The following is a 110803-nucleotide window of genomic DNA, read 5'->3' on the forward strand; positions in this document are numbered from 1 at the left end:
AACTTTGAAAAAGAACAAAGTTGGAGGATTAATATTATTAGATTTCAAGACTTATATAAAGCAATGGCAATGAAGGCAGTGTGGTATTGGTGTAAAAACAAATAGATCAATAGAACAGAATGGAAAGTCCAGAAAAAGACCCACACAACTAGGGGCAATTGATTTTCTACAATCGTACAGAGGTAATTTAGTAGAGATAGAATAATCTTTCAAGAAATGGTGCTAAAATAATTGGATATTGTATAGACAAAAATAAACTTGGATCTATACTTTACTTCATATATACATGTTAACTCAAAATGGACCATCAATCTAAATGTAAAATCTATAACTATAAAATTTCTCAAAGAAAATCTGAGGAAAAAATCCTTCTGACTTTGAGTTAGCCAAAGATGTCTTAGATACAACACCAAAAGGAGAATTCATAAAAAACCGAATTGATAAATCGGACTTCACTAAAGTTAAACACTTCTGCGCTTAAAAAGACACCTAAGAAAATGAAAAGACAACCCATAGTCTGGGAGTAAATATTTGCAAATCCCTATATATAATAAGGGATGTGGGTCCAGAAAATATAAAGAATACTCAAAACTCAAATATAAGAAAACAACCCAATTAAAAATTGGGCAAGAGATTTGAACGGACACCAAAGAAGATAAATATATGCAAAAATAAGAGAAACACATGAAAAGATGCTCAATATTGTTTGTCATTAAGTATATGCAAATTAAAACCACAGTGAGAGAGAGTTGAAGATGGCAGAGTAGAAGGACGTGCTCTCATTCTCTCTTGCAAGAGCACCGGAATCACAACTAACTGCTGAACAGTCATCGACAGGAAGACACTGGAACTCACCAAAAAAGATACTCCGCACCCAAAGACAAAGGAGAAGCTGCAATGAGATGGTAGGAGGGGTGCCATCACAATAAAATCGAATCCCATAACTGCTGCGTGGGTGACACCCAGGTGTTAGTGGAGAACACTAACACCACAGAAGTCCACCCACTGGAGTGAAGGTTCTGAGCCCCACGTCAGGCTTCCCAACCTGGGCGTCTGGCAACAGGAGGAGGAATTCCTAGAGAATCAGACTTTGAAGTCTAGCGGGGTTTGATTGTAGGACTTTGACAGGACTTGGGGAAACAGACACTGCACACTTGGAGGGCACACACAAAGTAGTGTGTGCGTCGGGACCTAGGGGAAGGAGCGGTGACCCCACAGGAGACTGAACCAGACCTACCTGCTAGTGTTGGAGGGTCTCTTGCAGAGGCAGGGGGTGGCTATGTCTCACAGTGAGGACAAGGACACAGGCAGCAGAAGTTCTGGGAAGTACTCCTTGGTGTGAGCCCTCCCAGTGTCTGCCATTAGCCTCATCAAAGAGACCTTGGAGGCTCCAGTGTTGGGTCGCCTCAGGCCAAACAACCAACAGGGAGGGAACCCAGCCCCAGCCATTAGCAGACAAGTGGAATAAAGTTTTACTGAGCTCTGCCCACCAGAGCAACAGCCAGCACTATCCACCACCAGTCCCTCCCATCAGAAAGCTTGCATAAGCCTCTTAGATAGCCTCAATCCCCAGAGGGCAGACAGCAGAAGCAAGAAGAACTACAATCCTGCAGCCTGTGAAACAAAAACCACATTCACAGAAAGATAGACAAGATGAAAAGGCAGAGGGCTATGTACCAGATGAAGAAACAAGGTAAAAACCCAGAAAAACAAATTAATGAAGTGGAGATAGGCAACCTTCCAGAAAAAGAATTCAGAATAATGATAGTGAAGATGATCCAGGACCTCGGAAAAACAAGGGAGGCAAAGGTCGACACGATGCAAGAAATGTTTAACAAACAAAAAGTGCAGGACCAGATGGCTTCACAGGTGAATTCTATCAAACATTCAGAGAAGAGGTAACACCCATCCTTCTCAAACTTTTCCAAAAAATTGCAGAGGGAGGCATACTCGCAAACTCATTCTATGAGGCCACCATCACCCTGATACCAAAACCAGACAAAGATACTACAAAAAAAGAAAATTACAGACCAATATCACTGATAAATATAGATGCAAAAATCCTCAACAAAATACTAGCAAACAGAATCCAACAACACATTAAAAGGATCATACACCATGATCAAGTGGGATTTATCCCAGAGATGCAAGGATTCTACAATGTATGCAAATCAATCAATGTGATACACCATATTAGCAAGTTGAAAAATAAAAACCATATGATCATCTCAATAGATGCAGAAAAAGCTTTTGACAAAATTCAACACCCATTTATGATAAGAACTCTCCAGAAAGTGGGCATAGATGGAACCTACCTCAACATAATAAAGGCCATATATGACAAACTCACAGCAAACATCATTCTCAATGGTGAAAAACTGAAAGCATTTCCTCTAAGATCAGGAATGAGACAAGGATGTCCAGTCTCACCACTATTATTCAACATAGTTTTGGAAGTCCTAGCCATGGCAATCAGAGAAGAAAAAGAAATAAAAGGAATACAAATTGGAAAAGAAGAAGTAAAACTGTCACTGTTTGCAGATGACATGATACTCTACATAGAGAACCCTAAAGATGCCACCAGAAAACTACTGGAGCTAATGAATGAATTTGGTAAAGTTGCAGGATACAAAATTAATGCACAGAAATCTCTTGCATTCCTATACACTAATGATGAAAATTCTGAGAGAGAAATTAAGGAAATGCTCCCATTTACCAATGCAACAAAGAGAATAAAATACAGAGGAATAAATCTACCTAGGGAGACAAAAGACCTGTATGCAGAAAACTATAAGACACTGATGAAAGAAATGAAAGATGATACCAACAGATGGAGAGATATACCATGTTCTTGGATTGGAAGAATCAATATTGTGAAAATGACTATACTACCCAAAGCAATCTACATATTCAATGCAATCACTATCAAATTACCAATGGTATTTTTTACAGAACTAGAACAAAAAGTCTTAAAATTTGTAGGGAGACACAAAAGACCCCAAATAGCCAAAGCAGTCTTGAGGGAAAAAAATGGAGCTGGAGGAATCAGACTCCCTGACTTCAGACTATACTACAAAGCTACAGTAATCAAGACAATATGGTACTGGTACAAAAGCAGAAATATATATCAATGAAACAAGATAGAAAGCCCAGAGATAAACCCACGTACCTATGGTCAACTAATCCATGAGAAAGGAGGCAAGGATATACAATGGAGAAAAGACAGTTTCTTCAAAAAGTGGTGCTGAGAAAACTGGACATCTACATGTAAAAGAATGAAATTAGAACACTCCCTAACACCATACACAAAAATAAACTCAAAATGAATTAGAGACCTAAATGTAAGACCAGACACTATAAAACTCTTAGAGGAAAACATAGGAAGAAAACTCTTTGACATAAATCACAGCAAGATCTTTTTTGATCCACCTCCTAGAGTCATGGAAATAAAAACAAAAATAAACTAATGGGACCTAATGAAACTTAACAGCTTTTGCAAAGCAAAGGAAACTACAAACAAGACGAAAAGAAAACCCTCAGAACGAGAGAAAATATTTGCAAACAAATCAATGGACAAAGGATTAATTTCCAATATATATAAACAGCTCGTGCAGCTCAATATTAAAAAACAAACAACCCAATCCAAAAATGGGCAGAAGACCTAAATAGACATTTCTCCAAAGAAGACATACAGATGGCCAAGAGGCACATGAAAAGTTGCTCAACATCACTAATTATTAGAGAAAAGCAAATCAAAACTACAATGAGGTATCACATCACACCAGTTAGAATGAGCGTCATCAGAAAATCTACAAATAACAAATGCTGGAGAGGATGTGGAGAAAAGGGAACCCTCTTGCACTGTTGGTGGGAATGTAAATTGATACAGCCACTATGGAGAACAGTATGGAGGTTCCTTAAAAAACTAAAAATAGAATTACTATATGATCCAGCAATCACACTACTGGGCATATACCCAGAGAAAACCATAATTCAAAAAGACACATGCACCCCAATATTCATTGCAGCACTATTTACAATAGCCAGGTCATAGAATCAACCTCATTGCCCATTGACAGATGAATGGATAAAGGAGATGTGGTATATATATACAATGGAGTATTAGCCATAAAAAGGAACAAAATTGGGTCATTTATAGAGATGTGGATGGACCTACAGACTGTAATACAGAGTGAAGTAAATGAGAAAAACAAATATCATATATTAACTCACATATGTGGAACCTAGAAAAATGGTACAGATGAATTGTTTTGCAGGGTAGAAATTGAGACACAGATGTACAGAACAAACATATGGACACCAAGGGGGGAAAGCGGCAGGGTGGAGGGGTGGTGGTGTGATGATTTGGGAGATTGGGATTGACATATATACACTAATATGTATAAAAATGGATAACTCATAAGAACGTGCTGTATAAAAAAATAAATAAAATAAAATTCAAAACAAACAAACAAACAAAAAACCCACAGTGAGATACCACACTATACCTGTTAGAATGGCTAAAATTAAAAAGACTGACCGGGCTTCCCTGGTGGCGCAGTGGTTGAGAGTCCGCCTGCCGATGCAGGGGACACAGGTTCATGTCCCGGTCCTGGAAGATCCCACATGCCGCGGAGCGGCTGGGCCCGTGAGCCATGGCCGCTGAGCCTGTGGGTCTAGAGCCTGTGCTCCGCAACGGGAGAGACCACAACAGTGAGAGGCCCGCGTACCGCAAAAAAAAAAAAAAAAGACTGACCATATCCTATGCTAGGGGAAGGTGTGGAGGAAATGAAACTCATATGGGCTGTTGGGAATATACAATGATACAACCACTTTGAAAATAGTTCGGCAGTTTTTGAAAAAGTTGAAGAAACAGCTGCCATATGACCCAGTCATTCCATTCCTAGGTATTTATCCAAGAGAAGAGAAAGCATATGTTCATGAAAAGACTTGTATATAAATGTTCATGGAAGGTTTATTTTTAATAGCCCCAAATTTAAAACAACCTAAATGTCTACCAACAAACGAAGGGTTAAACTGTGATGAATGTGTTCATTATCTTGATGATGGTGATGGTTTCCAGTTGTACACATATGCCAAAACTTGTCATATTGTACATTTTAAATGTGCAGTTTATCGCATGACACTTGTATATCAGTAAAGTTCTTTAAAAATAACTCAATTTGAGGTAATTTCTCTTTCTAGGCTTTGTGGAGGTTAGAGGCATATAAAGAGAGTGAGGTTGGTAGGACAAGTCACTGCCAGCAATATAAGACTCAATGTAATTAAGGAAAGACCTCTATGTGGGGAGATGAGGGAAGGCTTTCTGAAGGAGGGATCCTTGAATTAGACCATGAAGGATGAGCAAGGATGTTAGTGAGTGGCATAAAAAGACAAAGGACCTGAAGTCCTGCTACCCCAGGGAAGTGGTTCTGTCCTGTGCTAATATCAATATTCTCACACGTATAGCGTATGGCAGTTCAAAATACCTTTATTTAACTTATTTATGTATGTCCCACCTCCTTTCAAAGTGATCGAGGGTGGCTTATAAGGATACATGCAATACTGCAGGATTTAAGGAAAACAGATGAAACACTTAGAACACAGATAATACAATGAAGTTGAGCTAAGATTGTTCCACAAAGGACATGTCATAAGGTTCTGAATCATAACTTGTTAGAAGGATCAAGATTTGGCTCTGAGATTTATCGAGGCTGGAACAAAGGGAGAAACATGGTTGTTACAAAACTCACTAAGCACTTTGTCTGTGTTATCTCATTGCATCCTCACAGATGTACCCAGCAGGTGTGTCTTTCCTGTCGGTGGCAGAAGACATTGGTTTTTCTGAGCTGTTGGGGAGCTGGGGAATATGTGGAAGAATCTTCCTTTTTGTCTGTTTTGCCTGAAAGAAGAAACAGCTGTTGGCTTTTAGATGAGTCTTCTCACTGAGAAGAATTCAAGAACAGCTGGAAAAATCAGGAAACATGAAAAAAATACTGTTTGAAGGTTTTGAAGAGATAACAAAACAGACATAATTCCAGGGCCAAGATTTGGGAGAGGGAAATCCAGAGAAGTGAGCCCAGCACTGGGTACTGCTTTTCCCTGAGGAAGGTCATCCAAATTCAGAAAAGTTGATGAAAGGTTGGGAAACAGAAGATGTGCCCAATTTGCCACAAATTTACAGGATCAGGGTAACAGCAATAGGTGCTTTAGCCTGCTGATGAGGGGTCCTAGTAACCTCCCTGTCAAGCTTCCCGTTGAGATCCCAAAGTGCTACCCACTAGGTGTCATGGTCACCCATGGTGATCCCCTAACAGGGACAGAAAATCAGCTTCGAATTATCTCATTCTGTGATTGGATTAAACTAACGTGGAATTACCAATCCCCTACCCTCCTTCCAGAAGCAAATATAAATCCACCTCAGAGGACGATAATATCCTAACCTTGAAATTATCTTTATAACTTTTCAAATACAATGTCGGGGAACGTTTAGAATAGGCAAAACCATAGGGACAGAAAGAAAACCAGTTTTTTCCAGGGACTAAGGGGAGAGAGAGTGTGGTGTGATCCTAATGGTTATGAGGTTTCTTTCCGGGGTAATGAAAATGTTCTGAAATTAGATAATGGTGCTGATTGCACAATTCTGTGAATATACCAAAACCCACTGAATTGTACACTTTTCAGTGAATTATAAAAGGGTGAATTCTATTTCAATAAAGCTCTTATTTTAAAAATGAAGGGCTTCCCTGGTGGCGCAATGGTTAAGAATCCGCCTGCCAATGCAGGGGACACAGGTTCAAGCCCTGGTCCGGGAAGATCCCACATGTCGCAGAGCAACTAAGGCCGTGCACCACAACTACTGAGTCTGTGTGCCACAACTACTGAAGCCCGTGCGCCTAGAGCCCATGCTCCGCAACAAGAGAAGACACTGCAATGAGAAGCCCGTGCACTGCAACGAAGAGTATAGCCCCCTCTTGCCGCAACTAGAGAAAGCCTGTGCGCAGCAACGAAGACCCAACACAGCCAAAAACAAAATAAATAAATAAATTTATAAAAAATAAAAATGAAAATGAAATAAAGACATTTCAGATCAACAAACTTTAGAGGAAAGTAGAAATAGTTAAGGTATAATGATTTTAGGACAAAATGATTTGGCTTCTTAGGAAACGATTTAGTTCTCATTTACTTTCATTACAATTGTTAATCAAAAAAGAGCCCACTCAATGAATTCTGGTCTTGACGTTTTCATATAGTCTCATGTGACTTCTCTTGGGGCTGGACTATTATTTTTGTTAAGTTTTCTAAATTTTTTTCCTTTTTTATTGACGTATAATTGACATACACTATTATATTAGATTTAGGTGTACAACTCAGGGATTCAATATTTATATATATCATGAAATGATGGCCACAATAAGCCTAGTTACCTTCTGTCACCATACAATATTATTACAATATTGTTGATTATATCCCCTATTCTGTACATTACATCCCCATGACTTACTTATTTTATAACTGGAAGTTTGTACCTCATAATCCCCTTCATCTATTTCTCCCACCCTTCTATTTATCATTTCAAAGCAACTTCACAAGTTCTCTAAACAGATTGATTAAAACTGGAATGGGCCATAGTATATTCTGACATATTCTACTGTTTCCATATGGAATACTATTATGACACTTAAAAATTTTTTCCTAAACAGAAGCTCATATAGTTAGAGGCTAAGTGTTTTTTTGTAGCTGTATCAAGCTCTTTTCATTAATAAAAGGCATTAAATGTGCCATGGTAATATATAAAAATACTATTAATAGTATTCTAAGAATAGCTAACTCTTTTTCATGCTTCCTAATGTGTCAGCCTGTCTTCTATGTACCCTGCATGTAGTTTCTCATTTAATCCTCACAAATACCTCTGAGGTGGGTAGTGTTATTCTCACTTTACAAATGAGGAAACTGAAGCATAGAGGAATCAAGTGACTTACCTATGGTCACACAGCTCTAAGTCTCAGAGCCAGGGGTCCACACACAAAGTGTGGTTCCACGGCTGCATGCTTTCCGGTGCACTGTACTGCCTCCCATACACCCAGGCTTGGAGTCAGAGACCTGGGGTCAAGTCTAGGTAGTCCCATTTTCTAGCTCTACGAGCTTAGGCAAATCACTGTTTAGTGAAGTTTTCCTCTTTGCCTTGGCTTCCTCATTGTTAAAATGGAGATAATGATGTATGCTCTGTTTCACAGGGTTTTTGTGAATATCAAATTGTGGAAGTATTTAGTAACGTACTACACAACAGGCTGGCTGGCTTACTGGACTAGTGTGGAGACCTACCCCTAACCATTCCCCCACACACTGCTAAGAAATGATGAATTCCAGTCCCATGCCACCAGAAGCTGCCCAAACCCATCACTCTGGAGGTATGTGGGCATCCTGGGACCAAGAAAGTCTCTGAGTGTAAACTGGAAAAGTTGCTTCACTGAACTCTGTAATACTTTGGGCCCAAACATCATATTAGGGGTGAATATGACCTTGCAACATTTTTTGGCTGGCGCAAATTGGCGCTGAGAACCTGGTGAGGAGAGTCCCATTCTCACCGTCCCTGGGACAGCCCTTGGAGCTTGCCATCGTTGGCTCAGCCAGCTCTGATGGCATGGATGGTTCCTGGACAAAGCTGTGAGAAACACCCCTCTGGGAATTCTCAAAACACTCTAGAGAGTGGAGCCCTGCAAGAGCCTGCTAGCTTTATATCAGCACTGGGGACCACAGCACTTTGAGATTTTTAATTTCTAACTTTTCATCCCAGGTTAATGAAATGTGGACTTTCAGATTCTGTTATTCCAGGTTATTTTTATTCTCATCTTATTGTGGGAAAGCAGAATTCACTCAACCAGGATCAAGCAATAAGATCCATTAGATCAGCTTTCTGGTGGGGCCATGTCTCTGGCCTGGGAAGAGAGGTGGTGACTTCAAGGCAGGAACTAGTCCACAGAGGGAAACACCCTCTCTTCATTTTCATGAGTAATAACATTTTCCAAGAGGATACGTTTTGGAAGTTAAAGTCAGAGTCTGAGTGGAGAGAGCCCCACTCGCTATTATTGCTGGAAGCAGCTTCTACTCTTCACCAGCTCTTTGACTTTTGATAATTCCCTGGATTTGATCATTTACCTGTGGGCTAGGGCTGAAGATGAGGAACCAAAAAAATCTATTTTGGGTTAAGAACCCAAATCATTTCTCATTTCCGGTACCATATGTAAGCGTTTTCAGGGATACAATCTCTACTTTCTCACATTCTGGGACATGTTCAGACCTGCTGGGCCTTAGCCTGCCTTGCTTTGAAAGTTTTAAAACCCATGTAGTAAGTGAGTGTGTGTGTGGTGTGTGTGAGTGTGTGTGTGTGTGTCTGTTGGCTTGTCCCAAACTTTTTACTGGTACCTGTGAGTAGAAGGGTCCTCTCCATCACTCCTGCCAAGAGCACAGGGCTCTCTCTTGCATACAAGGATTTCAGACTTCCATCCATGCTTCATTCCAGAGCTGTTTCCCCTTTATGTGACTCCTGAGTGACTGAGCAGCCAATTCCTGGATCCCAAAGTGGTCAGCATCATGCCGTAACCTGACCTCATCCTGCCGAATGCATAGTTTTCATTGTATTCAAGGAGAAAGCAGTACTTTGCATCAAAGAAGAATTTTGAGACTCTGTGACTTATAATGAGTTGTCTAAATAGCATGTGGAATAACAGTTTTGTCTACAGCAGAGTCTACATTCATTTTCTGAGGGTTGAAAGGGACTTGAAAATTGTTTAAATCCCTCTCTCCTCTAACATTCCTTCTGTATTAGGTTAGGCTATGTTATACTGCAGTAACAGACAATACCTTAACCTTTCTCAGTGGCTTATTACGACAAAAATTATTTCTCACTTATATTACATGTCTGATATGTGTTAGCATGGGCAATCTGCTCATCATGGGTACTCAGGGACACAGGCGAAGGAAACACTTCCATCCCTTAATGCTGCCATCCCAACACAGGCAGGATAGGAGAAAGCATGGAGAACTGTGCACTGGGTTTTAAATGCTTCAACCTGAAAGGACACCTGATTCGTCCACTTATATTTCACTGGTCAAAATAGTCCCGTGGCCATGCTGATCTTCCATGGGCCAGGGAAGTGCAATTTTCCTGTCTCCTAAGAAGAAGGAAACTGTAAATGTGAGGGGTAACTGCAACGTCTACCATACTTCTCAGTGGGTATCCCACCTAGAATACTTCCAGAGATTTCACTTCTTTATTCATGTGATGAGATGACCCACAAAAATGCAGACTCTGAATCATTCTGAATACTTTTCATATCGAGTATCTTACTATTTGTTTATTTCTTTAATAACCTATTCTGCTGTGCTGAGCAATGTGAGGAAAAGAGAAGATCATATCTGTTCCTTTGCCCTCCCAAGGTCCTAGACCAGGGGAAAGGGGGTGGAGGGGGAGACAGAGGCAGAGAGGGAGAGGGACAAGGGAAGGGGAAAGATGAGCTTCAGTGCCACAAAAGAAATTCAAATCCCTGTGGTGTTCAAGGGTGATAAAAATTCCTTGAAGCTTTTACAAGAGCTTCAAGGAAGAAACCTTTAAAAACAGGTAAAATTTTAATGCAAATGTCTCTTTCACTCTCAAATGGTGTTTGTTGCATTCTTTTTACACCAGTTATACAAAATAGTCTGAAGATGAAAAGAAAATCTATCCAGCCTGTAATCTTACTCCTTCAAAATAAGTATCATTAGCAGGATATATGTGTGTGTGTGTATACACACACATATTATACATGTGTATATGCATGTATGTGAACACATATATACATGCAATCTGTTTTTGACAGTCAACAACATATCACTTCATCTTTCTATGTCGAGGCAACAGATGGTGGTTAGTGTTTGGCACGTGGTAAGGGTGTCCCAGATTCTGTGAACAGCAGCGCAGAGGCAGGAGCTGGAGGTGAGCAGCCCAGTTTGGCTGGGAGCATCATGGGCAGAGGTGTGAGTAGGCCAGGTCTCAGAGAATGTGTACTTCCACAACAGGAATTTCAAAAATTTTCTGTGGGCAATGGTGAGACTAATGATTTATTTAAATTTTAAGTAACTTTTAAAAAACCTTACCCTTGTATTAAACTTGTAGAAACTTGGAAAATACAGATAAGCTCTAGAAAAGGAAAACACTCATGATCTCACCACTCAAAAATTCCTGTTAACATCTTGGTATTTATATTTCTAGATCATTTTCAACATGTACATATGCTTATTGTACTGTTTACAAAAACGGGACCATACTGCATATGTCATTCTGTAACCTGGTTTTTAAGCCTAAAATGTTATAAAAGTTTTTTTGAAGAATGTAAAGACAAATTATATTTAGTTGTTGAATAGCATCCTATTACATGGACTCTTACCCATAGAAATAACCAGCTGAAGATCACATCAAAGTAAAAATAAATTTAATTTATCCTCTCCCTTAAATGCATTCCATTTACCTGGTTTTGAAATTAAGAATTTGGGCTTCCCTGGTGGAATAGTGGTTGAGAGTCCGCCTGCCGATGCAGGGGACACGGTTTCGTGTCCCGGTCCAGGTGGATCCCACATGCCGCGGAGCGGCTGGGCCCGTGAGCCATGGCCGCTGAGCCTGCGTGTCCGGAGTCTGTGCTCCGCAACGGGAGAGGCAGCAACAGTGAGAGGCCCGCGTACTGCAAAAAAAAAAAAAAAAAAAAAAAAGAATTGATTAAAAAACAAGCTAAAATGTTGAAGCCTCTGTGCTAGGCACTGATGGATACAGAAATGGAAAAAAGAGCAATGGGCTGGGGGGAGCTTTCCTTACCTGAAACCAAAGGTAATTTTAGGGGTTCAGGAGTAATATGATCAGAGTTGTGCATTTAGAAGGATCTTCTGGAGTAGTGTGCATTCTGTTGTAAAGAGGGATGAGACTGGGAGAGAGTCTATAAGACAGATGAAATAGGGACATCTCTCCCTTTGGCAGAATGGTGTGGGTGGCACAGAGAAAGCATGAAGGCAGCAGTATGGAAGCTCTAGGATAGGATAAGACTTTCTTATTCACAGACCCAGGACTCTCTCTTGTGCTGGCCTAATCACAGACTCTGTTTCCCTGGGATTCTACAATCAGATGGATGGTTATAGCATAATTTCATGAGTTTTTACTCTCATACTATGGACACACGCAAAGCTGGTCCAGGTGTTTAATAAGGCCATGGGATTCAAGGCCGTGTCTCTCAACCCAATGGTTGTTGCCTGAGCAAACTGGTCAACACTTGGCAAAGACCTGTTTATAAACAGCCCAGGAGGCTATTGGGGCCTGTACATAATTAGATTTGGGGATCAGTCATATGAAATGCACTTATTCAACAAATGCTCACTGAGCACCTGCCATGTGCCAGGTTCTGAGGGCCATTCTGAGATGGAGAAAACTCAGAGCTGGTGCCTAGGGAGTTCATGGCCTGGTGGACAAGACAACCAGGGCACAGGGAGCGATGACGACGGTGCCATCAGAAAAGAGCACAGGAGTAGAGCGACTGCTGCTGTCTAGGACTCTAAAAATGTCCTTGTAGGTCTAGAGAATGAATTTGGCTAGGAGGTAGGCGGAGGCGCTATTTCGGGAGCATTGATGCTGTTGAATGACTTGGGATGGGATACATCGCATTCCCACTGAAGCCTTTGCCCTCTCTTCCTCCTTTTCTCCCTCCCTCCCTTCCTCCCTCTCCCTCTCTCTCTCTCTCTCTATCTCTCTCATTCTCTTTCTCTCTTTCTCTTTCTTTCTTTCTTTCTTTTTCTTTCTTTCTTTCTTTCTTTCTTTTCTTTATTTTTTTCTTTTCTTCCTTTCCTTTCTTCCTTTCAAAAAAAATCTGTTAGAAAAAGCAACCTTAAAAAAAAAAAAGCAACCTTGAATATGTGAGACACAGATTGGCACAGGGGACATGGACCATGATTCATCACCTGGATCTACTCAGGAGACTCTGTCACTATCATTTTCCCCAACCCTGTGCACTGCTGTGTATTTATTTAAAATACTCTTGCCCTTGGGACCCAAAAGTTGATGCTCTGCAGGCTGTGGGAGGGTACAAGAGCCTGACTCCTGGGAGGCAGTTGCAGCTTTCAGAACTGCATGTCTCTTGTGCTTCTCTTTCTTGTGACTGGCCAAAGTCTTTGCTTAGAAAGCTGAGACCCAAGTCCTTCACCCCACTTCTCCATTCCTGTCTGTAGCTCCCAAGGCTCAGTAACACTAGGTTACCTTATATACCCTGCAGCTGTATTTAAATTGCTGTCGTCCATTGATTTCCCTTAACTTTCAAGCAAAAGAACAGTTATCCTCCTTCTTCCAGCAACTTCCAGAACCTTCTTCTCCTTGGTCCCCTATAGCAGCTGTGTGGCCATAGAATTAGTGGAGGTCACAGTGGTCTCCCTCCCTTTATTTTTGCTGGCAAACTCCTACTCAGGCTTCAAGCCTTAGGTCAAATGTCACCTCCACTAGAAAGCTTTTCAACCCCTTCCAGCACCATCCAATACACACCTCACCGAGATTCTGCCTCCCATTTATGTTTCCATTGGTTCCATCCTTCTGTTAGTGGTGTTAACACACTCCCGTGACTCGTGTTGCAATTGATCTGTTTGCAAGTGTATCCACTCTACTGACTCATTAGAGCACAAGTACTGGGTCTTAATTCTTTTTTTTAACAGCTTTATTGAGATATAATTTGCATACCACAGAGTTCACTGTTTAAAGTGTACAATTCAGTGGGTTTTAGTATATTCACAGAGTGCATCACTATAATCTAATTTTAGAACATTTTTCCTTACCCCCCAAAGAAACCTTGTACTCATTAGCAGTCACCCTCAATTCCTTCTATCCACCCAGTCCCCAACTCCAAGCCCTAGGCAGCCAGCACTATATTTTCTGTCTCTATAGCTGTATCTTTTCTGGACATTTTATAAATTGTTATCATAGTCATTCATCTTTTGTATAGACTTTTCTGACACTCAGTAGGTGCTGAGGAAATGTTTGTTCATTAAATGTGTGAATACACGCAAGATTGAGAAGTTGACGAACGGTGGAACAGAGGAAAGAATACTGGACTGAGAGCCAGAAGACCTGCACTCTAGTTCTGATTCTGTCATTTATTTATGTGACCTAGGGAAGATTATTTGACTTTTCTGATACTTAACTTTCTAATCTGCAAAGGACAGTTAAAAATATCTATCCTCTTTCTCATAACATACTTGTGACAGTGAATATCAAATGAGAAATTTCACTTGGGGGTACTTTGTTCATCTGAGCATGCTGTACAGATAGATGTAAGAATGATCTATGTTTGTTTTCACTCTCATCCTTTGAAATGCCTGTAATAATAAATCATTTATTACACTAGTGACAGAGGACGAGGTGGAACGGCAGAGTGCCAGTCTAAGGGGGCCAACCAGTGGACACCCACCCCTCATCTCTGCTCCTGGAATGACGGCAGCTGAAACAGGGAAAAGGACTAACAAAAGCCCAGAAATCCCACATCTATCAGTGTGTGTTTCCCAGCCAAATAAGGAGATACCAATCCATTTTAGAGTGAAGATTAAATCAGGGAAGAAAAATGGTGATGTAACTTTCTTTTATGTCTTGGCACTCAGGAAATACTGATTCACATTCTCATCGCTTTTCTCCTGCAGGGCATTTCCATTAATCAGAGAAGGAGGGGGTATTCAGGTTTAGGAGTGAGCTCTTCACTGCCTCACCCAGGAGTGGAGAAGGGAACCTTCTCCATCCTGGTTCAGTCCTTTTCTCTATATATAGGTTTAGGAGAATTTGTAGAGGATGTGGGGTGGGAACAGAGTTACTTCTCAAAGGTAAAATTCAGACTGCAGACATGATATGACATACGTGAAATGCATACATACATATACACATACATATGTGACAGGCGTGGCCTGAGAGTAACAGAATAGACCTCCTCAATCCAATAAAGTGTATTCAGGGAAGAAAGTGGCCTTGTAAATCAAAGTTTATCCTCAGAGGACATTTTCTCCTGTCCAATATTATTGTGAAGAAAATTCTCCAAGTTTCCAGAGAGATTAGAAGAGCCCCTCGTCTTAGTCTGGTCCAGGATGGAGTTTGGATGAAAAAACATGGATCTGGACTAAGGGATCAGCCCCCCTTTCTCCAGCCTCTCAAAGTCTGAGACATTGAGCTTCTCTGGGAAAGGGGCGTGGGGGGAATGGTGGCGAGCCAGGGAGCCAGGCCTCGCCCATCTGCTCCCACCCAGGAGCCTTTAGTCACTGCCTTCCAAGTTGCCATCTTGATTTATCCCCTCTCCTGATCATTTCATCAGTCCACTGCTTCCCCCTGTCCCCCAAGAAGGGTACCCTTCTAATCCTTCTCTACGCCTACGTCAGCTCTTTCCCCACAGCCACTACTCTCCTCTAGTCCAGGATTTTTTAGCCTCAGCTCTGTTGGCTTTGGGAATCACATAATTCCCTGTGGTGAGGGCTGTCCTGTGCACGGTCCTGTGCACTGTAAAATGTCTCCAGACATTGTCAAATGTCCCCTGGGGGCAAAATTGCTCCACTGAGAATCACTGCTCTAGTTCCTTCTCCTTCACTTGAAGCCCCCGTTTGTTAAGCATTTACCATGTGGAAGATACCGGACGGTCCTTCGTGTGTTTTATGTAAATGCTTCTCAAATTTTAATATACATAAGCATCATCTCGAGAGTTTTTAAAGTGCACCTTCTGGTTCAGTAGCTTTGGGGGAAGGGTCTGAGATTTTGCATTTCTAATGGGCTTGCAGATCTTGCTGTTTTGCTGGAGCACAGACTACACTTTGAGTAGCAAGGCTCTACGTCATTGGGTCCTTGTGGCCCTATGAGGACTCGGTTTTACAGATGAGGAAGAGAAGACTCAGAGAGCTCCTAGGGGCTCATCATGTTTGGGGCCCAGGTCTGCGTGCATGCAAAACGCGAACTCATAACCAGTGATCTCAGGTGTCATGGGACCAAGGTCTTTGGGTTCTCCCCATGCTCTCCCTTCCCTGGGGAGTCTTGCTACGATAAGCTCAGCCAAGCCTGAGAGGCAGACACGTGTTTGCCTGGAACGTCCGTATTATATTACTCCTTCCTTAGACAGTGTGAGCAGCTCATGACCCCAGGTGGGTATTCTGAAGCATGACCTCATGCTTCCGTCCTAGCCTGCTCTGCTAGCAGCTCATCCCTCCCACCCTCCTGCCGATCGGTAGACAGTTGTCTAGGATTGCGGCTGCTCTAGGGGCTCACTTTTCCTCTCAGCTCACCTGTCTAGTCTCTCCAGCCCTCTCCTGCCTCCCTGTCATCTATTACCACAATACTCTTACTTTTTCTTCTTCTCTGTCTCATAAATGCCTCTTGGCATCTTCTTCCCATCATAGTTAGGGATTTTTAGTAATGACCTAGACACTGAAGGGAAAAAGGGTGGGTGATGTGGGCCCCTGCCTAGGACTAGAGGACAAGACTCAGGTCTTCCTGGAGCAAAGGACTCGCGCGTGGTACCTGTAGCAGCAGTGGCAGCTGGGCAGCCTGCTGGCTGGGGATTGCATCATGTATTTGATTTACTAAAGAAAACAAACAACACTGTGAGTGTGATGGAGGGAAGGGGTGCTGGTGCCAGAGAGATTAAGGGTCGGCCACCTGGAGAGGTTGGAAGGGCTGTTCCTCCCAGGGTCCCCTGTTCTTCCTCCTCCCCGGAGCCGGAGCAAGTTATCCTGCCCCTCACATCACATTTCTACTCCCATGGCTTTGCCTGGACCCAGGTTTAAGGAAACTCTTAGAATGTTTGTGAAAGAAGGTAATTCAGAGCAGGGCTTGGTAACCTCTCTCTGCAAAGGGCCAGAGAGTAAATATTTTCAACTTTGTGGGTCATATGGCCTCAGACCTACTCATCCTCGTCACTGTAGCACGAAAGCAACCCTAGACCACATGTAAACAAATGGGCTTGGCTGTGTCCCAATAAAAATTTATTTATGGACACTGAAATTTTAATTCACACACTTTTATGTGTCACAAAACACATGTTCTTCTTTTGATTTGTTTTCAATCATTAAAAAATATAAAAACTATCCTTCTGTCACCGGGCTAAGCCATTCTTAGCTTATTCTTGGCCGGTAGTTTGCCAATTCCTCATTCAGCGTCCAATATTTCCCAAACTGTGTTTCCTAGGGTCAGGCTGGGTTAAAGAAAGTTAAACCCACGCCTGGCCCCCTGCCTCTACAGGGTACTAGAGGTTTCCAAGAGGGGCTAGCACATGCCAGCCTTCTCTAATTTACTGACAGTGAAATCCCTAGTTTCATGGAGAGTCTTGCAGACAAGCATCCTTCAGGACTAGATTCTGTGGAACATGCTTTGGGAACACTGCTCCAGTCTGCCCCTCATTCTACAACCAGAGAACTGAAGGCGGAGTGCCTTGCTAGTTGGACACATGGCCAGGTCTCTTTTTTTTTCTTGTGGTACGCGGGCCTCTCACTGTTGTGGCCTCTCCCGTTGCGGAGCACAGGCTCCGGACGCGCAGGCTCAGTGGCCGTGGCTCATGGGCCCAGTCGCTCTGCGGCATGTGGGATCTTCCCGGACCGGGGCACGAACCCGCGTCCCCTGCATCGGCAGGTGGACTCTCAACCACTGCGCAACCAGGGAAGCCCGAGGCCAGGTCTCTTGATGGCACTGGTGTTCCTGATGCTGCACTGACGCATCCCCTGGGTAACCCCAGGCAGGGCAGCACCACTGAGGCTAGACCACTAGCACACAGGGCTCCCAGCCTTCCAGACCTGGCCATGCACAGCCGCTTCCTTATTCTACTTGAACCTGAGAAGGGGCACATTTTGGTTGAGTGATTATACACCTGGGTGGCTGTATGTCAGGAAACACTCCAAAAATTCTTGTCCCTGACCGATTAAAGGAGAAGCATATCTTGGCCATCCTTGGCCTCTGGGTTACGGTTGCATCATTAAATAGGGCTTAATTATTGAGTGATTTTAGCAGTAAGGAGACTAGTGTACTCTGTACAGTAATAATTGGTTTACCTGTGTATAGGGGTTACAAAGCACCTCTGTGGCACTTTTGCATTTACTCCTTACGCCTGCCTGCTGAGGGTGGCGGGATGGGTTTTTGTTTGTTTGCTTGTTTTAATTTTATGGATGCAGAAACTGAGGCTTGAGGTAGCTAGACACACTGCCCCTGGCACACCGACAGTGGCAGAGCTAGAACTCAGACCCAGGTATCACCTCACCTCAGAGGCTGCTTTCTCCATTGCCCCATTGTCTCAGAGTGAAGGGTGACTAGGCAGTGAAGCAATTCTGTAGGACAGCATGACCAATTTCCCTTTCTCCACCTCCCTCTTCTTCCTCTGCCCCTCCCCCGCAGCCCCCATATATAGGAAGCTCCACAAAGCCTGGCTTGCCTGTGCACCTTTACTTTTGAAGCTGCTTCCATAGCTGGAACAGGAGCCTTCCATTCACAGTTGCACCCTGATTGCTGAATGGTAGGGGTGCCTACCCAACCCTCTTCCTCTACAACAGGAACCAGCCACCTCTAAACAGCAAACCCTCAAGCATCACTTCTAGGACCTGAGGTGAGTGATGGGAGAGTCTTGAGTACTTGGCTTTGAAGCCTTACACTGACCGCTGCCCTACTGGGAATGGGGGCTGGGGGATGGCAGAAGCCAACTTTTCCAGTGTTTATGTAAGGGTGAGATATACCGTGAGGCTGAGCTGCTTTCTCGGGTTTAACACCCAGAAGAATTTAGGCTGGAGGAGAGGAAGGCCAGGAGGATTATGAGGCCTAGAGATGAATTTGCAAGACAGGCTGCAGATCCTGTGGAATTTGAAAGAAGGGTATGGAAAGAGTCTGAGTGAGAGGCTGAAGGACAGAGCTGCATGACAGGACAATGGGTGCTGGCTCTGGGCCCACTTCTCTGGCCCATGTGTTGGCAGGCACTCCAGAGACTGGCCTTCTCCCCGCTTCCTGCTCAGTTTAGGGGTGGAAGACTGAGTGTCCTCAGGTGTGAGACCAGGGCCAGGAGAAAGAAAGGGAGGGAGGGACTGAGTTCTGAGGAAAGAAGGAAGGAAGAAAAGCAAAGGACAAAGAAATTAGGGAGAAGAAATCTCTGCATACGATTATGATAGACAGACAATGGGGTTCCCTTCCTCTGGCTTGGGGCTCTTCACAGAGTCTTTCAGTGGAAGGTTTTATAGGTGATTCCGCTGGAAATCTGATTCCTCCTCTTGTTCAGTTACCTGAAAATTTAATTCTTAGAGTCGAGAGCCAGTCCGTCAGTTGAGGTGGCATAGTGAGTATGTGACCATAACCTATCAATCAGCTAGTCCTTCCCTGTGGGTCAGGATTAAACCCACGGCTCCTCATGAGTCGGAGGTGGCCTTCTCCTGGGGGAGGGGAGAAAGACCTGTCCACGTGTGCCCGGTGACTTAAGGGCAGAACTCAGGCAGGCAAACGCCTAGTTAAGCTCTCTATCCTGCTGAGCTTAGGCTCCCTATATGAGTTCTTCGGCACATTGTAAAAGAGTGAAGAAATGGCACTCCTCATTTCTTCACTCTTTTTGGTCAAATTCTGACTAGCAGGTTGTTGGCTAGAGTTGACTGTAACAGAGCAAGGAAGGAGGTGCAGGGGGTGTGTGTGCGACATGGATTGGGGGGGTGCGCAGATAGTGGGAAAGCCAGATCAATGGGTATGAGACCGAGTGGCAGAAAGAACCTTGCCCCACCCCAGGGCACCTCAGCAAGGCCACATGTTTGAATTATTCTAACACCGGGCACCCACTCTAGTTTCAGGTTTCCCATCTGTGTGTCCCCGAGGCTGGTCGAGGCAGAGCCAAGGAGCATTACTCTGGGGTGTACCCCTGCTGGGGCAGAGGGCCTGCCTCAGAGGGACGCCTCCCTTTCTTCCAGCAGGATCGCCCCGTTCCTTCCTCTGCTGCAGATGGGCTCTCCTGTGTGCATGGCTGCCCTTCCCTGCCTGAGTCTGATCCTGCTTCTCTGGAGCCAGGGGCCAGGGGTCCAGGGCCAAGAGTTCCAATTTGGGCCCTGCCAAGTAGAAGGGGTAGTTCTTCAGGAGCTGTGGGAAGCCTTCCAGGCCATGAAGGACATTGTGGTGAGTGAAGCGCTGCTCTGAAGCCAGCCGTGGGGGTGATTCCTTTTGCAGCATGATCATCATTTCCCTATCTAGGAACTTAGTGAAATCAGACGTATCACGAGTCTGCATTTCCTCTTGCCCTTGGGGAAATGGAGGCTCAGAAAGATGTGGCCAGTCTGTAGGAAAAGAAACACAGCCCGCGAGGAAGAAAGAAGGGAGCCCAATTCATTTGAGCTTCATCTATGTCCCAGGGTCACATGAGACTCCACCAATGGGAAGTCATGGGAAATCCTTCGAGACCCACCAGAGTTTTCACCTACTGCTTTGCCAGCTCCTACTATCCTGTTCCCACCTGCTTAGGCCTTGAGTAATGGTTGAAGAATGTTTAATGCTGAGCTGGGAAAGAATGGTTAATAGAGCTTGTGACACATAGTACTTAAAGGCCAATCCACATGCGAAGCAGAAAGAAGGAGTTGATGAGGCAGCTAGGGAAGAGGGGAGGGTGCTGCGTTGGAGACAGGGCACCTATGTATGATCTTGACCTTGAAACCAAGCCGTACAGCAACCCCTACCTTCGCCCCCATCAGTTTCCTTATTTGCACAATGAGGAGGTGGGACAAAGGAGCTCTAAAACTCCTTCCTCTCAAGCATTCTTTGGCTCAAGATTCAAGAACTGGGATGAGGGGTGGGCTGCAGGGGAAGCTCCAAGGGGCAGCCCCCACCCCGCCCCAGAATATGGGGGTAACATCCCATTCCTAGTGGATCTTAAACCACATGGGCTTATTTCTTCCTGCCTCAAGTGACCAAAGGGATCAAACAGGTCCCTCATCAAAGCTCTAAGAGCTCCTGGGATTCCATCTGCCCCTGGGGGCCAAGATTGGTGATTTTCTGGGCCTGGAACCTTGTACCCCTACCCCAGGGGCCAGCTCAGCATGGCCTTTCCTGTGTCCTCCCTCTGGCCTCTGAGATCTCACAGACTGGGTAGATTTAGGGGTCTGGGGAAGCAGCGTGTATTTGCAAGGTCGGTTTCTATGCTGACCCCCAACCTGGAGACATCTGTTCTTTCTTTCCCCAAAGCAAGCTCAGGATAATATCACGAGCGTCCAGCTGCTGCGGAAGGAGGTTCTGCAGAATGTCTCGGTAATCAGATGCTGGGGAAGGATGGTGCCTCCTCTGGGTGGCTGGTCTTCTATGGGTGACGCTGAGGGGTTGTCTAGGGGAGGCTGACAGAGGACTTCACTTCTGCCCTGGGATGAGCCTGCCCAGGACAGGGCTTGGTAGTGAGCCAGAGAAGTAATATCTGGGGTTGTCATCTCAGTATCTGGGGTGTGTGAACATGTGGCATGAGGAGAGGGGCGGGGATTGCGGCTTGTAAACCTCTGTCTCCATTTAGCCAGAGTTGCCATCAATCTGGATTTCTCTCGCTTTTGTCGGCCCAGTGAGCATGTGCTTAGGCCACTTCCCTGCCCCTGCTTTTTTCTCACCTGTTACTCATCACCCATCTAGGCAGTGAGAAGAGACGACTGAGCCCTGATCCCTGAGAGATGCTGAGCTTCCCTCTGTGGCACTTCAGAGGGCCAGTGTGCAATCCCTGTGCTCAGGGATACTTAGTTCTCTTTTCTCCTCCTTTCTTCTCCTTCCAAGCCTTTTCCCTGCCAACTCTCAACCAATCAAGATCTGGTGCTTTTCAAGGTCCATCACCGCCCAGAGCTATTAGAGAGGCCATGTGGTATAGAAGAAAGAATACTAACCAGATGGGAGTCAGGAGTCCTGGGGGCTAGGCTGTGTCTGCTACTGACCGGCCATGGGACCCTGGGTGAGTCCCCCCTTTCTGGGTCTGCGGTTCCTCCTGTCAAACAAAGGGGCCTGGAGGCTCCTTAAGATCTAACATTTATCAGCATCTCCTAGAGGATCGCTGCCTCTACTGTGCTTATCTTGCCTTGCATGGCACGTGAGTGGTTCATCCAGGGCTGGGGTGGGCAGAGGCCTTGGCTCCGCAGTGACCCCGCCCCTCCCCAGGAGGCTGAAAGCTGCTACCTCATCCATGCCCTGCTGGAGTTCTACTTGAACACTGTCTTCAAAAACTACCGCGATAAGGCAGTTGAATTCAGGATCCTGAAGTCATTCTCTACTCTGGCCAACAACTTTATCGTCATCGTGTCCAAACTGCAACCCAGTGTGAGTAGAACAAAGCTGGGACTGAGGCCCACAGGAAATGCTATGTTTTCAGAAGACTCGTCTTCCCTTATTTGGCCCTGGCTTTTATTCCACGACAGGGAGCTGCAGGTGTCATGGAAAAGAGCACAGGCTCTGGGCACCAGCAGTTCTGGGCTCAAATCAAGGCCTGCTTCTAACCAACTGGGTGTCCATTTGCAAGGTGGTCCACGTCTCTGAGCTTTGGTTTTCTTATCTATAAAATGCTGATAATCACCCCTATGTGGCAAGACTACTGTGAGAATTAAAGGGCACAGTCCCTGCTGCATGGTGGGAGGTTAGCATTGGCCGCCTTGGGGACGCGGGATTTGGAGTTGTCCTCTTAGGCCTCGGGCACCCCTCTGGCGTCATTAGGAAGCAGTGGGAGGCAGCTCGCCTCTGCTCCTACCCGACACTTGGCGCACTTTTTTTCTGTTATCCAGCAGGAAAAGGAGATGTTTTCCATCAGTGAGAGTGCACGCAGGCGGTTTCTACTGTTCCAGCGAGCATTTAAACAGGTAAAATCAAAGCCAGGAACTGAGAGCTGCCCCGCTGGAAGTAGACTAGCCTGAAGTGTCACACGATTGTTCCTCAGGGACCGAGTGCAGAATCCAGGGCAGCTGACTCCACCTGGCTGGCCCCAAAGCCACCTGACTTAGCACAGCTGTCGCTGCGTCAGTTGCCATATCCTCTGCATAAATACCACAAATGGCAGCCTATTTTTCTGCCAGTTTTCAAGTTAAAGTGCTATTATATTTCCCTACAAGACGATTTCACTACCAAGGACATTCCCAAGTGAGAGTTTTATGGGTACTTGAGGTGGGCGATTGGAGTCAGAAGTGAGGGGGAAGGAAGGGAGAACCCCCGAGCACAACACACATTGCGTGTTTTCCATGGTGTTCAAAGGGTCTAGTCTGTGAAAAAGAATTACGGGAATTATGTTGCCTTTTCCCAAATTAAGACAACAAAGAAAATCTGAATTTCATACCCAGCTCCCCCGCAAAGCAAATACAATTTTGATCATTTTTTGAGGAACAGATACCCCAGTTTATAAATAAGTGGTGAAGAGCAATAATATACAAGGGAAAGGGGCCACCCGGGCCTCATTTCCTCATCTGCACAGTGGGCTCAGGGGATGGACAGAATCCACCCTGCGCTGGGATTCTGATTCTTAGTGTCAGGGACTCCAGGTGCTTTTCCCTTACTCCTTATCCGTTGCCACTCACCAACCCACCTGTCCTCACCTCTGAAGCAGACAACACTCATAGACGGGGAATAATTGATGGGTAGGTGACTTTGTCAGAGGCCATCCCAAAGGGGACTCAGCTCATGATTTGGAGTCAGACCGGGTTCAGGTGTCGGAAGGAAACATATTCTGTGGCTAACATGACAGATCTTCAACTCTCCTTTCTCTTTAGTTGGACAGAGAAGCAGCTGTGACCAAAGCCTTTGGAGAAGTGGACATTCTCTTGACCTGGATGGAGAACTTCTACCAGGTCTGAAGGCCTAGGCCAGGACCTCGTTCTCTGTGTCATTTCAAACAAGCGTTCGTCCCCATGATGTTCTCTGGGTGCTTCACATCCTTGACCATGGGCCGCATCCTTGGCACAGGCTTCTCCTCAAAGACTTCATTCTTTAAGGGACCCCAACAACAGTCGTGGAAGGTTCCCTTGGGTGCTGCAAATAACCTACAAAGCAGATTCCTATATTTATTACAACGCTATTTAATTCCTATCAGTGTTTTAACCGATGCCTTATTTATTTGTCAGAATGAAAGTTCTGTGAAGGCAGCAAGGACAGTGCCCCACGCTTCTCTCTGATCCTCCACAATCTTTGCCACCACGTGGGGTAGAGGATGGGTGCTCAGTAAATGCTTAATTGGATTTTTTTTAACCTGTCTTTGAATTGTTGAGGAACAATGAGGGATGTTGGGATGTGAAGTTGAACTTTAGGGCATGGAAATCACATTGTCATGACACCTGCAGGGGTCGTACGCAGAGCACTGGGATGAGGGGGAGGGCACTGGTTTGAAATATAAATGATAAAAGATATAATGCAGGGGGGTGCCCGGAACAAAGCAGACTCTCCCTAAACACTGCATTTCTTGCCCACACTCCCCACCTCACTCCCACCATCCCTGCCCCTTGGGTACTCTCTTTCTTATCCTACTCACTAGTCCCTTATCTGCCACTTGGGAGGGTGCCAGTGTCAAGCTGACCTCGTGGATGGTGTCATCATACCTGGATGACAGGTATGATGGTGGTGCGCATATAATTTAGGGTTAGGTTAGGGTTAGGGTTATGTGTTATCCCATCTGTGATGACATTCCCTGCTCATAAAAAGCAGGCACCTCGGGAACCTTTCCTTTCTATCACTGGACCAGTGCCCAGAGAAGCTGAGTTGTGTGTCTGGGAAAGGCCTTCTTCCTAAAAGCAAGACGGGACATTCTCTAGTCTCAAGCTTTGACTGAACTTTGTAGTTGATTGCAATCCAAACATATAATGTCTGCCTAACTCTGCCCTTGTTCAGAACGCTCAAGAGGATGAATGTACGTAGGAGGTGGGATGTCTCTTCTTCCATGACGTGAGTTCTCTTGCAGAACAACTGGCCTTCCAGGAATCCCATATCCTTGTTCTCCCCCACCTGGCTATAAGCCACCTGGACTGGCAAAGAGAGGAGGTGCATTTCTGAAAGCAGAGGATGTAATGCCTTTGGATAGCTCAAATAGACCAAGGCTAAGATAAGTGCACACATTTCAGTGCATGGAAGAAGGATAAATAGATGGCAAAAACTATTCTATTTCTGAAAGAGGACGAATGCTGGAGTCAGGGTACTTAGGTGCATCAAGGGAGGAAGACTTAGAGTAAAGAGGGTATCCACATATATCACTAGCACTAACAAGCATGGTTCTGAAAATTTACAACCCTTCATCACATCAAAATAAATTGCCCTCATAGGACTCCAGACAAATAGAAGATCACTGGTAAATGCCGGCCCTAAGATCTGGGCAAAGAGGTTGTAAGGGGTGTTTCATAACAAGGTCCCTTCCTAGCTCAGGGCTGAAGCACGTCCTCACAAAGAAGTTCAGGCACCTTCTACTGGTGGGAAACCCAAGACCGAGAAGGGCTTTCAAAGCAACAGCTATGCCTAGGCTCCAGTCCAAGGCCATGTGGTCTAGATCCAGGGCAGCAAAGCCCGTGTGATCAAAGACACTCTGCAAATCCCACAGCCTGTTGCATGGCTTGGAAAGGAAGCAAGTGGCATCAGGACAAATGCTCTGCATTCCCGGAGCCCACCTGAAAACCACAGGGGGCTGCAAAAGGAAGAGCTGGGGGAGGGGAGACTGAACACTGCTCAGGGCAAACAGACAGGTATGAGACTCGAGGTGGGACGTGGGAGTAATGAGGGTTCTGAAAATGGATGGAGCGGGTGTTGGAAACCAGCACAGAGACAAGACTCATTGGCACCAAGGTCTGGGCCCAGGGGGACAGCTGGAGAGCTGAGTCAGGCAGGGAATATTGACGTAGTCATCGGAATGTGTGTCCTCCATCTTGGCAGCAGGCTGGTGGTAGAAGCTCACATATTCACAGCTGATCTTCACAGATGGGGCATGGAGCCAGGGAGTTTCCGACACCTGGGAACAACCGGAGAAGCATCACTGGATCTGGGTAGGGTGATTGTAGCATCGACAGCAGGCAATGGGGTGGGGTGGGGGGAAGCATGCATGTGGTTGCTGTCTTCTAGAAGGCAAAACACAGAGGTGGTTGAGCTCCATCAGGTGGCTCAGCCCTGGGGATTTTCAGGGTGGCGTCTCAAACCCAAATAACTGGAAAACACTTAGATCTAATGTGACAGGAAATGCCTTAAACGGGGCTCAGACTAAAATCATGTGACTAAGCACGGGTCTGAAGGAGAACCAGCTGCTGGAGGAGTTTCCCCTCTGGGATTAGATGATGTGACTTGTGGAATAAATATGCATCTTCTCAGGGAGTTATCAGAAGTAGCATGAGTCATCCTCTGCACCTCCATAGGGCTTTTATTCCATGGAGAGCTTGTGACGTGACATGACAGTGCATTCCAGGAAGGAGCCTGCTGGTGAAGCAGAGGAAGGTGGCAGGCCATGTGGAACTCCGCTTCCCCAGAAAGAAAGTTCAGGACCATCTGCCTTCAGGACGGATCAGTTCTCGGAGGGCAGGGCTATGCCATGACTCTAACACGGCACAACTATTGTAACATCCACCCAGGAAGGCTGCAGTAGGGAAAGTCACACATTTTTGACACAAGCGCTGAGAACCAGAAGTTCAGCCCCCTGAACATAGTAGGCATTGAGTAAGTGCTCACTGAAAGGAGCTGTTACTTTCTGTACTTTACCAGAGAGGGAATGAGCAGCAGCTTGCTTCAAAAATATATCTCCCACTGCCTGTTACAGTTCATCATTTGAGATTTATTTGGCTTAAAAAATTTTAAAAAGTCACTCCCTGTGAAGGCTTAAAATACTCAGTCATTAATCATAGGCACCTTGTTGTCAACTTGCTCCATCAAGATTTTTATCCCTGATAGTGGGAATGTGAGTTTCAAGCAGGGAGGAAGGGTAAAATTTGAGCAAGGTACTGGGCCAGGTGAGGGCATGTGTGGTCACAGAGCAGTTCCAGAGAAAGGGGCTGAGGTAAGTGTAGAATAGATGGGCACCGCTGGACCTACCTAAGCTACTGTGAACCTTCTCCAGCAGGGCTGAGGGCAAGCTCAAGAAGCTGGGCATGATGGAGGCAGAGCTGTTGCTTGTTGCCAGGCATCACTCTCCCCCTTTGTAGCAAGGCACGGTTACCGAGCCAGGGATACATTATTCAGCCTCCCTTGAAGGCAGGTGTGACCACGTGACTAAACTGTGCCCAGTGGGATGCAGGTAGAAGTGATGTGTGAAATTTCAGGGTCATGGTCTTAAAAAAGCGACTTTCTCTTTCTTCCTCCCATGGTGCTGGTGATTGAGCATTGACCACGGAAGGATGGACGCGGCAAGACTCCAGGGGGTGGTGCAGCAACAGGCAGAAGGCATTTGAGTCCCTGGATGACCCCATGGCTCAGGCCACCTCCTCCTGGCTACCTGCCTTTGCTTGAGAGGAAAATAGGCTTCTGTGTTGTGGGCCGTGGTTTAGGGTTTACTGCATTAGCTTAGCCTACCCCCTAATTAAATCAGGGACACTTGCCACACTTAGTTTTTACTGGTTCCTGAAGTAATAATGTTTCTGCCATGGTAGGCTGCTTTAGAGAATAAAATGGGAAATTTGGGAAAACAAACACGAATGAATAGTTTAAAGGTTTTTCACACATCTGCCAAATGGCCATCAATAGAAAGATGAGAAGAAAAAAAAAGAAAGAAAGATGAGTTCCCTATGTCCAAACCTAGATTTCAAGAGGAATCTTCTTCATCCAAAGTGTTGAATCTTCTCTACATCTCTAGGCCAGGCTTAACTGCCTTCAGTGATGGGTAAACAACCTCCTCTCATCTTCGAGGGCTTACTAGAAAGTACTTCCTCATATTAAGGTGAAACTGGGTAACTTCCACCCCCTTAAGATCTCCTAGAAATCGAACCTTTTCCACATGAAAGCCCTTCACGTATTTGTAGAGGTACCATCTATCATCCTCTACTAAGCTCCCATTTATCCCATGAGAAATGCTTGGCTAAAAGCCGTGTAACTAAGTCTACCACAATTGTTGCGTAGTCGCCTACTGACACCATCAAAGGAGAAAACTGATACCAGTTCCCAGACTCATGGCCCGGGGAGCCGCTGCGAAAGCCCCCGCCCTCCAGCTAAGCCGAAGCTCCACCGACTGCGCTCCGGTCCAAGCCCAGGTCTGGGGCCGCCCATTAGGGCCGCAGCTGTCAATCAGGGGGCTGGGCGGAGCTTACCTGCGGCGGGGCTTGGGGCGCCAATGCTCCGGGGCCTGGGAGAGGTGCCGCCCCTTCACCTAATAGGAACCGGGAGGGCCGACATGAGGGCGGGGCCGAGGATCCAGCCCCACCCGCAGCTCTGCCGGAAACCCTGGGGAGGAGGAGCCGGCCGCGCTGCACGCGGCTGTTGTAAAGGCGGGTGTTTCTGGCTCAACCTCCGCGCCGCGCAGTGTCTGGCTGCTCCAGCTCGCACGCCCGTCCCGTCCCGCTCTCCCCCAGCCCGCCTCCCTCTCCCCGCGACCTGTCCCGCTCTCCCCCACCTGCCCGCCTGCTCACCAGCAGCGTCCACCCCCCGAGGGCGCCGAGGGCAGGCGCTGTAGACGTTGTTTTGGGTGCGTGGCCGCTGCGACACGCGTGGCCGCTGTGACACGCGTGGCCGCTGTGACAGGGGCCGCTGTGAGGCCTCCAGGGCGCGCATCCTCACGGCCAGTCGGCGGACCCGTCTGGAGAGAGCTTCTCGGTAAAGCCACAGGGAAGGAGAGAGGAAGAGGGCGTCAGAGGCCCATGGGCACCCCCTCCCAGTCTTAGAAAACTAAAGACTGTCTGTTTGCCTGGTGTTTGGCAATGTCTGAAGTGTGGGTGCTTACTGAAGACCAAAGGGCCCAGGCCGCGCTCCTCCCCGCCCCCATTTCCAGACCATTGAGACCCGTGCCACGTTCCCCACACCCCAGGCTGCTCATCTAAAGCTCCTGAGTGTCCCCGGGAGGTCAGAGGGATCTGAATGCGCTGGGATTTGGGGAAGCTCGGCTCTCCGAAACTTAGCCTGGCGCCCTCACCTTTCCTCCTTTGAATGACCCTCTTCGCCACCAGCCCCAGAAGTGCCAGCAGGATTAGACCCAGGATGGTGGGGGTCAGGATGTAGAAGCCTTGGTCTTCCATCCCAGACACGGGGCCTGGGCCCTGGTTGAGTGAACTGAGGAGGGAAGGAGGGGGAGAGAGAAGGGAGAGGTCAGGAAGGGAGGGGGTTAAGGCAGCACGCAAGTGGCCAACTTTTTTGGAGGTAGCTCACAAGTGTGTCCCTTTGTTAACAGAATTCTCACCCTGGACGGTGCAGGCCTCTTACCTCTGCCTGTGAAGCCTTGTTTGGTGGCTGTAGCTGGCCGTCTGGAGCCTGAGCAGTTCCTCCTGTGCTGAGGTTTTTGAGGCTGTGGCAGATGGCAGGAGGGTGGTGGGCTGGGCAGTTGCTACTGAAGATGCCCTGTAAACTCGAGGGCGGTGGGTGATTGAGGTGGTGGGGGAGGCATGGTGTGCTGGAGGGGCCTCGGTCCTTTGAGCTGGTGTGGTTACTACAGAAGACAGCAGGAAGAACCTCTAGTCTCCAGCAGCCTTGGGCCAACCATTTCTTTCCAGAACACATGCTTCCCTTTTACCTAGACTACCTTTGTTCTCACAGTCCTTGTCACCTGAAATGCCTCCTGAGCATGCCATCTGCATCTAGTACGTTCTGTCTATATTTGCTTCAAACTCCATTTCCTACAGAAAGTCTTCTGTGACTTCCCAGGCAGAAGAGCTTGTGCTCCTCTAAGCATGGACAGAACCTTGTTTGTAGTTCAATTCCCACTCTGCCTTGTGTTGTATCTATGTGCTTGTCTATTCTCCCCCATCCCACACCTGTCAGTCACAACCTTGAGTATACAATGAGCTCAGTTACACGATCCCTCTCTCAATGGCCAGCGGTCTTTTAGTGTAACAATATTCAATTAATGTATCTACCTCACAGGGCAGATGTGAGGATGTGATGTAACTATTGCATGTCAAAATGCATTTAAGACAGGAAAATGGTATAGAAATGTAAAAGTATCATTAATATAATCGTGATTGATCTTGTTATTGTAAAATAGAGCTGTTAAATCAGTATGCCAGCAAATGGAAGACAGCCCTATGGGGAGCAGGAAGCAGGAGGACCTCTGGCTGGGAAACGTCTGCCCAGTCTTGGTTTCCCGCAGTCATTCATAAAAGAGCTAGATTTTGTGAATGGAGCACAAACTTCATTACATGTGGTGCCACCTGGTGGTGATGGGTCATTTCTGCAACTAGTGCCAAGTGTACGTGCTGAAGGATGGGCTTGAAACACTTGGAATGCAGATCTCAGGGAGGTACCCCCTCCTAAGGCAGGGAAATACACATCTGAGACGCAGCTCTGCTCTGCCAACCATCCTACGAGCTGAACATATACCCCCTCCTCCATTTTCACAATGCCATAGAATCTCCCCCACCTCCCCTACCCTACCTTTGGGGAACTGACCTTTGGATATGAATTCCAAAGAACTGGCATGTTCAGGCATCTGGAACCAAAGAGGCATACGCATTTGGAGAAATCTGTTAAACCATGCTGGAGGCTCAGGCATTGGCTCTTCTTCCCAGAAAGGCCCGTAATCTACCGGAGGCAAGAGGAGTCCATTGGTGGTCTCTAGGACGAGACTGAGGCCTGGGGAAGGGACTGCTGCTATGAGCTGAGGCTGACTCAGCTAGGGCAGATGGCAGTGAGGGGATGAGGGCAGGGAGAAGAAAAATAACCAGGCTGGGGGCTTCCCTGACAGAAATCCTCTTTCACCCTAACCCTGTCGGCATTCCCTGCAAAACCATCGGAGACCATTGGGAATCTAGGTTGTTGAATTAGTGCTGTGTATGTCTGAGGAAGTCAGTGGAGAAAAGAAAAAAGGAAGGATTCGGGAGAAATAAAGAAAGGATCAGATCATAAAGTAACAAATTTGGCCATCAACTGTGAAAAATGATTGTCTTTCCTTTATATTTATCCCTGATATCTCTCATGGGACAATTATGGTAATAATTATGTCCTTTTGCTTCCAATTTCCTTCAGTCTCAGAGCCCCTCCTCAATCTCACCCCACACTCGCCTCGTGCCCTGGGTAGGATGAGTAAAATACCACACAAGGAGAGCACCTATCCTGTCCCTTTCATACAGTTTGGATAGAAAATTTGGTGGACCGTGAAGTTCATTGACTCTATGAGGTTTCGACTCTACAGATCCCAATTCCTACTGGACTTGCTAATATGGGAATAGTGTAAGAGTGTGGGGACGGCTGCAGTCCCATTGTTGTCCCAGCCTTCCTGAGTGGAAACGTTTTCTGGGTGGCCAGAGCCTCCATCGTGTGGGGCACCTACCACTGTGAACAGACAGGGTGACCTGCTGGGTCTTGCCCCGGTCTGTGTCCATGCCTGCCCCACAGGCATAGACCCCGCTGTCACTCTCGACCAGCTCTGTCATCTCCACCAGGAACAGATTCCTGTCTGGACACAGCTCCAGTGTGACTCGATTCTTGAATTCCTTCTTGACGAAGTTCCTGTTGGACACCACGGTGGCGCATCCTCCAGACTCAACAATTGTCCGGCACAGATATATCCTCACATGCATTTCAGGAAGCGGGCACTCGATAACAACGGATCCTCCCAGCATTCCCTCCACCTTTACTTCTGGAACGACCCTCAGGGCTCCAGCTACTGCAGGGAGAGGGAGTTAATGTAGAGGAAGCCCCATCCCCAGCCACATCCCCAACTCCAGCCCTGTTTCCAACCCAGGCCCCAGCCCAGCCTCACACTCATCCCTACTTCCAACTCCATCCCCATTAGCAGCCCAAGCCTCAGCCAGCCCTGAGCCTCAGCCCTCTCATGATCTCTAGCCCTGGCTGCATCCTCAGCCTCTTCCCATCCCCAACCCTATTTATATTCTTGGTCCAGCTCTATGTCCATCCCTAGCCCTATGCCCAAGGCTGAGTCTGTCCCCAGCCCAAGCCTTAATGTAATCCTCAGCCTTGTTACCAAACCTGAACCCATATGGACCCAGACATCAAACCCCTGAAAATACAGTCAAAGCCACTACCCCACTCCAGGGGGAGAGAATGTGCCACAGTGATCCCCCCAACCAGCCCATGATCCCTGAGTGACTTCAGGGTGGTGTCGGGAGGCATGGTACAATTTGCTCCAACAGGTTTTCTGTCTAGTTTTGTTTTGCTCAGATACATCCAACCAACCAAAACAACCGTTCACCTCCAGTTTTTTTATTCAATCATTCAACAAGTATCAGTTGAATGCCTTTCATGTGATAAGGTGCCTGGCATCCCTCCCTCACAGAACAAATCATTTATTGAATGATACAAATGGACGGCCACTATGTGACAACAGAGTATAGTAAATCCCATGGCGTAGATACACAGAGCCCCTTGGAAGCACCAAGCAGGGGCGCCTGATCCAGTCCGCTGCAGAGGATGATATAATTTGAGGAAGGCTTTCTGGAAGACGTGATGTGTAAGTTGTGACCTGAAGGACTGGGTGTGGACGGCAACTCAGAGAATGATGGTGTTGTCTTCACTGAGGAAGGGAACACAGAAGGAAACAAGGGTATATTTGAGTGTGTGTGCACATTGTATGTGCATTGGGGGTGGTGTGGAGCAGGGTGGAATAAAAGGTGTGGTTTCTGAGTCCCTGACATCAAAAAGCTTATGCTTTGGCTGAGAGAAGGCAGGTCTAAGCTGGAGAAGAAAGTAAGTCCAAGTATGATTAATTGTCAGCTAAGTGGGTCCCAGTAAGTGTCTGTATATTTCTGGGAAGACAATTCAGAGGATGAAATGTGTGTGGGGGGAGGGGGCTGTGGACTAGGGTGGAGGAGAGACCCTTCTAGACAGTGAGAACCACCCCCAAAAAGGCTGGGACAGGAGAGAGAACATGGCACGTTCATGAGGCGGGGAGGGATGTTCACAAACTTCCTGAAACTCATCCATAGAGCAAACATTAAGAATAGCTCTAGGACTTCCCTGGTAGTACAGTGGTTAAGAATCCACCTGCCAATGCAGGGGACACTGGTTCGAGCCCTGATCAGGGAGGACCCCACATGCTGCAAGCAACTAAGCCCGTACGCCACAACTACTGAGACTGTGTGCCACAACTACTGAAGCCCATACACCTAGAATGCATGCTCCGCAACAAGAGAAGCCACCACAGTGAGAAGCCTGTGCACTGCAACAAAGAGTAACTCCCAACTCACTGCAACTAGAGAAAGCCCACGCACAGCAATGAAGACACAATGCAGCCAAAAGTAAATTAAAAAAAAAAGATTCTCTCTTAAAAAAAAAAAAAAAAGAATAGCTCCAAGGAGTCAAGGAAAGAAGTGGGGCTGGAGCCTCCTAGATGAGCAGAGAGAGTCGAGGAGGATGTTCTGGGGAGAGGGAAGAACATGGACAACAGAAACAACCATGGGAACATGAGATGGGGGTAGAGGAGGCTAGATAGGGGCTAGCTGGGGACATTTACAGGAGTATGTTAAGATCTGAAAGTGTAGCTGCTAAGTGTGGTGGGGAGAAGAGGGGCCCACCAGACACGTATGACCTGACATGGAAACCCTTCATGAATAACCCAACACTGCTTTAAATCCCCTGGAAACAGATGTGTGAGGTAGCCCTGTGACTGGAACGTGCCAGTGGAAGGGTGACCCATCAAAGGACAAACACCCAACCAAGGGGATAGGTGAATCCCCTGTATGTCCAGAAGGACCATACCTGTGTGGTCCCAGCACCTGAGAATGAGCATGCAAACATTTTTGGACCAACCCAGCCAGAAAAGGGCATGCCTGCTGCTTTCTCAAGGGTGAGATGCTGTAAAATGGGCAGGCGCAAGACAGAGCAGAGAGGGGTCATCACCTGTGCAGATGCCTCCAGTGGCCTCTCTCTGCTCAGCGATGAGCTGCTGGTAACCCCCTGGCTTGCCCAGGTCCTCTGTTATGGACTGTATGTTTGTATCTCCCCAAAATTCATGTGTTGAAACTCCAACCCCCAAAGTGATGGTATTACGAGGTGGGGCCTTTGGAAGGTAAGTAGGGTTAGATGAGGTCATGAGGATGCAGCCCTCATAATGGGATTAGTGTCCTTGTTCTCTCCATGTGCACAAGAAGAGACCATGTGAGCACACAGGGAGATGGCTGCAAACCAGGAAGAGGACCCTCACAGAGAATCATGTCTGCCAGCACCTTGATCTAGGACTTTTAGTTTCCTGAACTGTGAGAAATAAATGTCTGTTATTTAAGCGACGCAATCTATGGTATTTTGTTACAGCAGCTGGAGCTGACTAAGACATCCTTATCGTGCAAACTTTGGATGGATGAAGCACAAGGAAAGCTGCTGGGTACACTGAACTCTGGTCCCAAGGAAGCACTAATGGGTGAGATGAAAATGACCAGATCCCATTCTCCTTGGAGTTCATAGTAGCTTCTAACCAAAAGCAGATTTCCCAAGTAGAAAAAAAGATAGATATAACCTCCAGGTTTAGAACTTAGGCACAGTGTGCATAAGACTCCTTTGGGGGAACTTGCTAGGATACAGATAACCTGGTCCTGCCCTTAAGCAATGTGATTATATCTGCTTAGGATGGGGCCTGTGGATCTGCATTCTTAGATAAGCATCCCAGGTGCCCTTGAATTTTTGCAATTCTGGACCCCTTAACTACATTTCCAAATGATTCAGGGGAAAAAAGAAAGGGGTGGGAGAAGGTATCTAAAGGAACCAAGCTGTTTAATATTGACATTTTAGAGAGGCTGCTAACTAAGTGTCATTAATCTTTAAGTTGGTGATTTGATTTTCAGTGGTGATGGTAGGGGAAAGGGATATATGTAGCTTAAAAAGTCACTCTCAACATATAGTTGGATATAAATATCCAATTTGGAACATGGAAAAAATCTTTTTTTCATAATGCAAAATAAGGTAAAGGCCCCCAAGGCCTTGGCTGGTGGCAGTGCTCTGGGAACAGACTTTGGATTCCGTGTAGCAGTGATTTTCTAGGTGGGAAAATCGATGAGGACCCTATCAACTCAAGCCACAGCAGAACCTCTGGAAGAAGGGAGCTGACCTGAGAGTTTTATGTTTATCCAATGGAGCGTGGATTTTTTTAAAAGGATGGGAAGCATCCTATGCTCCTTTCCACTTCCGCCCACACTAACCTGTGTGTGTCTGGGCCCGCTGTCTGCCCTCGGCCCTGTCGCTGTGGATGGAGTGTCCCCCTCCTCTCAAAAGCCAGTCCTTTCACCTTTATCCTGAATCCATGCCATCACCTTCTTTAGAGCATGTCTTCTGCAATCACTCCCTTTCTCTGTCTGTCTCACTGGTTCTTCTCCTCCAGCATTGCATGGCTTACACACATGCCCTGCTATGGCCCATACTGGAAAAACCCTTGGTCGACTTCTCCCCTCCCCTTCAGCTGCCACCCCTTTCTGTTCACTTTCTCAAAATCACTGAATCCATTCCTCCATCTCCTGATTCCTCTTCCACCTATATCTGTCAGAATTATGGCTCCAGTATTCCGCTGAAACTGCTCCGGTCAAGGTCACCAAAACTTTCCTTGTTGCCATGTTGGATGGTCACTTCTTTATCCTTTTTTTTCTTGCTCTCCTGGCAGCATTTTGTGGAATTGAGCCTTCCTGCCTTGAAATGCTTTCCTCTCCTGGCTTCCCCGACATTACACTCTCAATGACTGTTCCTTTGCAATCTCCTGACTTATCTCTCCTTATCTGTTCACTTTAGTTCTCCTCCTCCTTCCTTCCTTCCTTCCCCTTCTCTATCAGCATTGGGCCTGACGCTGGGCCTGTTCTCTTCTCTGTCCTCCTTGCTTCCCCCCACACTAGCTCATTTACTTCCATGGCTTTTAATACCAGCTCTATATAGATCTCACCATAATATGGATCTCCAGTCTTGTCTTTACCTCTGGGCTCCAGACTTGCCTTTTTGACACCTGCTCTTGCACTTCACTCAAACATATAAGATATTTTCCAGACTTAAATGGCAAGAACAAACAAACAAAACCCTCTTGATTTTTCTTCCAAAGGCTGTTCCGTCACAAGCTGTTCCCATCTCCAAAAATAGCACCAACATCTGTCCAAGTGCTGAAGCCCCAGAGTCATCCCCATATTAAAGAATCAAGAATAAATTTTAGGTATGCGTATGTGTACTGGGTCACAGCATCAAGTGTATGTATTATTATGGGTCAAGGTAAAAAAAGTTTGAAAGTGTATACCCTATGCTACTGCCTTGCTTTATTACGGAACTCCACTTAGGGCCCCAGGCGATGTGGCCTATAGTCTGTGCCTCACGCACTGGGCTCTGGGACCAGGACCACCCCCACATTTGCAGGACCTGGGGCAGGAATGCAAATAAGACCCAAATATCATACGTCTAAATATTTTAAAGTTAATTATCAGGCTAAAAAACTGTTGAATAAATGATCCCCCTATCTTGACAAATTTACACACTCCTTGGATGTCCACTCTAATACATGGCTGTGCAGGGAAAAATGGCTCCAAGTTTCCTGCCTCTATCCTCTGGCCTCTCTCCTTTCTGTTCTCATCCCTGGCTCCTGCCCACTCCACAATGGTCCTGGTATATACATGGGGGATGACCCAGCTTGCGTGTACAAGCTCCATCCATCTCCTTCCCAAACAGCCACCTGTAGCCACCCTTTTATAGGCCAAGGGGTCACCCTAGGACAGAAGACCCAGGATAGAATCTCACACAGTCATTGAAGGTGGTTCCAGAGACATTTGGACAGGGAATTTGAGGTCTAGAAGAGGGGGTGTGGGTGTGGGCTTGGAGTAGGCACATCCTTTGGGGCCTTGAACGCCTCACCCTGTGGAGATGGGCACAAGTGGAGAAGGACCAGGCCCAGAGCAAGGACATCTCTGGCTAGAAGGGTCGTATTGCTCAGGACAGACTGCAGGGGTACAATTTAGGTACCCTTCACTCCTAGACATTTTCCACGTCTACCCAATCCCTCTTCCCTCTCAGGTCTAAGTTTAGTTAACAATCCACTGTGATCACCTATGTCCTACCACCTCTCACAGAGTCTGTTTCATTAAAACTTCATTCCCTTGGGTTTTTAGGGATTTCCAATATTTGATTCAAAGATTTGACTTTCTTCCGAACTCCAGCCATTACAAAGAAAGCAAGTATGAATGAAAAACAACTTTGACCCCCAAGAAGCTTACCATTGAATCAATAAAATAAAGTGGACACACCCTGAGCTACAATACAAGGTAGAACAGGATCAGCTATTGGGGTTCAGAAGAGGGGCCTGTGGAACATGTACGAGAAAGTGGAGGTTGAGATGGGATTTGAAGGACCCATAAATGGTGGAGGTGAGTGGAAGGCTATTCCCGGCAGCAGGAATGGCATGAGCAAGGGCATGGTGGCAGGAAAGTCTAGCACATGTTCAAAGAGGCGTCCCATTGGCTGGAGGTTAGGAAAGTACAGGGGAGTATGATAAGCTCAGAGTATAAAAGGGGAGGCCAAGGGCTTCCCTGGTGGCGCAGTGGTTGAGAGTCCGCCTGCCGATGCAGGGGACACGGGTTCATGCCCCGGTGCGGGAGGGTCCCACATGCCGCGGAGCGGCTGGGCCCGTGAGCCATGGCCGCTGAGCCTGCGCGTCTGGAGCCTGTGCTCCGCAACGGGAGAGACCACAGCAGTGAGAGGCCCACGTACCACAAAAAAAAAAAAAAAGGGAGGCCAAGAGAGGAGTTTGTATTTAAGGAGTTCGATTCAGTAGGCAGTGGGAGCCATGGAAGGTTGTTGGAAAGGATGATCCTATGATCACAGTCAAGATGAAGGAAGGTTGATCTGGAGCTACAGGCTGATCAGGTTGGAGGAAGTGGGAGAGATAGTTAAGAGGTGATCCTGTGGTCTTCCTTTCCATTCCCTCTGTTATGTCTCTAGTAGGGGCTGCCATGGCTTCTCATCCTTGGAAATGTGAATCTAGAAACTACGTGAATTGGCCATTGATTAGGTCAAAGTCTGGTTGGGGATAAATAGGAAGAGGTGGTAAAAAGCTATTTGGGCATTTTACAGCTGATATCAGGGATAGTTAAGACAGAGAGAGTAGCTGATTTGGGTGGTGACCAGTGAGGAATTTGAGGTTAGGTGTTAGGCCTGCTGCATTTCTGATCTTGATGGGATATGGAAGTGGGAGTGCCCAGGAGACAGCTGTAAATTGAGATATGGAGCTCAGGAAATGGATTAGGGCTACCAAATGGGTTAGGGAGACTTCATTTACATTGGAACTTTGAAAATTCAGGCGTTAAAGAGATCCAAAGAAAGAGAATGTAGAAGTAAGAAGAAAGAACTTAGGAGGTACTTGCTTTGAGATTCCATATTAACAGGCCGATATGTCTGGAGAGGTGGCATCTTCAGCCCTTACAAGTCAACTCCTGAGCGAGCAGGAGGTGTGTCTGGAGTAGAGGGAGGCGCACTAACTGGGAGTGGGGAAGGCCTCCATCCATGTCCTGCTCTAGGTACCAGTTTACAACTAAATCCATCCAGAAACTTCAGAGCTGGAGATGCACAGCAACTCCCCTTCCTGTGGCCAGTTAAGCCCTCATACAACGTCCAGTGTGTTTCCCCACAACACTTACCTGGCAGGAAGTAAAGTGACCAAAGCCAGAGGTCCATGGCTCCTTCCAGACCAAGGTCCCATCCAAGAGCCCCTGGAGAGGGGGACAGAGACCCACTGCTCACCCAGGAGCCCTTCACTGTTTGATGCTTGAAAGAGATTTCTGGTGCCCACAAGGGGTATGGCTTGAAAATGAGGAAATGACAACCTATTTTATTTGCTTACTAGTTTTAGATGAAAAAGAATATACCAGCAAACCAAAGAGGAAGTCAGGAACTGAGAAAACATGTTGTGTTCAGTGAGAATGGGTCACCAGGGTTCAAAGTGCCTCGAGGCAGCTTCTGAAGACTATTAGAAACTACCAGTTCTGCTATTTCTCTGCCTTGGGGGGTCCTCCCATGCTTTATGTGCGCCACAGTCATTCCCCTTGTGCCTGTCTTCAGGATAAAAGAGCCTCCTTACCAATTTTCTGCATCTGAGGACAGCTGTATGGACAGAAGCTTGGGCTTGAAGTCAGAAGGTGCTGGTTGTAGCCCTTGAACTCATTTGACAAATGCTTTGGGAGACCTACTATGTGGAAATACCAGCTGTGGATTTTGAGCAATTCACTACCTTTCTCTGAGCCTGCATTTCTCTATCTAGGAAATGAAGGTGGGACTAGATGATCACTGGCCTTCTCTCCCACAGAACATCATTCCTGGGGTCTTAACTGCAGCTCATCCCCCCTCAGATCAGCCACCCCTCATCTTCCCCGACTCTTTCCCTAAGGTGCTGCCCTCTCACAGCGGCCCAGGCGCGGTCCAGTGACCACAAGGGCAATGCCCGGAAAGGGTGTGACAGGTCACACGGCAACTCTGCCTAGAGTCACAGCAGCCTGGCAGAGCTACCCTTCAGGACCCTGACGGTCGAGGGTGAGGGCCAGTGGCCGGGACACTGAGAGTCATCATGGAAGGAGCTTTGGGCTCCAGTCAGAACCCTGGATTCTCTTGCTGGCTTGGCACTTTCTAGCGTGGGCCTCAGTTCTCCCACGGATAAAATGGGATGGTGCCTGCCCTGCCTCCCTCCCACAGTGTGCCTGAGGCCCCGCAGAAGCCATGGTCATGCAGGTGTCTCTAGAGCCCCTCATGCGGAGGCGTGGAAGATGCTACTGATGGGAGGATTCAGCATTCATCCCTGGACGATTCATCCCTGTCCACAGGTTGGTTCCCAGGGCCCCCACCTCCAGGCGCTGCAGCCTCCTGTGCCCACAGGGGACTCTGGCTGTCCCCATACCTTTCCAGGAGGCCCCACCTGCCCCCACAACACAGGTCTGTCACACGCTCTCCGAAACACAGAAGACAACATCCGCAGTGGAAGTGGGGCGTGAGGCTCGGAGCAGGTGCAGAGGAAGTGTGGGTGGCGGGGCGCTGGGTCCCCACCAGCCCAGAGCAGCTGCAGCTGTGATTTCTTCCCCGCCCCCGTCGAGGTGTCGAGAGCAGCCTGCAGGCTCTGGTTCAAGTGGGTGACTCTAGGGGGTCTTCCGTCAGCCTCCACCCTTCTCTATACTCAGGCCTCTTCCCAGCCCTGCAGCTGGTGCATAGCTGGGCTCTGGCATTGCCAGGCCCGAGGCCTGGGATGCCTTGGAGGGAGACAGAATAAATGAATGAATGCAATGTGTGTGTGACTGTGGGTGTGACAGTGTGAGGTGTGTGATGTGTGAGCATGAGTGGTATGTGACCAGAATGTGTGAGTGTGTGACAGTGGGAGGAGCGGTGTGGGAGTGTGTTATGTGTGATGTTAGCGTGTGAGCGCGTGTGTGGAGTAATGATGTGTGTGTGTGATGTGTGAATGTATGTGAGGTTGTGAGTGTGTGTGTGTGGTGTGTGCTTGTGAGCGTGTGGGTGCGTGGCTGTGAGTGTGAACGTGCTGTGTGTGTGAATGTGTCTATGAAGACGAGGGGTCGGCTGAGCTGTGGCTGCGTCTGCCAGGTAGTGCAGGGATGTGTGGGATAAGAGCGTGTAGGAGGGAGTTTCACATCATGTGTGGCCCAAATAAAACTCTTAACAACATCACATTGGGCTCTTAAGAGCGAATATTAGGGATCTGAGGATGGTCAGAGAGGAAGTGAATGTTTGGAGTCCGAGGGACTAAAGCTCGCAGACCTGGGCCGTCTAGTCTCTACTTTCAGATGTTGCCCCCGGATCTTGGGGGTGTGGCCCCAGGGGAAGGCTGATCCCTGGCTAAATTGCCAAGTGGGAAAAGTTAGCCATCCTCACTCTCTTCTCCCTCGCTTTTTTTTGCCCATCTATACTATTTCTTCTTTCTGACCGACAGGGCTGCTGGAAGGCTTTGGTGCCCCCACTCACAGGAGAAGCTCTGAGGAGCTGCAGCGCCCCGACAGGCAGGGGACTCCGTGGCCTCATGTCGTGCCAAGGCTTGGCCAGAAGGGATAACCCAATGGAAAATATTCAGAGCCCAGTGACCGGCGGGTGGAGGGAATAAATAACACCAGATAGATCAGGAACTTCAGGTAAATTCCTTCAGGTAAAGTCCTTCAGGTAAATTCATCCACTCTCCTTAACAGCTGAGGTTTTATTATCCCACCTCTGTTACAGATGGGGTGAGAACATTTCTCATAAAGTTCTTGTGAGGGCTGCAGAAGGCAGGCATTACCTAGGGCTGGAATATAGTGTGAGCGCCGAGGAGACTAGCCCTTGTCATCAAGGGGGACGTTGTCCTACGGCTCTGCTTGGTTATCGCATCACCCTGCTTTGACTTTCCCCTTGGCCAGGCTCTGAAGAGCCATCTCCTGACCTTTCCAGACAGAGGGCTGAGATCCTTGGGTGGCCCTCACTATGAACCAGCACTGCTCTCCCCAAAGACAGACCGTGAGAGTCCCCTGCCCCCTGCACTCACTGGGGAGCCCGCCCAGGTACAGGCACCTGGCTCAGGCATCCTGCAGTTTCCTCTTTCTGAGAACTTCGACCACAGGCTTGCCCGCCCCAGAGGGAGCTGCTCCCCAGGAATGGGCCTTTGGGAAGGTTAACCTTTACGGTAAACAGACTCGTGACTTTCTGCTACAAGAAATGGTGGAGTTTGGGTAAAATTTCTTTCCTGAATATGGTCATGTTCCTGTTGGTGTTCTAAGGTTAGAACCCAAATATGTGGAAATTTTGGATGAATTTTAATGTGATTTGTCCGCAAAGACCTAGATTTTAGAATATTCAGCTTCATACACTTAAACAAAGACTTCTGGCTCTAGTGAGGGTGGATTGGCCACCCATTTCTTTATCAGCCTTAGGAGAGGTTTACAAGCTTCTAGAACTCCTTGAATTTTACAGCTCTACTATCTTCCTTCCCTTCCTGCTTCAGCTTCCTGTCCAGCTGGGGACTGCTGATCTTAGTTTTATATCTTCTCTCTCGGTGTGCCCTGTCTAGATGTGTAGTCTTTCTGAGATGATCTCATAATTTTTATTGTACAGGCTCCATCATAGAGTTACTTCAGAGAAGCTTGGGGATGGGGAGCCCTACTTGTTTCTCTGCCTTGGGGACAAGCTTCACAGACCATATCATAGTCAGGTCCTCTCTGCTGTCTGCTGTTTTTAGGAGAGATGACCCGTCCTGAGTCTTGGGAAAGTCTTGGACAAATTATATATATATATATATATATATATATATATATATATATATATCCATATTTAGCTTTGCAAACAAAAATCAACTGCTATAAACAGATTCTCAACCACTACTGGGTCTTAGTAATGTGTAATCATTGTTGCATAATGGATTTTTAAAAAGAAAAAAATCAAGATAATTCAAGAACTTGAGGAAGGTTTTCTTGCCATCAGAAATATTGAAATAGTTCTCTGCGTGGTTGCTGGACACTAAACCTTGTTATTTGATGTATCATTATCAACCTCACAGTTGATTGTTACTCCCCTATATTGGGCTGAATAGTGTCCCTCCAAAATTCATGTCCACCTGGAACCTCAGAACATGACCTCGTTTAAAAACAGTAACTTTGCAGATGTAATTCATTAAGATGGGGTCAAACTGGATTAGAGTGGATCCTCCACCCAATGACTGGTGTCCTTATAAGAAAGCATGTGAAGACACAGGGCAACACACAGGGAGAAGGCCATGCGATGATGGAGGCAAGCCCAGGATGTGATGCATCCTTGTTGATGCATGTGATGCGTCTACAAGCCAAGGATTGCTGGCAACTACAAGAAGCCAGGAGAGAGACATGAACAGATATTCCCTGCTGACATGAACCGACCCTGCTGACACCTTGATTTCAGACTTCTAAACTCCTGAATGGTGAAAAAATAAATTACAGTCATTTTAAACCACCCAGTTTGTGGTACTTCCTAGAGTAGCCCTAGGAAATTAATATACTCCCGCAAATTGGTGACTTTTTAACTTATTAGAGATCCCATTTAGGCTATAGACCAGCTTCCTTATTCATAGGAAGGTTTTTCTGTCCAACATGCTGCATGCGGAGCAGGTGGATTTGGGGCAGGTCATATTACTAAACTTGCTATCACCTATTGACAATGTCAGTTAAGAATAATACAAGATTGCAGCTTTAGTGACATTTCTTGGCCTTTGATTCTAGGGACTGGGATAGACTGCCTAAGTTCAGGACTGGCTTGTAGGTTGTTGCATTAACACAGAAGCTGTATCTTAATTCTTCTGCCCCAGGCATGACTCTTTGGTGGGTCAGGGAGCAGCTTCCTGAGGGTAAAACAGTGATGGGTTCTAATATACCTTGTAGTTTTGGTTCTCCTGCAATGCTTTGCGATCCAGACTGGGGAAGCACATAGCATGGAAAGCATTATGTTCAAGGCCCGGATAGAAACATAGGTTCTATCCCACATCAGGTGGGCTAGACGGCCAGGAAGAACTCTCTTCAGGAGAGAACTCTCTACACACTGACACCCTGAAGAAGAGTCTAGGGGTGGCACGGAAGCTTATAAGATATGGCAAGGTTTAGCAGAACCTAGGAATGGCCTTAGGAGACGAGGGGGTCCTTTACCTAATCACTGTCCCCCAAGAGGCTTTGGGTCAACTATTCTAAAACCTAACTCATCATCTAATTAGCCTCTAGTCTATGGAAGGAGTCTATTCATTTGGTTACTTGAGTTTTGATTACTAGCCTCTTGATCTTGGAGGATACCCCAGGGAGGTATGAGATTTAAGGTCAGGTGTTCCATGGATGCTGTACCAAGATTTTTTTTAATGCCTAAGAGGAGCACTGGTTATATCTGCTTTCAGTTTATTCCATCATAGAGAGTCTTTCATTACAGAGCTTTGGCATCTTGACCACTGGTGTAGACCCCAAAGTGTTCTCTTATTGAAGAGAATCTTGGTCCCACTTGCAAGCTGTCCCCTAGCCTCCCTCAGCCCAGCATTGGAGGTGGGGGAACTCTGGTTTAGATACATGTCCTGGGGTGTCTAAAAGTGGGACTACAGCAAACTGCTCTGAAAGGGTTGCCTGGGAAACAAGTGGTATGGGGGACAAATGCAGTCTGAGCCTCCTTGGTGGCAATCACTGTCTTTAATTATTAATTAATTCACATTTTTGATTTGTTAGCAAGTCCCAGCTTGTAGGTGCTAGTTGAAGTGCAGAGCTTAGAGGGAAAAAGACCTTAAAACCTTAGCTCTTTGGAGATCAGCCCCTCCCTGGCACCATCAAACCCCCTCTTTTCTCCCCTTTCACTCAGAACTCTTCAAATACAGGGGTTATGAATGTTTGACCATTCTCTTACACGATTAGGTCTCTGTGAGTGACCAAAAGGGAAAGGGGTGTCTTCCCTGAGGTGGGGCTTGCGAAAGTCGCTATTTACATTTTTCTCCTCCTCTTCCTCCTTCCTGTAGAATTCTGTCTCCATCAGGAGAGCAGAGGCTCTTGTATGGAGACAGGAGATGCAAAATCTAGCTTTGACACTAGTGTATCTCATTTTTTGCCCTTGGACAAAATTCTTCACCTCTTAGGACCTCAATTTTCTCACCTGGAAAATGGTAAGAATGTGTTTTTGATTCCTTGTATGTATGCCCATGTTACATAATCCCCAAGGCCTCAGGACTCCAGACCTTTTATGGTTTCTCCCAATATAGGCAGAGGTGAGAATACCTGATGAGGATTTTAGTGTGTGTAAATACACAGAGATGCTGTGGCTTCCAGGGATTCAGTGATGTTTTTAGAAAGGTTGCTAGCCGGGTTTGTGGCCTACGTGTCTCGGTGTCTAGCAGAGCACATGGAATCTAGTGAGTATCCAAATGCGTATTTTTAATGAGGGAAAGAAGAAGAGAAGATGGAAGGGAGTGGGGGATTGGGAGACTCGGGGATGGAGTGGAAGGGAGAATCCCACTGACATCCCAAAACAAGGGTGCAGAGAAGCCCTGAATGGCTTTCTGAAATTGTCTTTCCACCCACTGTGGTCCCTTTTCTTTCTGAGAGGTCCCCTTAGATCTTAATTCTCCTTCCACACCTTAGTTCTTTCATTAGGAATAAACTGTAGGTGGGAATGCCTCACGTCACCTCACCCCCAACAGGAACAAGTAAGCCAGGCTTGGATGCCACCGAGAAGGGACCAACATACCCTCTGAGGACAGGTAGGAAAAGCCTAGGTGGGGTGTGAGTGCAGGGAGTGGAGGCCCGGAGCTGAGGGCCCTGAGGATCAACGTGATTCAGAACGTGATTGCCACGTGCAGAGGGATGGGTGCAACCAGGGCTCTGTCTAGGCTTCTCTGGGGCCGTTCTGGGTGGCAGCGGCCATGTTGTTGGTCTGGAGCAGGTAGGTGGTGAAGGCCATGTCGGCTTCCTCCTTGGATGACTAGGGGGCAACAGGAGAGGGGTCAGTGTTTGGGGCGTTGGCTCAGAGAGTGGGGGTCGGAGGGGGGGGATGCACTAAGTATCCTAAATTCATAATCTTGGCCTAAACAACCCAAGACTGTGTTCACCCACTGTTCTCATTCCAGCCAACGTGCTCACCAAGAGGGACTAATTTTGAGAAATGGAAAGTTGCAGCTTCTAAAAATATCTCCCTCTGTCTCACTACCTCCTTCCAACACATGGAGTGGAACCATCTCTGTTGCCTGGGCCCGTCCCCGGAAGCCCTGCCCCCGGTCACGGCCAAGGTGGCCTAGGTTGGCGTCAGCTACAAGGTTTACATTTTTCTTTCTCTACCAGTTCAGAGACACAACACCAGGCTGGAGGGGAAGGCTGTCTCCAGGACTGACTCATTCCCCTAATTGTTCCCAGTGCTGGGATCTCTGCTGCCGCCAGGGAAAGTAGATATGATAACAAGCGTTAGTGCCTTGGGATCAGGGAAGTACGAGGAGAGGGTAACATGTGACCCAAAGGCAGGCAGGATTTCAAGTAACATGGCACTTGGTTGGGGTGGGAAGGGGCCTCTAGTGACTAACAGTACCTCCCACGAGCAAATGTCTTCCGGGCCCAGGGAAAATGCTGGTCCCCGCAAACGCTCAAGCGAGGGTGGTGACCTGAGTCTATGGGTCCCATGGCCAGCGTTTGACATTTGACCTGCCCACCCTGTGGCTGAATCTTTAATGCATTTGCCTTCCTCATCCCCTGCCAACCACTCCCCCTGCCCCCTCCCCCCCACTGCCGTCTCCCTCCCTCCTGCCAGTTTACAGCCTATAAACGCAGCTTACCTCCTGCCTGGGCCTCAGCCAGGTCAACACCACAACCAGAAAGATGCACTTTCCAAATACTGTTTACACCCCCTTCCCTACTCTGGCACCAGCCCCACTCTGAGGTGGTTTTTCCTGATGTCTAACTGCAGTCCCTCATGCTGCATTTCCTCGTCACCCACATGAGGCCTCCTTCTCCCTCCTTGCTCTCACCCTTTTCGCCTTCTTGGGTTCTTCCTTCTCCACGGCATCCTCGGTAGTGTTGGCGAACTCTGTGTGAAGAGCAGGGGTGGGTGGGTCAGCCCTCCCCGGCCTCCTATTCCCGTCCCAGATGCGGAGTCAGGGCTAATTCTTGTTCCCCAGGGACTGGGCATTCCCTTGAGTGAGGGATGTACCGTCTTTTCCTCCGAGAGTTGTCTCCTGAGTGTCTGGAGAGGCTCCCATGTTGTCATGGGCTCCAAAATCCCTGGAGTTCTCAAAGTCTGACATGCTAATGTCCGTCCTGTAGCTTCTGATTGAAATCCGGTCTGTCGGGGGCAAAGAGGAGTTGGTGTAGAGATGGGGACCAGGGCGTCCCCGAGGGAGCCCCACAGGAGAGCTGAAGGGGGGCAAGTTCTTTGCTGCTCGTCTCTGACTAGGACCCAAGGCAGATTAGAAGTGACCCGAGTCTCCTCCCCAGTCCCTTTTCACAGACAATCTAGACTCAACAGTCGCTGACCTCTCTTCATCACTCTGCAAACTTGCAATGCCCAGGACCTTGTTTTGTCCTCAGAGATGTTTATTCTTATCCCTGTCTTGAGCCGTGAGGAAACCAGAGGTATGAAACTGGGACACCCCGAGTCACACAGCTGACTGGTCCTCACACCAGGCTGGAAGCCCAGGTTTCCCAGCACCCTGCCCTCCTCTCCCCAGCAGCTATGCCTCTGAACTTAGACCCGCAGCAATTGAAGATGGACTTCCAGCAGAGATGATGGCATTTGGACCACAGCACTTACTGTAAGTTTTGAGCATGTATGGGTTTATTATTCCCCACCTCACTTTCCTGGACCCTTCCTTTGAGCTGATAAAAGGGAACAAATCATGGCAACTCCCCTCAGCGCCTCTGAGCCAGGACTGAGGCTCAGTGTTGGAGGTGGGGGGCAGGGAGCACCCCGGGACTCACCGACATTCTTCCTGTGTCGGGCTCTGACCACTGCAATCGCTACGGCCCCTGCAGCCAACACCAAGGCCAGGGGCACCAGGGTGAACAGCGCTTTGGAGCTCCCACCTTGTCCTGCAGAGCTGGAGGGAGCATTAATTTAGTTAGTCCCTGCAAGGGACACTGGGGATCCCAGGAGGTGCTGGCCGGTTGTCTCCAGCCAGTTCTTCCTTCCTGGTTAATCCACTGTGTCCTCCTGATACAGCCGCCCGAGCTCTGTTCTTCTAAGAAGCCCTCCTAGACAGGACAAAGCTGAGGACCGGGCCTTGCCTGCATCCCCGGACTGGGAAATTGAACTGAATGGTGAACACTGCACTGGTCGCGGGAGAAGGGCAGAGAGCACAGACCGAGGCAGTGAGGGCTGCCTCCGCTGTCAAGAAGTGGACAGGCTCTCCTCCTTGGGCCTGGTGGACCAACCTCAGGTCCTCGGTCTTCAGAATGTTCTCCGGGTGGGAATCCCCAAATCCCTCCTCACCTGCCGGGATCTGCAGGTGCTCCGCTCCCACCAGCTGGACCTCCAACATCCTTCACTGCTCTTTCCTCTGCAAAAAGGCTGGGACCCTGAATGACTTTGTTCTCAGTCTCCCTGGCCCTCGGCTCTATCGCCTCCTCACCAGGAGCAGCATTCACTCGACTGGTATCCTGGGACCCTGGAGAGAGCAGAGGGGGCTGGATTATGGTTCTTTCTGTCCTTGAGTTTAGGGAGTCTGAGGAGTGGGACTTCATTAGGAACCCCAGGGTCAGGGTGAGATTTCAAGACTGTTAGGATAGGGTCTCGAAGGACACTAGAAACAGGACTGGTGGTCTTCAGTAGCTTGTCACAGATGACCTCGGTCTCATTCATAGCAAATTCACTTCCATTTGCAGGGTTCCGTGTCATTAGATCCAGGTATGCATAAGGGCTGACCCATCATTTGTGGACAGGGAGATTTTTCACAGCTTTGAAACCCTGCCCAGGGCCTCTTGACTACAGGGCTGGGCGCCATAGTGCTGCCCCCTGGTGATAGCTTGGTTAGGGCTACCTCAGTGAGCCTGACCAACTGGATGCTGACATAATCGGATTTCTGGAGGGACTAAAAATACCTTCATTAGGGATAAAACATTTCATGTGATATTTTAAAAAGGGGCTTGAAATGCAAACCTATTAGAAGATATTGCCCCGATTTTCTTTATCAGACCTTGTACATGAAGGTTATCTGGCCCTCTTTTGAGCAGACTTTGGCAGAGTATGACGCATATAACAGTGACTTTGACATTTCTACATATAGAAGAAGATCTCTCTGTATAGAAAGGGCTTCAAAGTGGCCTGAAGGAGCAACTATGGGACTTGTCTTGAAACCGAGGTTAAATGGCAAATCCACTATTTTTAATTAGTTTGTATATTTATTGGGATGCCCTTTCTGGAAGGCTAAATTAGACCAGGTGGGGGCATAATCTACCCCCCTCCCCACCCCCGCCTCTTATAGCCAACCCTAGGGGCCACCCCTGATGGAGATGCTCTTAGGCAGCTTTCTGTGGGGTCCCAGGGTACGTGGGCATGGCCCTCGGAGACTCACCCTTCACCCTCTTCTCCACCGCCACATAGACAGCCACGGTCTCTCCGTATTTGTGGCCCTCCTTCACTCCGCACCAGTACCAGCCTTCGTCCTCGCTGGTGACGGAGGTCAGGTTCAGGGACACGACCTGGCTGTTCTGGTCGCAGTTCACAAAGGCCTGGCTGGGGCCTTCGTCCTGGCTGGGCAGGGTCCTGCAGCCTTTGTTGCTCCACTTACACCAGTACTTCTCATAGGAGTAGAATTTGCAGGGGAAGTGGCAGGAGATCTTGAGGGTCTCTCCCAGCGAAGCCTTGACATTCTTGGGTACCTTGAGGCTTGGTTCTCCTGGAGCAGGGAGGGAGAAATAGGCACAGAAGTCGGCGCTGGTGATGCTGCAGAAAAGTGACGGGGGGACTAGGGGGGTGCTTTGTCCACAGCCTATTTCCTCTTTGGACAGCATGGTAAATAAACACACTATACTGAACACAAAAGCACTTGTAATTATGTGTCTATAATAGATTATTGGTGACCACCGTGAATCACTCTAGTCTATCACAGACCATAGACCTTGCTAATGACTTCAATTTGCTTTCCTCGTTGTTATCTGCTCTCCTAGACTCAAGACAGCCATACTCTACTCAGCTGACGCCGTATATACTGTAAAAGAAGCCGATACTCTTGATCGCTGGAGGTGTGGTAGTTTGAAGAGTGTGGGGCAGGAAAGGGTTTGTTACAGGTGTGAACGGGACGGGGATGGGTGCTTGATACAGGTATGAGCAGGTGGGCTCTCTCCATCAGCATGGAGGTGGGGGAAGGTGGGAGGCAGAGTGGTTGAGGGGTGTTGCTGCTGCTGACTGGAGGGGTACCTGGGGCTGCCTGCCTTCCCTCTTGCCCCAGTGCAGCAATTACCTTCCACAACCTTGAGCTCCACCGTGGACATCCAGCGAGTATCGCCGCTTGTCACACACCAGTAGAAGCCGGCGTCCTGGGTGGTGAGCTGGTTGAGGATGACGGTGTAGGTGCCATTGCCTGGCTCCTCGTACAGTGCGAGCCTGCCCTTGTACTGCTCCTTGACCAGCCCCTTGCTCTGTACCAGCTGCGGGCAATGGCCACCCTGAGTGTCTTCCCAGCGACACCAATACTTCAGGCTGTCTGTGTCCTTCGGGTTGTAGGCACAGGACACGGCCACGGAGCCTCCCACCACTCCTTTCACCACAGGCTGACTTGGGGGAATCATGGTCTCTAGAAGCACAGACAGGGATGGGAAGGAAGAAGAAATGTAGTCTGGGCAGCCTCTTCCCCGTGGGCTCAGCCAGGGTGGAGAGTGACATTTAGACCAATCACCTCACCCTCCTGAGAAAGTGAAAAAGATTTTCCTAATGTCACAGAGCCCAGCACTGGAGCCTTCACCCAGCCTCCAGGAGACTTCCCCACTGGTCTGGCGACCTTGATTCCTTCCCCACCTTATTCTGAGCAGAGAATGGAAGGGGTGTAAAGAGAGACTATTAGCCTTTCTCCTTAGGCTTCTTACAAAATCTCCCCCTAGGTAAGTTTTTGTCTGTTTATTAGCTTGTCCCACAAAATGGCCAGATGTTTTTTCTCCAAATTAAGAAAATGTATTAGAACAGTATGATTTAAAATATACACTATGTAGCACAGATAAGTTTAATTGTTGAGCACCCAGACTGAGGGCCATGTCCAAGAGAAGAAGCATGGCTTCTCTCCAAGAAGCTAAAGTTGAGGTTCCATGAGAACCCCAGATGACTGAAGATGCTGAGGGATGTGGTGAGGACCGAGCTAGATGGAGAAATGATGTACAGGGAATGTGAGCCCCTTACAGGAAAGTCACAAGGGCAGTGACCATGAACTTCAAGTACTGGTTCACTGTGTCTCATGAGGGTAACTCTGTGTGGAGTGCTCCAGGGTGAGAAGAAGCAGAGATTTAACCTGCTGAATAACAAATAACCCTAAGAGATGTTGGAGGGGAGATTTTAGAAGCTGGGGCATTGCCTTCCTGGGAAAGCTTTGCGACCAACGTAAGTCAAGACTTCTTCCATCTGAGTGTGAAGGATGAGATGCCATAGTGCTCGAGGGTCAGGTAGCCTCCGTGTTATGTCCTCACCATGGCTCCCTGAAACCTAGGCAATCTACAGGTCGGGTCTCAATCAGGAGCTTCACTCCCCTCATTCCTATTGATCAGGGACGGCCATCAAAGGCCTTTGATAACAGAGAAGAAGAGTTAGGAGATCACACAAGGCAAAGGCTATGTCGTATAGCTCTTGTGTACAGCTGCCCACAGAACATCTGATCCAGGGCTCGTCAGTGAGCAGCTATTGTCAGCTGACTGACGGAGATTAAATAGACTCACAGGGAGCGAGTGAGGCTCTCCCCTGCCAGACAGCCCACCTCTTCCCTCTCCCCACTCTCAGGTCTCACCTTCATTGACGAAGAGTTGCCAGGCCTGGGTGGGCCAGCCTTCCTGAGGCTCACCATCAGGGTTGGCTCCGCACAGGTAGAGCCCCGCATCCTCTTTCCTCAGGCTGGTGACAAGCACTCTGAAGCCGTCATCCTTGATAGTAAACAGGATCCTGCCCTCAAAGTCCTGAGCCTTCTTCCCCAGCGTGTTGAAGATCACACTGCAAGCTTCCGCATTTTTTACCTGGCACAGAAATTGGGCCACATTTGCCTTCTCGGGGCCCACGATACAGTCAAAGGTCACTGAGCCCCTCAGGTCTCCATAAATCAGCTCACGCTTGGGCTTCAGCACTTGGAGGTCAGCATTGCTCTTGTCGGCGTTGGCATCATCCCCAGCCTGGCAGACGTACATCCCAGCATCGTTGAGCTGGATGTGGTTGATTTCAACGCTGAACGCTAATTCGTTGGTACCCTGAATATTGAGATGTACTCTGTTGCTGTAGCTGGGGCTCACATACCCAGTAGAGTCGGTGACTAGCACGCAGCTCTGGCCTGTCTTCTTGCACATAGATTTCTTCTTCTCAGAATTCACAGCCTTGAAAGGGCAGTTGATGGTCACTTTTTTGCCCAGTTCTGCTGTGTAGACGTGGACGCCATTTATCTGCCCAGGAGCTGCAGAATGAGGGGTGGGGGGTAAGTTGTGATTTTGCTTTCTTGCAACATAGGACTACTCAATGTTCCCCTTGAGGGCTGGGTGTGCCTGTCACCTGGAGTGCCCTCTTTTCCAGAGGGACACTGTTGGAATATCTACCAAGGCCCAACTTTACTGCTGCCTCCTCTATGAAGGCTTCCCAGGCTGGCACTCATCTCTCCCTCCTCTATTCTGTCTTGATACTTACACCTGTATCACTTATTACATCCAGTCTTGTGGACTTTGGGCAAGAACTGATCATTTTATTTACGCTGAGAGTTTTGATGGACTAATGGATCTCAGGTTAGAAAATATATTTTAAAAGAAGCCTTCTGGTGACCCAAGGTCTTGATCTGAAGGGTGCTCTAATAGCAAGAATTTAAGGAACCCTATGAATCTCTCCCTGCTCATGGGCCTCTTGTCCCTCCTGCAACAAATCTAATGAGAGAAGCTGTCCTCCTCATGCTCTTCTAAGTTAGAGCCTTAGTAAAACCTGAAATGTTTCAGGCCCTGAAGACCTAGAAAAGTGCCCCCGCACCCCACCACCAAGTAGGTCCCGTCTGTCTCGTTTCCATGTTCTATTATGCAAAGTCCTTTCCTCCAGATGGACCCATAGCCTTCCCCATGCCCTCTCAGGAGATCCTTCCTCAGGCCTTCCTGTTGCTCCTGGGATGATTCGCTCCCACTTTTCCCCAGAAGTCTAAGGCACCTGGATCCTTACCTTGACTGACTTCCAGGCTCACATCAAAGGACAGGCCTCGGCTGCTAATGCCCAGACCACACTTGTAGAGCCCCGAGTCATTCCGAGTGAGATGGCCGATGTTCATCACAAATGTGCCGCTCTCTGGGAAGTTGGTGAGGTTGGCTCTGCCCTCATAGTCCTTGGAGACGTAGCCCTCTGAGGAGATGAGGGTAGTGCAGCGGCCCCTGGCTCCCTGCCGGCACCAGTACTTACGGGTATGCCGGTTGACGGAGGTGGCCGGGTAGTAGCACTTGATAGACACTGAGCTGCCTTCCACACTGCTCACCTCCTGAGGACCGAATATGGGACTCTTCATGGAGACCACTGTGGGGACAGAGACAGAGGCTTTCCGAGGCTGCAGGAGGGTAAAGCCCGCTGAGAGGATCCAGACAGCCCACGCCGAGGACATGAACGTTTCCTCCCAAGACATGTGCCTTCTGTGGATTAATTACCATGTGCTACAGCTAGGCAATTGCTAAATTGCCAAACTATTGAACGATTCTTAAATTTTAATCGTAATTCATTAATGATAACCATTTTAAGGAAAACGGAATCACAAACTTATTTAGTGATATCCCTTGTGTGTGTGTATATATATATATATTTTTTAAACCACCCTCGTGGGGTGCTACGTTATTTCCTTTGTTATCTGTTATTTCCTTATATTTCTGAAAACGCTTTACAGATTACTTTCTTTTTTTTTTTCCAGATAAAAATATTAAGAGCCACAAGGATAATTCATTTCCCCAAAACCCCCAAACAAAGCAACTCATAGTGATGCTTCGTTCAAGGTCAAGGTCTTATTTTCTTTATTCCCAGTGAAGATCCTTCACCAGACCCCTGACCTTCAAATGTGGGAGCGCCATTTCTGTTCCCCATCCCCAGCGCTGGCTCACCAATCCATTTTCAGATGTGGCCTCTCTGCATCGTCTGTGCGGTTACTCCTCAAGGGAGTCCAGGCTTTGCAAAGGACATCCTTGGGGACGGGCCTGATTTCAGAGCCCCCAGGGAACTGGGTCTGGGATGGGGGTGGGCTGGGACCTGGCCGACGCACCTGGGAAGACAGCCAGCAGGCAGGCGAAGAAGAGGCGCGACATCACTGGAGGATCTCGTGGGGCTGTGCCACCCAGGCCGCCTTCTTGAGTGGTTGCTGAAAGACAATAGCATGAGGTGATGGAGTGCCTTTGTCTTCCAAGACTAGCTGACCGAGTTCCTGCAACACCTGTTTGATTTTGTATCTCCAGTAACCGACATAAAACCTGTGGAAGAATGAATGGCTCCGCCTTTCCCATTACAGTTCAAAGTCCCATTATCCACAATGCTTCTTTGTTCCTTAATAGGTATAAGTAGATTTTCATCTTCTCAACTAAGCTGCAAAGTTCCTTTGGGGTAGGGACACGCACATGGGTCATTTCCTCTCTATCCCTGTCCGGGGGTCACGGTCCTGGGCAAGATCCGTTACAGCTCAGGAACAGCTCACCGGATAATTGGTTACTACCAAGAAATGGCTCCATCCCTCTGTTCCAGCCGCCCTCCCTACACCCCTGGGAGGTGGAGGGGGGCTGGCATATTTTATGGCGTATCATATGAGTAAGTAGAGATGCCTAGAGGCAGCCTAGCAAGGATTAAAGTGATGATGATGGTCATAACCACCATGAATGGTCTTTGTCCCATGTTCCAGGCACTGTGTTAAATAATGTACCTGTATTATCTCATTTAAACTTGATATCGCCCCAAGGAGGTGGGTATTCTATTGTTGTTGTTGTTGTTGTTGCTGAGGAGACGGGCACTCTTATCCACACTTTACACAGGAGGAAATGAAAGCTTAAAGGTTAAGTGCTTTCCTCGCGTTCACACGAGGATTAAATGTGGGGATACGTAGGGTGGGAGTGGAGGAGGTGGGCAAGACCTGAATCCTGCTTTGTCTGACCCCCAGGATCTAAGCCCTGAGCCTCTCTTACTGCACTGTATTGCACCTCAAATAGAGTGGGATGCTTATCCCTCATGCTTATTCCTGTTACTTGTAGAGCCCCCTTTGCTTATCAAAGCGTTGCCATTTACACTATTTCACTGGAGCTCTATAAGTTCCCTTTAAATCAAGATCTTGAGATGCTGAGTGATCTGCCCACGATTTCCCAGATGCTCAGTTATAGGGTTGGGGTTCAAAATGTGGGTGTGATGGCCTCTGTTATCCTGGTTGCTGAGGTGGGTCCGACGAAGATGGAGAATCCAAAGTAAGGCCACTCAGAGGGTGCAGCACGTGTGGACCTTGTAACATCTGTGGACATAGCCCAGGGCTGGGGAGGGTGGAGGGCCCCAGGGCCCAGCCTGACCACAGCTGTCCTCTGGACCCAGACTGCAGCCTAAAGGAGGAGAGAGGCGAAGAGGGGAGTCCCCACTTTCCCACGGATTGTGACAGGATTTCAACTTTGGAATGGACTTGACGAAGAGAGTGTGAAAGGAGAAAATTGTGTTCACAAGTGCTGGGCAGTAACCAGCACCCGTAAAGAGAAGGAAGCTCTAAGCAGCGGGGGGCGTGGAGACGCAGCTCCCAGGCTCCCTTACTGCCTTGGCCCTGTTCCTACTCTCAGAGACGCCCTTCGCTAGCTTGAGCCAAAGGAAATAGAGCTGTTTATCTCGGTTATTTCTTTTCCGTGAGGGAATTTCCCAGCAAGGCACCTTTTTATTTCCTTGTGGAGATAAAGGTATTCTGTTTCTCCGGTTCTTCAGAAGAGTAGGAGGAGCGGGTGGGGGCAGATATGGGTGTCGGGTGGCAGCTTGAGGCTCTCTTGATTCTGGTTAACTGCCCCGGACTTTTCATACCAGGCCAATGATTAACTTCTGGGGTGGGGCCTTAGCCAAATGCCAACGTCCCTCCCAGCCTGGATGTGCTCAGGCAACGCTGGCTGCAGGACCACCTGAGTGGGCACCGTGGTGGCCATGGGATTGACTCCCAGGTGGGGGCAGGGCTCAGAGGCCTGGGAAGTCTCTCTCTTCTGGAGCACTTGGGATGGACTCGCTGCAGAGTCCCAAGGACTCTACCACCCGCCATTTGCGCTGGCCTTGGATTCAGTGGCCAGTGGGCGGACACAAAGCCACGTGCTTTGAGGAGCCCAAGCCAGTAGCAGCTCTCTGGTTCTGGTCGCTGTTTTCACCTGACATCAGCAAGCTTCCTAATATTTCTGTGAGACTGGGGTCGGTCTTCCCATAGGCTGAGCTGGGGGATGCAACCCCTCCTCTGGATTGGTAAAAGCAATTTGCCTTGGGTTACATAGAGTCAGATGCCAGATTTTCCAAAGCGGGGGTCCCGACTGCCAGCCCAGGCTTCTCTCATCTGTGACATGCTTGGATGGCTGTGAAGGTCCACATCGGGGGAGGATGCGCACACGTACCCATTACCCTTTGCATAACCTCACACCAGGGATGAGATCACCAGGCATGCGCAGGGGGAGGGCAAATCTGGTAGAAGTTGACCTTGGTGAGGAAACACACAGTCCAGTCCCCAGGGATACTGGACTCTTCCCGTGTCCCCATGCTCTCAAGAGCAGGAAATCTTTGCTCAAAGCTAAACTTGAAACACAATTTCTCTGTTCGCAGCTGAAAGGACCCTGGGCTTTGCGAATCATTTGAAATCCCTTCCTCTCAAAACCAGACTTTCTCCCAAACCTGGGAGATTCAGGTCTCAGGGAGGCCCCAGTTCCATGGTAGCCGGGGCTGGAGTCAAAGGATTTGCTTTAGGAAGGAAAGAAAGAGCATAACATCTAGTATGCACCAGATGCTTTGCCACCTTCTTTTCTTATATGACTTCATCCATCATCTCAGCCACCCAAGGGATAAATGATATCTTCATGTGCAGATGGGAAATCTAAGGGTTAAGAGATTCTTGGCCCCAAGACTCCACAGCAGAGTGGGGTCGAATCGCTACCCTATTATCACTACTTGGATGCTCAGAGGGACCTGTTCTTTTGGGATCTACATGGGCTAGTATAGCATGCGTGAAGGCACATTTTCTGGCTCTTAAAAAGGAGCCATGGGCTTCCCTGGTGGCGCAGTGGTTGAGAGTCCGCCTGCCGACGCAGGGGACGCGGGTTCGTGCCCCGGTCCGGGAAGATCCCACGTGCCGCGGAGCGGCTGGGCCCGTGAGCCATGGCCGCTGAGCCTGCGCGTCCGGAGCCTGTGCTCCGCAACGGGAGAGGCCGCAACAGTGAGAGGCCCGCGTACCGCCAAGAAAAAAAAAAAAAAGGAGCCGTATTTTCACTAGTCAGGCTGGGATATTCTAAATCATTCTCATTTTACCAAGCTACTGACCCTGATATATTCATAACGTATGTCTACACCATTGTGGGTTGGGGCAGGGTGTTAGCCCTGCTGAATAATAGAGTCTATCTCCTCGTAGAATTAATCTAGCTGTAGCTCCCCTGAAGTTAGAGTGGTTGGTCTTCAGCTCTCATGGCTTGGAGTCAAATCTCTGTCCATCTACTCTTAGGGTTTTCTCCTTTTTCAGAGGGAGGAGGCTCTCCTGGACCAGGTCCTGGCTTGGCTGCTGGCGAGCACAGGCCCTCAGCAGCTCTGGGTTCTTCACCTGTTTGGCACACAGCAGAGGGTCAGCTGAAGCTCTCACAGCCTCCGGGGCTTTACAGGGAACAGAAGCAGGCACTATGGGGACTTGAAGCCAAGTGGGCAGTTTCTGACTTCCTGTGAGTGTGAACTTGGGGCTCAGAGGAGCAGGGAGTGGCTGGTCTGGCTGGGGAAGGAGCTTTCCTTGGCCTGGACTGAATGGCCAGGAGAGGCACTGACTGGGTCCATGTGGGACTATCACTCTCCTCTCCCATGGGTGCAGAGGCTGAGCACAGACTAGAGTGAGCCTGGAAACCACAGCATCGCTAGGGGAGGGAAGGCAGTCTGTGTAGTCTGGAAGGGCCTCAGACTTGTAGTGGCAGGCAGGAGCATAGGAGAGGCTATGAAGTTTATGTAAGCCCTGGATTGTGGGAGAATCTCCAAGGAAAGGCAGTGTTGGGGAAAAGGAATCGGAACTCCAGAGGGCAGGGAGACGGAGAGAGAGCAGCCACAGGGTCCAAAGGATATATGAGCTAGAAAGACCCAAGACTTTCTGGTTCCATTCCTGTCAAAAGTCGGAATGCAAGACTTCAGCAGAAATTAAGCATTTGGGATACAAGCTCCATGAAGCTCTGGGAATAAGACTTGTGGATTTTCAGATGGCCTTTCCACAAAGACTGAGAACCCCTGTTATTGACTCCATCCCATTCTACCCTGATGTGTAAGTGTTTACCTCACTACTCTACCAGATGGCAAGCTCCTGGAAGTTAAGAGTCAACTGAAATCAGTCTCTCCACCTCCAGAAGGCCTTGCTCTCCAGAGAGTGCCTGGCGAAGACCGGCTGCTCAGCAAAGACTGATTAGATTGGGAATGGTTACAATCTCATTCCCTCTCTGAGAAGGGCAAAGTTAGGGCTGATTTCTCTCACTTTGCCCAATAGCTTCTTGGTTCTGGGCACTCAAGGGAAAGTAGCATGAAGAGGAGCATGGAGGATGGAAGAGAACCCAGAGGTCCAGAGTCCTGCTCTGTCACAGGCTACCAGAAGAGCTCTACCACTTGGGCAAAATATGCTGGCTCAACTTTCCCATCTGTAAAATGGGCATCATGGTCCCTGACTCTTCTAGTTGAAGGGCTACTGTGGGATGGGGGACTGTGGAGTGGAATAACAGGTTAATATATATGGAAGCACTCTGAAGAGTGTAAAGTGCTCTTCCACCGTAAGAGGTTGCAATTACTCCTTAGCACAGGAGGGTGAGGGTCTGTGCACTTAACTTTTACTGTTGCTGTGCACTTGGAGAGTAGCACAGAACACGGACTCCTCAGCCTGGCTCCCGTCTCTCTTATTTGGGGCTTGTGTGATTGGGGGCAGGCTATTTAAACTCATTGAGCCCCAAGTCCTCATCTGTAAACTGGAGACAATTGTACCTAGTAGAGTGAGTCGCTGTAAGGATTAAATGAAGCAACATATGTAAAGTTCTAAGCAGGGCGCTGGGCTTAAAAAAAAAATAGTTCCTTGCCCATATCCTCTCTAAAATCAACACAGTCTTCTCTTTTTCCTGTCTTAGAGTGAGAGAACAGAAGTCTATTTGCTGAGCGTCCTTTGAAGACTGGGGGGAGCTGCTCAGATTAGACCAGCATGGCCTGAAAGAGAACTAGGTTAGAAGTGAGGGATCATAATTATAGCTAGCACGTACTGAGTCATTTTCAAGTGCTTTACATGTGTTAACTCACTTAATCTTCACAACCACCCTAGAAGGTAGGATAAAATGGGCAAATGCATTTCACAGATGAGACAGTTGTGGCCCAGAGAAGTAAGACATTTGTCCAAAGTTATACAGTAGGTAAGTGCCTGGGATGGGATTCAAATACAGGCATTCTGGGTCAAGAGTACAAGATTTTAGTCACTGTGCTGTACTGCAGAGGGTCTTAGAGTTGAGAGGAAGCAGTCAGGAGGGGAGGGAGCAGGAAATCCAATCTCAGAGGAGAAGTTAGTCCAGTTCTCGCCTCTCTGCTTTTCACAGGAAAGGTAGTTCCTGTGAAGAGACTCTATTTGAACCCGGAGGTAGGTGCCAACAGAGAAATTTCTTCCTGAAAAAATAATACTGACTGCTATTTATTTAGCACTTACCACGTGTACAGCATGCTACATTCGTTTCCTAAAACCAGACACGTTGCCTTCAAAGCTTCTTTCTACTCCATCACACTGTGTCAATGCCAGGGACTTTGGTCTCCCAGCTTCAGCCCACCCAAAGAGGGGCAAGACGTAGATGAGGGGATCTCTGCTGAGCACATGCCTGAATAATGTTATTGTTTATAAAGCTGGGTATTGTGTTTTTTAGGTGATGTCAGAATGTCCCCATGACCATATCAAAATGACTGCCCCAAAATGTTGTCATTTGTACTTGCCGGGTGAACTTACACCACTCACATTAACTCACAGTCTTAGTTTCTTCAACTGTAAAATGGGATTGTGATACCTACCCTGCCTACCTCCCAGGTTTGTTTCAGGTGGGAAGGGAATGAAGCTGTGAAAGCCAAGGGTAAGTGTGTTTACTACTTGGAAGCTGCTGCTATCACACTATTTGTAAAATAAAGCCACAGCGTCTAGAGGTGCTAAGAGACAGGCTAAGAGACAGCTAGCTGCTCTCCTGGCTCGTGGTTCATTGCTCTTTCCGCTACATCACCACACCCAAGGCCAGGGAGAGAGATGGATGGAGAGTTTCAGAGCTGGCTCTGGGCAGACCAGAGACTTGCCTTCTTCCCTAACCCATGAATTGGCATATCTCGTCTCCAGGTGTTCAGGGACCTGTAATTCCCCTAGTGAAGGGGGAGAGTGATGGCGAAGGCTGTGGTGCAAAACAGCGCCAGCAGCTTAGGTGGCCTGGGGCAGTTGCAAAAAGGGAAGTGGGGGTGGTGAGAGACGGAGCTTGCGCAGCATCTGTGCTTGTGCCGGAGGGTCCCCTGGCTGGCCTGGGGATGCTGTCGGGCTGGGCCAGGGGAAAGCCTATGTCTGAGGCCTCCGGGCTGCAGAGCCAGGTCATCAGGACTGGGGAATGCTGCCTATGCCTGGGAGGGGTCTCTGCCCGCCTCACTCACTTTCCTAGGAAGGACCTCATTTTTCCCACTTTAGCAGGTGCAGGATGTTACAGTGATACACACTACACCTCAAAGTGGCAGGAATCTGCGAGAGCAAAGCTGGGTTGAAATTGGAAAGGATCTCAGAGGCTCTTCGAAGCCGGGAATAAGGGGCTGCCTGTGCCCTCACCAGAAAGGTGGAGGTGGAAAGCTTCAAGGACTAGAAGAGTACCTGCCTCGCGCCAAGCACTGCATATGCCTTATTCTATCCACGTCTTTCTGCTGCTCAATAGTCCTGGAATAACTGAACCGAACTGAAAAACACCAAACAACTGTTATTTCGCTCTAGAGTTTTCAAAGCAATTCCACACGTTTTCTCATTTGAATCTCACATCCACCCTAAGTGATTGGCCTTATTTGTATCCCCATTTTACACATTAGGAAACCGAGACTGAGAGAGCGATTAGGTGACTTACCTAAGGTCACAGTTAAGTTATAAAGGAGTTAGTAGGGAACTCGGAGACCAAACTTAGAGCAGAACCACATGTGCTGACCCAAGACATCCCTTCTTCCCACCTGCTGAGCTTCCACCCATGCGTCCTTACTCAGCTCTCCGAGATGCGCCTGCCTACTCCCCCGCAACAGGCTCGAGCACACAAGCAGCGACCACACTCTCCTCACCCCACTCTCTGTAAGCTGGGAGTCATGCACGCAGAGAGCACTGCCTGAGACACCATCCCGGGCCCTTCCCAGATGGCATCCCTTCGGGGATCCCAGGGCAGCCACACTTACTGTTAACCACTTCCTTCTATCCTGTCAGCTTCTTGGGCACAGCCTGCTGACCAGTCCGCAACCCTTGCCTTTCTAGAAGCCTCTGGCAGGACACTGGATGCTGCTGCCAAAACTGAAACCGTGTGTGGTGCTTGACCCACACCTGGGCTCTTAAAGGGACACTCTCCCATGGGCATGGCGGCTGGCCAGTGGCACGTGACTCCCCCAGATCCCTTGCTCTCGTTTCCTTTTGGCGTTCCTGGCTGGCACCACTTGCTTCTCCTTGACCTTGGGAGACTCTGTTCCTTGGGAATATCCTACATCTTTACAGCTGCAGGATGTGAGATAGGGTATCAAGCATGAAGAGCCCGTTCTGTTGCTTTCTAGCTGCAAGATTCTAGGCAAGTCACCTTCATATCTCTTTTCAGCTGGAAAATAGGGAGAGTAATACCAAACCTACAGGTTGAGGATATAACCAGATATTAGATGTGAAACACCTAGCCCAGGGCACGGCGTGGAATCGATATGCATCGGAAGGGGTATAGGTGGCAGGAATAGCCTCACATCCTTGGACTCATATCTCCACTCACCTGGCAACATGTCCCCCACTCCCTGGGCTATTCAGCCTGGATTAAGTCCACTTGTTACGCATCTCCTGCAGAGCCCCTTTTGCCAGCTCCAGAGCTCCCAGGACCCCGGGGACCGTGCTCTTCCCTCCTCACTCACTAGAGGAATTGGAGATTCTGCCTGCCTCTGAGCTCCCCCGGGAATGGCAGACCTTGGAGTCTTGTTGGAACCTGGGCTTGGCGCCTCGGCAAAGAGGGCGCTGACAGGCAGAGCTGGGGTAGAAACCTCCTTCCCTGACTCAGTTAGTCCTTGGTGCTCTCCCTGACCTGACCCAGTTAGGACTCCCAGGAGTTCCCCAAACGACCTGAGTCACACAAGTGAACCCCACTCCCCAACACACATGTGCGTCCTCGACCCCTCACCATGCTCCCCCAACAGAATCCTGCCCCATCATACCTACGCAGGTCTGGCCCAGGCTCTCCCTACAGCATCCTACGGACTGAATCCCAAAAAGGGGAAGGAGGAAAGGGGAAATAGAGTCCCGGAAAAACACAAGGCAGTCAGAGCCCAGGTCTTATTTTAGCTAACCACTCAGTCACAGCAGGCTATCAACTCGCGATCACAGGTTTGGATGGCGAGAAAAGAAACCAGGTTCTCTACTATGGAGCTTAATTTTAGACCCTAAACCCACAATCTGACTGATGTAAGAAAAAAGTTACCTAGTCATTTCTGGGCAAAGTTGGTCCAATTCAACGATATCTCAGTCACTTGACTCCCGATTGAAAACTCAGTCTCATTCTGGATTTTCTTTCCTTTTTGTCTCCCCTCTCTCCTCTGGTGATGATGTGAACCCTGGGGAAGTGGGCCTGGGTGAGGGGATGGCTCGTGCCAGTGTAACTGTCGAGGCAGTGGGAAGGAGGGCCCCATCGCACTGGCCTTGCTTTGTCATGGTTCTGTGTTGGCCTCATGCACCGGAAGGAAATAGTCCCATCCACTGAGGTGTAATGTGCCCTGCTGGTGGGTGGCCTTTACACTGGCCCATCCTGAGAGGTCTGTTGTCCACTCTGTGTTCTACTTGTCCCTTCGTCTGGGCTCCTTCGGGTAGGACCTCCGGGCCCACTCGGCCCTTCCTCGCCCTTCTTGTGTATACAGGGAAATGTGGCTCACCTGCATCTTTCTGATGCCTCCGGGAGATCGTGTGCCCCAGAGGCACGTTCTCCCCAACACTCCTTGTAGCCTTCCGTGCTCAATTGTCCCCATGTAACTGAGGCTGCAAAGGACATTGGCAAGGTGCTAACCACCAAAGTTGCATACAGGACAAGCAAGGCACAGGCCCCCTTGGCTCTGGTATCTCCAAACCCTTCTGGACCTCTCCGTCATTGCCAATCTCCTCTCCCGACTGCAACCCTGATCTAAGCCCGATGGTGGTGGGCGGGAAAGCACAAAGACATATCGATAGCTAAGCCATCTTTCTTCCCCTTCAGCAATTGTTCTTCCTCCCAGTTCCAGGGTCAATGTGAAGTGGGAGGATGTGAGGGGAGATGGAGATGGTTTGGGGACAGTTAGGGGAACATCCTGGTTCTGCTCCTTTCAAAGGTTTTCCTTCTCTCTCTCTCCTTTGGAGCTCAATTGTCAAGATATTTGTAGGTTTTGTTTTCTTAGTCTCATTAACCGATCTCCTCCAAAGCAGGGATACCTTGTGTTGTCTGGGCTGGAGTTGGTGTTAAGAGAGGTCCACCGAGCACTAAGACAGAACCTTGATGAGTGTAAGCCTGTGGGGAGGGAGGGAAGCACATCCATGAAACAGTTGCTTCTCATGCTGCCTTGGGGGCCTCAGATCTCCACTCCTATTCCTGTAGTCTGTGATGGTGGGAGGGTTCCTCGATCATGTCCTGCTGTATTCCCAGGAGTCCCCAAGACTATCTTAGCACACCGTTCCCCCACTCACCCCCGCCCCGCCCTACATATCCAAGACCTGCCTGGATTAGTGATCCAGCTTAGGGAAAGAAGAAAATGAGAAGTAGAACCCAGGGAAGAGCCACAAAGTCAAGACCCTGCGTCCTATTTTGGGCTCAGCCACATGCTAGTGGTGTGATTAGAGTCCCCCAGCTTCCCCTCTTTCTCTGTGGTTTCGCCACCTGGAACCCACTGGCCCTAAGACATAGCCCCTGCATCCCAGTCCTGAGAGAGGAGATACTGGCCAAGAGGGTCCAACTACCCAACTCAACAGTGATGATAGCAACAGGAATTATACCTCCAAAACTGCCATCACTTCATCTGCTTAAAAGCTCCCCCTCCCTCTTAAAATAATCATATGAGAAGAATATAATAATGAGAACGGCTTCTCATTTGGCTTTCACGACTCTGGGACTCAGCATGAGTCAGTGTGGGGAAGTCCAGAGCCCTGGTCTGGGGACAGAACGCCTATATCGTGGCTCTGGTTCTGCCTCTAACTTGCTGAGCGACCTTGGCCAAATCACTTCCTCCTTTAGGGCTGCAGTCGTTTCATCTGTTGAATGGGGGCGCTGGACCAAATGGTCTCCAAGGCTTTTCCGGTTCTAGGATTCTGTGTTTTGATCGAGCACCCCATTAGAGTCCTGTGGCTGCTGTAACAAATTACTACAACCTGTGTGGCTTAGAACAGCTGAAATGTATTATCTCTTGGTTCTAGAGGCCAAAAGTCTGAAACCAAGGCATGGGTGATGTGCTTCCTCCAGAAGCTCTGGGGAAGAACCTGATCCTTGCTTCTTCTGGCTCCTGGTGGCTGCTGGCATTCCTTGGCGTTCTTTGGCTTGTAGCCGCATCACTCCGATCTCTGTCCTTGTGCTCACGTTGTCTTTTGAAAGTGTATCTCAAATGTTTCTCTGCCTCTCTTATAAGGACACTTGTAATGGCATTTGGGGTCCACCCGGATAATCCAGGATGATCTCCTCATCTCAAGATCCTGAATTGAATTACATCTGCAAAGACCCTTTTCTCAAATAAGATAACATTTACAGATTCTAGAGATCAGGAGGTGCACATGTCTTTGGGAGGTCGTGTTTCAGCCTACCACAAGCATCTACTATGCCCATGACCAGTTAGATCAGTTTGCCACAAAATTACGCCCACAAAAAGTTCGAGGTCCAGGGAGATTTGAGACATGCAGGGGTATGCATCCCTGTTCCCCAAAGGCTTATGGTTTAACTGAGGAGTCATCACCCCAACACACCACTGCCAAAGAGCGACACCAGCCAGGCAGCGTAGCCTTGTGGAAAGCTCCCAAGCTCCAGACCCAGAACGCCCTGGGTTTATGTAGGAGCCCTGCCACCTACTAGCGGGGGGACCCTTGACAAGTTTTTTAATGTCTCTGGACCTTGGTATTCTCATTTATAAAATGGGGCTAATTACACTTACCCCATAATTATGGTATGAAGATTAACTGTAATATGGACAGTGGCTGGCATCTAAAAGGTGTTTATTGTCCAGCTTCAAATGAAAGGGACAGCATAGGCTTTTGGAACAGAGCCCCACTGACCCATGAGGAACCAAGGGCGGGCAAGTGGAATGACTTGCCCAGGTTTGCATGGTGAGGTGATGGCGTGGATGGGTTGAGAACCAAGGTCTCCCAGCATTGGGCACTTTCCTCCACTTCCCAAAGCCTTTACTCCCCCAGATGAATCTTCTGAATTGTGTTTCCCCAGGCAGCAAAGGGCTCCCATTTGCATCCTGAACTGATCCAGGGAAGACGGGAGGGGGCCAGGTCCACACGCCTCCGCAGGTCCAGCCCTTCAGATTGGCACCACTAGCGTGTTGCTCCCAGACCCGGGGCTGACCCAGCCACCAACAGAGAAGGGGAGGTCAACGCCATCCAGTCCTCCCCCAGAACTCCACTGCCCTTCTGGCATTGCTCACTGTGGATGGTCTCCATGAATGTAGCTGGACAAGTGGGATAAGATGGGACGGATGAAATGCCTATAACTGCCGTTTACTGCCTGCTCTCTGCTCCCATGGGCGGATTTTTAGCTAAGTCAATGTTTAACCCTTGTCTGGAGTCAATGTTTAATCCCAGGTCAGCCAGCCCTGAAATTCAGCGTTCCTTGGTAAGCCAATAATATATAGTATTTTAGTATCAATCACTGGAAAATAGAATTGTGACAGTGGATCTACCAAAGCTAAATAGCAAGCCCCATCCCCCCCTTTTTTTTGTTTTAAGGATGTTGACTGTTTGGGGTTGTTTATGCCAAGTATGCTGCCCTCGCCATCAGCAAATAATGATCTAGCATTTCCTGGCCCCAGCTGTCATCTACTGGCAAGAGCACAGCATTGGTTCTTCCTGTTCTAATTTCACCTTTGAGGCTTGGGAGAGGGCATGGGATGGGGACGACTGCCCTTTTGGTCAGCTGAGTGCTGCCGTCTGGCAACGTGGTCCCTAGTGTGGTCACTGCCTGGAATCCCAGACTAGAACCGTCCAGTTGGCTGGGCTTGCTCGGGCAAGCTTTTGGGGGAGTTTCTAAGCACAGACTTATGTTCAGAGGCTCCCTGGTGAATCTCCCCATTAGGAAGTAGGTAGAAGGAAACTTCATTATAAATGCTCTATGTTTGCCTGGCTACTGGGTGATTTCATAGGGGCTCCCCAGGGCCCTTCTTAAGGAGCTTGGAGCATAGCATCTATGACCTGGCAGCATTGTGTCCATGACAAGAGCAAGCTCAATGAGGGAAAAGTCAGAATGGCAAGCTGGGTGGTGGACACGTGGGGAGTGTGAAAGAAGGGGAGAGGGCTGCGACCAGATTAGAGGTTCAGGTTACCGGATGTGTTGGAGAGGGTGACTTACTGGCCAAGTGTGTGCACCTGAGCCTCAAATCTTTTCTTTTTTCTACATGAACTCACTGAGTCACCTCCTTCTCCCTGACTACCTGCCTCCCTATGTCACTGTCCAGATGTCCAATCCCTCATCTGTTTTCCTAGCTCTGTTGACTCCCAATCAGGGAGTGAAAACAACATTTCTTCTAGGCCTTCTGGGGTGGTGGTGAGGAGGATTGTCTGTACTCTATCATTGTGGCTGGTGGGGGAGTGAAGGCAGAGACTGTGGTGGGTGCCCCCTGAGCCTATGTCTTGTCCCGAGGAGGCTAGGAGTGATGAAGCGGAACATGAAAGAGTCTGGAAATGGAAAGTTGGCCTTGGTCCCAAGGCTCCCTCTATTTCTCCTAAGCCAGTCCCGGGACCCCAAAGAGCTTTTATTCTCTGGTTCTGAAAGGCAGGAACAAATTAACAAACCACTTCTGAGGTTACCAAACCACTCTCTTGCCCTCTACTACTACCATCCCTTGGCCAGGAAGGGGTGGAAGAAGGAAGATTTTCAGAGTAGACATCCAAAGTCAACAGAATGTCAGGTGACAGGGCCCAGCCCCTCTCATAAGCTACTGGTGTCCTCCTGAAGCCTTGTTGTTTCCTTGTTCCTGGTCTGAGCCTGGCCTTTAGCCCAAGGTTTGCCTAGCAGGCAGCCATCGGAAAAACATCGCCTGTAATCCCCTGCAGCCTGTGCCATCCGAGCCTCAACAGTCCCACCTGTATAGTGGTGTACAATCTGCTTCTTTCCGGTGACGTATACTGTCATTAATTTTCAGTTTTCTTTGCTACACGGGTGGAGGAGAGTGCTGGCAAAATGAAAAATTTAGACAAGTTGCATTTCCTAACCAGTCTGTCCTTCCCATGCCAGGCTCTAAAGAAGTGAACTCCCTGATGCCCTTTTTCTGAATTCGTGTCTGAAGTGAGGTGCAACATCTTCAAATTATGGGACAACTTGGAAAACGCCTTTGGTCATGGTCATCCTGGCTCTCTTCCTCTTGTCTAAGATACTCAGGGCTGGGGAGGCAGGACTCTGTAACATTAGGAGAAGAAGTGGTCCTTGTTGATTGACCCTCTACACTCAGAGCAACACTGGTAGATCTAGATCAAGGCAGCAAACAGGCTAAGGTTAGGAACTCGGCCAGAGGTTGGAAGAGGCAGAACACAGAAGATGCCAGATGCTAATCAGGGAACATATGTCTTCGACAAAACGGGACCAGGAGGCAAATGGTGGCCTCCTGACCTAGTGCCTCAGTGCTCGTGATTTCTACGAGCCTCTAGGAGTATGGCATAGAGTCCTTTCCTGCAGTTGGCACCTCTCTGCTGCTTGTCTGGGTTTCAGCTGACCCCCCGGAGAGCAGGCCATGGGGTGACAGCTCATCCCCTTGCTGATAGTGAAGGGAGCAGGTTGGCCTGGGAGGGCCAGTGCCTGCAAGCCAAGCTGTGTCATTTCAAGAAAAATGGAGGGCTTGGTGGCCCTGGACCCTGCATGCAAGGCCACCCACAGAGAGTGTGTTTCCTTTCGTGTAGAATCTCCATTCTCCATTGAACGTTTGTCAAGCTGTTAGCCCTGGATTATCTACACCAATGGAAAATAATCACATAATCCATGTCTACTTGACTGAAGTGAAGTATAAGTCTTTCTGTGGAAGTACTTTCCTCTTTATATCTGACTGGAGCTGTTATTTAACTGATTCTGTATTTCCCAGACCCCACTGGCTCCTGGAGAAGAGGAAGAAGTCCCCAAAGTCTTAGTGGAGAGTATGAGAAGTCGTCTGTGGAGTTAAGCGTTTGCCCTGAGTTACCTGTGACAGATGGACACCGCTGCAGGCGATTAAGATCTGAGCTCAATTTGTACAAATGCCAATAAGGACCTCGGGGCTGGTGAGTGAATTTTTAGCTCTTAGTTCCAGCTCCCTGAACTTTTCCACTTCACTTAGCCAGGACAGGAGTAAGTCAGCTCAGTGATTGAAGAGAACAAATTATTGGAAATGGTTATGAAATTTTTACACCCAGGCCTAAAAGAGGAAAACAAGGAATTCTCTAGAACCTTAAACAGGGAAGGCCTGACCAGATATGCAGGCCATAAGTCCAAGTATGGAGGTGCAGCGCCATGATCAAGGATCTAGGCTGTAGCTGCTGTGCGTTCAGCGCCCAGGTGTGTAGCTACTTCCTGTCTCCGGCTTCAGTCTTCTCATCTGTAAAATGGGGATTATCCTGCCTATCTTACAGAAATGTTGCATCAAGTGAATATGGAATGTGAAGTCACCTAGAGGCGTGTCAGCTGTGTAGAGATACTTAACGAACAGTAGCAGCATTAATAGGTAGCGAGGTGAGAACGGGAGGGTTGAGCCCTAACCCGGAGAACATGCTTGATCCTAGGAAAGTCAGTGCTTCCCTGCCCTGTATCTTGGATTAGAAATCTCCATGGACACTTCCCTGATTCCAGCTTCAGAGATGGAGTGTCTCCCTGCCCCTCATCCCAGAGGTGTGGGTATAATGCTAGCTGGGGATATGAGATTAAAAAACCAAAGCACTGACAATACCCAGCAGTGGATGTGGCCTGCTTAGCCTGCTTAGCCTCTGGCCCCTTAAGGGCTCCTGCCCCACTGCAGGCATTCTTTAGCCCATAAAGGAGAGCTGTAAGCCTTCGGGGCTGCCCCACTTCCTTCCTGGCCAAGATTTCCCTCAGATCTTATCTTATCTCTGCTCAGCTCCAAAGACTTTGATCTTGGCTCTGCTCCATCCATTTGAAATTTTACTGGCTCCTCCTGCTTGCGAACCTCAGCTTTCCCTGGAACTCTGATTTGGCAGTCTTTCCTACTTCTGGAAGCTGCCCCTGACTCCAGCCCCTTGGCCAACACCCTTGCTGGCTGGTCCCCTCCTTCCCCCAGGCAGGGGGTCAGGCAGAATGCCCCAAGGCTGAATCCCAGACAGAAGGATTACAAGAGCTCAGAAGGAGGAGGGGGTGAGGAAAGGGGTGGTCCAGGGCAGCTGTTGAGAAGGAGTGATCCTTCATATCAGAGTGGGAACAGGAGAGTCTCAGTTGGTTTTATGGCCTCATGCAGGGATTGGCAAATTATGGCTCTCGAGCCAGACCCAGATCCAGCCTGCTTCTGTAAAGAGTTTTGTTGAAACACAGCCAAAGTCATTCACTTAGAGATTGTCTCTGGCTGCTTCTGTGCTGCCAGGGCAGAACTGGGTAGTTGTGACAGAGGCTGTACGGCCTGCAAAGTCTAAGTATTTACTACCCGGCCCTTTCCCAAAAAGGTTTGCTGACCCCTGGTTTAGTGCATCAAGCTTCCCCAAACAAGAAGTGATTTGAGGAACCCAGTCCTGTGAGGTTGCTTCACCAAAACACAATAGTCCAAAACCCGGGGAAACACACATAATGTCCCCACCCCCCAGAGCTATTCACAATGCACCTTAGTGAGTTGAAGTCTTCCAAAAATCCTGCACAAAACCTGTTTTTTGTTTAACCCACATTTCCCAAACTTCTTTGGTCTACCAAACCTTTTTCTCAGCATGCCTCTTAACAGTCCTCAGAAGCTAGCACTCTGTGGACGCCTCTGAAAAACTCTATCAGGTGGAATGATCCTATACAGCCTGGGTTCTCTCCTGTCCCTGCCTCTAATGAGCTGAGGGACCATGGTTGAATTACATACCCTTCAGGGCCTGCTTCCTCATTGGTTGGATGGGATAACAGTGGCTCTCCTGTCTCTTTTAGAGGTGTTTCAGGCAGGTCCCTGAGATCATGTGCACGAAAATGGTCTGGAGCTGGGGCTGTGGTGTCATGGATTTTTGAGGATGAGCTTTGCTCTGATACATTGTTTAGCAAAGGTGAAGTGGGGAAGCCACCAGGTCAAGGTCGTGAGTTCCCTTTTCTAGTCCTCACTCTGTTATTCCTAACTGGGTTAACTGAGTGACTTTCAACAAGTTACTTCCCCCCATGGGGTCTCAGTTATCTCACCCTGGGCAATGGATTTTAGACTGGTTAATCTCTGAGGATCTATTAGCTCTGAAATTCGGTGATTCCATTTGGTTAGGTGCAGGCAACTTCCCTGCTTAACCAAAGCAGTGAGTCTTTCTCTCCCAAACCATGAAAATGGCATCGTATTGATTTTCTCTGGACAGTGTCTGGGTTCAGCTCCAGCTATGAGGAGGTAGTAAGGAAGGAAGGACTTCTGGTGCTGCTGACAGCTTAGGAGAGAGGGCCGAGCCTTCTGGGAATGTCTACCTGACAATTCTTGACTTGACACTGGCGCCTTTCTTTCCCTTCTCTTCCACTGCTCAAGGGCTGCTCTGTCCAAACATGAAGTTCAGACAGCTTGCTGACAGATCTGGCAAAATAAAAGAGCAGATGTAATTCCTGAAAAGACAGTGGGGCCAAGAGTGGAGCAAAAGTCCCCCAACAGGCATGAAATAAAGTGATTGTAAAGCAGAATCTACATAAAATTCCTCTCGGCCACCTTCTCTCCTCTCTGTCCCTCTGACCATAACCACTTTCCAGCTTCATCATCAGTCCTTGATATCAAGGATTTACAAGCAGTTGAATAAGAGAAGCTTTATGAAGAAGATGAGAATCTACTGAAAAATACCCTCTTCCTTCATGAACTTAGGAAAATCCCAGAAAATCTTGACTGGGTCAAAAGGTCTACAGCATAATAAGTATGGGGCCAAACGGGCAGGGATGAATTAGGAATGAGGGTTCTTCCTTTTGGTCCCTGTGTAAGGACCTATGGGATCATCTAGGGGACTCCCAAGTGAAGGGGGATTCAGAACATCTGTGTTGGCAGTGTCCCCAGAGGTCATGGAGCCCATGCCCCTCCAGTCAGCCATTCAGTCACAAATATTTATTGCGGGCCCTACTGAGCTGAAGTTCTTTGGGGACATAGTAAGATGGAGAAAACACAATTACTGCCCTAAGAGCTTAGAATGTACTTGAAAAGGTTATAGTTTAATGTGTGCAGCAGGCTGAGTGTTAAGAGATGTCAGAAAAAGGGGGCACCTACCAAGAGCTAGGAGTGATGGTTGAAATTTTGTTAATTCTCCACTCTGATTGGAAGCCTCTCATATTTTCAAACCTCCAGGAATGGAAATTGCACTTTTTCCAGGTCCACTGACCTCCTCCAGTAACTAATAGATCCTTTCTTGCAGCCTTCTTTGAGTCCTAGTGTCACCTTTGGCCATGAAAAATGCTGGACCTTCCTTGGTCCAGTGATGGTCAGCCTTTGCTTCCCCAGATGGAGTCCCAGCTCCCCAAGCTTCCCTTCATACAGGCGGAGGAAGGAAGAGAAGAGGCCAGTATTCGGTCCTGGTTCTTTTTTCCATGGTGTCTGAGCGGCTTATCCCTCCATTCCTTGGGGTCCAGGGTCCCTCTCCGGGATGCTCAGGCTGGCGCGGAGAGGAGGAGAGTCATCTTGGAGCATCTTCCTTTCCACCTGGGGAAGCTGGTCTGGCTGGAGGCTCAGCTCCGGGAACTGTGTCATCTGAATCAAGGTGACCCCTGATGACCTTTCTGTCTCCTGAGCTGCACAGACACAGAGCACACTGTGAGCATCCTGGGCACTGAATTTGATTCCTTGAGAACCACCCTCACCCATCGCAATCCTCAAGGACTTCCTGACACAGAGGATTTGCAACTGAGCCCTTAGATCGGCAGGGTTTGGGCCAGGCCTTTGGGGAGCTGGGTCTGAGAATCTTAGCCCCTTTGACTTGCTCCCAGAGCCTCTCACCCTTTCTCCGCCAGATCTAAACGCCGTGGAGCTGTCCCTTTAGGAATGTTTAAACCTGGGCCTGGTGCTTTAAGAGACTTCCAGCTGGGCCGTGCAGAGGGTGCAAATGCAGTCTGGTTCCACATTTGGGCCCTGTACTCCGACCAGCTGTCAGGATTGTTCACGTGGTTCATATGACTACCAGCTGTCTTGCCATCTTCTGAAGAGCTTCTCCTTAAGCTCTGGGATGCCATTGAGACATAAATACATAGACTACTTTCCCATTTGATTGATAAAGGAACCAAGGCCAAGCTTGGTTAAGTGGCTCAGACTAGAATTTAGCACTTCTACATCCAGAGGTCCTGGTACCAACTCTGACCCCGACCCAGTCCTGAGGGTGTCAGATGGGAAGAGGCGCTCCCCTCCCCGGCCTTGGGGTGCCTTAAACTCCACTTACACCTCCTCTTTCTCCGGAGCTTCCTTTGCAGCAGAACAAGAACCGTCAGCATAAACGGACACAGCACCGAAGAGACTGGAGTCAGCATCCGAGAGATGTTTTTCTCTTCCAGAGAAACACTGGAGTGGAAGCAGCAGGGGAGGGGATGGAGGTTGGAGCTGGGTAGGAGACTGAAGACCCTTTGGCCCTTGCCTCTCATTTTACAGATGAGAAGCTGAGGCCAAGGCAAGCTGGCTGCCCGAATTCCCATGGAGGGTTAGTTGCCGAGCTGAGACTAGGTCCCCTGCCTTCCAGATCCCAAGCCCTGATCCTTTCCCTCCTCCACCAACGTGCAACAGTGGGCAAGAGAAGTGAGTGAGGGTCAGGGCATCTACGCTTGGCATTTGGCTTTGCCACAATCTGTCTTTGTAGCTTCAGTGAGTCACACCCCGACCTCGTCGGAGCTTGTTTCCTCATCTTTAAAAAAAAAAAGTCCCAACAGTCCCACCTAAATATTCCATTATTCTAGTGCTTATATTTTTGCTTGAAAATCACATGAAGATGCTCAGATAGCGTTCTCCCAGCAAGAACCCTTGAATGAGGGAGGATTCTGACTTTCATGTCCCTTACGCTTTACTGTCCTGAGGTTACAAAGGGAGAGGAGTGAGCAGACAGAGGGGGTCACAGAGGTTAGCTCACTGAGGAGCGTGCAAAGGGATGGAGCAGATGTGGAGTCCCAATGGAGAGGGCAGCCTGGGGGTTTACCTCTTCACTTGGGAGTCCTTGCCCAGGGGCCTGAAGGGCCTTGCTGCCAGGGCCTGGCTTGATGTCACTTGGGGACCACTGTCTCCAGCAGCGGTGTCTAGGTCTCCTTCACTGCTTCCTTCCGCAGATGCCATCTCTATGCTGGTTGACTCCAAGGTCCACACAACTGCAACTGGGGGTGTTCCTTCAACAGAGCCCAGGGCTTGTGGCTTAGAAACCGACATTTCTTCTTGGTGGGTTTCCCACATCCACTTATCTGAGACCAGGGTTGATGACCTAATGGTCGCCATGACCTTCTCAGCTGTGTCTGGGGCTATTCTGACCCTCTCTGTTTCCTCTCTTTGCCTATCAGTCGCAGTAGTTGTTTCCCTCTCTCTTTCGCTGGCCCTAGTCCTGTTTGCTTCCAAACTTCTCGTGCTCCACACTCGATCACCTTCTGTTGTATTGGACACACCTCTGATGGCTGAAGCTGGACTCTGCGGAGTGGGGATGGTTGCCCAAATGGAACCCTCTAGCTGGCTGCCTGTCCCTGGAGCTACTACCCCAGTTGCTCCTGGGGTTTGTCTTCCCTTATCTGAAGCTGTGGTTTTGCTGGTTCCTAGAGTCAGAGCAACTCTGTCCCATCCCGTCCCTTGTCTCTCTATAGTCTGCATAGTTCCTGGTGTCCGTCTGTTGGCCGCTGGCGATACTGTCACAAAGGATCCCGTGATGAGCTCGCCAGCAGCCACAGTGGCTGTGGGGACGGCTCTGGAAAGACCTGTGTGAAGAGCAGAAGGAGACCAAATGAGAAGGCTATCCGGGCTGCCTACAGGACACCAGGCTGCAAAGGATACCAGGCTTGACATGTTTGCTCCATGGAATGCAACCTCACTAAGCAATGCAATCTTTAGCCAATATGTTGGATAAAATAAAAAATTGGGAAAACCAGATGTGTTCTCTAGACTGTTGCCAATATTGACATTTTATGTCCCTATCTCCTTTTACGCCCACAAATTCTCTATCCAGCTGCCCCAGGACACCATGCTGTCCCATTTCCCAGGGCCCACATCCCTTCACGTACTGCTTTTCAAATAAGAAAAAAAGAAAACTCCAGTCACAGCAGAGCAGCCAATGTCAGCAGATGGTTAGATAGCAACATCTATTCAAACAAGTCCACTCTCTGGACTCCTGCCTGCCTGCGCCACCTCTCTGGTAGACCTGCCTTTCATAGCCTGGATGCCCTTCCTTGGACTCTGGGTACCTGACTCTAGATCAACTCTCCAGAACGAGCCACGCACGGCGCTGGCCTGGTAGCTGTTGGATGTCTGCTGAGAGGCTCAGCCTTAGGAAGAGCTCAGTCTCCATTCTTCTGCTTTGCCTGTCTTATGTGCTCTGCATGTCTGAACAAAAAGACATCATGACCCTAAGAAGCCGTGTCCTCCAATTCACCAGCTTCACCAAGCTCTCTTCAAATATATGTGCCACAACTCTCAGGGGGAATTGGGTGAGATAGATTACGGGGATTCAGTTGGGACGTTTTCCCTAGTATCTACCTTCCCTCTGAAGGTGGTCTCCATCTGAAATAGAAGTCTATGTCTTAAAGTCCTTGCCTGACCCCAGCTTTTCATCATCACTCCCCTTGTGTTTAAAGCCCTCTTGGACCTCTGGGTCTTCTGTTGCCCCTTGCCCTTCCTAACATTCATGTCACCAAACTTGACCTGCCAGCCATCAGCCCTTACCTGCAGAGATGGTCAGGTTCATGCTGAAGAATAGCATGTTGTTTGCGTTTCCAATGCCACAGCGGTAGTGCCCCACATCCTCCGGGGACAGCTGGGACAGCCTCACCACAAACAAGCCTCTTTGTGGGAAGTCTGTTAGGGCCACACGGCCACGGTAGCGAAGGTGAGTGTAGTGGTTGGTGGACACGATGGTGTGGCAGACCCACGTCAGGGGTCTTAGGCGGCACCAGTACTTCCTCTGGTGGCTGTTGATGGGCAAGGGTGGGTAATGGCACCGGATGGTGACAGCTCCCCCAGGCTCCCCAGACACCAGCCTCGGGCCCCTCAACGCATTTGCAGCTGCAGGCAGAGAAAAAAAAAGTCCGGAGCAAGAGTGCTGAATTTGTCACTGTTTGGGGAGCTATGAGCTCCAAACTCTGCCAGAATTAGGGAACAGGTCAGAAAATGCTTCCGTGAAAGTGAAGCTAGAAAGAATCAATATAGAAATGTCAGAGCTTAGCCACTAGGTCAGGAGTAGCTCCAAGGTATGAAATGGAGCTGTGTCCAAGGCCCCATGGAGAGATGAAAAGGCAACAGTAATCTTACCACTATTTAGCTAACCACTGTTGAGCTTATCACGGGCAGGTCTTCTTGCACATGTCCGTCCAAAGCCTGGATTCATGCCACTGTGCTCTAGTGCAGATGTTTTTAAAAAAATGCAAATGTTTAAGAAGCTACCACCTAAGCACCTGTAAGAAGGCCAAGGCAAGAGCTGACAGAAGGGATGTGGTTGATTTGCATAGAATGTAAAAGAGAGATGTTAAAACAACAAGGTCCTACTGTATAGCACAGGGAACTATATTCAATATCCTGTGATAAACCGTAATGGAAAAGAATATGAAAAAGAATCTATATATATATATGCATAACTGAATCACTTTGCTGTACAGCAGAAATTAATACAACATTGAAAATCAACTATACTTCAATAAATTTTTTTTTAAAAGAGGGATGTTAAATAGTAAAAAAAGATGGTGTGACTTCTGCTGAAAGGAGAGGGTGCTGGAAGCACAGGAATCCTGCTTTGCTGGGTGGATAACTCCCCAGACCATCGTTTTCAAAAACGTACATACTGCTCCCTTCTCTAGGAATGGAAATAACCAAGTGTCACTGTCAAAGCACAGCAGAATTTTGAATACGTCTGCTTTGGCGGTAGGCGTGAATCACAGTTGAAGCACAGTCTATGGTCCTTTTACTGATTTAAATTTGATCCAATGCAAGCAGAAACAAAGTTTACTCTTTCTCTCACTGCCTCTTCATACGAGCTCTGGGATGTCCCTCCTCCTTGATGAAATCTCAGACATAATTTCAAGTATAGTAGCTTTCATAGTCTCGTTTGGATAAGAAGATGTCCAGCCCAGTGACTGCTGCAACTCCAGCCTCTTATCCAACTGAAGCCTTTTCCAATTTCCCAGCTACACTTGGAGGCCTGATGTGGGGGAGGGGGACAGGTCGGGGTCTCTTGCTTTGCTCGACCCCTTCCCCTACTCAGAACTGCTCTGGGGCCCCTCTGGGATTGGGTGTGGAGGGGAGAGATGAGAGGTGAATGGAAAGTCGTGATCTGCTGGTGGCGCCCTCCGGGCATGGCAGACGTCCAGAGCTGGGTCCTTCCCTTTTGCCTCCCAGATCGCTTGTCTGTGGCCTCTGGCTGCAGTTCCCTCTTGGTAAGAACTGCCTCTCCTCCTGCTGGGCTTTTATGACTCCTCCACGACCAAGCCTAGGACTTCTGGCCATGTGCCCCTCTCGTGGTTACAATCCCTTCGGGGTAGACCTCTTGGTAGAGGCACTGGGGCAGCTCCTTTCTGTGGGACCTACATCACATTGGGCCCCAGGAAACACACTTTGTCTTGCTGTCAGGGGAAATCTGGGACATACAGCAAGCTTGCTGAGTGGCGTCCTAGAAGTTCCTTCTCTTACTTGGCTTCAAGTGAGGAGGAGGTGATCTGCCTTGTCCCCCAGGGGCAGGTGGTGGAGAGCATAGCACGCTGTCTCTCTCCAAAAAGCTCTTCTCTTCTACCTCTGATGATTCTCCAGGAGACTACACGGTGGGCTATTTCTGGAACAACTAGCCTTGCCATCTCTCTCCATAGTCCTGCCCAGGTGGTTCTACATGTTGCTTTAGGATGTGGGTGCCTGGCATCTATCAATTTGTTCTATGTCTTCAGCACCTCTGAATCCAAGAAAGTTTCATCCTGTTGCCAGGACTGGCTACAAAATTTGCAGGGTCCAGTGCAAAATAAAAATGGAGGATCCCTTATTCAAAAGTTACTAAGGATTTCACTATGGCAACAGTAGAGCATTAAACCAAGCACCTTCTGAATGGGGTCCTGTGTGACTACACAGGGCACATGCCCATAAAGCTGACCTTGCCTGTTGCATATGTCTTGAGGTCTCATTATAAGAAGAGTCAAGGCCATAAATGTTAGGGATAAATCAATACTCATTGTAGGTTTAATTAAGCGACACACCACAACTATGCCAGTATTGATAAAGTTAAATGGCAACTCATCATTAAAAAGCAAGAATCTGGGCTTCCCTGGTGGCATAGTGGTTGAGAGTCCGCCTGCCGATTCAGGGGACACGGGTTTGTGCCCCAGTCCGGGAAGATCGCACATGCAGTGGAGTGGCTAGGCCCATGAGCCATGGCTGCTGAGCCTGCGCGTCCAGAGCCTGTGCTCCGCAACGGGAGAGGCCACAACAGTGAGAGGCCCACGTACTGCCCCCCACAAAAAACAAACAACAAAAAAGTAAGAATCTTCGTAATTACAAACAAGGACCACCTCAGGATGACAGTGATGGTGCTCTGATAAAGTGTTCACACCTCATATTTCGGGAATCTGCATGTGATCTACATGCGGCGCAGGCAAAAGGATTAAGGAGCCCCATTAATCAGTGGGATGGGCTGTTCTGACTTTGCAGTTGAGAGCTGATTAGGAATCCTTAATCAACTTTTGCAATAAACATTTTTTTCTTTTATAAATACCAAATTTCACTTACCCTTAAGAACTTAATCGCTGGATGACTAGTAGCTCTTGGTTCTATATAATAAAGGTTTTTGGAATTTAGTACCGGTTGCCTGTGAGAATTAAAGAAAGGGCTGGCATTTTAGGATCAACGTGGCGCCTGCCAGGGGTCCCTTCGGTGGAGGTGGTGCCCCTGCTCTCATTCACCCGTCATCTCCCAGCAGCTGTCCACTGTACAGCTTCAGTCAGGGATGGGCGAGGGAGGCCTGCACTGGAGCTTGACTGGAGGCCATGGACTGGAGCTTGACCTGGTCTGAGGAAGCGCAAAAGGCCTGTGACACGAACAGGGAGAGCAGGGCTGGCGCCTGGGATGGATCACTCCTCCCTCCAGCAAAGGGGTGAGAAAACCGGGAGTGTCTCCTTGGCCCGGAGGGTGGGCCCGGAGGGCAGAGAGCCATCCCACAGCCACCTGAGACGGGGTCTTCCGTGTGGAGGGGCCAAAGCAGAACCTGGGGCACAGGGAGGAGATGGGCCCTCGAGGGATCCACAAAGGCCTCCACAAGAGGAGGAGCCAGCTCTAGAGCCCTGCCAGGCCAGAGGGTTCCACGCCATCCCATCAAGTAAGAGCCGCCTGGCTCCTGCCGTCCTCCCACCTGCTGCTGTGACCCTACTGGCGTCCCAAGTGCCAGATGCCTCGGCGGGGAGGAGAAAGAGCAGAGGGGCAGGGAGAAGGCAGCCCCCAGAGCCCTCCCTGCCTTCCTGACTGCGGGCCGTGGGTGATGAGGGGGCAAATCTCTGAATGAAGTTTAAATTGCTGACCAAAATATTTAACCCGCCACTTACAATGATCAAATTAGAACATCTGAGACTTAAAGGAATTAGGTTAAGACTCTTATATGTTCGGAGAAAAATCATGGGCCTGCCTGCGGTTTCATCTGGGGGCCGGGGAAGCTTGCTCCTACTGAAAAATTTTAAAGGGGGCATTGGGAGATGAAAATAAAGAAGTGATGTGATTATATCACAGAGGGCTCTCGCCCAGAGATAAGCTACCTTTGATTCATTAAAATTCTGATTTGTTTGTAAGGCAAACACAATTGTTAATCCCTTTTTTGTATTATCATAGCATTTATTTATTCATTTATTCTTTCGACAATTATTTGTTAAGCATCTACTTGGGTACCAGACACTCTAAGCACATACTCACTACATTCCTCAACGGCTCTCCATTACCATCAAAATAAAACCAGATACCACAGCATGGAGACAGGATGATTGGTCCTCTGAGCCTGATCAGCACACCAGCCTGTCAGGACGTACAGAGCAAGAATTCTGTCTTTCATCCACGTGTCCCTAGTGCCTGGCACCTGGTAGGCCCTCCATAAGTATGTGTTGACTAAATAAGTAAATGCGTAGTTGTAGTATTTACCCATCTGGTTTCTTTGTAGACTCTGCACTCTTTGGAGTAGGTCAGGGCTTTTATGTCCCTAGTACTGTGTCTGCCACTTGAGCGTTTTTAGAATGAGTGGAAATAGAGCGGTGCTACCTCTGGCTTTTGCACACCCTGGAACCCATATCTTGCAAATGCAGCCAACTTTCAGTCATCAACTTGAATGGAAGAGAGTAGAGACAGATCAAAACTGTGAATATTCCAGCAATCGTCAAGTCAGACATATGCCCCCTCATGTGAGCTCTCACCTCCCTCATTCACTCTGACCCGGACCTGACCACTCCCTCGATCCAAAGCCATGCGGATGTCCAAACTACGGTGCGGGTGCTGAATGCTGCTGAGGTGCCTGTCAGGCATGTCTGCAGCCTGGAGGGCTCGGGTCTGGGTGTACAAGCTCTGAAGCTGGGCTGTCTGGGACTCACCCTGCAGCAGGCACAGTATGAGGAGGACGGGCATTTTCCATCCTGCCCTCTGGTTGCTGACCTGCAAAAAAAACCACTGTAGATGAAGAGGCCTGAGAGGAGACGAGTGAGAAGCTGGGCGAGCAGCCCTGGGACCTGGGCAAGCACCTTCTCACTCTGCGATCTTGGTTTGCTCAGTGCTGGGGCTGGATCAGCTCCACCTAAGAGCAGGATGTACCTGCCCTCTGAGAGAAGCACAGCTCCATCCTTACGGCCCTAAACACGCACATTTGGCCTGGGTCACTGCCACCAAGACTAAAAAACTCCCTCTGGGGGATTCCAGCCCCGGCACCCACCTGCCAGCACGGAGCTCTGGATTTGGGGCAGCATTGCATAGCGGAAAGACCCCAAGCTAGAAGTTTAAAACTTAGCTGGAATTGTGGGATCCTGGAAAGGTTACTCAGTCTTGGGGATCGGCTTCCTCTCCAGGGGGAATGAGAATCTGTATGGGGCTGTTGTACCAGTTACATAAGACTGTGTTAGAAGAGTTACCAGCAGGCCTGGTACTCAGTCGCTCGCTTCCCCTTCTCTTTTGCAGAAGGAGAATTGCTTCCTTCAAGGGAAGCTTTCTATCTCACTGGTAGTGCGCCCCCAGTCAATAATAGGAGTAAATTAACTCTCAGGCCAAGTAGTTTTCTGCCCAAGGGTCCTATTCTGTTTCTTCTCCACAATTTCTAGAAAGCCCTCCCTGGCCCCCAGTCCACACTGATTTTCCCCTGCTCTGGTCTCTCTCACTGGCCTGGGGAGCTCCTTGAGGGGAGGACTTTGAGCCTCCAGGCTCTGAAACAGGATCTAGCCCGGTGTAGGTGCCCAAGGCACAGCTACTGTGAACAAGAACCTTCCACACTTTTGCCAGACACCATGCTGACCACTACTCAATGGCCTTCTGTTGCTTGCTGATTAAAAAGGCAGGGACGGTACATTATACTTCACTTGTAGTTCCCACAGGGTTTTCATGGATGCTTTTTGAGTGACTAAAAATCTCTTCTTTGAATCTATCTACTGTCTGCAGTTCCTGGGACCTGTGGACTTTTTTTTCTAAAGAAAGCAAAATTAAGTTAGCCATAGTTTTCTCCTTCCAATGCTCATACATGTCTCGCGAATGTTAAGAACAGGCTCTTAACAGTCAATGGTCTGGTCCCCTCCCTCCCTGTATAACTAGACAAAGCCACACAAGGCCACTGGCCAGTCTGGGCTGTGGGCTAAAGGGGGAGAAAAGGGAACAAGGTGAGGAGGAGAGGGGGAAAGCAGAGGAAGTAGGAGAAGGGGAAAGGAAAGGTAAGGTGAGAGTTGAAGGAAAGGAGAGAGGAGAGAGGAGAGAGGAGAGAAGGAGATAGAGTCCATGGCTGGCCCTGTAATGCAAGCTGTCGACTCAGTGTGGCTCAGCCTAGCCATCTCCACTAAAGCCTCTGCCTGCTCTATCCAGGTAGGGCCCCCAGAGTGGCCAGATCCGGAAAAGTCCACGGGTTCCTTCTGCTTCCTGTGCCCTCCCCTTAGAATCTCCCGGGTCTTGGGCACCATCATGGCAGCCTCAGGCCCTCCCTGCCCTCCAGAGCTGCTGGTTTCCTGCCTGCACCTGGAGGCTTTCCCAGCTGTGCCTGCAGCTAATCTTTTGTGTGATTAATATTCACCAGGTCCAGGCTAATTCTGAGGCTCGTGCCCAGGTTCCCCCAGGTGAGTTTTTCAAAAGTGCTAAGTGCTGACACAGCACACGCTGGGGCCAAAGTCTGCACTGTCCTGCTGGGGTTCTCTGAAGTGTGCACCAGTGGGTGCAGCTATCTCTCGGCTTCAGGAGCAAAAGCCGCCTCTGAGGGGCAATGAGGAAGCACAAGGTATGAGATAAAATGCCTCCAAGGAGTTACCGGCCTTGACTAGAGGCTGCAAGGATAACATTCAACGGAAAGTCTCCAAGTTATCCACCTGCCGATAACCTTCAGAAAACCTCTCTCCAGGAGACAGGGAGCCCCAGCTCAGTAGCTTGGGGCCACAGGCCTCTGTGATAGTGCACAGCATTTTAGGGGACAAGGGAACATTGGGGAATTCTCTTGTCCCTCAGTCCTGCTGAGAAGGGATCTATCCCATCTTCAGCACAGGCTGGTGTATAACTCCCCAAATCCCTACTGGCCCCCTGAGCCCCACTTCTCTCCTATGCCCGCATCCCCGTGGCAGCAGACAAGAAAGGAAGGAGGCAGATGTAGAGGGAAGAGCACAGAACAAGGATTCAGGAGGTTCCACATTGCCCATGGCAATGACCTTGAGCAAGGCCTCTTTCGTCTCCACTGCAACACAAGAGCTTTGACTGCAAGAGCTCCATATGCTTCCTTCTCCTCCTTAATATTAGTTGGTTCTAAATCCCTCAGGGGGCTGTAAGGAGTCATGCACTCTGGTGGGAGGGAGAGTGGGGGTTAGCAGAAGAGCAGGGAGGTAGGAGGGAGATGCTGGCCTGAACTCCAGAATCCTTCCCTGGCCCCTGGGAGCGAGGCCAGGCTGCTCTGGGATGGCCACTGCTGCAACTCACCACCCACATCCAGAGACAAGCCCCCAACCTCTCGGGGGAAAGCCTCACCACACCTTTTGTTCTCCGGGCTTAGCTGGGGATTCTCCATCCATCTCTGTCCAGAAATAAAATCTACTTGGACTTCTTCTGTTTTTGATATGCTGGTGATTGGACGCCTTCTAGTTTCTTTTCTTTAAACCTTGAGGCTGAGTTGGCTGTCTGATGTGACGGAAGGCAGCTGGAGTTAGCACTGGAAGATGGAGGGATGAGGTATAGCCCTGCCACTCACCTCTCCACACTCCCATCAAGTCACTTCACGCTGGATCTTGGCTTTTATTTCGTATAAAGAGGGAGCCAGTCCAGGTCCCTTGTTGTTCTTACTGTCACTTATCCCTGCAGAACTTTTCCAGGGGTGATGACAGTGGCTTCAAGGGAAACACACTGACCCACATCCTTCTACCTCTCATTTCGCCTCCAGTCCAGGGTCCCAGACTTTTTAGGATGCCCCAGATCAGCCAGCCCATTCAGACCTCTCCCGGGTAAGTGATGCAACAATATATGGCAGAAGAGAAAATTCAGGAGAGGAATTCCCCTGCTTTCTGGCTGGCATCTGGTTCCTCCTAGCTGGCTGGGCCCCTTCAATTTCCATGGGGAGGCAGTTTGGGTCCCTGACTCCAGTTCAACTGCATGCCTGGTAGTTACCAGCTCATGCCCTGGACAAAGCACAATAGAGTAAATGAGATGATCTCCATGGAGAAAGAACACTGACAAGTGTGGCTTATCCAGATGGATGGCACACTTCAAAAATATCCCAATAAAGCAGCCGCATAGCACAGAGAGATCAGCTCGGTGCTTTGTGACCGCCTGGAGGGGTGGGATAGGGAGGGTGGGAGGGAGGGAGACGCAAGAGGGAAGAGATATGGGAACATATGTATATGCATAGCTGATTCATTTTGTTGTAAAACAGAAACTAACACACCATTGTAAAGCAATTATACGAGAAAAAAATGATAGAATTTTATTTAAAAATAATTCATTAAAAATCCATTATTTAAAGAAAAAAAATCCCAATATGTCCCTTTGGAAGATATTTCATGGATGGGATTTTTTCCTTGTAGAAGATATAATTTGCCTGCCTCTGTTGGTTTTAAACTGACATCAAAACGGAAGGCATAGGGGCTTCCCTGGTGGTGCAGTGGTTAAGAGTCCGCCTGCCAATGCAGGGGACATGGGTTCAAGCCCTGGTCCGGGAAGATCACACATGCCACGGGGCAACTGAGCCCATGCGCCACAACGACTGAGCCCGTGTGCCACGGCTACTGAAGCCCACGTGCCTAGAGACCAGTGCTCCGCAACAAGAGAAGTTACTGCAATAAGTCTACACGCCGCAATGAAGGGTAGCCCCCACTTGCTGCAACTAGAGAAAGCCCGCGTGCAGCAACAAAGACCCAACACAGCCAAAAATAGAATAAAGTAAATAAATTTATATAAAAACAAACAAAAAAAATGGCAGACATACCCCAAGCACTCAACAAGGAAGGGGTTCCAGAGGATACATGTGCTGCGGGCTACAGTTAAAGACCCTCACCAGGACCCCGATAGAGTATGTAGCATCCTTGAGCCAATTAGAAGTGGCACTTCTTCCTTCAGAAAAATAAATTTAGTTGGTGTATTGTTGCATAACTTGGATAGCCATTGGGGCAGTATGTATTACCTATGCTTTCCCCCTTCCAGGTTTGCAGGCAGGGTAAGGGTAGGAATTGAGCCACTGAAAGCAATAGGAGAGGAAAAGAAACACCACCATGGGATGCCTGGAATATGGCTGGGACGAGACTGTCTCACGCATCTGTGCATGCCAGTGTCCTTGTGCACAGCCATGTGTACTGCTGTCCCAGGACTTGGTCGTGAGCTCCAGATCTTCACAAACACCTAGGGCCTCCCATGTAAGTTTGAACACACTACAGTGTGGATGGCATCCCCTTAGGCGTGGCACGCTGGAGCAGTGTACAACCTGAAGAACTGTACATGGTGGTCCTGCCTTCAGAGGCTTATCCCCAGGTTTGAACGATCTCTGTGCAGGTGGTAGAGAGGGTTGATGGCTGGCTAGATTCTCCCCTCCCAGCTCCCCAGAGAGCAGTATAGCCTCATGGTTGATCACACAGACTTGGAGTCAGGCTCCCTCCAAATTAATATCCCAGTTGTACTTTTTGCTGGGAAAGTGATGTGGGTCAGATTACTTATCTTCTTTAAACCTCATTTTCCTAATCTGTAACACAGGAGAATAATAGCACCTACCTTATAAAGTTCGTACGCGAATTAAGTGAGATAATCCATGTAACTCAAAGGGCACAACCTGCAGTAAATTCTCAATAAATATTATCTGACAGGATTAATAGCTTAGCTTATAGCAACAGGGAGCAAGTGTCTTAAAGACTATTTGATTAGTAAAGACGTTAAGTTATAAAGTCCAGTTAGTTTGGAAAGCATGGGCCAGTTTTCAGAGCACTGGTCCAGAGCCAAGCTGGTCCCCTCTCTGAAGATTTATGGGGGTAAAAACGGTACTGGCTACTTCTCTTGGGAACATAACTGAATTCTCTTGCCCAGCACAAAGCCACCGGTGGCCTCTTTACACAGGTTTATGACACTGTGACCTTCTGATTACAGGGCCCAGACTCCAGAAAAAGGCAAAATAATACTTAGACCAAATGTCACATCTGGGAAGAGCTTTGTCCACTCCCTGACCCCCCACCTCCAACCTCTAATCCCAGTTGTAGCAAAGGATTTTATTTGTTCAGTAGACACAGCAGAGGGAAAATCAGCAAACAGAATGCTAACCAATGCAAGAAAAGTCATTTGTGCTGAAACAATCTGTATTGATCTCTTTCCTCTCCAAAACATGTTTTCTAATGAATAAGAGCAATGTATAGAGATGTTTTATGCTTCCATGTCGCTGGTGGTCAAGACTTACATTCCTCCTTACACATCACTGCAAATTTTTCTGCTTCCTCTACCCACACACGTAAGCTTTTTTCTATCCTTGTTATTTACGGGAGAGACACATCCTTCCTCCCCCTCCCTCAGCCAAGCTCTGGTCAGAATACTGAAGGCTGAAGAAAACATTGTTTTAAAACACTTGGATTACTACAAGTTCTTTATCACTTCCTCAGAAACTCATAGAGGGACTTCCCTGGTGGTGCAGTGGTTAAGAATCTGCCTGCCAATGAAGAGGACACGGGTTCTGGTCCTGGCCCAGGAAGATCCCACATGCCGTGGAGCAACTAAGCCTGTGAGCTACAACTACTGAGCCCACGTGCCACAACTACTGAAGCCCGCGCACCTAGAGCCCACGCTCCATGAGAGAAGCCACCTCAATGAGAAGCCTGCGCACTGCAACGAAGAGTAGCCCCTGCTCGCCACAACTGGAGAAAGCCTGCGCACAGCAACAAAGAACCAACGTAGCCAAAAATCAATAATTTTTTTAAAAAAGAAACTCATAGAGGAAGGTGAACTATGCAACTTGTCACTCCTCCAAATGATAACAGACGAAAGTAATTGTATAGAACAAATAATTGTTTTATGATGCCATTAGCAGGCTTTTACAGCTCCAACCATCATTTGGCTGACAGCAAAGATTACGGTCCAGCAACATTCACACCTTCCAAACACAGAAGACGTTTGTTCTGGAGGCAGCCAGGAGAGCACTGAGATGGTTAAGTTCCTGCTGGTAAAAGCACAGAGTAAAGAATCCCAGGATATTATTTCATAGATCATAGGAGTATACATGCAGCCTAAGATCTTAGCTGAAACTCATCTCAGGACGTTGGTATAGATCAGTGTGAGAAAACATGCTCCACAGCTCTTAGCATAACCTTTCTGGAGTGACTTGAGTCTGGGGATTAAAGCAAATATATTTCTTACTGGTTGGGATTATTTGCTTATGATGCTATTTGTAATAGACATTATCCTGTGATGACGAATCGCTGGCCCTTGCAGGATGGAAGGGGCTCCAAATAATTAACTTGCCATGGAGGAGCAATTGGTCTCCCCGAGGAATCGTGCTGCACGGGGGACTTGGTGTTCAGCTCTGCTGCTGGCAGGTTGGACGCTCGTTAGCAACAGTGCTAAACTCAGCCTTGGTTAGTGGGAGCCCAGGCTGTTCTTGGGAGCCCACTTCTCTCTTGTGTCCATTGTACCAGCACCACGGTGGCCAATGCCTGGAATTGGCTGATGCCAGATGGCCAAATCATTCTGTCTGCTTGGTAATTTAGTGCCTCTTCCATGGTGGATACTTTCTGGTGGGCATTAGCCTATGATACAAAGAGCTTCACACTTCATACAGCTCCCTTGTCCAACCATGTGTCTTTAACCAATCTTTCAATCTTTCTCTATCCAGGCCTCCATCTCTATTCTAACATCAGGCCGTTTTTCCTTTAACACAGAGTAGGTGCACTGCCTAAAGTTCTACTTCCTGGAAGGACTTTCTCTTGCTCTCTCTGCTTTGCAAGGTCACTCCTTGTAACACAACTACTGGTTACTTTCAACTTGAATCCGCATATCAAACCAACTCATCTATAAACAAAGCCTGGGTTTTGTTCCTCTTCCATGTGGTTTAATGTGTGCTCTTGCGTGGCCCCTTATAGAGGGGCACTGGTGCAGCAGTGGTCGTGGAGATGAGGGACAGGCTACTTGATCATGCAGCCTGCTTGTGCCCTCAAGCCCTTATTGTGCCTGGTCCCAGCTGTACCACTTCCCATTTATTCTGAGTTGCTGCTGGCATACTTGACCTTATGACGTAGTAGGTGTAATAGCTCTCAGTTCACGATGGGCAGTTCCACATGCACATTCATCTGGGGTCCTGTGTTCAGGTGTTACGTCTCTCCCAGGGCCCAGTATCACGATAGCAGTTGTTTTTCAAAAGACACATGATTCTCCCTTGCAGGTGGCATGGCTTTGCCAAACAACCACAGGGGACTATGTGCCCAGGCTGTGATTCTCCCACTGGGGCTTGTCATAAGCTCCACATAGCATCTTTTCCCAACACCTCTACCTCTAATATTAAGTGGCAGGGCTGCTTCCATCTCAGCCTGGACCTGCTGCCGAGGTCCTGGATGTGGACCCTGATCTGGGCCCCGGTCAAAGGGAGAAGCATTTCATGCTGCCTGGTGTATGGGCTAGAGCAGTATTTTTATGTGGAGGGTATGCTGCCTCCAGAACCAAAGAAGCTTGTCAAATACGCTGCTTCCTTCATTGTGGTGGAAGGTACAAGATATAATATCTTGTCTTTCACTTGGGATGGGAGTTCCTGGCTGGCCCCTGATCACTGGACCCCTAAAAACATCGCTGATGGGGTGGTCCCCTGGAACTTCCATGAGGTCTTCCTCCCATCCTCTGAGGCATGTGTGTCTTACTGGGGCCTCCAGCATTCTAGGTGCATTTTGCTCACCTGGCCTGATTAGCATAATACCATCAATAAATAATGGATCGATGTGACATTCTTTAGGATGTCCAGATGGTCCAGATCCCTTTGGACTATATTATGACATAGGGCAGAGGAGTTAACATAGCCTTGGGGACAAAATTGTAAACCTATGTTGTTATTCACCCGTACAAGTGCAAATGGTCTCTAAGCCTTTCCTCTGAAGGGAATAGCAAAGAATGCATTCACCAGACCAAGGCTTCACACTATGTGCCAGAGGCCAGGTCAAATCTGCTGTGGTAGATAAACAGATACAGTGGCTGGAATTGGGGCTAATATTTGGTTGAGTTTGCAGTAGTTTATTGTCATCCTCCAGGCTCCACTAGGTTTCTGAAGGGGCCAACTATTGAACTGAATAGTGACATTATGGGAACTGCCACTCTGCATCCTTTAGATCCTTAAGGGTGGTACAAATGTCAACAGTTCCTCCCTACTGTGCAATAATATTTTGTATTTATTATCTTGGCTGCGGAGGCACCAGTTTCACAAGCTTCCATGTGGCTTTCCCTACTAGGATAGCTCTTACCCACAAGCCTAAGACCCAATGATTCAGCTAAAAAGCATGTCAACCCCAGTTACACATTCAGGAACTGGAGGTATACCTGCAGACCCAGTGGGCACACTGTAAACCAGACCTTGGCAGGGACTTTAGTCATTACCCATATACCCCACTAGTTAGAACAGGGGGCTGTGATGATGCTTTGGTTCTCTGGGTATCATGTGAGCTCAGAGTCAGTGTCCAATAGTTCTTAGAACATTTGGGGGTCCCCTTCCCCCAGTTACCCAATCAAACAACTGTGGGTCCCTTTGGGAAGGACTTACGCAATCATGACTCTGTATGTTTGGTGTTGTAGGTTTTTCCCTTTTTTTTTCTCTTCGGGACCTGGCTGAATCTGAGTCTGACATTTTATTGGGGTTGCTGCCCTTACACTCCTTGTCATCCATCCTTGACTTCTTCTAGTGATATAAGCCAAGAAACACCCTTGTTGGTTGAGTGTTTATTTTGCCTCTAAAGACACCATATTATTATTATTATTATTATTTTTGCAGTACGCGGGTCTCTCACTGTTGTGGCCTCTCCCATTGTGGAGCACAGGCTCCGGACGCGCAGGCTCAGCGGCCATGGCTCACGGGCCCAGCCACTCTGTAGCATGTGGGATCTTCCCGGACCGGGGCACGAACCCATGTCCCCTGCATCGGCAGGCGGACACTCAACCACTGCGCCACCAGGGAAGCCCAAGACACCATATTCTTTTAATCGTGTCCATAACTTTCTGGGGTCAGGCCCGTTGGCTGCCACTCTAAACTTACTGCTCATCGTAATAACTGCATCCACCTGGCCTCTTTGGTCTGGGCCTCTCAACACCACTGGTATCACTGAGCCAATTTCTCCACCTACCTCTCCTACCAGCAGCCTGGCATACAGAGGAGAGCCCCTCTCGATCTTTTTGGTGATGCTGGTGTCTTTCTCACTAGCTCATTTCTTTTAGCTTTTGTGAATGGTGTATTCGCCGGGCCTTCTCATGGAACAGAATCATCTGGTAAGTCTTCCAGCCTTATAAAACATCCTCTCTAGCATGATCCCTTCCTGAACCCTTTCATCACTTCTTCCACTGCCCGCTGGGGCAGCTCTGGCATTTCAGCTGCATCTGGCTTGGGCCATCAATTTTTCCACGCTTCTAGGAGCCGTTGGAACAGTGAGGACTTCCTGAAGTCCTTGCCAGGGTGTTAACTCTTGTATCCTTGGAGAGCGCTCCCCAAACAAGAAACTCTTCCATATCTTTTCTTATGTTTCAGCCCCCTTGGTTCAGCAGCTTCAGAATCCAGTCCCATGTGAAATCCTCTGACTTTTGCTCGTTCATGCTGGCTGGAACTTGCAGCTCATTTGAGGTCTATTCCCTTTTTTCCATTATCAGGCCCAGTATATCCCAGCTGGGTGATGCTGGGACTTACCTCTCATTAGAAGCCTACTTACTAGAAAAGTAGATGGTGGGGAGAGGTCTCTGTAGTGTCTTCAAACAAGGAGGGGGTGGTGGGGTTTGGGAGGTAGAGAAAGTGGTGCTAGTTCTTAATAGGGAGAGGTGGATCAATTCTGCAGACTCTGAGAGTTTAGAAGAAGCTGAGACTTAAAATTTTGGAGGGGTCATCCACCAGATGTCCCCTCTCAAGCTCCCGGGTCCCATCTCCCCCACAAATGTCTCCATGCTCTTTGGACTTAAGCTTGTATACGTGTAGGAAACAGAAAGGGCAGGTTCCGCTTTCCTTTACAGAAAGAATGTTGTGTTACTTGCCCAGCTTGCCCGAAATCCCGCAGAAGCTGATAAGAGGAGGCTCCCAAGGCCATTTCCTCACCAAATATTGAAACAAGCAGATGGATGCATTTAGTTTCCAGATTTGCTACAATGGGACAGTCTCCACAATGATAGGACATTTCGTTGAGTCGCAAGTTCTAAATAAAGCTTATTTGTTCACATTATCATCTTTTAAGCTCTACAGTAACAAAACATCTTAATTTGAGAAGGCAGATTATCTTCAGAGATCATTACCCTTAATCTTTCATTCACCTTTTTAAAATCTTTTCATTTTTTATGGCTTCTACAATGATGCCTCATTCTGCATTTCAAAAGCCAATGCCTAGGATCCTCAAAGTTCCTGGGGTTATTTCCTTCCTAACTGTTCAATTTTTGAAGCTGAGGTTTATCTTGAAGGAGAGAAGGGGCTGGAATCCTGCAGCTGCACCTACTTGGGCCTGGGAGCTTTGCTCTCTAAAAGCAAGACGGGGCTGGATCCACCCTTCCTCCCTGAGCACTCTTTTTTTTTTTTTTTTCCCATTACAGGATATTGAATATAGTTCCCTGTGCTATAAAATAGGACCTTGTTTTTTATCCATTCTATATATAATAGTTTGCATCTGCTAACCCCAAAGTCCCTGTGCAACTCTCCCTGACCACTTTTTATTGAGAACCCAGTGACCATCTGCAGTGTTGCTGGGTACCTTAGGGAGGGGGTAGTAAAGCATAAATATAAGGTATGGTCCTCAAAAAATGTACGACCTAATTGTGGAAGAAACAGCAAAACTCATATATCAATACAAACTTACATATTCAGAAAAATAAGACCTCAAAAGAGTGAGAGAATTCAATGAACCTAAGAAGTTAGGAAAGGACTCTCTTAGAACCATAAATTATCATAGAATCATAAGATGTGAGGGACCTTAGAAGTGACCTAATCAAACCTCTACTTAATGCACAATACCTTCAAAGACTTCTTTATTTATTTATTTATTTATTTATTTTATTTATTTTTGGCTGCGTTGGGTTTTCGTTGCTGCACGCGGGTTTTCTCTAGTTGCAGCGAGCGGGGGCTACTCTTCATTGCGATGCACGGGCTTCTCATTGAGGTGGCTTCTCTTGTTGCAGAGCATGGGCTCTAAGTGCACGGGCTTCAGTAGTTGTGGCTCATGGGCTCTAGAGCGCAGGCCCAGTAGTTGTGGCGCACGGGCTTAGTTGCTCCGCGGCATGTGAGATCTTCCAGGACCAGGGCTTCAACCTGTGTCCCCTGCATTGGCAGGCAGGTTCTTAACCACTGCGCCACCAGGGAAGTCCCTATTTATTTATTTTTGATCTTTATATTCTTTTAAAAAAATTTACACGATTTTTACAGGTTACTTTCCATTTATAGTTATTATAAAATATTGGTTATATTCCCCGCATTGTGCAATACAGCCTCGTAGCCTGACTTATACCCAACAGTTTGTACCTCCCACTCCTCCACCCCTCCCACCCCCCGCACTGGTAACCACTGGTTTGTTCTCTATATCTGTGAGTCTGCTTCTTTTTTGTTATATTCACTAGTTCGTTGTATTTTTCAGATTCCACATATAAATGATATATGCGATTTGTCTTTTTGTTTCTGACTTACTTCACTTAGTATGCTAAGCTCTAGGTCCATCCATGTTGCTGCAAATGACATTATTTCATTTTTTTTAATGGATGAGTAGTATTCCATTGTGTATATATGTACCACATCTTCTTTATCCATCCATCTGTTGATGGACACAGGTTGTTTCCATATCTTGGCAATAGTAAATAGTGCTGCTATGAACATTGGGGTACATGTATCTTTTTGAATTAGTGTTTTTGTTTTTTTCAGATATATACCCAGGGGTGGAATTGCTGGGTCACATTGTACTTCTAGCTTAAGTTTTTTGAGAAACCTCCATACTCTTTTCCATAGTGGCTGCACAAATTTACAACCCCAGCAAAGTGTACAAGTGTTCCCTTTTTTCCACATCCTTGCCAAACATTTGTTATTTGTGTTCTTTTTGATGATAGCCATTCTGACAGGTATGAGGTGATAACTCATTGTGGTTTTCACTTGCGTTTCCCTGTTGATTAGTGATGTTGAGCATTTTTTCATATGCTTGTTGGCCATCTACATTTCCTCTGAAAAAATGTCTGCTCAGTTTCAAAGACTTCTGTCAGGGCCACGATCCCTCTGAAGGCTCTAGGAAATGATTACCTCTTTCACCCCAGACATTCCCTGACCCGTGGTAGCATCACTCCAATCCATACCTCTCTCTCTTCTTATACGGACACAAGTCATATTGGATTATGGGTCCGCTCTACTCTGTACGGCCTCATTTCAACAAATTAAATCTTCAACGACCTTATTTTCAAGAGGTCCCGGGGGTTAGGACTTCAGCCTATCCTTTTGGAGGAAAGAATTCAGCCCAAAAACAGGAAGAAAAAAGAAGAGAGCTAACAATTAAAGGATCATTAGGAAAACCTTCTTCATGGGCCAGTTGAACATATCTAAGTAGTGTGCACCTTCAGTGCAAGGACTAGTGTCTTTGTAGGTCAGGATCGCAGAAACTGCTGGTGGAGAGGACCCTTCCCTGGGTATCACACAGGAATGCTTGAACCAAGGTCTGACTTCACACGCTAAGAGAATCCTATGAGCTTCTCTCATAGTTGTCAGGTCTGGGGGATGGACAAGATGACCTCCTTGCTTTCTAAGCTACCCTCATTTCGTTGGTCTCGTGCTGTATTTCCAGCCCTCTCCTGGGTTAAGAAAGGGGGTAGTTTCTTGCCACAGATGCTGGAACCACCCGCAAGCTACGGTGCTTTTTCAACCATGGGCAGATGCTGCCACCTTGTGGCAAAAGGGCTTCATAGCTACGGTGACCATGCCCTTCGTTACTCCGATTAGGACACTTTTTAAAGTGAAAGGGGGCTTTCTTAATCATGGTGCCGGTCCAGCAGGTGCAAACGGGGACAGGGAATGTGAGGGAACAAAAGGACGTGCTGGGATTCTCTAGAGACAATTCTGGCAGCGTTTTTCAAATTGTCCCACTCTCCTCCATTTACTCTCAGCAAGAAGCTTCCTTCCACGCTGGCCATCACCCATCTCATTCAATGTTAACAATACAAGAAAGTTTTGAGTTCCTCTGACACAAAGTATAAGGAAATGCCAACCACGCCTATTAATAGAGGAGAAAAAAAAAGAATTATGTCTTTCTACATTGCCTGTGGATTCAAAGTGCCCCAAGCACATTTAAAGTTTAGTTCTGACTTTAAAGGTACATTTTAGGGGTGGCTTCCCTGGTGGTCCAGTGGTTAAGACTCCACTCTTCTGCTGCAGGGGGTACAGGTTCGATCCCTGGCTGGGCAACTAGGATCCTGCATACGGCAGGGCGTGGCCCCCCACCTAAAAAGATACGTTTTAAATCAATAAAGGAACAAAAAGCCCAGAAAAGACCTCAAGTGAGTGTGTGTGTGTGTGTGTGTGTGTGTGTGTGTGTGTGTGTGTGTGTGTGTGTTTGGTGGTGGTAGTTTCGAAATTTATATATTACTCAGAAACATGAAAGTAAAAAATTTTTTTATAATTGCATTTTATTCTGGATGTTAACTTCTGTTGATAGCAAAGATGAAGTGGCATTGGCAAGATACTTAAACTTGACGATTTAACGGTAACTTAACCTCTTTCATTTTCAGACCTCTTTTAGGTAAAGCAGTCAATTCAAAGCCCAAACTCCTAACAGCTTGAAGGGGTCCCTCTACCCCTTCTCAAGATGGTGTCTGGGTACAGTGACATTGCTCCGATATCACCTGGTCCCCCCCATTCTCCACTGAGATATTCTTGTCCTGCGTGACACCTCTCAGAAAGCAATTTGTCAATGTAACCCAGGAATCTCACTAGTTGGAATTTATCCTATGGAAATTATTTAAAAGAAGACTCAAGTTATACACGCTTTCTATAATCCCTTTCATATTACACTGTGATGACCATTTTACACACTGGACTCCCCCATCAGACAATGGGAGACTGTATTCTTTTCACCCCCAAATTCCTGATGCTTAGTCCAGAGTCCAGCATATTGTAGGTGGCAAATAAATGTTGCAGAATACATTTTTTTAATTTATTTTTTATTGAGGTAACATCAGTTTATAACATTATATGCTTCATGTATACAACCTCGTATTTCTATTTCTCTACACCCTACAGCATGCTCACCACCAAAAATTCAGTTTCCATCTGCCACTATACAGTTGATCCCCTTTGCCCATTTCAACCACCCTTCCTCCTTCCCCTCTGGTAGCCACTACTCTGTTCTCTGTATCTGCTTGTTTGCTTTTGTTTGGTGAGATTTGTTCATTTATTTTGCTTGTTTGTTTGTTTGTTTTTTAGATCCCACATTTGAATAAAATCGTATGGTATTTGTCTTTCTCTATCTGACTTATTTCACTTAGTAAAATACCCTCAAGGTCCACCTATGTTTGCACAAATGGCAAAATTTCATCTTTTTATGGCTAATATTCCATGGTATTATATACCACATCTGTTTATCCTTTCATCTGCTGATGGGCATTTAGTTTGTTTCCATATCTTGGCTATTGTAAAAAATGCTGCAATGAACATATATCTTTTTGAATTAGTGTTTTTGTGTTCTTTGGATAAATAACCAGAAATGGGAAAGGGGGATCATATGCTAGTTCTCTTCTTTTTTTTTTTTTTTCATTTTCATCAAGAACTTTATTGAACAACATATTCACCCTTTTGTTCCACTACCTTCTGCCATTTTTCAGGCAACTTCATAATTCCATCTTCCCAAATCTTTTTATCTTTTTGAGCAAAGAACGGTTCCAGGTGCCTTTTACAGTCTTCCAGGGAATTGAAATTTTTTCCAAGAAAAGAATTTTGTAAAGGCCGAAATAAATGGAAATCCAAACATGCAATGTCTGATGAATACAGCGAATGAATCAGAACTTCCCAGCCAAGCTGTAACAGTTTTTGCCTGGTCATCAAAGAAACATGTGGTCTTGCGTTATCCTGATGGAAGATTATGCATTTTCTGTTGACTAATTCCGGATGCTTTTCATCGAGTGCTGCTTTCCGCTGGTCTAACTGGGAGCAGTACTTGTTGGAATTAATCATTTAGTTTTCCGGAAGGCGCTCATAATAGAGGACTCCCTTCCAATCCCACCATATGCACAACATCACCTTCTTTGGATGAAGGCTGGTCTTTGGTGTGGTTGGCGGTGGTTCATTTTGCTTGCCCCACGATCTCTTCCATTCCACATTTTTGTACAGTATCCACTTTTCATAGTCTGTCACAACTGTTTTAAAAACAGAACGTTTTCATTACGTTTCAGGAGAGAATGGCATGTGGAAATATGGTCAAGAAGGCTAGTTCTAGTCTTAATTTTTTTGAGCAATCTCCATACAGTTTTCCATAGTAGCTGCACCAATTTACATTCCCATCAACAGTGTATAAACGCTCCCTTTTCCTCACATCCTAGCCAATACTTGTCATTTCTTACCTTTTCGATAGTAGACATTCTAACAGGTTAGGTGATATCTCATTGTAGTTTCGATTTGCATTTCCCTGATAATGAGTGATAGTGAAGTCTTTTCCAGTGCCTGTATGGCTGTATGTCTTCTTTGAAAAAATGCCTATTCAAGTCCTCTGCCCATTTTTTAATCTGGTTGTAATTTTGTTTGCTTGTGTGTTTGTTTTATTATTGCTGTTGAGTCGTATGAGTTCTTTAATATTAAGTATATTAGCCTCTTACTGGGTATGTAATTTATGAACATCTTCTCGCATTTGGTAGGTTGTCTTTTTGTTTTGTTAATGGTTTCCCTTGTGCTACAGAAGCTTTTTAGTTTGATGTAATCCCATTTGTTTATTTTTGCTTTTGTTTCCCTTGCCTGAGGATACATATCTAGAAAGATTCTGCCAAGACTCATGTTAAAGAGCGTACTGCCTACGTTTTCTTCTAGGAGTTTTATGGTTTCGGGGCTTACATTCAAGTCTTTGATCCATTTGAAGTTGACTTTTTTTTTTTTTTTTTGCGGTACGCGGGCCTCTCACTGCTGTGGCCTCTCCCCCTGCAGAGCACAGGCTCCGGAAGCTCAGGCTCAGTGGCCATGGCTCACGGGCCCAGCCGCGGAGCGGCACGTGGGATCTTCCCAGGCCGGGGCACGAACCCATGTCCCCCGCATTGGCAGGCCGACTCTCAACCACTGCACCACCAGGGAAGCCCTGAAGTTGACTTTTGTGTGTAGTATGAGATAGTGGTCTAGTTTCATTTTTGTGCACGTGGCTGTCCATTTTTCCCAACACCATTTAATGAACAGACTATACTTTCTCCATTGTATGTCCTTTGCTCTTTTGTTGTAAATTAATTGTCCCTATATGTGTGGGTTTATTTTTGGGCTCTCAGTTCTGTTCCGTTGATCCATGTATCTGTTTTTCTGCCCATACCATGCTGTTTTGATTACTATGGTTTTGTAGACCAGGGAAGCATCTGTTGCAGGCCTTTCTCTAGCTTCTAGTAGTTTCTTGGTTTGTGGTAGCATAACTCCAATCTTGACATGATGTTCACCCCCTGGCATATCTGTCTCTTCAGGTAAAGTTTTGTTTTTGTTTTTATAAGGACACTAGTCATATTAGATTAGGAATCCACCCTATTCCAGTATGACCTCTTCTTAACTGGACCTTGTTACCAAACCAGGTTCATTTTGCCCGATGCACAACAAGCCAAAATGCTGAGACACCGAGGTTTGCAGCAAAGAGAGGGTTTATTTGCAAGGCAGCCAAGTGAGGAGACTGGAGAACAAATCTCAAATCTGCCTTCTCAAAGGTGAGGGGCTTGAGATATTTATGGGATAAAGAAGCAGGGTGGTCTTAGGCGTGGGGAGAGGTAGGGAAAAGGTGAGGTAATCAGTGTTCTGTGCAGGCATATCTGAGTTACATGCTTCTTCATGGGATGTATGTTTAAAAATGGAGGTGCTTAGCACAATCTAAGGGTGGAGTTTTTGGCCTTCTGATGTCGAAAGTTCATTCATCAGACACCTATGCATGGCCCAATTTTAGGGTTGGTGGTCCCAGCCAGTCTTAGCAGGCTCAGGCTGGAACTAGACACTGCTGACTCCAAGTTCCTGGTAAACAAGTGGGGTACATCTTATTGTTTAGGCTACCTGAAGCTTGGAGGGTATGCAATTTGCAACAAAATAATTAAGGCAAGCTTGCTCATTGGAGGTAAGCTACAAGAGAAGGGGTTTTTAGCAAGCTGCAAGACAAACTCAAGGATTTCTATTAGTCACCAGTTTCTGTTAACCCTGTGAGGCATGGCTTCAACCTCATCTACAATGACCCTATTTCCAAATAAGGTTACATTCTGAGGCACTGGGGGTTAGGACTCCAACATATGAATTGGCTCGGGGGGGGGGCACAATTCAACCCATAACTAGTAACAGCAACTGAAAGCTGTTGTTACTTGACATTATGCTCTGGATACCCTGATCAATTCCTAGTCCCCAACTCTAAAGGACTCTGGCTTTGCTATATCAGTGGACAAGTGTTTGTCCTGGGTCAAATTTCCCCAGTCTCGAGGATGGTGTTACACCTCTTGAATCATGCTTTTTGCTGAACACCTTCCTCCTGGAGCCCTTGGATGTCCTGCTCCACAGGGGGTATCGTTTGCTCACAAGACCTACGTGCGGCATAGCTGTCCCGGGTTGTCATAGCTTTCACAAGCAAGAGCCACTGTTTCTGGGGTCCCATGTTTTTCCTGTCTTAGCGGACTCCCGTATTTGCTGAAGTGTGTTGTTAATCATTTACTAACACAGGAGGTTTGATAGGTAAATTTCTTCAGCATTTCTAAAAATATTATTATGAATAAAACAATTAACAAGGTTGGTCTAATGGACATACATTAACTACTATACTTAATAACTAAAGAAAACAATCTTTGAAAAATATATTTAAAATTTATGAATTGACTGCCATTGTAAATCATAAATCAACTTTCAACAAATTTCAGAGTTAGTATCCAGCAGATAGATCTTAATTCTGATCACAAAACAATTGTGCTGAAATTCAATAACAAAAACATACCTATCTTTTAAAAGCCATATGTTTGGAAAATTTAAAATAGATCTTTAAATATCTGATGAGTTAAAATAGAAATGATAATATGAATTAGAAAAATACTTAAATCTAAACAATAAAAATACCAACTTTCAAAACTAAAGTAGAAATGTGAGGGAAATTTATAATCTTAAATTGCTTATTTTAGAAGAGAGAGGCTGAAGATTAAGTAATTATACTGGATTAAGTATCCAACTAAAGATGTTAGGAAAAGAACCACAAAGAAAACCAAGTGAAAGTGGGGAGTGAAATGCAAGACAAGAGCAACACATGAAATAGAAACGTAAAATAGAGAGTGACAGAACCAAAGTAACTAACAAAACTCTGGAATGATTCTTCAAATAAGGGAAGCAAAGGCACTCACAGATTGTATCTTGAATGAAAAAGGAGGTTACTACAAGATTAAAGGTAGTGTTGTAAATTATGCCAATAAACTTGTATTCTTAGGTGAAATGGACAAACTCCTAGAAAAATATAACTGGTAACAATTGCCTTTACATAAAATAGAAAGCTAGAATGGTTTTATAACTGTTAACAAAATTGAATCATAAAGAAAACATGGAGCCCAAACAATTATAAAGGTGAGTTCTATCATGTGTCCAAGAGACAAAGGGAGATAATCCAAACTTACTCAGACTCTTACAGAAGGAGAGGCAATACTCCCAACTTCACGTTATGAGGCTAAATGCAACCTGATCCCCAAACTGCACAAAGACAGTCTGAAAAAGAAAAATAACAGATCAGATTCATTCACTCGTACAGATGAAAAAAAAACCAAAAACCCAAGTTAAATGCTCCAAACATAATCCAGACATTAAAAAAATAACATGAGTCTATTCCACAAAGTTATATAGGAAAATATCTTCATATAATTTATCCCATTAGAGACTTAAAGAGACGATCATCTCAATAGGTCTAGAAAGCATGTTAGATGATATTCAACATTCATTCATTGCTAAAAAAATTAAAACCAACCTCTTAATAAATTTGAAATAGAAGGTAATTTTCTTTACCTGGTCAAGGAAAACTATTTTTTAAAACTACAGCATTAACATCATAAGTCATTGGTGAAAAATTAAAAGTATTGCTTTTAAATTCAGAAACAAAATAAAGATTGAAGTGACTATTTTAGCTAGCTCAAGGCAAGGAAAAGAAGAGAAAAGATATAAGAATGAAAAAGGATGAAATAAAAGTCTCATTTTGGCCAATGATATGAATATCCACATGAGATACTCCAAATAATCTACGAATAATCTTTCTTATTAAAATTAATGACTGTTTAGCAAAGTTGCTAAGTATAAAACCGATATACAAAAACTAACTTCATTTTATACCAGCAATAAACAGAAAAATATAATTCCAAATTTCCAATGATAAAAACAGCAAAAAACAAAAATATCTAGAAATGACTCTAAAAATGTGTAAATCCTTCATATAGAAAGTAATATGACTTTTTGAAAGATATTACTAAAGACTTAAATAAATAGAAAGACAATATATTTGTGGGGGAGGAAAATCAACTTTGTAAATATTTACATTTTCTCTATCTTGACCTATAGAATTAAAGAAATTCCAATTAAAGGCTTAACATGGTTTTCCCTGGAATATGATGATCTTACCCTAAAGTCTATTTGGAAGAACAAAGGGCCAAGAATATCCAAAGCCCTCCTGAGGAAGCACATGATTGGTGATTGGGGTGGGACAGCATGTTCTCTGCTGTCAAAATTTTTAAAAATAAAACTAGAGTAATTAAAACAGTGTCATATTAGCAGAGGATAGATATGTAAATCAATGGAACCGAATAAATAAGAAGACCCAGGAAGAGTCGAACGCATAGATGAAAGCTTGATATATGAGAAGGGGGGTATTGCTGATTATTTACCTATGATGAAAAAAGAAATTAATTCCCTAATTACATCATACAGGAAAATAAATTCCAGATGGACTAAGAACTTAAATATAAAAAACAAAAAACTTAAATTTAGTAGATTATAGAAGAATTTCATGACTTCAAGGAAAAGAAAGTTTTTTCTTTTTTTGTAACAGGACACAAATCACAAACTAAAGGAAAAGGTGGATACATATGAATACATTAATACATTGTATATATTATTATACATTGAATACTTTGATACAGATTATCAAAGTATACCATAAGGAGAGACAAGGAAAGCCACAAACTGTGGGAATATATTTGCAACACACATAGGTAACAAAAGAATTTTTATCCAGAGTATAGGAAAAACACCCACAAGTGATAAGAAAAATAAACCAAGAGGAAGACTGACAAAAGACATCTCACGTCTCACTGGAGAAGAAAGCTAAAATGTGAGCTCAGTATCTTCTTCAGAGATGTCTAACCCAATAGGGTACCCCGGGTTAGGTCCCCTTACATGCTCTTATCATACTCCATATGATAATTGTCATTATTTATTTAATGCCTATCTCATCCTTTGCTGGACAGAATTCTCCATGAAGACAGGGAACCTGTCTGTTCTACTGCTTGAGGGAGTCAACTGTGTCCAATTCATTGAGGACCTAATACTCAGGTTCAGCAAAGACGTACTGAGCATTTACTACTTGTTAGGCATGATGCAACTTCAGATACAATCTTATTTAATTTCATCTCCATGAACTTTTTTTTTTTTTTTTTTTTGCGTTATGCAGGCCTCTCACTGTTGTGGCCTCTCCCATTGCGGAGCACAGGCTCCGGACGTGCAGGCTCAGCGGCCATGGCTCACAGGCCCAGCCGCTCCGCAGCATGTGGGATCTTCCCGGACCGGGGCATGAACCCGTGTCCCCTGCATCGGCAGGCGGACTCTCAACCACTGCGCCACAGGGAAGCCCCCATCTCCATGAACTTTATGCTAGGATTTGAGGTTCCAGAAGCTGAGGTTACTGCATTGAGATTATGAGTATTAGATGAGCTCAATATGTTGAAAACTACAGGCCTGACACATAGCAGGTGCTCAATGAATATTTATTTGATGGAAAAACACATTTGAAAAAAGCAACCCTCTGCTGAAGAAGTTAAATTATTCATTTTACAGCTGAGAAAAACAGATTTCCTAAATCAGACAGCTAGGAATTCCTGGGCCTGGGATTTGGACCCAGGCCTGGAGAGGTGAGTCCAGATCTCACCCCGTGTGCCCACTTATCTCTGCTGGTCCAGTGGGAACTCAAAGTGGTAAAGACCTTGGTCTGCCCTGGAGGGACAGTAAAATTGATAAGAAAATGATATAGGCACAGGAAACAATCTGAAGACCTAGGTGCCTCTTGGTGCCAAAGCAACGGATACAAACAGGAAATGAAGTTGGAAATCAGAGAAGGAAGAGCTCCACATAGTAGTGAGGGATGCCTCCAGGGCTGGAGAGGCATGGAAGGGCATCCAGGAGGGGTGAGCCAGCGGAAGCAAAGGCAAAGAGGAACAACTCAGCATGAGTGGGAACTGTGCAACCAGACCAAGCGTGTTCCCGAGCAGTGGGAGATGAGGCATGGGGAGAAGAGGAGGGGGGTGCCAGTGGCTGAGGGTCCTGCATGGCAGATGGAGAGGTGACTGGACCTGGCAATGGGAAGTCAGTTGAGATTTGTGATCTAGGGAACAGCCTGATGCGAGTGGAGCTCCAGGAAGATCAGTCTGGGAGTTATGTGCAAAATGAACCGTAGCAAAGAAGAAAGAAGAAAAGGCAGAGGGGAGGAGGCAGGATGGACAGATGGAGGAAGAAGGGAGAGGTAGCCCTTGCTGAGAACCTAGTAGGCCCTTCAAAAGAGCTACCTCTGTTATTCTTGTCAACAACACTAAATGGAGTGTATTACCATCCATGTTTTACAGATAAACAAGCTGGAGTTGAAAGAGGTGAAATAACTTGCCCAGGATTACTTAGCCAGATAGGAACCAGACCTAGTGCTTGGGTATTTTGTCTCCAAGTCCAGCAACCTTTCCACTGCATCACAAAGTGCATCTGATAGAGAGCCCAGTTAGGAGGTCACAGTGTTGCTGAAAACTTGGCCTCTGTGCACTGGTGCTGAATAAAATCTCGGAGACAGAGTTTTGGGTGAAGTAGAAAAGAATAGCTTTATTGCTTTGCCAGGCAAAAGGGGACGCAGTGGGCTCGTGTCCTCAAAAACTGTGCGTCCCAACCCAGGGAGATTTGGTGAGGAGTTTTATAGCAGTGGTTCAAGGCAGGGTTGCTGATAAGGATCAGGGTGTGTACAGGGCCTGCATTCCTTTAATTTGGCCCCAGGTGGTCTCCTGAGGAGCTTTTGTGGTTCTTGAGGTTATAAAACTATGACCTTCTCTCTGGAATGAAGAATGCTTCACCAAGTAGTTCATCTTCCGTTTGTTGGGAGTTTTAGTTCTGCAGAAGAGCTCAAAGATATTTTTATGTGTATCCCTTGAGGTGGAACCAGGACCCTGCCCCAAGGCTGCACTAGTGTTTCTTGACTGCTCCTCCCTTGTCTCTGCATCCCCTCCCTTCCCTGATTAGCAACTGTTTGAATCTGCCCTTTGGAACTCAGGGAAGGTCATGGAGGCTGGAGCCTATTCCCTACAAATAAGAAATGGGGGACACAGAAAGGCTTCTGTGCCCAGGAGCCCCACAGGGTCCTGATTGGTTTCAATAGGGTGGTGGCTTTGGGGACTTTTCTGAGCGAAAATGGTTGTGTTTATCTCTGGGACCCAGCTCTAAAAGCACCATGGCAGGCATGCTCGAACAATTCTAGCAAAGAGTTCAGGAGCAGCACAAGGTCAGTCCTGGGAGAAGTGTCCCATGTGGAGCCACATGAACAGCTGAATCCAGAGCAAAGTCTCAGGATATGTAGTTAGAGCCAGGGAGTCAGCCTGGCCTGGGAGTCGGGATAACTGGGTTCTGGCCATGAAAGCATCCCTTTGGGACTTTGGATCAGTCACTTAATGTCTTTGAGCCTCAGCTTCCTCATCTGTAAAATAAAATTAAAAATCTCAACTTCCTCATCTTCCATGTTATGAGATCCAAATGAAATTGTCACTGTGGGTGTGTTTGGATTACTGAGAAATGCTAGGCTGGTGGGAGAAATGGTTGTTGTTATCAGAGGTCAGGGGGTGATGGGCAGGTTAACTCCAAGGCCTGAAGAGGAGCATTTCCTCACCCAGGATCCAGTGGACACTTTCATTGAGCTGTTGCCCTGAACTGGGTGTTTGTCATCAACCATTTCTCCTTGACCATCACTTCCAATCAATTCATTGCCTATTTATTAAGCACCACTTTATTTAAACCACTGTCTGGACAAGTCTTGTTCTGATCCTCTTACAACCCTTCTTTTACTTTTCCTCTTCACTGTGTATCAAAAGAGGAAGTCAAATAAATCCATTGTGCTGTTGGTAAATAGTGAATTACTCATATCCGAATCTTGAGACAGATTAAGAGGCTCCTTTCACATTTTCCCCAGTCCATCTCCCTTCTCCAATGAATTCACCATCTGTGACATATTTGTGTTATAAATGACAGGCATAGCCTATCTGATTCCATTGTTGAAAGAAGAAAAAGGAAAAAAATACTTACCAATTTTCATTGCTGGTTAACTTTAAAACATGATGCATTTTATATGTGTGGATGAGGGAACCTAGGCGTTGGCCAACACAATGCCTCACAAATTTACTTTTCACAGAAAATGCATTAGTACAGGCAGTGCCAGCCTCTCCCATCTTGCATCTGGGATGGCATGGCTATGCACGGCCCACAGCTCAATCTGTCTACTGCCCATCAAATTCCATCCTCCTCTGGGCAACCTACTTTGCCCCTCCTCACATAGAGCCCTTCAAGATGGGGCCAGTCCGCAGTCTGCCTTCTTCAGATCCTGCTGGAAGCAAGGAGAAAAAAGCAGCACCCACTTCTGGCTCAGGAGGGGAGAGTACCCAACCTTTTGCAGTCCTTCCTTACCCCTTCCACAGTTCACTGCACTTGCTCTCTTACTCCCTTTCCTTTTCAGTCTGGGAAGAGAATGACAAGAATGCTTCCTCCTAGTTCAGCCGGTTCTTCTACTTTCTTCCCCCCTCCCCAGAACACAGGTCTTATTGCCCCTCTTCCAAAGCCCAGCCCCAAGTGCCAGGCCCAGCAGAGTCCTGATTCTTCTGTTTCCAGGGAGGTGGGGCACAGGCATGGCTGGAGCAAAAGGAAGGCGGCAGGTGCTGATAATAAAGGGATGGGGGTGGGCGGGTCGGGGGGCTGTCACATGTATTTGTTCATATACTACTTCACTTTTAGAAGGCTGAGAGTCTTCTACAGTGGCCCTCTCATGTCCTTGTCCCCAGCAGTTACTCCTTCCAACCCCTCTTGCACACATGTCGACTGAAAACAAACTGCACAACCTAAAAGTTGAGAGTTTTGTTTTCTTCAGGGACCTTACTGAGGACTATAGCCTGTGAATCAGCCTCTCAGATAGCTCTAAGGAACGGTTCCAAAGAGGTAAGGGAGGAGCCAGGATACAAAGGAGTTTTTGCTAAAAAAAAGAAAACAATAAAAACAAACAAAAAACATGTAGTTGAACATCAAAAGATTACTAGTAATCACAAAAAACATACATCTCAAGTTAATGTTTTTAGTGCTTTTCTAAGATGCAAAAGTCTGGGCTCAATGAAATTATTCTTTTGATGTGCATCTTAACTCTCCAGGGTCAGTATCGTGTTTTATCTCCATCCTGATTTCCCCTCTGGGCACACACTGGAGTGGCTACAGTGGCTGATGGCTTGACGGTAGGCAACATTCTTTGTTTACTGAAATGGAAGGAAACGTGATTTTCTCCAAACACATATGATTTTTTTTTTTTTATGTTTAGGATTTTGTATTTTGTTCTAAACAGGACAGGAAGTCATTGAAGAATTTTAATGAGGACATGGTTAGTGTGATCCAATTTGAATTTTGAGGATATCAATATAAAGAATAGATTAGAAGGGGCAAGACCAAAGCACTAAGGAGCTAACTTAGGAAGTGGTTACAGTTATATGCCATAGGAGAGTCCTGATCCAAATGTTTGCTGATATTAGAAAATGGAGGGGCTTCCCTGGTGGCGCAGTGGTTAAGAATCCACCTGTCAATGCAGGGGACATGGGTTCGAGCCCTGGTCCGGGAAGATCCCACATGCCCCGGAGCATCTAAGCACATGCGCCACAACTACTGAGCCCTCGTGCCACAACTACTGAAGCCTGTGTGCCTAGAGCCTGTGCTCCACAGCAAGAGAAGCCACCACAATGAGAAGACCTCACATGGCAACGAAGAGTAGCCCCTGCTCGCCAAAACTAGAGAAAGCCTGCACCCAGCAACGAAGACCCAACACAGCCAAAAATAAATAAAATAAATTAATTTAAAAAAGAAAGAAAATGGAAAGGAAAATTTAGTGATTTCTTTGGGAGACAGAAATGTTAGCCTTGGCAATGATTAAATATGTGTTGGGTCTGTTAATCCTAAACTCCCAGTCCTTCTCTCCCCCACCCCGCTCCCCCCTGGCAACCGCAAGTCTGTTCTCTATATCTGTAAGTCTGTTTTCGTTTACAGTTATGTTCATTTGTATCATATTTTAGACACAGTTGTTTGGAATTAACAGATGCAAACTATTATATATAGGATAGATAAACAACAAGGTCCTACTGTATAGCACGGGGAACTATATTCAATATCCTGTGATAAACCATAATGGAGAAGAATACGAAAAAGAATATATATATATATATATATATACACACACACATAACTGAGTCACTTTGCTGTACAGCAGAAATTAAACACAAAATTGTAAATCAACTGTACTGCAATAAAATTTAAAAAACACATGTGTTGGGAGGCATAAAGTATGAATAGGGGAATAAGTACAGGATGATGCTAAGAGTCATTTAGTGTATGATGGTGTGATTCACTGAAATGTCATCAAAGGAGGTAGTTCTTGAGACCTAGGTAGGGGTGGGAGATGGAGGATGATGAGATTAACTTTGAAACAATTGCATTTGCATCACCTATGGGACAGTGAGATGGAGACTTCCTGAAGGCTTGAAACTCAGGATCAAGAGCTATAAGGTTTGAAATTCATCAGCAGGTAGATATTAATTAATAGTGGGGGAGTGGATTAGATCTCTTCAGCAAACACACATGATTTTAACCCTGTTTTTCTGCACCCAATTCCAATGTGTGTGTGTATGGGGGGGTATGGGTGAAACGGAGCAGGACCCTGTGGGGACCTCCCAGGTACAAATCCTGTGTCTGATGTAAGGCCAACTGGCCCGAGGCAGGGGAACACAATCAGATTCACAGGTTGCATCAGACCGAAACTCTCCGGACCACCCAGTTCCAGGACCTGACCTGGGGACTTTGAACCCGGCCCAGCCTTCCCGCCTTTCGAGGGGTGGGACTAACGGTCCCCCAGGATACCCGAAAAGACCACCAAATAAGGAATACCCTGCGCCCTCCCAGATTCACCACACCCCTTTCCCTTCTTCCCCTATAAAATCTTGCCCAACCCTCGCCCAGGTGCAACTTCTCTGGCCCCTTTCTCTCGGCCCAGTGAACCTTGCCCGGGAGCGCTCCCTAATAAAGCTCACTTGAAGCTTTCCTCTGTTTCGCGGTGCCGTTTGTTAAGATCCGACCTTACACCCACCATTTCATTGTTTGTAAGAAATACGCTTCATTCAGCCTCTTTGACGTACCCTGAGTTCCAAAGGGCAGATTCAAACACTTGCTTATAAGGGAAGGGAGGGAATGCAGAAATAAAGGAGCAATCAAGAGGCAATAGTGCAGCGATGGGGCGAGGTCCTGGTTCCTCCTCAAGAAATATACACAACAATACCTTTGAGTTCTTCTGTGGACCTAAGGCTCCCACCCAGGTGGAAGATGGTACTTCAGGCTGAGCACAAGATTCCTGGAATGCCACCCTGTTACCTCACCACCAACCAATCGGAAGAAAGTCTGCACACAGTGGAAGATGATAAAGACCCTGATCCCCTCCACTAATGAGTCTCCCTTTAAAAACTTTCATGGTTGAGCAGAATCTTTGGAGTTGGTTTTTGGACACAAGTTGCCAATCTCTTGCATAAAGCAACCTTGCCATTCCTACCAGCTCTTGTCTCTCAGAAGCATTAGCTTTGGAGCAGCGAGCAGCCAAACCCGAGTTCAGTAACACGGGGGCAGGAGTCTACACACCACCAAGCAATTCTCGGACACCACCTGAGTTTCCTACAATCAACTCAATTCTGAAACTATCTACCTGGAGATAGCATCAGATTCTACAAGTTAAAGGCTCAGTCCTATAAGACTGCCCCCTTCCCCCAGTTGCCACTTCAGACACCAGTCACAAGTCCAGGTCTTTCTGACCCACCAGCTGTAAAATCGGAGCTTCCAATGACCGCTTCCTTGAGTTTCTGTACCAGGGAAGAGCTAAATCGGACTCCTTGTTACATCTGTTATCTTTGAGTTTAACCTTTGCTTTTTGTTGCTTTTATTATTATAATCATACATAATGGCCTGCCTCAGAACCCTGACCCTCTGTCTGAATGTTAAACCAAAGTGCCTTTGTTCAGGGAAACATCCTGACCCAGTCTACCTGTGAACTGCTGCAGAAAAGAAGAAATTAACACCTCCCCTCCCGGAGGCTGGCCATTCTAGGAGATATTTGCAAGACTTATGGCCTTTTTACATTACTTCCTCACCTCCTCCCCTTCTCTGTTCTATAAAAGAAACTGGCATTCAGACCAAAATAAGATGGTTTTTTGGGGACCCTTGTCCGCCATCTTGTCGGTCTGCCGGCTTTTCGAATAAAGTCGTTACTCCTTGCCTCAACACCTCGTCTCCCGATTTATTGGCCTGTCGTGCGGCGAGCAGAGCGAGTTGCACTCGGTACCAATTCCAGCAACCCCTTTCCTGGGTTCTGATTAACTTACTAGAATGGCTCACAGAACTCAAGAGAAACATTTTACTTACTAGATTATTGGTTTATTATAAAAGGATACAAAAAAAAAAGGATACAACTCAGGAACAGTCAGATGAAAGAGATGCATGGGGCAAGGAGTGAGGAAAGAGCACGGAGCTTCCATGTTCTCTCTGGGCCACCACTCTCCACTAATTTCCATGAGTTCACCAATATGGAAGCTCTCCAAACCCCATCCTTTTTGGGGTTTTTATGGAGACTTCATTGCATAGTCCTGATTGATGAATTCATTGGCCATTGGTGTTTAAACTCAGCCTCCAGCCCCTCTTCCCTCTCCAGAGGTTCGGGGGTGGACTGAAAGTTCCAACCCTCTGATCACAAGATTGGGTCCCCAGGCGACAGCTTGAGTCTTTATGTGACCTAGGAGCATTCCAAAAGTCACGTAATTGACATAACGAAAGACACCTTCACAATTCTCCTCAGTTAGAAAATCCAAGGGTTTTAGGAAGGAGTTCCAAGCCAAGAACAGAGGTTGGTGTCAAAGACCAAATATATATTTCTTTTTAGGAATCACAGTGTTACAAACCTCTAACTGTTCCTCTCCACTTCTCTTGATAAAATACAAATGGCTCAAACAGTGGGTGCTAATCTGCAAGCACAGTTCCTCCTTCTTCTGAGAACCATTTTTTTTTTTTTTTTTTTTTTTTTTGCGGTACGCGGGCCTCTCACTGTTGTGACCTCTCCCGTTGCGGAGCACAGGCTCCAGATGCGCAGGCTCAGCGGCCATGGCTCACGGGCCCAGCCGCTCCGCGGCATGTGGGATCTTCCCGGACCGGGGCATGAACCCGTGTCCCCTGCATCGGCAGGCGGACTCTCAACCACTGCACCACCAGGGAAGCCCCCTGAGAACCATTCTTAGTCAACTATTCCTGAGACTAGCTGAACTTCAGCTGACCCCTCCTGCTGAAGCCCTATAAACCGTTCTATTTCCCTCCCCAAGTTAGAAGGGCATAAATGGTCTTCTTCTACAATGCACTCCTTGTGATAAATTGACACCATCCAGGAAAGGGTCTTCTATTTATCCCAAGAAAAACTTCCTGGAGGGATGGGGAACTTGAGGAGAGAGGAAGGGAAGATCATTCTGAAGCTTGTGGAAGGATTAGAAAGTGTGTTTCAGGGAGGGTGATTCTAGAATAGTCGGGGGGTCTAGCAGGCACCACCCCCGGGGGCTGGCCCGGGAGCCCTTTTTCAGCTCCCCTCATCACCATAGCCCCTCCCTCACCAGGCCCCTGAGTGGTTGCCTCCTCACCTCACCCTGGAACATTGGGCCCCACTTCTCAATGCACCCTCCCTGGCTCAGTACTCCATTTCCCTGTAGACCCACACAACTGCTTAGTTTTCTCTTCTATGTTTTGTCTTGGAAAGGTGATTAGCTGCTATAACTGAGGTTGACCAAGGAATTAGCACTTCACAGAGGGAGATGTGCCTCTAGAAATACAAGCTCATGGTCTCTAACCTGAGGGCAGGTCCTGAACCAGGCATTGTGCTTTGGGACCCCCCAGGGTGGATGCAAGTCCTGTTCGCTCTCCACATGGTTCCTGGCCCCAGACCCATCTCTGTCAGAGCAGGTACAAAATTCCCGGGTGTTAGTAGGACCTTATCAAGGGCATCAATGGAAACTTGATAACCAGGCCAGAGTCCAAACTGTACCCCATGCTACAGCCACACACGTCTGCAAGAACAAGGGATCCCTCACTAACTGTTGCTTCCTGCTCCTGTGTTCCCTGAACGGAATCCAAGCTTATTCACAGAGAGGAAGAGGCTGCCAAGGCCAGGGTCCTATCAAAAGGCCTTTTGTCTCCTGAGCTAAATGTTGACTCATTGTTACCTTTCTCCCTGGACCCTTCCAGAGGTGGGAGGACACCCAGAGCCTCTGGTTTCAGTTCATGGGTCTGAATGCAATGGAGCAGGAGGAAGAGAGTGGCCCAGCTCCAAGCAAGAGGAAAACCTGGGTCAGGCTGATGTGATGCACTTGCTCAGGGCTTCCTGTCCAGGCATGACCAGGGTTCCACTGGCCGAGTGGACACACAGTTGCCTTTCTTCAGGATGAGGAGTTCTTACACCTTTTCCTTCCTCCCTTCCAAACTCAAACCTGTTAAAGACTCCTTTTCCCCTTGCTTTTCAGGTTAAGCTCTTCATCCTTCAAAAATGGAGCTCAGTGTCCCTTGCTTTCAGTCAGCTTCCTCTGATCAGCTCTGCCATATTCCTCAGTGGTGACATGCCTCATCTG

The 110803-nt window shown here is 47.4% G+C and overlaps 4 protein-coding genes across 5 annotated transcripts; 1 reads left to right on the plus strand and 3 right to left on the minus strand.

The window, feature by feature from the left end:
• The first annotated feature begins 19981 nt into the window (after positions 1-19981).
• Positions 19982-23829, plus strand: IL24 (interleukin 24). The gene is made up of 5 exons (XM_060142108.1): positions 19982-20152; positions 21212-21274; positions 22154-22312; positions 22771-22845; positions 23746-23829. The coding sequence occupies exons 1-5, from the start codon at positions 19982-19984 to the stop codon at positions 23827-23829; spliced, it is 552 nt and encodes a 183-aa protein (XP_059998091.1).
• Positions 23830-25784: 1955 nt separating this feature from the next.
• On the minus strand, positions 25785-38716 carry FCMR (Fc mu receptor). 2 transcript variants are annotated; one of them, XM_060142109.1, is made up of 8 exons: positions 38680-38716; positions 31404-31739; positions 30524-30655; positions 29342-29564; positions 29055-29191; positions 28555-28731; positions 28237-28295; positions 25785-25961 (listed from the first exon to the last, which is right to left on the minus strand). In XM_060142109.1, the coding sequence occupies exons 1-8, from the start codon at positions 38714-38716 to the stop codon at positions 25785-25787; spliced, it is 1278 nt and encodes a 425-aa protein (XP_059998092.1). The 2 variants fall into 2 exon arrangements, with proteins under 2 accessions (XP_059998092.1, XP_059998093.1); XM_060142110.1 differs by having other exon boundaries at positions 28543-28731.
• A 6663-nt stretch (positions 38717-45379) lies between these two features.
• PIGR (polymeric immunoglobulin receptor) lies at positions 45380-53973 on the minus strand. Its single transcript, XM_060142111.1, has 10 exons — positions 53931-53973; positions 52856-53200; positions 51465-52115; positions 49938-50270; positions 49050-49373; positions 47969-48143; positions 47458-47576; positions 46691-46822; positions 46509-46567; positions 45380-45475 (listed from the first exon to the last, which is right to left on the minus strand). Exons 1-10 carry the CDS (start codon positions 53971-53973, stop codon positions 45380-45382), a joined length of 2277 nt encoding a protein of 758 aa, XP_059998094.1.
• Positions 53974-72019: 18046 nt separating this feature from the next.
• On the minus strand, positions 72020-80233 carry FCAMR (Fc alpha and mu receptor). Its single transcript, XM_060141829.1, is given in 6 exon segments — positions 72020-72204; positions 72846-72964; positions 73590-74346; positions 75308-75646; positions 78675-78818; positions 80179-80233. Coding segments are annotated over 6 exon segments (1578 nt in total). The 5' UTR covers positions 80213-80233.
• Positions 80234-110803: the final 30570 nt, after the last annotated feature.

The sequence above is a fragment of the Lagenorhynchus albirostris genome, chromosome 2, assembly GCF_949774975.1.
Source record: "Lagenorhynchus albirostris chromosome 2, mLagAlb1.1, whole genome shotgun sequence".
Taxonomy (NCBI): domain Eukaryota; kingdom Metazoa; phylum Chordata; class Mammalia; order Artiodactyla; family Delphinidae; genus Lagenorhynchus; species Lagenorhynchus albirostris.

Bases quoted from the DNA above. Each gene is read 5' to 3' on its own strand.
- IL24 (XM_060142108.1), top strand. From the start codon at position 19,982: ATGGGCTCTCCTGTGTGCATGGCTGCCCTTCCCTGCCTGAGTCTGATC. The intron at 20,153-21,211 runs GTGAGTGAAGCG...CTTTCCCCAAAG, and splicing joins AGGCCATGAAGGACATTGTG to CAAGCTCAGGATAATATCAC. The intron at 22,313-22,770 runs GTGAGTAGAACA...TCTGTTATCCAG, and splicing joins TGTCCAAACTGCAACCCAGT to CAGGAAAAGGAGATGTTTTC.
- PIGR (XM_060142111.1), bottom strand. From the start codon at position 53,973: ATGTCGCGCCTCTTCTTCGCCTGCCTGCTGGCTGTCTTCCCAG. The intron at 50,271-51,464 runs GTGAGACCTGAG...CTGTGCTTCTAG, and splicing joins GCAACTCTTCGTCAATGAAG to AGACCATGATTCCCCCAAGT. The intron at 49,374-49,937 runs GTAATTGCTGCA...TCCCTGCTCCAG, and splicing joins GGAGCTCAAGGTTGTGGAAG to GAGAACCAAGCCTCAAGGTA.
- FCMR (XM_060142110.1), bottom strand. From the start codon at position 38,716: ATGGACCTCTGGCTTTGGTCACTTTACTTCCTGCCAG. The intron at 29,565-30,523 runs GTCAGTTCCCCA...TGTCTTCTGTAG, and splicing joins TTTGGAATTCATATCCAAAG to TAACCACACCAGCTCAAAGG. The intron at 25,962-28,236 runs GTAAGCTCCGCC...GGTTGTTCCCAG, and splicing joins CGCCCCAAGCCCCGCCGCAG to GTGTCGGAAACTCCCTGGCT.